We start from the raw sequence: 122,137 nt of genomic DNA on the forward strand, positions 1-122,137 counted from the left end.
GTTTCTGAGAAAACCTCTTAACAGATCCCTAAAAAAGTTTTCTACGGATATAGCACATCATTTTCCATATATACTCTAAACAGTTACAGTATAACCCACTGGGCGCAGACATCAATTCAACGTCTATTCCACGTTGGGTCAACGTAATTTCATTGAAATGACACGGAAACATCGTTGATTCAATCAGTGTTTTCCCAGTGGGTACCCAATACCTACTTTTCTTCCTTACACAGCAACTTGATCATAACTCAAGAATGATTTCTCAAATATAAATTTCTACTTTACTCCATCTTCCAACAATTCCATGTGCATCTATTCATTCACCCATCAATTCACTCATATGCTAATTTACTTCCTGCTTTTTCTGTCATTTCACTTAGTTTCAGTGCAGTTCACTGTTTGTAAGTGTCTGCACAGTACCAGAAACCTCACTGTATCTGGTTATCTTACAATTGCTGCCCCCTAGTGAACCTCCTATCAGTCGAATGTTCTACAGTGGAGGACAGTTACTGAGGCCAGCTGCAGAGGCACACATAGCTGAGCCCAGTGGAGCTTTGCCAAACACAAAGGCTTTGACCTCCAATGGGGCTGGGGACAGACCAGATTATGTCCCAGTTAGAAGATAAACATAATTTGTCAGCATTTTTTAAAACACAAGAAAACAAACATGATCAAATTAGGACTTTTTGTAATGTCAAGCAGACCCTTGAACCCTAAGTACGAGGCACCATTAAATCCTCCATGAGAAATCATTTTGGAGACATGGTCTTTCCCACTGGGATGAGCATTCCTGTCTCCCCTGTGTGCTCACAGGCACAGTGGCTCCCCACATCAAATGTGTTTACATGGCTAGTTTGTAGGGGATTGGGGCACAACCAAGAGTGTTTGCGTGGATAGTCATCTCTCTCTCTGTTTGCATGGCTCTTGTTACCAGCAAAGGGCCGAAGGTGACGGGGGTTGGAGGAGATGGCCTGAGTGAGTCAAGGTTTGGCCCAGTGTGCCCATTTCATGGGCAAATGAGGGATCACTCCTCTGTGTGGTGAAAGATGGTAGCACAGACGGGGTGCTTGTTGCTCGGTGGGACCGTGGAGGCAGACAATAGTGGTGCTTCCAGAACTGACAGCGCCTGACTGGGCCCTTTTTAACTGGCGGCAGGAGAACAGGAGATCACAGTATCAAATAGCCAAACAAATAAAAGATTGATGATAGTATCATGGCTATGTACAGCGAGTTTACAAAACATTAAGAACACCTGCTCTTTCAATGATATAGACTGACCAGGTGAATCCAGGTGAAACCTATAATCCGTTATTGGTGTCACTTGTTAAATCCACTTCAATCAGTGTAGATGAAGGAGAGGAGACATGTTAAAGAAGGATATTTAAGCCTTGAGACAATTGAGACATGGATTGTGTGCGTGTGCCATTCAGTGGGTCAATGGGCAAGACAAAACAATTAAGCGCTTTTGAATGGGTACGAGAGTAGGTGCTAGGCACACCGATTTGTGTCAAGAACTGCAACGCTGCTGGGTTTTTCACATTCAACAGTTTCCCGTGTGTATCAAGAATGGTCCACCACCCATAGGACATCCAGCCAATTTGACACAACTGTGAGAAGCGTTAGAGTCAACATGGGCCAGCATCCCTGTGGAACGCTCTCGACATCTTGTAGAATCCATGCCCGGATAAATTGAGGCTGTTCTGAGGATAAAAGGGCAACTCAATATCAGGTAAGTGTTCCTAATGTTTGGTATACTCAGTGTAGAATAAAATAAGGTTAAACCTACTGCAGTTAATCTACTGCATGCATTCTCTCAGAGGCATGCTTGGTTCATTAATACATTTACTTACAGACCTGGCAATGACCATAGGCAGGGGTTAAGTCTGTTTCACCTCCTTGAATGGACAGGGATTTTCAAAATACAACGTGCTTATAGTATTTTTTTAGATACAGTAAATTCATGTGACCTTTAATTCACTTTAAATAAATTAACGGAAGAGTTCTTGCACCAGAGAGCTCAGGAGAGACATTTCTGACGTCTCTACCTGCCCTGAAGCTTCTTCTCTGTATGTTATGAGTGAAAACACTAATAGTTACAGAGCAGGAATATAAAGTTTACTGTACACAAAGCTCTTTGCTACATTTCCTATTGCCTGCGGGTGTGTGCGTGCTCCGGGCGCCTAGGTACCAGGGGATCTCTGTGGATCTCTGACCCCAGGGAAGTAGTGAGGAGGCTAGGCCTTGCAGCCTGGATCAGGGCCTCTTCTATCAATCACAGACTGGTCCAATGACCTCTTCATAAAGGCCTCAGTCTGTCCAATACTTTCATTTGGTTTGCTTTCTCAAAGAGTGTCACGCCCTGATCTGTTCTACCTGTCCTTGTGATTGTCTCCACCCCCTCCAGGTGTTGCCCATCTTCCCCATTAACCCCTGTGTATTTATACCTGTGCTTGTCTGTTGCCAGTTCATCTTGTTTGTCAAGTCAACCAGCGGGTTGGCTCAGCTCCTGCTTTTCCCCCAGTCGCTCTTTTCGCGCCCTCCTGGTTTTGACCCTTGCCTGTCCTGACTCTGAGCCCGCCTGCTTGACCACTGCCTGAGCCTGCCTTCAGTCCTGTACCTTTGCCTCACCACTCTGGATTATCGACCCCTGCCTGCCTGCCCACGGCAGATAAACATCATAGGCTCAATTACTATTGTGTTTATGTATACTTACATGGTATCTGCCTCCTTAAGAGGAAACATTCTGTATTATTGCAGCACTATAGATGTCAGTTGGATTGACATCCTGAACTACCCCTCTTCCTTCCACAGTGGGAGCACTGCAGTATATAGAGACCAGATTTTTACCTTTACCAGACTACCAGTACATCATAAAACAGTTCCCCTTTTCACTTCTATCGTCAGATACAATACAGTCTAAGACACTTGGGGAAGTGAAACCTTTTGATCGCTACTTTTGTCCTCATTAAGGACATTTTCACGCTTGCTTTATCTCAGAGGATGAGCAATTGAACGCTGGATTCCCCACGAGAGCTATGATTTGCAAGAGGCCTTCAACCCACTTCCTGTCTGTTGGTTTGTTGGCAGGAAGTCAGGTGACTCATTGTATCCGGCCTGACAGGTCTTCTCTTTGTGTTCTGAGTGGGCTGTGTGTCATGAGTTACAGAGAATGAGTGACAGGAGGAGCTGACCCTCTCTGTCGCTGTCTCTGTCTGTGTGACAATAGTAATCGATGTAGGAACTGAGATCAGGAACAAATACTATAGCCAATTTTCTCTGCTTAAAAGTCAGTTTTCCCACGCTAATGGCACTTTCAAGTGTAACTCAATATTAACTTATTCATTTTGCTTTGTAATATTATCAACACACTACATAATAACAGTGTATGCACTCATGCCAGTCTGAGATCTTGCTATCTGTGCTATGTCTACCCAGGGCATGGATGCGCCTAACAGGGGAGACACACGAGCGGTGAGAAGGACCAGGAATGTCAGCAGCGCTGGGCTGGGTCGTCTTCAGAGGGGAACTGGAGCTGGACATGGAGATGAAACAGCTGCAAGGGACAACTTCATTAGTTTGAACTACAGGAAAAGGAGGTCCGAGCACGCCCCCATTCTCATCGATGGTGCTGTAGTGGAGCAGGTTGAGAGCTTCAAGTTCCTTGATGTCCACATCAACAACAAACTATGATGGTCCAAACACACCAGAAAGACCTGAGAGAACGACCTAGAGCCTTCTGGCCTTAGTTACTATGATCAAGTTCCCCCACAATGCCTTGAGAAAGACACATCAAATCAAACCTTATAGTGAAATGCTTACATACAAGCCCTTAACCAACAATGCATTTTAAGAAAAATAAGTGTTAAGTTAAAAATAGATAAGTAAACATTTACAATTAAAGTAACAAATAATTAAAGAGCAGCAGTAAAATAACAATAGAGAGACTATATACGGGGGTACCAGTACAGAGTCAATGTGCGGGGGCACCGGTTAGTTGAGGTCATTGAGGTAATATGTACATGTAGGTAGAGTTAAAGTGACTATGCATAGATAATAAACAGAGAGTAGCAGCAGCGTAAAAGTGTATGGGGAGGGGCAATGTTAAGGAGTCTAATGGCTTGGGGGTAGAAGTTGTTAGGAAGTCTTTTGGACCTAGACTTGGCGCTCCGGTACCTCTTGCCATGTGGTAGCAGAGAGAACAATCTATGACTAGAGTGGCTGTAGTCTTTGACAGTACATCACTGGGACCAAGCTTCCTGCCATCCAGGACCTCTATGCCAGGCGGTGTCAGAGGAAGGGCCTAAAATTTGTCAAAGACTCCAGTCACCCTAGTCATAGACTGTTCTCTCTGCTACCGCATGGCAAGCGGTACCGGAGCGCCAAGTCTAGGTCCAAAAGACTTCCTAACAACTTCTACCTCCAAGCCATTAGACTCCTTAACAGCTAATCAAATGGCTACCCAGACTATTTGCATTGCCCCTCCCCATACACTTTTACGCTGCTGCTACTCTCTGTTTATTATCTATGCATAGTCACTTTAACTCTACCTACATGTACATATTACCTCAACTAACCGGTGCCTCCGCACATTGACTCTGTACTGGTACCCCCGTATATAGTCTCTCTATTGTTATTTTACTGCTGCTCTTTAATTATTTGTTACTTTAATTTTAAACGTTTACTTATCTAGTTTTAACTTAACACTGATTTTTCTTAAAATGCATTGTTGGTTAAGGGCTTGTATGCAAGCATTTCACTATAAGGTTTGATTTGATTTGTCTTTCTCAAGGCATTGCGGGGGAACTTGATCAGTGTATCCATTGTAACTAAGGCCAGAAGGCTCTAGGTTGTTCTCTCAGGTCTTTCTGTATCTAGAACACCTTTATTTACTGCAGTTAACAGGGCAGTGAATATTGCTACCTTATAGCCTAGTGCTCAACCAGGAGAGCCAAGGAGATGGATCTTGTGTGTTTCCCTCCCTCCTGCCTACTGGCAGTTCGTCAAGTGAAGTTCAAGGCCATGTGTCCCGTCAGCTGTAAGAAGCATAGACCATCCCCCTTGACCTGACTCACTACAGGCATAGGGAAATAGCATCACTCTATTGTCAACAATGATTTATCTACAGTATATGCTATCGGGTTGACACTGTGCTCACTGAAGGGGGACATACATTTTCTTGCCAACCACCCACAGCGACAGTCTATCATTCTAAGTCAAGGGGGGATACCAATCCTCTGGGAGAAGGAGAGAAGGCTATACAGAACAAAAGACAAAAATGCTTAAGAGCCATGCCTGGTTTTTAATCCCGAGGTGATAGGTACTTTGGGTCAAAGGTCACAGTCCAGGAAGTGTTGGAATTTTCTCAGTGGCGTTACGATGTCAGCAGCCAAGGACAGCAGGCCGCACGGAACTGGGCCTCTGTTTCAGAGGATGGATAAATGTCATCTGCCCTCAACCTCCCTATCACCTAACGGTATTGCAAAATCACTGCAACGTTGTGACAATGTTGCTCTTTGTTCATTATGAGGCAAGAGTTTTTCTGTGTTGGGACTGCTGTATTTTAAAGGTGATATTGTTGAATGTAATAATACTAAGTGCTCTGCAGTTTTACGCTGGAATTTGACAAGGGCATGAATGTATTATGTTACAGGTTCTTTAGTTTTGTTTTGGCAATCATGAAGAGACAATGCGAGTGACACTTTTGGTTAGGATCACACTGGCTATTCAGCGGCACACAGAGGTGATGTTCTATTTCATCTCTATCTCTCTCTATAAAAGCATATCCTGTAAAACTGAAAATGTATAAATCCTATTTAATTCTGATTATTTTCTGTATAGGTCTACGTTACATTTCAACTATATGGGCTACCATCTGTTTTGACCACACACACTGCGAAAGCAGGCATTCCTGTGGGCTGTCCTCTGATCAGTTCTGGCAGACGCTCTGATTCCAGAGTATTTCAGCAATGACATGCGGGCTGGGGAACACTTGTGACAGATATGAGGAAGATATGGTCTCTAGTTTAGATAACCAATATATTGATGTTGAGTGCACAGAAAGGTTATGATACAGTTTTGTCATTTTCACTGTAAAAAGTCCATTTGAGCTGTCAAAGACTTGTTTCAACGTGTTTATTTGATATGTTGATGTGCATTGATAGACTACATAAGGTTTCCCAAGTGTACCATGCCCTGTAGCCAAGATGTCATTGATGCATGCTAAATACACTACTTGTTCATAATCATTCTATCGCATATAGTGCATGTTTTCAGTAAGATAATTGTCAGCATCTAGCTAACAACATGCTGCCTTTCTAGGCAACAGTGGTTTAGTTTTTTTTTTACAAGGGATCAACACCCAACTACATTAATGGGACGTTGTGGGACATTCTTGCCATGCGCCGCTCCCTGTAACCCAGTGCGCAGAATCATCACACTCTGCTGTCAGCGCAAGACATACTGACGGTATGGCGGCAGGATACAGCAGGAAGGATGCTACTGTCGCCCGTGATGTGTCTTTCGCCAACAGAATGTGAATGGAATATCGACGGTAAAGGGAAAGGATACCGCAATAAAGGCCTGTCTCCGTGAACTCCGAGATGGCCAGGCTCGCCGACTACTTCGTGGTGGTCGGTTACGACCTCGATAAGAGAGGTGAGTTTTGGGCTAGCTATTTTCCTAAGTGCTAGCTAGCTAATACTGGCGTATTAGCCGCGGTTCAGCCCTGGTAAACATGGGGAGGCGGAGGAAAGGGAGGCGGGGACGGGCCGGGACAAAACGGCGTCCCACAGTTGTGGGGTGTTTTATCCGGCAGGGCACTGAACTACAAATCGCGGATGTCAAAGGCCTCTTGAGATTAGCCCGCCGTCTGGTGTTATTTCAAACCACGAGGAAATAGTTCATTTTATTTTATGTCATGCATAATTTTCATAGCCATATCTAGCTAACTAATAACTTAAGTAAACTTGCAAGCTAATTAGCTTGGTAGAGGATACTTGTTAGCTTGCTAGCTAACGACATGTTTGGCGGCGTTGGTTAGAGTAGATTTCTAGCTAATATGGGTTTATTAAACCAATTTATTTAACTAAAGCGAAACCATTTTCTGTCACCTCTCGCCAAGCTAACAGGAATTACCTAGTAAAGCAAACGTCACACATTCGTGTCGAGATTTTACATGATGAGGTCGAAATTATAAGGACTAACTGGTCATTCTGAGAAGCAAAGCAAATATATGCTTGATAAAAGCGTACTATTCTTGTGAACAACTAACTAACTATGTTTTCGAAATGGAAGTATTGTTGTTTTCTTTGTCTGTTTTTGTTTGTGGACTAACCTAGATTGCTTTGCCCCTCCCCAAGCCACTTGAACCAGAGCGGCCCGAACCGAGCCCCGTAGATGCTCAGTTTTCTTCCTGTTGTGTTTCGGACGCTGAGCTTTTGAGACCGTTATCTGACGCTCCCCCCGGTTTGTGCGGTGTCCTAGATCTGTGCGGTATAATAGCCTGTTCACCATGAAATATTAAAGCCGCCTTATCCGATGAATATAATAAGCTAGTTGGAAACTTGTAACGTCTTTTATTTATAGAATGGATTCTGTTTATGACTTATTTAGATGGAGCATGCAGAAGCATCGTAGCATGACAAGTTCTCAGCGTCTAAAATCAAGCAAGAACTGGCTTGTGTACTTATTTCTTGGTTGGAAAGTTGAGGTTGGACAATGAACATTTTGATTTTCTTTGCATACATTTTAATGCATGTCTGTTTTGAATGGGGACAATCCCTGCAAGGTTCAGCGGCAGGATGTTATAATGTGGACGTTGCACACTGCAGAATGTATCTCCTTCCTGTATCTACCCTGCTGTTCTTGCTGCTGAATGCAGACTAGCCTGTAAAGCATCTGGGAAGCAGACATTAAAAACCCCAAGCGCTGAGGCGATCAAGGAGAAACGAGGCCTCCGTACCCAATAAAAAAACAAGACTCAGGGATGATGATTGGTCTGTAGTTGAAACCCTTTTACAGCAGCCAAATGCATAGTAAATAACTTGCTGCAACATATGCATCTTTATTCTTTAAAGTATGCATTTTACTTTTCAACAACACAAGCTTATTTTAGTCTTACTGAACACTGACTCCATACTCATTACCTAAAGTGGCTACCCACTCTTCTGCAATCAGATCGATACTACAATTTGATACTCTTTATTCTGTTAGGCTGATGCATGCTCCCAGGGGCAATAACATTGTCTTCTGACATCATTCTCACATGCCAGAGAGAGCTTGGTGCTCCCTGACATTTTGACAGAGCTGCAGCCTGCCTGTCCTGCGATGTCCTGAATGCACAGGTGTGGAGGTGTTGCTTTATCTGTGTTTTGACTGACACACACACACACACACACAGGCCTGGAATGTTTCACAACTGCTGACTGACAGTTTGGGGGTGTGAGCTGGTTGTAGGGCACGTCCCTGCCTTGATGACCGCTGCCTGCAGCTCCCATTCACACCCTCCATTAGTCACTAAGGTGTCACGTTGCCTGATAATTGTGCTCAACCCAAACTCTCATCGATCAGATAGACTTCACATAGGGAGCCAAGATGGCCGGTCTGTAGCCAGGGTGTGGTCAGCCTGACTGGGGTTTCTTGTGTAGCTCTGTTTTGACTGCTGTCCCCTTTTGTGCTGAGAACACTGTGGCGAATCAAATGCTCCGTTCGCGGTGCTCCCGGCCCAAACAGGAAATAGGAGAGCGGACCCTTGGGAGACGTGTTTAGAGCGAGAATCCAGATTGTCCCTCTGTGTGTTTGTGTTCTATGAAAACTGGGAGAAGGGGGGTGGGGGGGGTGTGTGTTCTCATGTGGGTGGGGAGTTGTCGTTAATTTTGTAGAAGCCAAGGGCCTCATTTCATGATCAGCCGCAACACACACTGCTCTCCGTTCTGACCCCTTCTTTTCTACCTCCCTCCCAGGCAGCTGGAGGAGTGTTACTGTTTGTGTATGCAGAAGTGGGGGACTAGACAGAATGCACAGCAGTTGTTTTTCACCCAGGAGTGACAGCTCTGGCACTGTGAGAGAGCCTGGACCAGAGCTCAGCACTGTGCCTCTGCTCCCTTTACAAGAGCTAGAGGTAAACAGATCTATATAGAGAAGCATGAAGAATGCCACCTACTGTAATGTTGTGTCCAATTCATTATAATACGAAATACCTATCAGCGATAGGTGAGCAGCATTCTTGTCATTGACAGCCAGGAGATTCACCCACTGGTTCTTTAGGTCAGGTGCATAGATATTAGAGGTCGACCGATTAATCGGAATGGCCGATTAATTAGGGCCGATTTCAAGTTTTCATAATCGGAAATCGGTATTTTTGGGCGCCGATTTGCCATTTTAATAAAAAATTAAAAAGTAATAAAAAAAAGTATACCTTTATTTAACTAGGCAAGTTAAGAGCACATTCTTATTTTCAATGACGGCCTAGGAATGGTGGGTTAACTGCCTCGTTCAGGGGCAGAACAACAGATTTTCACTTTGTCAGCTCGGGGGATCCAATCTTGCAACCTTACAGTTAACTAGTCCAACGCAATAACTACCTGTTTCTCTCTTGTTGCACTCCACAAGGAGACTGCCTCTTATGCGAATGCAGTAAGCCAAGGTAAGTTGCTAGCTAGCATTAAACTTATCTTATAAAAAACAATCAATCATAATCACTAGTTAACTACACATGGTTGATGATATTACTAGATATTATCTAGCGTGTCCCGCGGTGCATATAATCTGACTGAGCATATAAGTATCTAAGTATCTGACTGAGCGGTGGTAGGCAGAAGCAGGCGCGTAAACATGAATTCAAACAGCACTTTTGTGCGTTTTGCCAGCAGCTCTTCGTTGTGCGTCAAGCATTGCGCTGTTTATGACTTCAAGCCTATCAACTCCTGAGATGAGGTTGGTGTAACCAAAGTGAAATGGCTAGCTAGTTAGCGTGCGCTAATAGCGTTTCAAACGTCACTCACTCTGAGCCTTCTAGTAGTTGTTCCCTTTGCTCGGCATGGGTAACGCTGCTTCGATGGTGGCTGTTGTTGTTGTGTTGCTGGTTCGAGCCCAGGAAGGAGCGAGGAGAGAGACGGAAGCTATACTGTTACACTGGCAATACTAAAGTGCCTATAAGAACATCCAATAGTCAAAGGTTAATGAAATGCAAATGGTATAGAGGGAAATAGTCCTATAATTCCTATAATAACTACAACCTAAAAATTCTTACCTGGGAATATTGAAGACTCATGTTAAAAGGAACCACCAGCGTTCATATGTTCTCATGTTCTGAGCAAGGAACTGAAACATTAGCTTTCTTACATAGCACATATTGCACTTTTACTTTCTTCTCCAACACTTTGTTTTTGCATTATTTAAACCAAATTGAACGTTTCATTATTTACTTTAGGCTAAATTGATTTTATTGATGTATTATATTAAGTTAAAATAAGTGTTCATTCAGTATTGTTGTAATTGTCATTATTACAAATAAATAAATAAAAATCAGCCGATTTTAATCGGTATCGGCCTTTTTGGTCCTCCAATAATCGGTATCGGTATCGGTATCAGCGTTGAAAAATCATAATCGGTCGACCTCTAATGGATATGCCTACGTTTTGCTGGACAATTTGAATCAGCTTTACATTTGGAGAGCGCCAGAGTGAGACTGAAACACCACAACAACCAATGCAGCGGAAAAGGACACGAGCGAGGGAGAAGGCGAGAGCGAGAGCTTGCCAGCACTCCTCTCTTCTCGATCTGTGGCTACCACTTCCTCCCTGGTTCCAGAGCAGGCCAGGCTGCAGCCACTCAGGACCTCCAGAAATAGACCTCACAATCTGTCTTTCATAGGGGACGGGGGTGCTGCTGGAAGGGGGACAGAGCTGTGAGTGTGGTGTGTGTGTCGGAATGTTTCTACCATGGGACTCGTCATGCCATGGTAACGTTACCATCTCCCTGTCTGTTAGGCTGTAAACAGACACTGCTTGTCTCCGTGTGGAGCTACACTGAATACTGGCTGATCTGGTCTCTCTCAGGGCTTGTGCCGGATACTTCTCTCCCTGCAGACATGATGTGACTCTGGTCCCTGCTCTGACCTGGATGTAAGCCTACTGCTCTTATAGTGAGGGACTTTTGTTTATGTCCCTGCCCCAGCCCAGGGCTGTGTGTGCGTGTGGCTGTTTCATTGCCGTCTGTCTGCTGTAATGAATGCTCCTTATTCAGGAGGCAGACGAGTGCCCCAGGGCCCTGCAGCCTGCCCTCAGTGACCCACTTCTAGAAGCTAGTGATGGGGATAAAAATTGATACAGTTACATATCGGGATATTATTTGACGATACATATCGGGATATTTTTTGATTATTATCTTATTGTTTTGCAAATATCATTTTTGTGGTAGTAGGCTCCAATACTCAAGTATTTTTCCTTCATGGCTTGTACTCAATCTTCATTTTAATTAGGGAGCCAATCATGAGAATCGCAATACATATTGTATTGGCACCAAATATCGTGATAATATTCTATCGTGAGGTCCCTGGCAATGCCCAGCCCTGCTTTGCTTTGATGGTCTTCCATGGAATTTCGAGAATTTATCCCCCTCACCCTTTTCCTCCTGCTGTTACCCCTCAGGGCAGGACTGGGGCAATCCTGTTCCCAGTCAGGCTGGGATTAGAGGAGTAATTGTTCCAATCCCCCCCAGGGTATATCAGCGGTGGGACTAGATTATCTATGATCAAGACCACCTCCCCTTCATCATCGCCATCAAAGAAAGGAATTATAATCTGGTGTCCCACTGTGTTTCGCCTAATCCCACACACATCATCTCTCCCTCACACAGGGGAGGGAGAGCGCATGATGCTTGTGAATTTGCACATCCCCATGTAATATAAGTGGTAACGATGAGTCGAAACCCAATTAGCCAAATGATTGTTTTCTGGCACATTAATTATCGATCACGTTTCACATAGCCAGCTATGCGGAGTCAGAATCTAATTTTATTTGTCACATGCGCCGAATACAATAGGTATCAGCTAATGTTTACTTAAGAGCCCTTTCCCAACAATGCAGAGTTAAAAAGAACAATTAGCTAAATAAAAAAAGGAAATTGTAACACAATGAAATCACAATAACGAGGCTATATACAAGGAGTACTGGTGCAAGGGTACCAGGTAGCTGATGTAATATGTACATGTAGGTAGGGGTAAAAGGGACTAGGCAATCAGGCCACATAATAAACTGAGTGGCAGCGTGTGTGTGTGTGTAGTCCAGTGAGTGTGCTTAGAGCCAGTGCAAGAGGGTCAGTGCAGAAAAAAGGGCGTCAATGCAAATAGTCTAGGTAGCCATTTGATGAACTGTTCAGCAGTCTTCTGGCTTGGGGGTAGAAGCAGTTCAGGAGCCTTTTGGTCCTAGACAGTCTGACTTGGGTGGCTGGAGTCTGACAATTTTTAGGGCCTTCCTCTGATACTGCCTGTTATAGAATTCCGGCGTTAAATCGGAATTTAACCATATGTATTGAACAATTATTTTGCCCAAGTTTATGCCCAACTTTATCATAAGACATGAACAGAATTCATCAGTGATTTGTATTTCCTGCAACTTTTTGAAGGGGCAACGAGAATGCCACTGTCTGTGTATGGGTGTGTACCACTTTCTGTAGCCGTTGTCTTCTGGCAGATGGAAAGGCTTTCCAAAAAACCTTCTCAATTAAATGTTAACTAAAAAGTAGGCTATGGCTTAACTGTCAAAATATCATGATTATTTTCATCAATCCAGTGGGTATTTGGTTTGCAAACTCTACCGTCCAATGTGTGTTACAAAAACGTAGCTGAACAGCCTCTTGCTAGGTGCACACTTGAATTAAAGTGTAATTACACCTAAAAATCTACATTTCTCAGATTTTTCACAGACCTCAAGTGGTCTCCTGTTGGACTTGCATCACATTCTGTGGTTTTTCTATTAGTGTGATTTTGATAGGCATCCTACAGCGATTAAAAAAAAAAACAAAAAAAACAACAACTATTTTACTGTTGAAAAGCGATACCCCAATTCTGAATATAATAATGTACACACAGCAAAGGGTAAAATAATGTTTTGAGCAAAAGTTCATGGAGTAGGGCATTCAAGGAGTTGGTCTGATGGAAGTTGTGATGTCATCAGCCCCCTGCCTTGATTGTGGAACAGTATAGGAACAAAAGAGGAAAGGCCCACCCCCACCACTTGTGCTATGTCATAACTTACCTGGACCACCTATTGAGATGTGCCTTTTTAAGTGAATCTGGTGTTTAAATTAGGTGAAAATGAGACTGAAGTGACATTGGCTTGAATCTAATCAAATCAAACTTTATTTGTCACATGTGCCGAATACAACAAGTGTAGACTACCTTGAAATGCTTACTTACAAGCCCTTAACCCACAGTGCAGTTCAAGAAGAGTTAAGAAAATATTTACCAAGTAGACTAAAATAAAAAGTAACACGAAAATAACAACAATAACGATGCTATATACAGGGGGGTACCGGTACAGGTTAGTTGAGGTAATTTGTGCATGTAGGTGGGGGTGAAGTGAATACGCATAGATAACAAACAGCAAGTAGCAGCAGTGTACAGAAGGGAGGGTGTGTCAATGTAAATTGTCCGGTGTCAATTTGACTAATTGTTCAGCAGTCTAGTGGCTTGGGTGTAGACTTGGCGCTCCGGTACCAAATCAAATCAAATTTATTTATATAGCCCTTCGTACATCAGCTGATATCTCAAAGTGCTGTACAGAAACCCAGCCTAAAACCCCAAACAGCAAGCAATGCAAGTGTAGAAGCATGGTGGCTAGGAAAAACTCCCTAGGAAGAAACCTAGAGAGGAACCAGGCTATGTGGGGTGGCCAGTCCTCTTCTTGCTGTGCCGGGTGGAGATTATAACAGAACATGGCCAAGATGTTCAAATGTTCATAAATGACCAGCATGGTCGAGTAATAATAAGGCAGAACAGTTGAAACTGGAGCAGCAGCACGGCCAGGTGGTCTGGGGACAGCAAGGAGTCATCATGTCAGGTAGTCCTGGGGCATGGTCCTAGGGCTCAGGTCCTCTGAGAGAGAGAAAGAAAGAGAGAAGGAGAGAATTAGAGAACGCACACTTAGATTCACACAGGACACCGAATAGGACAGGAGAAGTACTCCAGATATAACAAACTGACCCTAGCCCCCGACACACAAACTACTGCAGCATAAATACTGGAGGCTGAGACAGGAGGGGTCAGGAGACACTGTGGCCCCATCCGAGGACACCCCCGGACAGGGCCAAACAGGAAGGACATAACCCCACCCACTTTTCCAAAGCACAGCCCCCACACCACTAGAGGGATATCTTCAACCACCAACTTACCATCCTGAGACGAGGCTGAGTATAGCCCACAAAGACCTCCGCCACGGCACAACCCAAGGGGGTGGGGGGGGGGGGCGCCAACCCAGACAGGATGACCACATCAGTAAATCAACCCACTCAGGTGACGCACCCCCTCCAGGGACGGCATGAGAGAGCCCCAGTAAGCCAGTGACTCAGCCCTTGTAATAGGGTTAGAGGCAGAGAATCCCAGTGGAAAGAGGGGAACCGGCCAGGCAGAGACAGCAAGGGCGGTTCGTTGCTCCAGAGCCTTTCCGTTCACCTTCCCACTCCTGGGCCAGGCTACACTCAATCATATGACCCACTGAAGAGATGAGTCTTCAGTAAAGACTTAAAGGTTGAGACCGAGTTTGCGTCTCTGACATGGGTAGGCAGACCGTTCCATAAAAATGGAGCTCTATAGGAGAAATCCCTGCCTCCAGCTGTTTGCTTAGAAATTCTAGGGACAATTAGGAGGCCTGCGTCTTGTGACCGTAGCGTACGTGTAGGTATGTACGGCAGGACCAAATCGGAGAGATAGATAGGAGCAAGCCTATGTAATGCTTTGTAGGTTAGCAGTAAAACCTTGAAATCAGCCCTTGCTTTGACAGGAAGCCAGTGTAGAGAGGCTAGCACTGGAGTAATATGATCACATTTTTTGGTTCTAGTCAGGATTCTAGCAGCCGTATTTAGCACTAACTGAAGTTTATTTAGTGCTTTATCCGGGTAGCCGGAAAGTAGAGCATTGCAGTAGTCTAACCTAGAAGTGACAAAAGCATGGATTCATTTTTGGACAGAAAGTTTCAGATTTTTGCAATGTTACGTAGATGGAAAAAAGCTGTCCTTGAAATGGTCTTGATATGTTCTTCAAAAGAGAGATCAGGGTCCAGAGTAACGCTGAGGTCCTTCACAGTTTTATTTGAGACGACTGTACAACCATTAAGATTAATTGTCAGATTCAACAGAAGATCTTTGTTTCTTGGGACCTAGAACAAGCATCTCTGTTTTGTCCGAGTTTAAAAGTAGAAAGTTTGCAGCCATCCACTTCCTTATGTCTGAAACACATGCTTCTAGCAAGGGCAATTTTGGGGCTTCACCATGTTTCATTGAAATGTACAGCTGTGTGTCATCCGCATAGCAGTGAAAGTTAACATTATGTTTTCGAATAACATCCCCAAGAGGTAAAATATATAGTGAAAACAATAGTGGTCCTAAAACGGAACCTTGAGGAACACCGAAATTTACAGTTGATTTGTCAGAGGACAAACCATTCACAGAGACAAACTGATATCTTTCTGACAGATAAGATCTAAACCAGGCCAGAACTTGTCCGTGTAGACCAATTTGGGTTTCCAATCTCTCCAAAAGAATGTGGTGATCGATGGTATCAAAAGCAGCACTAAGGTCTAGGAGCACGAGGACAGATGCAGAGCCTCGGTCCGATGCCATTAAAATGTAATTTACCACCTTCACAAGTGCCGTCTCAGTGCTATGATGGGGTCTAAAACCAGACTGAAGCATTTCTAATAAATTGTTTGTCTTCAGGAAGGCAGTGAGCTGCTGCGCAACAGCTTTTCTAAATTTTTTGAGAGGAATGGAAGATTTGATATAGGCTGATAGTTTTTTATATTTTCTGGGTCAAGGTTTGGCTTTTTCAAGAGAGGCTTTATTACTGCCACTTTTAGTGAGTTTGGTACACATCCGGTGGATAGAGAGCCGTTTATTATGTTCAACATAGGATGGCCAAGCACAGGAAGCAGCTCTTTCAGTAGTTTAGTTGGAATAGGGTCCAGTATGCAGCTTGACGGTTTAGAGGCCATGATTATTTTCATCATTTTACCACTTGTCGTGCGGTAGCAGAGAAAAGTCTATGACTTGCGTGACTGGAGTCTCTGACAATTTTATGGATTTTCCTCTGACACCGCCTATTATATATGTCCTGGATGGCAGGAAGCTTGGCCCCAGTGATGTACTGGGCCGTTTGCACTACCCTCTGTAGTGCCTTACGGTCAGATGCAGAGCAGTTGCCATACCAGGCGGTGACGCAACCAGTGCAGCTGTAGAACCTTTAGAGGATCTTGGGACCCATGCCAAATCTTTTCATCTAGATTGTGCCTTTTTAGATTTCGAGACAATTGACTACTAACAAATAGTCTTTCACTTCTCTCATTGACTTCCCAAATCCCGGGCCGGTCTGCTTGGTCTGTTTCTCAAGCGCTCCCGGAAGTCTCGCGCTGTTGCGCCTCTGGGTTTAGAAACTCTATGGCTATATCATCCACTGCCTCTTTCCTGTGTCGGCCAGGTGAAGAGCAAATGTAACAGCGTGACGTTTTGACACCTTGGAGATGGACTCCTAAGTTCTGGGTGTGATGGATGGTGTGGGGTTAGGACGATACTTTTAGATGGGATAGCTACTAGGATGGCCATGGGAGGTAGACACTAGTACCTGGGGAGCTGGTTAAGGGGAAGACGGGCATAGGGGAAGCGATAGTGATGGAGGAAAAAATAGATAGTTACATATCGCAATATTGTTATGGATGCCATATCGTGCCCTTGGTCACCACAAACGACTTCACATCGTAGATCTTAATACAATAGAATTGTGAGAATTGCAATCCATATTGTATTGGCACCTATTTAGTGGTAATATCGTATCGTGAGGTCCCTGGCAATTCCCAGCCCTAGTGAGTGAATCTACTATCCCTCAGTTTATTTGCTCTAAGTGAAGTGTAGGGAGAGGGTTTTGATAAGTTTGATTGCTGTAAATCTATTGTTTTAATTTCCTGAGCTACCCACCCCTGTCCCACTCAGAGGAGATCATTGGGGGACTACTGCATGGTCAGTAAGCCATAGGCCTTCTGTCTGTTGTGGTCCATCTCCATGGTCAATGCCCTGTGTAACAGCTCTCCTCATAGTCTCTCTGTTAAACAAGACCGCACCAACAAATATTCAAATGTATTAAACTTCAAAGAGAGATTGAACAACCCTCTCGTCACTTTTTCAAAATACCTCGGTATAGGGTGTCTATGTACGGTATACCGCCCTAGCCTAGTTGATGATCCCTGCTCTAGAAGTCATTGACCACTACAGGCCTCAAAACTGTAGGCTATTCTATTAGCATAGCATTGCGCTAACATGCTGAAGAGTGCCACTGATTGAAGTTGGAGATATTTGGATCCTTTCCCCCTAGTCTGTCTGCATACAGCTGTGATGTGAATGTGATAGGTGACAAACTACTAAACTAGAGTTGCCAACATAACAGACTGTGTGCTACCTGGCCAAGAGTGTGAGTAGTGCAATGTGTGTGTGTGTGTGTGTCATGCTCCACAAGGAATGTGACGCTTATGAACTGTTGTAAGATCAGTTCTCCTTGACCCCTTAACCTGACCCCGTCCAAGATAGGTTAAAGCCAAAACACTCTTTCTAGACCAGGGCTCTAAGGGCTTTGAGACAGGGCAGGTAGATACTGTAGGCTGCTGTATATGCATACCGGTAATGTAGAAAAGACAGGGGCTCAAATGGAGAAGTCTGATACAGAACAGGCACTTAGCTGTCAGACTTTTTTTCTAATATCAAACTAATTTCACAGTGCTAAGATTCACTGGAAAGTTCACCCGTGTGTGTGGTCATGGCCAGAAAGTAGTAGAGTAGGAGGAGAAGACCTCTGAGACGAGCGCAAAGGAAGTGAGTTATGTTTATCAGTCGACCATATTTGGAAGCGAATAGTGACCTTGACTGTTTTGCTGCAAAACAAAAAGGGAAATGTTAAAGCGAAGACTTGTTGATCACATCTCTCTTGTCTGAATGGTACCATATTCTCTATGTAGTGCACTGCTATTTGACCAGGACGTGCATTTCGGGTATCCTACATAGGGTGCCATTTGGGACACAACCTCTCTCTCAGAATTTAGTATTTCCTCTCCTTGAAAGCCTGCATTTTTGTTTGGGGGGGGGGGGGCGGTAAGTTTAGCAGGAAGGATGTGAGTTTGTTGAGTTCTTTTTTTTTGTTTTTTTTGCACAAAGAAAATGACCCTCACGGTCACCATGGCGACGGTCACCATGGCGATGGCAGTTTCCCCCTTCTGGTCTGTCTGCAAGCCAGTGTTGGTTGCTACTGGAGATCACTTTAAATGGATTGGGTTTATCTTTATTTGCATAGTGAAGTTTATCACCTGGTGTTTTCTATTTCTAAATTCAGAAAATGACAAAATTTTGAGAAATGTTGATCCTATTGATTTATTTTTTGCTATACTCTCCAGTGACCAGTCACATTGTGCATCCCACCCAATGTCTGAACCAAGAAGAGGGCTAGGTCTGGGCCTGCACTGCTGCTTTTAATCAGAGAGAGTGACTCACCCGCACCCTCATTCAAATTACACCGCTGGCTGGCTGGCTCACACGTTAAAGAGAGAGGACTGTGTCAGAGTGGGTGTGGTGATGGGCTTGAAAATGATATAATTTTGTGTTATGTGTGTTGAGTAGGTTTATGGCCTGTATACTGTGTGCGAGGGAGAAAGGGTGCGTTGTGCATCGGGCCTGTAATGGATCCACTTTTCCGGCCATGTGTGGTTTGGCCTCAGGAGCCTGAAAAATGCAGAGCTGCACAGTGCAGTAACCATGGCACGCTAACCTTGTTGGTGTCCTGACGTCTTTTTTTTATCAGGTAGAAACATACTTGATCATGTTGGAACTATGAAGATTAGATCAAGATAATGATCTATGTGCTAAGGATAAGTGATGTAATGTGATGGCAGGTCCCAGAGCAGCTCCGCTCGTCACCATGCAGACACACACACCGTCTGCTAATTTATCCTGTGAGTTGCAGTAACCATGGTAACCAGCTGTCACGTCATGGTGGTTTGGAGACGAAAGCGAGAAGCTGTGGTTGTGGTCTGTTCTGATGCCAAGAACACAACACACACACAGGGCTGTTATCAGCCTGCCTTCAAATCTAATTGGTCACACACATTTTGTAGATGTTATTGTGGGTGTAGCGAAATGGTTATGTTCCTAGCTCCTATGGTGCAGTAATACCCTTGACTGTCCATCCAAGACCATATGATAATTTTCAGTCTACAGCCAGTCACTATTCCAACTGCCTATCCTCCAAGATGGGCTCCCGAGTGGCGCAGCAGTCTAAGGCACTGCATCTCAGGTTTGACTCCAGGCTGTATCACAACCGGCTGTGATTGGGAGTACCATAGGGCGGCCCACAATTGGCTGGGTTTGGCCTAGAGGTCGACCGATTATGATTTTTCAACGCCGATACCGATTATTGGGGGACAAAAAGGCCAATGCTGATTAATTGGCCGATTAAAAAAAAAAAAAAATAATGTGTATATATATATATATATACACATACACACACACATTTTTAAAATAATGACAATTGCAACAATACTGAATGAACAATGAACACTTTTATTTTAACTTAATATAATACATTTGGGCTTTTGAATGGGTGTTCTTAAGGTGATTCCACAGGTTAGTGGTATTTTTTGATTTAGCCGTTGCTGACCCCATGCTTACATCTTTATCACAAATAAGACACCTTGCTTTCCCTGGTGCCAATTCCATGTCATTGTCCTACACTGCTTTTCTCTGCCATCTGTAAAACACACAAATAGCTCTTAAGTGACAATGATACTGAAGAGTCTGCTTAGGAGACACATACTCTCAACTGTTTGAATAAAAAAAATAGAGTTTAAGTTACCTGTGATGAATGTTGAAAACAAAAACTGTAATTTCTATATGCAGGAAATCCTATTTTAATAATGGACATGGTAAGAATTGACTACCAAAGTGCGAGTCATAATTCCCATGACACCTTCTAGCAAAATCTGAAAAGCGGTTCATTCATTTATTCCATAGGATATTTTTTAGATTAACTTAAAATAAGGTCTGTGTTTCGTGTAGGCTTACACCACCTTGCCTTTTTTATAACTGTGTAGATATCCATAGGACAAGGTAACACTGATCAATATTGGCTAAATATAAGCGAAGATAAAAAAAAATTGTAGAGTGGATTTATTAAAATATTTTGACAACCGTTACCTTATCCTAGTGAGAGTTACACGAGTATCAAAACGCTGAGGCGGTTTAAGCCTGCACGAAACACAGACCTTATTTGAAGTAGATCAAGACATTCTCTATGGAAGACATGAACAGAGGTGGTTTAAGCCTGTACTAAACACAGACCTTATTTGAAGTAGATCAAGACATTCTCTATGGAAGACATGAACAGAGGTGGTTTAAGCCTGCACGAAACACAGACCTTATTTGAAGTAGATCAAGACATTCTCTATGGAAGACATGAACGGTAAAATAACGAAGGAACCCCTTTCAAGTTCAGCCGCAAGTTATTACAGGAATTTTAACGCGCCAACTATTTCTCTCTAAACCATATACCTTTGACTATTACGAGCCTGCTGCTGCCTACCACCCCTCAGTCAGACTGCTCTATCAAATATCAAATCATAGACGTAACTATAATAAACACACAGAAATACGAGCCTTAGGTCAAATGGAAACTATCACCTCGAAAACAAAACATTTATTCCGTTCCGTATTTTATCTAACGGGTGGCATCCATGAGTCTAAATATTCCTGTTACATTGCACAACCTTCAATGTTATGTCATAATTATGTAAAATTCGGGCAAATTAGTTCGCAAAGAGCCAGGCGGCCCAAACTGTTGCATATACCCTGACTCTGCGTGCAATGAACGCAAGAGAAGTGACACAATTTCACCTGGTTAATATTGCCTGCTAACCTGGATTTCTTTTAGCTAAATATGCAGGTTTAAAATATATAATTGTATATTGATTTTAAGAAAGGCATTGATGATTGTTTTTTATAAGATAAGTTTAATGCTAGCTAGCAACTTACCTTGGCTTACTGCATTCGCGTAACAGGCAGGCTCCTCGTGGAGTGCAATGTAATCAGGTGTTAGAGCATTGGACTAGTTAACTAAGGTTGCAAGATTGGATCCCCCGAGCTGACACGGTAAAAATCTGTCGTTCTGCCTCGTTCCTAGGCCGTCATTGAAAATAAGAATGTGTTCTTAATTGACTTGCCTAGTTAAACAAATATTAAATAAAGGTGTAAAAAATAAAAATTTGGCAAAATCGGCACCCAAAAAGACCGATTTCCGATTGTTATGAAAACTTGAAATCGGCCCTAATTAATCGGCCATTCCGGTTAATCGGTCGACCTCTAGTTTGGCCAGTGTAGGCCGTCATTGTAAATAAGAGATTGTTCTTAACTGACTTGCCTAGTTAAATAAAACATAAAGAGATCACTCTGTTTCAGTCACTGGCTCTATGGTCATTTTAAGGCAGGGTTTCCCAAACTCAGTCCTAGCCCCCCCCTCTCATCATAAAGCTTTGATTATTTGAATCAGCTGTGTGGTGCTAGGGCTAAAACCAAAACCTGCACTTGGGGGGGCGGGCAGGAAGCAGGGCCGAGTTTGGGGAAACCCTGATCTAAGGCCCCCCATCTCAGCAAGTTGTCAGCATAGGACCCCTCCCCCACTTCAACTCTGACCCTGCGATCACCGGTTTCTTACTTGTTCTCCCCACTTTCGGTGGAGAAAGGTATTTGATACACTGCCGATTTTGCAGGTTTTCCTACTTACAAAGCATGTAGAGTTCGGTCATTTTTATCATAGGTACACTTCAACTGTGAGAGACGGAATCTAAAACAAAAATCCAGAAAATCACATTGTATGATTTTTAAGGAATTAATTTGCATGACATAAGTCATGCAATAAAAGCAGAACTTAATATTTGGTACAATTACAGAGATCATACGTTTCCTGTAGTTCTTGACCAGGTTTGCACACACTGCAGCAGGGATTTTGGCCCACTCCTCCATACAGACTTTCTCCAGATCCTTCAGGTTTTGGGGCTGTCGCTGGGCAATACGGACTTTCGGCTCCCTCCAAAGATTTTCTATTGGGTTCAGGTCTGGAGACTGGCTAGGCCACTCCAGGACCTTGAGATGCTTCTTACGGAGCCACTCATTAGTTGCCCTGGCTGTGTGTTTCGGGTCGTTGTCATGCTGGAAGATCCAGCCACGACCCATCTTCAATGCTCTTACTGGGGGAAGAAGGTTGTTGGCCAAGATCTCGTGATACATGGCCCCATCCATCCTCCCCTCAATACGGTGCAGTCGTCCTGTCCCCTTTGCAGAAAAGCGTCCCCAAATAATGATGTTTCCACCTCCATGCTTCACGGTTGGGATGGTGTTCTTGGGGTTGTACTCATCCTTCTTCTTCCTCCAAACACGGCGAGTGGAGTTTAGACCAAAAATATATATTTTTGTCTCATCAGACCACATGACCTTCTCCCATTCCTCCTCTGGATCATCCAGATGGTCATTGGCAAACTTTAGATGGGCCTGGATATGCGCTGGCTTGAGCAGGGGGACCTTGTGTGCGCTGCAGGATTTTAATCCATGACAGCGTAGTGCGTTACTAATGGTTTTCTTTGAGACTGTGGTCCCAGCTCTCTTCAGGTCATTGACCAGTTCCTGCCGTGTAGTTCTGGGCTGATCCCTCACCTTCCTCATGATCATTGATGCGCCACGAGGTGAGATCTTGCATGGAGCCCTAGATCGAGGGTGATTGACCGTCATCTTGAACTTCTTCCATTTTCTAATAATTGCGGCAACAGTTGTTGCCTTCTCACCAAGCTGCTTGCCTATTGTCCTCTAGCCCATCCCAGCCTTGTGCAGGTCTATAATTTTATCCCTGATGTCCTTACACAGCTCTCTGGTCGTGGCCATTGTGGAGAGGTTGGAGTCTGTTTAATTGAGTGTGTGGACAGGTGTCTTTTATACAGGTAACGAGTTCAAACAGGTGCAGTTAATACAGGTAATGAGTGGAGAACAGGAGGGTATCTTAAAGAAAATCTAACAGGTCTGTGAGAGCTGGAATTCTTACTGGTTGGTAGGTGATCAAATACTTATGTCATGCAATAAAATGCAAACTAATTACTTAATCATACAATGTGATTTTCTGGATTTTTGTTTTAGATTCTGTCTCTCAGTTGAAGTGTACCTATGATAAAAAATTACAGACCTCTACATGCTTTGTAAGTAGGAAACACTGCCGATTTGGCAGGTTATCAAATACTTGTTCTCCCCACTGTATCTACCCCACTCCCTTCCTCGCTTTCTCCACCTCCAGTAGTTTTTACCCAACAGCAGGTCCTGCTGATAGTAGTGTGTCTGACATTCCCTCACGCTGCCCGGCTCAGTTCACATTCCAGTCACGCTCCAGTCTGAATGCTCTGCAAGGAAACCCTTCTCTTACATCAGACTCTTACTTCGTCACCCAGGAGACAACTATAGTCTAGTCTACCTAACTGTCCAGGTTTCACAGTTGATAAGCTCACATAGTTGTGCCTCTGAGCCAAGACAATCAGGGTCTCTCACCGTATCTAATTTAGGCCCAAGAGCCCAGTTTTGAGAGTTCCCGCCTGTAACTGACCTGATTCAATGAATCAACTGGGCTTTTATGATTAGTGGAATCAGGTGTGTCAGTGCAATGCTGGAACAAAATCCTGCACAGTCCCTGTGGGTCCCCTGGAGTTAGGACCATGATTGAGAACTCTGGTTACTATTGTCTCTATAAGGGTGAGGTCTAAAGAACTTAGAACTATGGTCAGGGCTGCTACCAACACGTCAGTTGTCTAGTGGCTACTTCTACCTGATGCTAGAGGAAGCACTACTGTACTGTCTAGTGGCTACTTCTACCTTGTGATGCTAGGGGAAGCGCTACAATACGGTCTAGTGGCTACTTCTACCTTGTGATGCTAGGGGAAGCACTAGAATACTGTTTAGTGGCTACTTCTACCTTGTGATGCTAGAGGAAGCGCTACAGTACTGTCTAGTGGCTACTTCTACCATGTGATGCTAGAGGAAGCGCTACAATACTGTCTAGTGGCTACTTCTACCATGTGATGCTAGGGGAAGCACTACAATACTGTGTGAGACATTTCCTCTTCTCTGGAAGAGCAGAACCACCCGGTCAACACCTAACATCCGCTAACTTTCTCACCTTGTGACAATTGACCAAAATAAGCATCACCTGCTCATAGTTTCACTTCACCTCCACCGTGTCACACTTAGTGTGTCACTGGGCCTCTCGCAGGGGGGGACCTACTGATCAATGGCCTGCAAACCTCACTCAGAGGCTAACTGCCTCTATGATTCATAATTCATATCATAATGTTTTTGTTTGCAGGTAACACCCTCTACTGTAAATGTTGATAGTACCTCCAGGGCCTAAGGCCTGTTCTTTTCCCATCAAACATACTCTAAATGGCTCAACTTTCACCTACAGGGAGAATTAACTAAGGATTATGCAAGGGCTCCAGCTTGTGCCACCACTCACCAAAAATGTAGGTTTTGAGAATAACAGTTGCAAAATCATAGGTGAATGCCAAAACCAATAGCAACAGCCACTGTAAAGGGGGTAATCTGCAGTTGCTGCATCCATTTTTTGATTAATAAATGAATGATATATTATGTCCCATTGATTCTTGAAGAATTTAACTTATAAAAGCCTCATAAGCTAAGTTAAACTGTTGTACCCGATCAGAACCCCAAATATAAGCTTGTTTTACGCCAATGTTTGTAAACAAAGTAAAACACTATATAGCATCAACATGGTTGTAACTATAATTTTGATATCACAGATGGTCAGTCCTTGCATCCATTTCTCTGTCTATGAATTTGAGAGCGGTTACATTCCTTCAGCCCCATGCCGCAACTTTTTACCAGAACATTTTGTTTCAACTGCTGATTGTCACTAAGGCAAACGGTAATGTTTAATCATTTATCTGACCATGTCATTGAGTCTGTTTGACCTGTATAGTGACTGGATGCCAACCCAGTGCCCACTCGGTCTTGCCCGTCCTGATGCCAGCTGGTCATACGGTTGCTGGGTGCATTCCCCATGGCCATGGGGTGTGCCAGCCAGAGCTGACCGGTGGGTCATGAGTTGATCTAGTACCCGGTGCCACCCTGTGCTGGCCAAGCCTGGTACACCTCTGTAGCACAGAACTTTCTAGGGACCAGGTCCCTTTGAATGTTTTAAACTTGCAGACAGTTGCCTGAATTATGGTGTGCTGTTTGTCTGCCATTTGTTCGCTTGCTGACTACACTGTGTTTTAGGGACCACCCATCTGGGCATCTGACTGCCGCCATTTTTGTTAATGTCTACACTCTTTCTATTCTGGTTGGAGCCAGTTTACGCTGTTCTGTGTTCTTCAGTTTCTTGGCAATTTCTCAGAACAAGAATAGACTGACGAGTTTCAGAAGAAACATTCTTTGTTTCTGGCCATTTTGAGCCTGTAATCGAACCCGCAAATGCTGATGCTCCAGATACACAATTAGTCTAAAGGAGGCCAGTTTTATAGCTTCTTTAATCAGAACAACAGTATTCAGCTGTGCTAACATAATTGCCAAAGGGGTTTCTAATGATCAATTAGCCTTTTTAAAATGATAAACTTGGATTAGCTAACACAATGTGCCACTGGAACACAGGAGTGATGGTTGCTGATAATGGGTCTCTGTACACCTATGTAGATATTCCATTAAAAATCAGCTACAATAGTTTCCAGATACAATAGTCATTTACAACATTAACAATGTCCACACTGTATTTCTGATCAATTTGATGTTATTTTATTATTTATTTTAATGGACAAAAAATGTGCTTTTCTTTCAACAACAAGGACATTTTTAAGTGACCTCAAACTTTTGAATGGTCATTACCTTTTTGTAGAAGTGAAGGAGCCAGTGACTTGACTGTTGTAAAGTGTTTAAAAGCGGTGATATCCAACAGAGACAGAACCAGCAGCAGAGAGGAGATCCATTAGCAATACCTCTGAAACACTATAAGCATCCCTAAACGCCCTTGTGTGTGTTGTCCTCCATGCCATGTATTAAAGGAAATCCTAAGAGCCTGTTCTGTTTCGCTGACTTGGCAACCTAAATATCTTGGAAATCAAGAATCCTGGAATGGATCCTGGGAATGTTGGAACCGGAATGAGACTTAAGTATTCCCCCATCAGTACTCAGGGAGTCAAGGAAAGTCTGCTTGAGTATCCCTTCCAGATCACCAGATGACTGACTGAGCACACAGCTGCTGACAATTCATCACATGGATCTGAGCTCTCCTCTGTTTGTTAGGAGTCTCTGATAGGCTGAGGGAGAGTGGGGGAGGGAAAGAAGAAGATGGAGGGTATGATGGAAAGGAGGAGGAGAGAGACACTGGGAGGGATGGGTAGGATGACTCGGGTCACTGACGGTGTGAGTGTAGTCAGTAGCACACATTCCTAACAGTGCATTTTCCACCAGACACTGTCGGCAGGATAATTTTGGGGGAGCCCCAGTCATTTTAAATTGTGAACATATAGTCAGCTTAACAATATGCAAACAATGTGTGAGTTTAGCTATTCTCTGCTTCAGATGTACAATGACAAGGGCACATTGCACATGCCCATAATGCCACTAATGCCATCATACTGTGGGCCTATGGCTGACAGCCCTGACTATTAAGTTGCTATCACAAGAGGTTGGTGGCACCTTAATTGGAGAGGACGGTCTCGTGGTAATGCCTGGACCGGAATAGGTGGAATGTTATCAATTACATCAAACGCATAGTTTGCAGGTGTTTGCCATTCCATTTGCTCCATTCTCCCCTCAGCAGCATGTTGTAACTCCCCCTCTAGAGGAAATGACTGTCCTCCCCTAAAATGACCAGCTCTATCTAACTAGCTAGTAGACTACTCTCTCCCTTTCTGACAGCTGGAGAGGAAAATCTGTTCACCCTCCTCCATGCCTGTTATCTACACATGCATTTTGGAGCATGTGTTTTTAATTTACTATGATAAATACATCAAGATAACAAGCTAAAATGAAGTTAGCTAGCTGATGATATTTATCTTAGCCATACAGCATGTCAGGTTGGCTAGCTAGCTAGCTAGCACCTCAGTAGCCTAAACACAGTGGCCTGCTGTAGCCAGCTAGCTACTAAGTGACATTCTGCTAGCAGCCTGAAAATCGCTTAAAAAACACATTGCACAGAATTATGGTGTGCTGTTTGTCTGCTATTTGTTCGCTTGCTGACTACACAGTGTTTTAGGGACCACCCATCTGGGCTTCTGACTGCCGCCGTTTGTGTCCGTTTTGCAAATTACAGCCTCAACTTTGTTCAGAGGTGCTAAGTACTCTCAGCCAACAAACACTAGCGTTGTGTCCGTGCCTTAATTAAGGCAGACTCCTTCCCTCAGCTCTGCTTGGTGAAATCACCTTTACCAGATGCAGGATGTCCTGCAGCCTGGCTTTGTACCCAGTGCCATAAACCAGCACTCTTGTCTCCACTATATAGCCAAGTTAACGTTACTCATTGTGTATTTATTCAGTGATTATTTTTTTATTTTTTTTAATGGGGGTGTAGATCAGCTTTAATATTGCAGATTGTGGCTCTATTCCTTCGGTTACTATTTTTCTACTATTTCTCTTGTTTCTCTGCATTGTTGGGAAGGGCCCCTAAGTAATCATTTCACTGTTAGTCTACACCTGTTGTTTACGAAGCATGTGACAAATACAATTTTGATTTAACATTTTACTATATCCACACCAATCACTGCCCAAGGCTGATAACATAGCTCAACCGAGTGGCAGAGGAATCACTCTGCCAGGATCTGTTATGGTAACTGTCGTCTTTTGTGAAACATTATTAAAGGTAATTTTAGGTTCCTGGAAGTTTGTTGTGGTGTTATCATTGAATTTATTTAAAACAGTTAAGGGGGTTTGTATGGAGGGTAAATGTTCCACTGAAGATTTACCCTGGTGTTTTACTAAAAATCCTCAGACTTGTTTCCACCTCAAGATTACCGTGGTGTTTTACCAAAAACAGCCCTGCTCCTGGAACTCACTGGGCCAAAAACAGCCCTGCTCCTGGGACTCACTGGGCCAAAAACAGCCCTGCTCCTGGGACTCACTGGGCCAAAAACAGCCCTGCTCCTGGGACTCACTGGGCCAAAAACAGCCCTGCTCCTGGGACTCACTGGGCCAAAAACAGCCCTGCTCCTGGGACTCACTGGGCCAAAAACAGCCCTGCTCCTGGGACTCACTGGGCCAAAAACAGCCCTGCTCCTGGGACTCACTGGGCCAAAAACAGCCCTGCTCCTGGGACTCACTGGGCCAAAAACAGCCCTGCTCCTGGGACTCACTGGGCCAAAAACAGCTCTGCTCCTGGGACTCACTGGGCCAAAAACAGCCCTGCTCCTGGGACTCACTGGGCTAAAAACAGCTCTGCTCGTGGGACTCACTGGGCCAAAAACAGCCCTGCTCCTGGGACTCACTGGGCCAAAAACAGCCCTGCTCCTGGGACTCACTGGGCCAAAAACAGCCCTGCTACTGGGACTCACTGGGCCAAAAACAGCCCGGCTCCTGGGACTCACTGGGCCAAAAACAGCCCGGCTCCTGGGACTCAAACAGAATCGGTCATATGGACACAAACACATTGAGACACTTTTTTAAATTTTTTTTTTATTTAAGGGGTGTATCCGCTTAATATTGCGGAAAGAATATTGGTTCCATCAATGTAATTGTCTGCATCATTTCATACTTTTAAAAATAATATACCTTTATTATTCCCCGCAAACCCTACCACCGATCCCCCAATTGGAGTAAACTAATAAACACTTCGGCTTTCACCTTCAATTTATACATCTTATACACATTTTAGACAGTCTATTTTACAATAGTTGTTTTTAGTCCTTCCTCTATTTCTGATGTCCATCCAGTTTGATTTCTGTTTGTAACTGTGCTATTTCACAAAAATTCTGAACCTATATACATTTTACAGACTCCGTATGATTTACATGTTTTATCTTGCTATTAGTCCAACCCTTCAGCTCCATTCAACCTCTCCCATCTATCTCTCAACATCATCCATTTTGGATTTCTATTTGCCATATATTTTTCAACTGTGCTATGATGCTTCACAAACTAATTGAAGCTTTCTATTCTCATAGCTTCTACAGATTGTACATTAAAAATACACATTTTTACTTAAATAATTATTATATTATTGATTGATTGACTATGGCTTTTCAAATCACCCAGTATTGCTATCTGCAGCGTTAGTTCTAGGCAAATGTTGCAATTCTTCAGCCATTCCTGGACCTGTGACCAAAAGCGAGCTACATATGGACAATACCAAAATCAATTATCTAATGACTCTGCCTCCTTACAGCAGAATCTGCAGAGCTGGGAAGATTGTATCCCCCATATATATAACATTCTATTAGTTGCAAGAATTTTGTATAGTAATTTAAATGTAAAAATGTGAAGTTTTGCATCCGGCGTTGTTTTGCGTATCAATTCATAAACCATGTGCCATGGAATGGGTACATCGAAAATCTCTTCCCAACTATTTTGCAATTTATATGGCACAGCTGTCAGTTTTTTGATCCTTAAATTAAATTGGTATGTTTTTATTTATCACACTTTTCTTTAACCATTTATGCTGTTTAATACAGGGCCGACATACAAGTTCTTACTTTTTTCCCCTTCTACTTGCCTCTTCCATTTTTGCGGTAATGCTGCAAATAATTGGTTGTAATTTTGGGTAGAGCAGACATTTCCATATGTCTGTGTTAGCTGCATGTGTGACAACTCCACCAGTCCTATTTATGATATACCTTTCTTAAACATTTCCTCAATTTTAATTTTTGATCAATTAGTATATTTGAATTTAACCACAATATTTGTTGTATTATTTGTTGTCTTTTCAGGTGGATTAAACTGAAATTGCAACCAACTTTCTAAGGCTTGTTTAAGAATAAAGATATTTTGGAGATTATTTCCTTTTCAAACAATCGAAAGTGGGCCGGTGTAGTCTGAATAAAGGGGAAAAGGCCCTTCTTGAACACAGGATGAGACATTCGTACCAATTTACTAGAGAACCAGTTTTGATTTAAGTATATGTTTTGTATGACTTTAGTGAGAGGTCTAATGCTTTAATATTTAATCATTTCTGCCCTCCGAATTCATATTAGTTATATGAATATGCCCTTTTAATTTTATCTGGCTTGCCGTTCCAAATAAAATGTAATATTTTTTTGTTCATATAATTTAAAAAGCAGGTCACTAGGTGTAGGCAAAACCTTAAGTAAATAGGTAAACTGTGATATGACTAAAGAGTTGATCAGGGGGATTTTTCCACAAATAGACAGGTATTGTCCTTTCCATGGTAGCAAGATCTAATCTATTTTTGTTAACTTTCTATAAAAATGTATTGAAGTGAGTTAATTTATTTTGGGATTTGTATACCGAGTATGTCCACATCTCCGTCAGACCATTTAATTGGTAAACTACATGGTCATGTAAAATGTGCGTTTTTTGGGGGGTTTTAATCCAGAGAGAATAGCAAAAGCATCTAGATCCTCTGAGGCCGTGGAGAGAATTGTGGTTTTAAAAGAGAACCTGAATCATCAGCGTACAATGACACCTTAGTTTTTAAGCCACGTATTTCTAATCCCTAGATGGCAATAATACATGGATATGCCGATAGTGGACAACCTTGTTTTACTCCTCTAGAGAGTTTAAAACCTTCTGAGATGTAGCCATTATTTACTATTTTACACCTAGGGTTACTAACCATAACTTGAACCCATTTTATAAGAGATTCCCCAAATTTATATATAAACTCCAGTCGTACTTTATCAAAAGCCTTTTCAAAATCAACTATGAAAACCAGGCCTGATCTCCCCGATACTTCATAGTATTCTATTGTTTCCAGTACTTGTCTTATATTATCTCCAATGTATCATTCCATGTAAAAAACTTAGATTAGGATGAATAATATCTGACAATACTTTTTAAATTCTGTGCGCCAAGCATTTTGCTAGGATTTTTGCATCACAACACTGAAGTGTAAGAGGTCTCCATTTTTTTTAAATGGGCTCCATCTTTATATATACCACTTGGGTCCTGTTTCAGTAATAATGATATCAGACCTTGTTGCGTGTCTGATAATCTACCATTTATATAGGAGTGGTTAAAACATGCCAATAATGGTCCTTTGAGTATATCAAAGGTTTTGTATACTTCCACTGGTATGCCATCCAGCCCTGGAGTTTTCCCATCCTTAAATGCCCCAATTGCCTCAAGCAGTTCCTCCTCTGTAATTTGGCCTTCACATGAGTCTTTCTGTACAGATGTTAATTTTACATTATTATTATTAGAGGAAAAATCCATACAATTTAGTTTCAGTTAGTGGAGATGGAGGAGCCTGAAATTAAAACATATTCTTAAAAACATATTCTTAAAGTACTTTACTTCCTCTTTTTTTGCGTGACTCCATTTGTAACACGTTTTATATTTTATTTCTATATTGAAGATTGAAAAATAATTTGGTACATTTTTCCCCATATTCCCCATCCAGTTCGCTTTATTTTTGTAATCTATTACACTGGATCTTTCTTGAATAAGTTCCTCCATTTATTTTTGTTTTTCCTCTAACTTATTCTGTGCCTGTTTGGTACCGTTTTTATTGCTATCTAATAAAGGTCGACCGATTTTAAATCTTTTTTTTTTTTTTTTTCAACGCCGATACCGATTTATTGTAGGACCAAAAAAGGTTTTAGGTTGTAGTTAATAAAGTGTTTATAGGACTACTTCTCTCTCTACCATTTGTATTTCATATACCTTTGACTATCGGATGTTCTTATAGGCACTTTAGTATTGACAGTGTAACAGTATAGCTTCCGTCCCTCTCCTCGCCCCTACCTGGGCTCAAACCAGGAACACAATGACAACAGCCACCCTCGAAGCAGCTTTCCCCATCGCTCCACAAAAGCCGCGGCCCTTGCAGAGCAAGAGGAATAACTACTCCAAGTTTCAGAGCGAGTGACGTTTGAAACGCTATTAGTGCGCACCCCGCTAACTAGCTAGCCATTTCACATCGGTTACACCAGCCATTAGGCTGATAGGCTTGAAGTCATAAACAGTGCTGTGCTTGCAAAGAGCTGCTGGCCAAACGCACAAAAGTACTGTTTGAATGAATGCCTACGAGCCTGCTGCTGCCTACCATCGCTCAGTCAGACTGCTCTATCAAATCATAGACTTAATTATAACATAACACACAGAAATGCAAGCCTTTGGTCATTAATATGGTCGAATCCGGAAACTATCATTTAGAAAACAAAACGTTCATTATTTCAGTGAAATACGGAACTGTTCGGTATTTTATCTAACGGGTGGCAACCCTAAGTCTAAATATTCTTGTAACATTGTACAACCTTCAATGTTAGGTCATAATTATGTAAAATTCTGGCAAATTAGTTAGCAATGAGCCAGGCTGCCCAAACTGTTGCATATACCCTGAATCTGCATGCAATGAACGCAAGAGAAGTGACACAATTTCACCTGGTTAATATTGCCTGCTAACCTGGATTTCTTTTTAGCTAAATATTCAGGTTTAAAAATATATACTTCAGGCCTCCCGGGTGGCAGTGGTTAAGGGCGCTGTACTGCAGCGCCAGCTGTGCCATCAGAGTCCCTGGGTTCGCGCCCAGGCTCTGTCGTAAGCGCAGTGCGCGCTAACCAAGGTGGCCAGGTACACAGTGTTTCCTCTGACACATTGGTGCGGCTGGCTTCCGGGTTGGATGCGCGCTGTGTTAAGAAGCAGTGCGGCTTGGTTGGGTTGTGTATCGGAGGACGCATGACTTTCAACCTTCGTCTCTCCCGAGCGGGAGTTGTAGCGATGAGACAAGATAGTAGCTACTACAACAATTTGGATACCACGAAATTGGGGAGAAAAAGGGGTAAAATTAAAAAATATATATATAATATATATATATATACTTCTGTGTATTGATTTTAAGAAAGGCATTGGTGTTTATGGTTAGGTACAGTCATCCAAAGATTGTGCTTTTTTCGCAAATGCGCTTTTGTTAAATCATCGATTATATGCAACGCAGGACACGCTAGATAAACTAGTAATATCATCAACCATGTGTAGTTATAACTAGTGATTATGATTTATTTATTTTTATTACAAGATAAGATTAATGCTAGCTAGCAACTTACCTTGGTTTCTACTGCATTCGCGTAACAAGCAGTGGAGTGCAACGAGAGAGAGGCAGGTGGTTATAGCGTTGGACTAGTTAAATGTAAGGTTGCAAGATTGGATCCCCCGAGCTGACAAGGTGAAAATCTGTCGGATAAAAAACTATTAGAAAACTATTATATAAGGAATTGGCAACTCGTTCTCATTCTGAGAAATAAGGTAGGCCACTTTATTTCAACGTCTGAACAAAGTGGACAGGCTAGTATGCTATTCAAACAGTTGGAGACGGACGGGTGTGTTCATAACAAATCAACTGTTTTACCTTTGTTAGCTAGCAAATGGATCCAAGTTGGCAAGACTTTAAATATAAAGATAAGCTGGCTACTCACTGACACTTGGGCTTGTGTTGAGAGATTATTTGAGACCAAATTTTCTATAATGCCTACTATAAAATGTTGATCATTATTAGTTGATGTGCATTATGCATGGTTTTGGTTAAATTAGTAACAAGAACATTTTCATTGACTTGAATGCCAGATCAGTGATTATTGCAAAAAGATGTCTTAAACAATTTTGATAAAATGATTACATTATTTGCGAGTTATTTGTTGTTGCGGAAGGCCAGCTGGCGACCAGAGTAAGCTTGCAGGCACCCGGCCCCCCACAAGGAGTTGCTACAGTGCGATGGGACAAGGAAATCCCGTCCGGCCAAACCTTCCCCTAACCCGGACGACGCAGGGCCAATTGTGAGCCGCCTCATGGGTCTCCAGGTCACGGCTGGCTCTGAGACAGCCTGGGATCAAACCCGGGTCTGTAGTGATGCAGTGCCATAGACTGTGGGAGGCCTCTATATACAGAGTTTACAAAACCTTATGAACACCTGCTCTTTCCATGAGACTGACCAGGTGAATCCAGGTGAAAGCTATGATCCCTTATTGATGTCACTTGTTAAATCCACTTTGATCAGTGTAGATGAAGGGGAGGAAAGGTGTTATTAATGTTTTGTACACTTGGTGTATATTGTGAATCACCCATATGTTTGAAAAAAATAAAGATATGATTTTTAGGCCGTATTGCCCAGCCCTAGACTAATTGCATTGCAAACACAGATGTGTAAACACTGGCCAGGCCACGTGCATGTAGCAACAGACAGCTACTGTCAAATATTCTACCTTGGACCGATTTGTTGGTCACGCAAGCTCTTATTGCACATATTAACCCATTCAACATATACTACGTGCACTTACTCACACTTACACACAAAATGCATGAGGGCTATGTTCTGTGAAGTAAAGACACACACACCTGTGCTACGTGCTGAAGCTCACAGAGCCAAACCTTAAGGAAGTTTTTAATGAACAGTCAGTTTACAGTCCACCACTGAGGAGGTCATCTGAGTACATGTAGAAAACACTCTTCATCACCACCTGGCTGCCACTGAAACAATACGTTCCAATATCCACGCTAGCATACTACATAAAATAAAGGAATGTATTGGATATGCATTGTAAGTGGTATTGCAGTATCGATAATTTAGGTACTATTGATAATCTACTACTAGCCATCCCCGCTCCCTTCTATGTTGCCTGCACATCACTTAATGTAGCACGAAGTAGGTCTAAATTAATAAACAGCAGGGCGATAAGAAAGTTGAAAATGTAAATTCCTTCCCTGTCCTCTGTTTAGACAGAACTTGAGTGGTGTTTTAAACGAATGACAGAGTACATGTAATATGAAAGGCTGGCTGCCTGCATTCCTGCAGCTCTGTGTTTGACTGGTCATCATGGAATTTTGATACCAGAATGTTTTTTGTAAAGTGGTCAGGAATGAAGGACAGCTGGTCTACTGAATGCAACCCACTGTCTCATGACTCCCATCTTCTCACGAAAGGGAGAGCGAGACGGGGATGGTAGCACAGGTGAGATGGAGTAAGAGAAGAGATGGGGGAAGGAGAGAGTGCAGAAGAGAGGATGAGTAGGCTATTTCTTTCCCATTTGTGTTTAGTTTTGGGAGTTGCCTGCCTGCCCTAGTTGGTTGTATTGTGACTGTGCTTACCGGGCTCCTGGTTTTGTTCCCCGTGATAAAGAGCCTGAGGCTTTTATTATTTTCTCAGACAGATGCAGCATTCAACCACAAACTCTCTCTTCCTCCTTTACTTTGGGAATAATGTCTCTTTCAGTGACTTGTCCCATGCTGTGACGCAACAAAGTGAATTCTGTGTGAAGGCGACTGTCTGGACAGAGAAGCTCAAACGATGGTTAACAGAGTGATTTGTAGCGGTTACATAAGAAGGCTTTTGTCATTCTGCTAAGATGAGCAGCACTAATGTCTTAGCTGAATTCTGAAGAGAAATCGTACTGTGTTTGGGAAGAATCGCAAGAGCGTTGTGCCAAGAAAGTGTTTGCTTATTAGTGAGGCAGCCTGGAACAAGGCCAGTCCCTTCTGGGTCATGATCCCTCAAGGCCAGGTTTAAGGCTCGCACACGTTACACGAATGTGGATCCAGCATCCGTCTGCTGATCAAGCTTTTGTTATAGGGACCACCTGTTTTAGATGTCTGTCTGCCGACATTTTTCATGCGACTCTACAGTACATGTCAAATTTGTGTACACTCAATTTGCAAATTACATTCAAGAGGTGAAGTACTCTCAGCCAGCAAACGCTATTGGCTGTGTCATGATGTAACAGTTTGTGGCATTGAGCTTATATTTTTCTTTATGACAGACTGACAGTAAATTGGGAGGGGAATTGATACAGTTACATATTACTTTTAGGTTTAATTTATTTGCACCCAAAACGATAAGTGATTAAAAAAAAACTAGACAGATATATTAGTTTTTAAACTGTGTAGGTGTGGTTGGAAGCCCAAGGGCCTTATATACTGTAAAAACCACACCACAAACTATATACAATACAAGTACAAAAATAGAAAAGGTTTGTTAAAACGGATAACAAAACCCACTAATCATAAATGTACAAATGAACTGATCAGCAATCACAAAACGTGTGTGAGTGAGATGGGCTATATGGAAATTACTGAGTAGTTTGGTTCATCAAGCTGACCCCCAGTCTTTGCTTCAGGAGGTTTTTGCAATGTGAAAATAAGAATTCCAGAGTGTATGGTACCTCTGTATCTGATAGCCAATTCTCTATGCAAGGTGTGGCAGTTGCGAGGGTGAAGGTTATCGCAGTGTGTCTTGCTATATAGATGGATTTCAGAATTAACCTGGCAGAATCCATTGAAGGGTGTCGGTAAATTGTCTGGGAGGTATGAGTTTTTGGTGATGAAAGTGCATAATTGGCATACATCGATGTCATATAAATGACAAGATATTGAGTTTCTTAAACAAAGGTGCAGATGGAGCCAGGTAATTAGAGGAAGTGGCTAGTCTTGGAATTTTATTTTGTATGATGAGTAATTTGTGTCGATAGGAGGTATATGTACAGACCTGTGTGGCTCAGTTGGTAGAGCATGGCGCTTGCAACGCCAGGGTTGTGGGTTCGATTCCCACGGGGGTACCAGTACAGAAAGAAATCCGAAAATATATGGGTAGGAGTGTCTGCTAAGTGTAAATACTTGGGATGCACCGATTTTATAAAATTTTTGCCGATACCGATATCCAATATTTTCCTTGCCAAAGAAAATGATGCCGATAACAGATATTGAACATTTTAGCTGCCTTTTAAGCATTCTAGTACAGTTAAATAGTTACACCACTGTGTGTGTGTTTTAAGGCACTGCATCTCAGTGCAAGAGGCATCACTACAGTCCCTGGTTTGAATCCAGGCTGTAACACATCTGGCCATGATTGGGAGGCCCATAGGGCGGTGCACAATTGGCCCAGCGTCGTCCTGGGTGGGCCGTCATTGTAAATAAGAATTTGTTCTTAACTGACTTGCCTATTTAAATAAAGGTTACACACACCACACCACACTGACCAAAATGTATTTTGTTGGCATTTAAGTATGTTCCCATTACCAGTAAAACATAATCAAAATGTTTCTTTAACTTACTTGCTGTTTCGTTTTCATTTGTTCAGTCTTTTCATTCTTTTTTTAAACATTTATTTTTTTATGTTTTACCCCCTTTTTCTCCCCAATTTTGTGGTATCCAATTGGTAGTTAGTCTTGTCTCATCGCTGAAACTCCTGTACGGAATCGTGAGAGGCGACGGTTGAGAGCCGTACGTCCTCCGAAACACAACCCAACCAAGCCGCACTGCTTTTTTTTTTTTTTAACCCCCTTTTTCTCCCCAATTTCGTGGTATCCAATTGTTAGTCGTTACTGTCTTGTCTCATCGCTACAACTCCCGCACGGAATCGGGAGAGGCGAAGGTTGAGAGCCATGCGTTCTCCGAAACACAACCCAACCAAGCCGCACTGCTTCTTAACACAGCGCGCATCCAACCCGGAAGCCAGCCGCACCAATGTGTCGGAGGAAACACCGTACACGTAGCGACCTGGTCAGCGTGCACTGTGCTCGGCCCGCCACAGGAGTCCAACCAAGCCGCACTGCTTCTTGACACAATGCCCACTTAACCCGGAATCCAGCCGCACCAATGTGTCAGAGGAAACACCGTACACCTGGTGACCATGTCAGCATGCACTGCGCCCGGCCCGCCACAGGAGTCGCTAGTGCACGACTCCTGTGGCTTGTCCCTGCCAGCCAGCCAAACCCTCCCCTAACCCGGACGGCGTTGGGCCAATTGTGTGCCGCCCCATAGGGTCTCCCTGTGGCAGCCGGCTGCAACAGAACCTGGACTCCAACCCAGAATCTCTAGTGGCACAGCTAGCGCTGCGATGCAGTGCCTTAGACCCCTGCCCCACTTGGGAGGCCTCTCTTCCTCTGTGGCCTCTCTTCCTCTGTGCCCGCTGTCACTGTGTCCGTTTCCATCTTGTCCAGCTGTGTATGTAGCATTTCACGTAAACCCTGTTTCTTGTCTGCATCGAAGTAGCGGTCCTTATACCTAGCATCGAGCATGGTGGCGACACAGTAAAGAGGCTCAGAGAGAATGCCACCGGATGGATCGCTTGTTCACAGCCTCGAGTACTTTTGTAAGTTTTAACCCCATGGTCTGTGTCGGCAGTTTTATTGAGCAGGCGCTTCAATACCATGACCGAGGGTATCACGTCTGCTGCAGACGCAGTTGAGCTGATTTCTTGAGTCAGTTGTTCGAATGGAGCTAGGAGTGTTCATGTTTCAAACATGTTCTCAAATACCATTGAAATTGCAGCAGCGGTATGAGAACCAGCACATTCTTGAGCATGCAATACGGCTTTCCTCAGTACAAAATCAAATTTTATTGGTCACATATATACAGTTGGTTGGAAGTTTACATACACCTTAGCCAAATACATTTATACTCAGTTTTTCACAATTCCTGACATTTTAATCCTAGTAAAAATTCCCTGTTTTAGGTCAGTTAGGCAAATTTTCTCATGCTCTCTCGTCTCCGTGCAGCAATATAGTGAGATATGTTTGGAACATAAAATCATAGAATCAAATTGCAATACATATATAATCGGCGCCTAAGTATTGTAATAATATCGTATGGTGAGGTCCCTGGCAATCCCCAGCCCTACAGTAGTGGACTAGACCCTGACAGATAACTCGGCTCTCTGATCAAGCGTTCCGACCTGACCTTTGTCACCCTCTCTCTTTCTCCAGGGGGCAGTGAGGGCCAAGGTCACATTCTCCAGCGCTTTCCTGAGAAAGACTGGGAGGACAATCCCTTTCCACAAGGCATCGAACTGGTATGTAACTAACATAGCTCACACACAAACGAACGCACAATAGCCTACATATTTACCCCAGCTACATACAGTTGAAGTCGGAAGTTTACATTCACCTTAGCCAAATACATTTAAACTCAGTTTTTCACAATTCCAGACATTTAATCCTAGTAACAATTCCCTGTCTTAAGTCAGTTAGGATCACCACTTTATTTTAAGAATGTGAAATGTCAGAATAATAGTAGTGAGAATGCTTTTATCTATTTCATCACATTTCCAGTGGGTCAGAAGTGTACATACACTCAATTAGTATTTGGTAGCATTGCCTTTAAATTGTTTAACTTGGGTCAACCGTTTCGGTTAGCCTTCCACAAGCTTCCCACAATAAGTTCTCACAAGAATTTTGGCCCATTCCTCCTGACAGAGCTGGTGTAACTGAGTCAGGTTTGTAAGCCTCCTTGCTCGCACACGCTTTTTCAGTTCTGTCCACAAATGTTCTATTGGATTTAGGTCAGGGCTTTGTGATGGCCACTCCAATACCTTGACTTTGTTGTCCTTAAGCCATTTTGCCACAACTTTGGAAGTAAGCTTGGGGTCATTGTCCATTTGCAAGACCCATTTGCGACCAAGCTTTAACTTCCTGACTGACGTCTTGAGATGTTGCTTCAATATATCCACATCGTTTTCCTACCTCATGATGCCATCTATTTTGTGAAGTGCACCTCTCTGTCCTGCAGCAAAGCACCCCCATAACATGATACTGCCACCCCCGTGCTTCACAGCTGGGACGGTGTCCTTCGGCTTGCAAGCCTCCCCCTTTTCCTCCAAACATAACGATGGTCATTTTGGAAATTGCTCCCAAGGATGAACCAGACTTGTGTAGGTCAACAACAAAAAAAAGTCTGAGGTCTTGGCTGATTTCTTTTGATTTTTCCCATGATGTCAAGCAAAGAGGCACTGAGTTTGAAGGTAGGCCTTGAAATACATCCACAGGTACACCTCCAATTGACTCAAATGATGTCCAATTAGCCCATCAGAAGCTTCTAAAGCCATGACATCATTTTCTGTAGTTTTCCAAGCTGTTTAAAGGCACAGTCACCTTAGTGTATGTAAACTTCTGACCCACTGGAATTGTGATACAGTGAATTATAGGTTAAATAATCTGTCTGAAACAATTGTTGGAAAAATTACTGTTCTTGCACAAAGTAGATGTCCTAAACGACTTGCCAAAACTATAGTGTGTTAACAAGAAATTTGTGGAATGGTTGAAAAACTAGTTTTAATGACTCCAACCTAAGTGTATGTAAACTTCCGACTTCAACTGTACATCATCCGTACCTGAAGAAAGGCTGCATCATGAAGGGATCAACATAACCCAGAATCATTTACAGTTGATGTGTATTTAATGTCTCCCAAATAACCCTTATTCCAGTATTGTTTACCTCATTATTGTCTAATGTGTTTTGCCAGAGTCAATATTGAAGAATTCCTAAGTGTTCATTATATACAGTGCCTTGCGAAATTATTCGGCCCCCTTGAACTTTGCGACCTTTTGCCACATTTCAGGCTTCAAACATAAAGATATAAAACTGTGTTTTTTTTGTGAAGAATCAACAACAAGTGGGACAATCATGAAGTGGAACGACATTTATTGGATATTTCAAACTCTTTTAACAAATCAAAAACTGAAAAATTGGGCGTGCAAAATTATTCAGCCCCCTTAAGTTAATACTTTGTAGCGCCACCTTTTGCTGCGATTACAGCTGTAAGTCGCTTGGGGTATGTCTCTATCAGTTTTGCACATCGAGAGACTGACATTTTTTCCCATTCCTCCTTGCAAAACAGCTCGAGCTCAGTGAGGTTGGATGGAGAGCATTTGTGAACAGCAGTTTTCAGTTCTTTCCACAGATTCTCGATTGGATTCAGGTCTGGACTTTGACTTGGCCATTCTAACACCTGGATATGTTTATTTTTGAACCATTCCATTGTAGATTTTGCTTTATGTTTTGGATCATTGTCTTGTTGGAAGACAAATCTCCGTCCCAGTCTCAGGTCTTTTGCAGACTCCATCAGATTTTCTTCCAGAATGGTCCTGTATTTGGCTCCATCCATCTTCCCATCAATTTTAACCATCTTCCCTGTCCCTGCTGAAGAAAAGCAGGCCCAAACCATGATGCTGCCACCACCATGTTTGACAGTGGGGATGGTGTGTTCAGCTGTGTTGCTTTTACGCCAAACATAACGTTTTGCATTGTTGCCAAAAAGTTCAATTTTGGTTTCATCTGACCAGAGCACCTTCTTCCACATGTTTGGTGTGTCTCCCAGGTGGCTTGTGGCAAACTTTAAACAACACTTTTTATGGATATCTTTAAGAAATGGCTTTCTTCTTGCCACCCCTCCATAAAGGCCAGATTTGTGCAATATACGACTGATTGTTGTCCTATGGACAGAGTCTCCCACCTCAGCTGTAGATCTCTGCAGTTCATCCAGAGTGATCATGGGCCTCTTGGCTGCATCTCTGATCAGTCTTCTCCTTGTATGAGCTGAAAGTTTAGAGGGACGGCCAGGTCTTGGTAGATTTGCAGTGGTCTGATACTCCTTCCATTTCAATATTATCGCTTGCACAGTGCTCCTTGCGATGTTTAAAGCTTGGGAAATCTTTTTGTATCCAAATCCGGCTTTAAACTTCTTCACAACAGTATCTCGAACCTGCCTGGTGTGTTGCTTGTTCTTCATGATGCTCTCTGCGCTTTTAACGGACCTCTGAGACTATCACAGTGCAGGTGCATTTATACGGAGACTTGATTACACACAGGTGGATTGTATTTATCATCATTAGTCATTTAGGTCAACATTGGATCATTCAGAGATCCTCACTGAACTTCTGGAGAGAGTTTGCTGCACTGAAAGTAAAGGGGCTGAATAATTTTGCACGCCCAATTTTTCAGTTTTTGATTTGTTAAAAAAGTTTGAAATATCCAATAAATGTCGTTCCACTTCATGATTGTGTCCCACTTGTTGTTGATTCTTCACAAAAAAATACAGTTTTATATCTTTATGTTTGAAGCCTGAAATGTGGCAAAAGGTCGCAAAGTTCAAGGGGGCCGAATACTTTCGCAAGGCACTGTATGTACAGCGGGGTTCAATGGCATGTCTGTTTTGTATTTCATTCATTATGTATTACAAGATGAATTCCTACAGAACAATGGTTATTCCTTGGTTTGCTTCTAGCCTATTTCTCATCCCGATCCAAAATAAGGGTGTAAGGTTAATCATTTCTGACACGTGGAAAGTTTTCTTAACTTGATATAACCTAGCGGTGGAAAATAACCAAATGATAGGCTAGAGATCAGAGGTGAGTCACAGAGAGATGCAGAGTAGGGACATATGACATACCACACTGGGATTCGGCCCATTAATACTGTATATTCCTCTCCTGTCATCCATATCTCCCTCTCCTATCCTTTTCACCTCATTCCCGTTTCCCTCCTTCTTCCCTTGTTTCTCGACCCCTGCACCCCTTGACCCATTTTTTGTCACTCGCCCTCTCCCTCCTCCTCTTTCTCCCTCTCAGTTCTGTCAGCCCAACGGATGGCAGTTAGTTCCAGAGAGGGAGCGTCCGTCGTTCTTCGTGTCGGTTCTGACCGACATCAACTCAGAGCGTCACTACTGTGCCTGTTTCACGTTCTGGGAGGGCCTGGACAACCCTCAGGTGAGAGACTGGAGGAGAAAGAGAAGAGGCCCCCCTGGCCACACTTCTCCTCACACACTGAGCCAATGTCATTATGAACCAGTAACGGTATCGTTACAGCTGTACTGTGTAGCAACAATGTGCCAACATTTTACGCTGGCAACAAAGTTGTGGAAATGAGACGATCTGATCATATTAGAAACAGGTAACGGTCTATAAAAGTTCCAAGCTGTATGTGACATCTGTGATATGACGTTACATCTTTAATGGTACGTCTATAGAAAATTTGCACAAAGTAGGCTACGTTCTGTACACTGTATGATATTCTGTCTCATTCTGTGTGTGTAGCTACCGAAAGCTGAGGCCAGTGAGGTGGATGAGGATGAAGTCCCAGGGCTGGTCCAGCCGGCCCAGGTCTTTGCCCCCAAGAGCCTGGTGCTGGTGTCCCGTCTGGACCACACAGAGGTCTTCAGGGTACAACACACCTCAAAACAATACTGCACGTCCCTGTCCGATACTCCCATTGCACTTCTCATCTATGTTTCTTGTTACAACAAAGAGTGATTGAGACAACTCTAGGCTTGATTTGGCTGTATTTTGCTTTAGGTAGTGTTCTTCACCCACAAACCCCGTTTGTCATTTCACTACAAGTCAAGGAAAGTGTGTGCTTGTCTTTTGACTGGGTGCCTCCCCTGTCCAGAACTGTTTGGGACTCATCTACGCCGTGCACGTGGATAGCCTCAGCGTTCCCTTGGAAACGGTGATCGGAAACCTCCTCACCTGCGTCATCCCCGTCGCTGGTGGTTCTCAGGTAAACACACCTCCTTTCAGCATGCATACCGACTTTTACGTATTCTCCTGGGCTGTGCAACCCTCCCAACCAGCTAGCCTATTAGCTTGTTAGCCCCATCCAACCTGCTAGCATATTAGCTTAGCATGTTGGCCAATGCAGACTGCTAGCACATTACTTTAACCAACCTGTTTGCATTGTAGCTTAGCATTAGCGGGTGTGCTATGCTAACCCTCATTGCCGAGTCAATGCCGGGTCCTCAGCAAAGAGGAGATGGCCAGCATAGTAACCTACACACCATAGGAGGTTGGTGGCACCTTAATCGGGGAGGACGGGCTTGTGGTAATGGCTTGAGCGGAATTAGTGGAATGGTATCAAATACATCAAACGCATGGTTTCCATGTGTTTGATGCCATTCCAATCGCTCCGTTCCAGGCATTATGAGCCTCCTCCCCTTAGCAGCCTCCACTGCTACACACAATGTATAGGAATTTTTTCTTAGCTCTTGTATTCACCCTATGTGCACAATTTAAATGTACTGTTTGTCTCAAACTAATTCAATGACGCTACAGCATGAAGTAGTGTAACATATATATATATATATATATATAGTAAACTAGTATACTAAATCGTGCACTACTAGTATATTGGGCCTATACGTACATTTCTGTACATTTTGTTCCCTTGTGTAACATGCCATTGAACCCGGCTGTACATTGGTTCCTCCTGTGTGTTACAGATAAATGAGTCCCCAGTATGTAGTTTAAATCTTTCGGTTCCTCAGGCCTTAGCCTGTGACTGGCTACTGGGCTGCTTTCAGGACCAGGTAACATCACCTTCCGGCAGCTTCTTACCAATCCGCTTGCCTCATTTTGATTTTATCTATTTAGATAAACATGATGATTCTAAAAAGTCTGTTTTGTATTTCCTGTAATCATCTCAAACCATGCTGATTTAATATTCACTCAGTGGTTTGCAGTTTGCTCTAGTCTGCTTTTGTGGAATTTGTGGCCTAACGATGCTGCGTATTCCATGCTACATTAACCTGTCAATAATTTCAATCATTTTTGAGACCTTTTTAAAGTCAAAGAATTGTTTTGATTCTGTGTGCCGTTGTTTGTCGTGGATCGATCTGATGTGTTTGCCATTATTGATCTGTTGTAGAAGTGCATAGACTTTTCACTTGGTGAGGAACACACACCGTACACAAACACTGGTTCTCTGAGGGTGACCATATGGGACACCAGATGGCCTCATAGCAGGCAGTGCAGTGGTCTGAATGAGAGATGGGACTAATCAGCATTAACACACACACGCACACATAGATCTTGCAAACAAAAACAAACACACTTGACTTACACACACTCCGAGATCTTCAGGCATTGGATACTATAGCACAGATCATTCTATATTAAAACAGTACTTTGAAGAGCAATGCTAGGTGTTTGTTACGGTGTAATAGCAGGTTTGATACTATCAAATGTCTAACTTTTTATTAGACTCAATTCTAGACTTGCTAGGACTCTCCCCAGTCATGCCACGTCAACCACTGTCATCCCAACATACATTGCAACACATACACTTTACTACTGCAACTGGCAATTATCTCAACTGTCAGATACGCACTCTTGACATACAGAGCAGCAACCTTTAGCCCAGTTACTGTACAGTGGAATATATATGAGTCTGATATGGAACCTGCCTGAACGTTTGTGTGTGTGCGCGCACGTCTGCCCGTCTGTATGAGGGATTTAATAGATAATTGTAAATTACTGTGTCTAGTCTCCACAATGTCTCCTGGTTACCAGCCCAAGGACATTCTGTCAATGGGCCAATCTCCATAAATAACTTATTTGATTTCCTGAAATATTAACTGTAAAACATTAACTAAGCAGATTTCCCCTTTTAAAGTAACTGTTATACAGCCACATTTATACACAAGTATAACATTTCAGTCCTCTGTTATTTCACCCCAAGGTCATAAACACATCATCTGACTAATTTACTCATCGGATGTTTGTAGCTACGATAGGGCTGGGCGATATGGCAAATAAATTATCACGATATCGATATATTTTTTTCATTCGAAAACGATAATTATCACGTTATTAATCAAATAACGTTTAAAAGGTGCATATCTGCTTCAAACTCAAGAATGCCTGAACACACCGTGGTTAGAGCGTTGGGCCAGTAACCGAAAGGTTGCTAGATCGAATCCCAGAGCTGACAAGGTAAAAAATCTGTCGTTCTATCCCTGAACAAGGCAGTTAACCCACTGTTCCCCGATAGGCCGTCATTGTAAATAAGAAGTTGTTCTTAACTGACTTGCCTATTTTTTATTTATTTATTGTGAGCTACACATGGAAAATCGTTCCATGTTTGCTGCTAGGGAGCATGTACCTGGTGTCAATTAAATTGATAAGCTTCTTGAAACCTTCCTTTTCGACTGTGCTAATTGGTAGCATGTCCTTAGCAATGCAATGCATAATAGCATTTGTGATGTTTGCATGTATGGCATAAATGCTGTCAGTGTTGACTGCTTCGGGCAAACATCCCTAGATTTGGCTGGTGCTTGAGGGGCGTTTATCAATACCGTGGCGCAAACTCAAACTTCCTGCATGTTCCAAAGAGTGATTTTGCTTAAGATGTTGAAAAAGGTTTGTCGTATTACACGACTTCGTAGCCACCTGTTTACGGCACAATTTGCACCGATCATTGTTCTGCTCTTTGTCAGACTTCAAAAAGCCAAACCACTTCCAAATTACTGAAACAGTTTAACCCTTTTTATCAATAATTTCTTAGTTGGAAGCTGGTCCTTGTCCATGGCTATCACTGCCACTGTTTTCGCCTACGTCACTAATTTTTCGTGGTTAATAGTGGCTACGCCATCACTCGAGGTGCGAAGTGGTTTTTTGTGGGCGTATACCTCTCCACGTGCATATTGTCACTTCTCCGCATGTTCCTGCTGCGTCACAGAGGTGAAATAGACTGCTGTACCTAATTATTCTATATATCAACATCAACAAAAATGAATGTAAATGTTTTTATATGGTTATTGAGAGAAGTAATTACCTCTTGCTAGTGATTTATCACCCAGCCCTAAGCTACAAGGTCAGATATTAAATGTGGCTGAACTGAGCTGTGGATGCTTCCATTTTATTTCCCCAAAGTTGACAGCTGCTTTGACTCTGTGCCTTATGTTAATGTTGCTGTACTCTCATGTCATAATGCCACGCTGTTACCATCTGTGTATATTTGTAATGTCATGTTAATGTTTTGTCATTGTTTTGTCATGTTTTTGTTTGGACCCTGTTGTCTTTAATCCGTGTGTTCTACTATGGTGTATTTATCTCTCTCTCTGTGTGTGTGTTTGGGGTGCTTGACTTGTGTAGCCGTGCCAGGAGGAGAGAGAAGAGAGCTTGGTACGCCGCCTGACTACTTTATTCTCCTTTCAACCAATCAGCTCCTAGCTTTCCCTAATTCTGTCGGGATCCTCCTATGTCTATGTATCTCACCTACCTCTCTCTCAAGGGAAAACCAATCAAATCACTTTGATAAGGCCCAGTCTGTTACCCAATGGCTGATCTTTTTACGATCTGTTATTGGTATCCTGAAAAAATTCAAGGATATCTAATTGGTTGTTGATCAGACGAGTGACGGTGAAATGGTGTTCAACAGTTGGATCATTGCGTTCCCATTGCTGCTGCTGCTGTAGAGAGCATGAGCTAACGCCAACCTTTTCGTTCCCAGATATATATACTTGGGCCTTGTATTTTAAGTACTTTTAAATGAAGATTTGGCTACAGTAGATTCCTGCTTCTGGAGTTTATTTGAAAATGTCTGTTTTTAAATCAATTCCCTATTTTATAGTGAAAATGTATTTTGGAAGAATTTCAGTACTTAAAATAATTTGCATTCCTACTTGTCAAATGTGGTATACAGCCTCTGTAGGTAGTTCCAGTTGTTTCTGTGTATTCTGTTGTATTACTATGTGATGTCTGTCCTAGAGGCTGCTGTGATTGTGTTTCTATGTGATGTATTGGATGCCTTCTTTGACCTTGTGCTACCTGTCCTGTATGCAACTCTTTGTAATCGGTCTTCATTTGCAGCCAAGACCCACGGTATCTATCATGCTCTGCAAATTGTGCCTTAACTCATATCGCCTAACATGCTTTTTCAGTCTTCCAAAACAGTCATTGACATTGCATGCAACATAAATATCACACTTACAAATGATGGCAACTTATATTTTACAACAACTAGTACAACTCTCTTAAGCTATAAATGTAATGTATGTGCTACAATGTGAAGTTTACATGACTAAGATGTTTCATGAATGTTACAATCAACAACAAATCAATCTAAATCATTCTGTCACTTCCCTTCCCTCTATGTCACATGGCCGTAAGAACTATCCAGTAACACAAAAACCAATGAGACATTTCAAATGTTAAGACCCCCCCCGAAATCATTCAGATGTTTGAACTCTGCCCTTTCCAAAACGCAATGGAAATGTCCCTCTATGAACAATCTGGAATGTCATTGGTATTTGACTCCCATAAAGGCCCATTTTAATATGGTGGGCTGATTTGAATCTGTGGTAAGGCCCATTGCTATGGGTTTCTTAGTTCAACATAGGTCAGTTCTCTCCTGTTCAGCTCTGAATGGCTGGTTACTGTCGAGTTCTAATGTACCTGCTAAACCCTTGTGATTCTTATCTGTGATTTCTCCTCAATACACTCCAACTCTCTGTGATTGTGCTGTAGTTGCTAATCCCCATTTTTCAGAGAAAGAGCGTTCACACTATCTGTTCTCTTTTTCCATGCGTCCCTCTCTTTCTCTCTCTAGAGGACTATAACATTGGGTGCGGGCGATCGACAGGTCATCCAGACTCCCATCAACGACTCCCTCCCTGTCAGCGGCAGCAGCGTAGCCCATCTCTTTAGACAGCTTGGTACGGCAAATCACAATGCAGTTTATTCAGCCCAGGACCGATGGGGCACCTTATGATCAGTGATGTCAGTGATATGGACCAATCAGAGTCTGATGTTCCCTCACCTAGGAAATGTTCCTTTGATTTAAAGACCTTCACCAATTGTTCAATTGCTTAATGAACGCAGATCACAGGCCTATATTTGATGAGTTGCGGGAAAAGGCGTGTGTGTGTGTGTGTGTGTGTATATATATATATATATAAACTCAGCAAAAAAATAAATGTCCTCACTGTCAACTGCATTTATTTTCAGCAAACTTAACGTGTTTATATTTGTATGAACATAACAAGATTCAACAACTGAGACATCAACTGAACAAGTTCCACAGACATGTGACTAACAGAAATTGAATAATGTGTCCCTGAACAAAGGGGGAGTAAAAATCAAAAGTAACAATGCAGTTGGTGGCCACACCAGATACTGACAAAGTACTGCTGTGCATCTCCTCATGGACTGCACCAGATTTGCCAGTTCTTGCTGTAAGATGTTACTCCACTCTTCCAGCAAGGCACCTGCAAGTTCCTGGACATTTCTGGGGGGATTGGCCCTCACCCTCCGATCCAACAGGTCCCAGATGTGCTCAATGGGATTGAGATCCAGGCTCTTCGCTGGCCATGGCAGAACACTGACGTTCCTGTCTTGCAGGAAATCATGCACAGAACGAGCAGTATGGCTGGTGGCATTGTCATGCTGGAGGGTCATGTCAGATGAGTTTGCAGGAAGGGTACCACATGAAGTAGGAGGATGTCTTCCCTGTAACGCACAGAGTTGAGATTGCCTGCAATGACAACAAGCTCAGTCCGATGATGCTGTGACACACCGACCCAGACCATGACGGACCCTCCACCTCCAAATTGATCCCGCTCCAGAGTACAGGCCTCTGTGTAACGCTCATTCCTCCAACGATAAACGCGAATCCGACCATCACCCCTGGTGAGACAAACTGCGACTCGTCAGTGAAGAGCACTTTTTCCAGTCCTGTCTGGTCAAGTGACGGTGGGTTTGTGCCCATAGGTGATGTGGACCTGCCTTACAATAAGCCTACAAGCCCTCAATCCAGCCTCTCTCAGCCTATTGTGGACAGTCTGAGCACTGATGGAGGGATTGTGCGTTCCTGGTGTAACTCGGGCAGTTGTTGCAATCCTGTACCGGTCCCGGTGGGATGTTTGGATGTACCGATTCTGTGCAGGTGTTGTTACACGTGGTCTGCCACTGCGAGGACTATCAGCTGTCCATCCTGTCTCCCTGTAGCGCTGTCTTCGGTGTCTCACAGTACGGACATTGCAATTTATTGCCCTGGCCACATCTGCAGTCCTCATGCATCCTTGCAGCATGCCAAAGGCATGTTCATGCAGATGAGCAGGGACCCTGGGCATCTATCTTTTGGTGTTTTTCAGAGTCAGTAGAAAGGCCTTTTTAGTGTCCTAAGTTTTCATAACTGACCTTAATTGCCTACCGTCTGTAAGCTGTTAGTGTCTTAACGACCATTCCACAGGTGCATGTTCATTAATTGTTTATGGCATGGGAAACAGTGTTTAAACCCTTTACAATGAAGATCTGTGAAGTTATTTGGATTTTTACGAATGATCTTTGAAAGACAGGGTTCTGAAAAAGGGACGTTTCTTTTTTTGCTGAGTTTACTCTACCGTTCAAAAGTTTGGGGTCACTTAGAAATGTCCTTGTTTTTTTTTAAAGAAAAGCATTTTTTTTGTCCATTTTAAAATAACATCATTGATCAGAAATACAGTGTAGACATGGTTGTAAATGATTATTGTAGCTGGAAACGGCAGATAAAAAAGAAGAAAAAAAGGAATATCAACATATGCGTACAGAAGCCCATTATCAGCAACCATCACTCCTGTGTTCCAATTGCACGTTGTTAGCTAATCCAAGTTTATCATATTAAAAGGCTAATTGATCATTAGAAAACCCTTTTGCAATTATGTTAGCACAGTGGAAAACTGTTCTGATTAATGAAGCAATAAAACTGGCCTTCTTTAGACTAGTTGAGTATCTGGAGCATCGGCATGTGTGGGTTCAATTACAGGCTCAAAATTGCCAGAAACAAAGAACGTTTCTTCTGAAACTCATCAGAAACTGAAGATCTCGTACAACGCTGTGTACTACTCCCTTCACAGAACAGTGCAAACTGGCTCTAACCAGAATAGAAAGAGGAGTGGGAGGCCCCGGTGCACAACTGAGCAAGAGGACAAGCACATTGGAGTGCCTAGTTTGGGAAACAGACGCCTCACAAGTCCTCAACTGGCAGCTTCATTAAATAGTACCCGCAAAACACCAGTCTCAACGTCAACAGTGAAGAGGCAACTCCGGGATGCTGGCCATCTAGACAGTGTTCCTCTGTCCAGTGTCTGTGTTCTTTTGCCCATGTTAGTCTTTTATTATTGGCCGGTTTGAGATATGGATTATTCTTTGTAACTCTGCCTAGATGGCCAGCATCCCGGAGTCACCACTTCACTTTTGACGTTAAGACTGTGTTTTGCAGATACTATTTAATCTAGCTGCCAGTTGAGGACTTGTGAGGCATCTGTTTCACACACTAGACACTCTTAGAAAACAAGGGCATTTCTAAGTCACCCCAAACTTTTTAACAGTTGTCTGTGTGTACACTGCATTCGGATAGTATTCAGAACCCTTGACTTTTTCCACATTTTTTTGTTACATTACAGCCTTATTCAAAAATGTATTAAATTGTGTTCCCCCCCATCATTCTACACACAATTCCCCACAATACACCCATAATGACTAAGCAATAAAAGGTTTTGAAATATTACATTTACGCAAGTATTCAGACCCATTACTCAGTACTTTTTTGAAGCAACTTTGGCAGCGATTACAGCCTCAAGTCTTCTTGGGTATGACGCTACAAGCTTGGCACACCTGTATTTGGGGAGTTTCTTCCGTTCTTCTCTGCAGATCCTCTCAAGCTCTGTCAGGTTGGATGGGGACCATTACTGCACATCTATTTTCAGGTCTCTCCTGAGATGTTCGTTCGGGATCAAGTCCGGCGCTGGCTGGGCCACTCCTGTGTTGTCTTGGCCGTGTGCTTAGGGTCGTTGACCTGTCTTCGCCCCCCCCAGTCTGAGAACCTGTTTCAGAGCACTCAGGACTTCATCAAGGATCTCTCTGTACTTTGCGCTGTTCATCTTTCCCTCAATCCTGACTAGTCTCTCAGTCCCTGCCACTGAAAAACATCCCCACAGCATGATGAGGCTACCATGCTTCACCGTAGGGATGGTGCCAGGAGTGACACTTGGCATTCAGGCCAAAGAGTTCAATCATGGTTTCATAAGACGAGATAATCTTGTTTTTCATGGTCTGAGCGTCCTTTAGGTGCCTTTTGGCAAACTCCAAGTGGGCTGTCATGTGCCTTTTCCTGAGGAGTGGCTTACGTCTGGCCACTCAATCATAAAGTCCTGATTGGTGGAGTGCTACAGAGATGGTTGTCCTTCTGGAAGATTTTCCCATCTCCACAGAGGAACTCTAGAGCTCGGGCAGTGACCAAGGCCCTTCTCCCCCGATTGCTCAGTTTGGCCAGGCTCTAGGAAGAGTCTGTGGTTCCAAACTTCTTCCATTTAAGAATGATGGCGGCTACTGTTTTTGGGGACCTTCAATGCTGCAGACCTTTTTTCGTACCCTTCCCCAGATATGTGCCTCGACACAATCCTGTCTCGGAGCTCTACGAACAATTCCTTCAACCTCATGCCTTGTTTTTTTTGCTCTGACATGCACTGTCAACTGTGGAACCTTATAGGCAGGTGTGTGCCTTTCCAAATCATGTCCAATCCATTGAATTTACCACAGGTGGACTCTTAAGTTGTTGAAACATCTCAAGGATGATCAATGGAAACTGTATGCACCTGAGCTCAATTTTGAGTCTCATAGCAAAGGGTCTGAATACTTATGTAAATAAGGTATTTCGTTTTTGTTATAAATTTGCAAAAGAATTCTAAGAACCTGTGTTTGCTTTGTCATTTTGGGGTATTGGTTGTAGATATGTCTTAATGCCTGCATGTTTGATCATTTTGTTTGAAGATACATTTGATCTTTACAATCCACGCAGTCGGTCTTTCCCTGCAAGTAAAGTGAATACTGTACCTCTGTTATGTTGTTGCTCTCAGGTATAGTGAACGTCCTGTATCTGTTCTGTGCTGCTCTGACGGAACACAAAATCCTGTTCCTGTCCAGCAGCTACCAGAGACTAACAGACGCCTGCAGAGCACTACTGGCCATCATGTTCCCCCTCAAATACAGGTATGTGTGTGTTTTTCATTGTAAAATAGATTCATAGATGTCTTTTTAATATTGTGAATTTACAGGGATTTGATTAACAAGATTAACAAGATATTGGTATGTTAGTTTGGGTGATTTCCTCAATTATCATATCGTCTCCTAATCTGATTCCTGATAAATCTGTTGTCCTCTTGTTTTCCCTCCCGCCAGTTTTACTTACGTCCCCATCCTGCCGGGCAAACTCCTGGAGGTGCTGAGCACGCCCACGCCTTTCATCATCGGGGTCAATTCTTTCTTCCGTTCCGAGACCCAGGAACTGGTGGGTAGCATGACCGTATGTTCCAATCTACAATACTTATTTTTGATTTATTTTCTAGATCATGTTTATATATTCCGTCAGTGGTATGCATTTGTAAAGCCTATCTGATGCCAGTAAAGACCGTCTTAATTCTGTGTTGCCCCCCCATACTTTGACAGCCTGTGGTACGATCTTGATTATTGGATATTGTCAGTTCTCTGGCCTTCTTTCCTTATCTATAATTCATCTCACTCAACAACCCAGACCTGCTGTGTTTTAGCCATCTGAAACCTCTTTTAGCTTAAACCCCTCTCAGTACTAACACAATGGTCTTTGTAAACCATGCCAAGGTACATTAGCAATATACATGACATGTAACTTAAATATCTTCATTCTATATCCAGTGGAATGTTGGATGACTTTGAAAGTTTCCTTTTGTTATTAAGGACAAACTAATGGTTAAGATGAATAATACAAATAATATATTTATTTTGTATATTGCTTTTCATTAGTTATCTCAAAGCTCTGAGGAAAGAATAATACAAAAGGATAGTCAATAAAAACCAGGTACATTTTAGAGTGAAGGCAGGTAAAATAGCAGTAGTGGGCTAGGCACTAAATACATTTCAGATTGGGATTTAGGACTATGAAATGACAGTCATTATAGTGTCATGTTTCTGAGGTCTAGGTTAGGGTGCGTTAAACTACATGTGGTCCCTCGCCATGCTTTGTTATGTAATGACTTTTAACAACGGACTGCCTGTCTGTATAATATAGTATACTATACAGTCACATGGCTCTCATAGATCGATTGATGATGGAGTGTAAGGGGGTGAGAGGTTATCGCCTTGGCAACCCAACTGCCTGTTAAAAGGTAAATTTCACTGCCTCAGTAGGTAAAGTTCTGTAATGAACAGCTGTTGACAGAAGCGTTTGTGTGTGTGTGTCTGTGGCTCTGTCAGTCACTACTGTTCTCAATCAGCACACTTAGCCTCATGTACAGTATGCAGCACAGTGATCTCTTACAAGATCAATCAAAGATATCGCACTGACTGAGCCGTCTGTGTGTGTTGTTCTACAGTTGGATGTGATCATCGCTGACCTGGACGGAGGCACGGTGACCATCCCGGAGTGTGTACACATCTCTCTGCTCCCCGACCCCCTCCTGCAGCAGACCCAGACTGCCCTCTCCATGGTAACCACCGTGACGACAACACTCACACCTCACCGCAACACCCTTCAGACTTCTACACCTTCACGTCATACAGCTACATCAGAGTCACCAATACCAGTACAGCACGTTAACCCAACACAGGGACTCCCACTATGTATTACCCTGAACCATGTACAGCTATAGTGGTTTAAGCACAGCATCACATTGAGATGTTGATTTACTACTTCTGAACCAACTCCTTTTCTAAATAAGATCTAGTTCCTTATTGCAATCGAGCTTCTCACTGCCAGCACAATCTGGAAATTCCTCTTGTTCAGATAAGATCCATGTTATGTAAAACTAATCTGATTTTCTGATTGTGCCTGCCTATCATTGGTGTCTATGGCTGGTTTTATGCTTTTGTTTCTATGTGGAGGAGAGCCATGCCATTGCTTTCCCATCATTAGCTACAACAAACACATGGTGGCAGATTTTATTTATTGAATGATTCTGGTTGATATTGTAAGCAATCGTGTTTGTGATCACAAAGTAATTTACCACAATCTTATATTCTAATTGTAAGGTATCGGAACTACCATTACACACTCCTATAAAACAATATAATATTTTACAATATTGAAATTACCCATGAGACACAAATAAAAACAATGCAGTCATGAACTGTTCATGAGGATACGTCTGTTTTTAGTTTCACAATTGGTGTGAGTTGGCATGTGCAGAGCTTACTGTAATACACAGTAGTCCAATAAAGAATTATGAAAGAATGGATATTCCCATCTTCAGTGAATGAAATGATACTACAATCTGGAGCCAAAAGAGGGTTTATTTGTTTGCCTGTATGACATTGGCATTGATTCCCACAGCCCAAACAGTGTGTGTTTGTGTTATCAGAGTTAGACCAGAGGGAGAAGATGAATTATAGAATCTGACATGCTGTCCCACATGAGAAATATTTGGGAACATATTATTCCCTAGATGTAATTGTCTTCCTCCCCTCATTTCTTTATCAGGATAAGAGTCAAGTTGTATGTTTTAATATGAAGGAACATTTGATATGGACTTGTGTAGATTGCTCAGAATATTGCCAGACCGGCATTGCTCGGAACTGCTCAAAATGCGTACTTCATTAGCTTTTTGGCACTTTTCTTAACTGTTAGAGAAAACCATTTTTGGTAGTTTTTTGACACATGTCCGTGGTAAATTATATCTTAGTACATGTGACAGTATACAGTGTTCATGCTTTTAACTCTCCAAGGCTGTCTGTCTGAGGCCAATGGGCTTTATCTCAGGCTGGTCTCTATGATCTCTATTGGCTGGAGGGCATGAAACATGAGCCATACTCAATCTGCACGGTTACTAGCCAATCTGTTACGGCTAGACTGAACAGGAGAGGAGGAGGGAGGGACAAATGTGGAGGGAAAGGGGGGAGAGAGGGAAAGCAAGAAAAGGCAAAAGAGAATGAGACAGGGTTATGCTGTTACTGTGTCCTCTCGGTCAGAGGTACATTGAAAAGGAGCTGCTCCTCAACCAGTATACTTCCCCCTTCATTTCCATGTTTAAACATTCCTAGATGTTTGAAAAACAACACAGTGGAAAGAGCTAGGTACCAGCCAATACCTGCTCTGGTAAGTAATAGGGACTGTAAAATTGTTCCATCTCAGAACAACCAGTCCTGTGATGGGACCTGACCATTATACAATACAATATACAGGCCTCTCCCACTTCCCTCTGTTCTGTCCTCCTTTCTTTTCTTCCCCCTGTCTCCCTCTGTCCTAACCTGTGTGGGCCATAGAGACTTGTAGTGCTGGCCCGGTGACCGTGCATGGCTGGAATGAGACCAGAGCCCTGTAATGCAGGGACAATTTCACTGGAAGTGCTAGTCCTCTGTGTCCTGAGTCAATAAAACACTATGTGCATGTGACGTGTATGCACACATGCTTCCTTCCATAACCAGTGAAGCACATTGTGTGTGATCGTGGGGTTCATTCCGCCCTGCATTTGTCTGCCTGCACTGTCAGTCTCTGTGCAGCGCTGTCCAAGCCTCAGCCCCCCAGCCGGCTCACATAACAGGCCTAAGTGACCTTCACCCAGACCAGCACAGAGAGGATAATTGCAGTGCGTGAAAAGCGCTAGCTTTTGCAACTGGATGGATAGTTAATTTGTTTAATCATCTGGAAAAGTTATGTGGGGGTTGGTGGAGTGCGGTGGGTGAAGGTTGTTGCAGTGATGCTTCTAGAGATAGTTGGGCAGCAACCGTTGGGTGTGGGCTTATCTAGGTACTCTGCTGCTCTCTTCACGATTAGCTGAATTAATTCACCTCACCATCCCCAAACACAAATAGGACTGTGAATAGGAGATTCTGCAGCTAATTTAGTTAATGGGTGTTTGCTGCTTAGTCTGAAGCCACATCGGTCTCATTTATGAGAGAGGCTTCCAAGAATTCTCATCTTCTTAAAAGCTTCTGACAGCGTATTGTAATTTATGATACCCGATGAAGCGGTGTCCGAATGCCAAAATGTAGCAGCAGCTGCTGTAGGATTTATGTACTGAATAATATTGATGAACTGAACAGATGTAATGAGAAGACTGTTAGATGATATTTCTGTCCATGTTGTTGTAATATGACTCCTGCCATCTTGTTTGTAGGTGTTGGACCCAGAGCTGGAGATGGCTGACCATGCCTTCCCCCCTTCCTCCACACAACCCTCCACACTCAAGATCCAGGTAATGTTGCGCCCTTCTATCCTCGGTGGAAGGTGTGTGTGGAAAAATAAGGAATACAATTGCACTCACTACTGTAAGTTGCTCTGGATAAGAGCATCTGCTAAATGGCTCAAATGTAAATTGAGAAAGTCCCTGTCCCTTTGTTTGGGGCAATGCTGCAGCAAGGTCTCTGGATTTCTGAGCTTTCTCAGGCTTACTGTCCAGCTGTCCCATACTTACCCCTCAGTATGTTATAATTCCCTGTCTGTGTGTTGCAGGATAAGGAGATCCGGGCTGTGTTTCTGTGGCTGTTCGGCCAGCTGTTCAATGGCTATCGCTGGTGTTTGCACATCATCCGGATCCACCCTGAACCAGTCATCCGCTTCCATAAGGTACACATCACCTTCTATCTCTCTGAACTTTATTCCTAAGATGATATATTACATTGTGTTCATACAAGCCTGGAACTAACTATGGTCTTTATGAACACAATGGAATATATCAATTTAATGTCTGCCTGGAGGACAAAAACATTTTCCTCTAAACAGACCTGCAAACTGTTTTGAGTCTAACACTTAGAAAGGAAGAGTGGATCCCAAGAATCTCCGGCTTGACGAGTGTGTGTGTGTGTGTGTGTGTGTGTGTGTGTGTTCCTCCAGGCTGCATTCCTGGGCCAGAGGGCTCTGACTGAGGATGACTTCCTGATGAAGGTTCTGGATGGTATGGCATTCGCTGGGTTCATATCGGAGAGAGGGCCGCCTTACAGACCCACAGACCTGTTCGATGATGTGAGTACCCCCCCCCCCCCCACCACACACACACACACCTCCCCAATCAGTGGTACAGATGTGAAGGAAAAAGCATTCTAACTTCCTGTTTGTCTTTTCCTGTGTCTACAGCTGATAGCCAATCAGGTGGAGCGTATTCGCCAGGAGGAGTGCAGCCCGCACAAAGTCATGAACCATATCAAGGAGCTGGCTGAGCAGCTCTTCAAAAACGTATGTTGTGCATAAAAAAATGAAAAACATGTTTATTGATTTTATTTATTGATGTAGGATCTTAATTTGATCACCCTTTTGTTGCTTAGAATTTATGCTGATGAGCTTTGTGATTTGCGTAAAATTCCCTGAAAACTCAGACTTACGTGGTTATTTTAACAGTATTGGCCGATTTCACGGCAGCATGCCCCGAGAATATTTTTGGTATCACAGATAGTTAAAAAAAAAATCATGATGAAAGTATCAATTTTAGGCCCTTTTTAGACCTATACTGTACATGCCTCCAATAAGACCCTATGATCCGTGAACTGTACGTGATACAGACAACATCTTGGTGTCATTATACTCCTTATAGTGTGTTTTAAAATATGGGGTATGTCTTGATTCTATATATTTTTTTTAAAGTACATTAATTTATTCAACATTAAAACTACTATTCATATCTCAAAAGTACCCTTTTTGATTTTGTTTATTTTAAGACATTGTTTGGAACTATACTCTTAAAACACAAAGTTTCCAGTGTGGGGTTATCCATTTTATACATAGCAATTGACATAATGGGTCATTAATCAATCACAGCCTCATGTCGGATTGCACATTCAGCAAATCACCAGCAGAGGCAATTCCCTTTTGAATTCATTTTCCCATTCATTGTGTTGGTGGTGCTCATAAAATGTATCATAACTTGAAAAGTAGCAGAGAGCCCACACTGGAAATGTGATGTACTTGTAGGTAATGTTCCCTCTATGCTCTGCGTGTGCACAGCTCCCCCGGGACTGCCACGCAGAAGAAATATCAGCTCGCACAGAGAAGCACGAGATAGAACTTCACTCAACTTTCTAGTTTTCCCCTTTAGTTAACACTATCAACAAGTGAGTCCCATACTTTACACAGACTGGTGCGCCATAACCAATCAGAGCTGCAGTATCCCTGTATGCAAATAGATCATTGCCATATATGGATCTGTGCCATTCCCTTTTAACTGGACTGTGTTTACAGCATGAGTGGTAGTGAGTAGATGCACTTGTTTTGCATGTGTCCAGGTGTGTACATTTGTTTGTATTCTTGGCTATTAAGTGAGTTATTAGCCCAGTTATAGCACATTTCTAGTCAGCAATGGTGGAGTGGTTGCTTCCTGCAAGAGCACAAGATGTGTGCAGTTGTAGACCTCTTTGAAAAGCAAGTCAGATAAAGAGCTTTTTTTCTGTCTTAAATGGGCAGTGTAGTGTTTTGAGACGGGCTTGAATAAGCTAAGTAGCCAATAGGCAGAGGGTAGCATAATTTGTCTTATTCTGTGTTATAATGGTATGGGAATAATAATACATTTTATATCAAACGCAACATTTTCAGTCACCTTGTTGTCTGAAGGACAAGTGCATAAACAGGTTAATGGCAACCCCTACATATTTTGATTTTTTAGTCTCATGGAATGTATGCTTATGTTGAATACCACACATTAGCTGCTACTGTATGCTGAATGATAGAACAGCTATTTCCATGTTAAAATGTTATGGGATGCATTTCCTCCATTGTTTTTGATGATAGGCCACTCTGGTAGACCTATATTATGATCAAATAGCCACAGTAGCCTTCATGGCCACTGTTAACTGTATTTTAAACCAAGTACAGCCTCGGTGTTCACAGTAAACTTGCACTAGAAGTTGCACAGAATTTTCACAGCGTTCAAGTTTGCGCTCAGCAGACCTGAAATTTGTTAAGTGCCTACATTTTTGGGAGGTAACATTGCTTGTAGAATATATTGTTTAAAACGATGTCTAAAAATGTTGAATAAATTAATGTGTAAAATTGTATTTCAGAAGGTATCATTACTCCATATTTTCAAGAACACTATAAGGAAGTTTAATGACACTAAGAGGTATGTCTGTATCATGTACTGGGTCTTACATGGGAGGCATTTACAGGTCTAAAAAGGGCCTTGAAATGTTCACTTTCAGGATTTTCTCAAAATGGTTTGTGTTACAATGTACGAAGAGTATCAACCACCCATCCTCCCAATAAAGTTTCTATGAACAATTGAGATACCTAAAATATTTTCTGGCCATGCTGACATGCAATTGTCCTATTGCACTTTTCATGTAGCCTACTTTTGTCCAGCTAATAGCCTAACCACCGATGGACTAAGTGTTCAACTCCTATTGCTGCGACAATATAGGTCAAATTAAGATCCTCCATCTATGTAATGTAGTAACTAAAATAACAGGAGACCACTTACCTCTTTTCTTTGCCCTTTCTCCCCCTACAACTTTATGGTCGCTCACGTTTTATTCTCCCCCCATCAGGAGAACCCGTACCCTGCCGTGGCCATGCATAAGGTGCAGCGGCCAGCTGAGAGCCCTGGTCACAATGACCCCAAGAACTTGGCTATGTTCCCTCTGCTGGACGACGTTACGGTCCAGCTCTTCATCGACCACGCCGCCGCCAAGCTCCAGACCGCCCCGCCCGTGGTCAAGGCCGAGCTCAAAGGCATGGTGCCCTCCGGACCCCCACTGGGTGAGTGTGCCAAGCTGGTGGGAAAGACTGAGTGGAGGGGGTTGCTGGGGATAGTGTGGGCTGGGGGGTGGAGCAGCATAGGCATGAGATGGTGGGATTAAGTAGTGCAGTAAATGAATGGTTGAAAGACTGATGCAGACATTCCTATTGGGTTGTGGGTCAGAATTTAGCAGAGATGCCAACATGAGATTGTGTCTGATGGATTGGCTTGATGTCTGATTTAAAGAGGCTGATCCAGACACAGACAGGCCTCTAGACAGGCCACTGTGTTAGTTAGGACAACCTCTGTGTGACCCATCTCTCAGCATGGGTTTAACTGAGCTGGATTCAGTGTAGCTTCAGTGTAGACTCGACTGAGTGTGTCGGGTCCACCAGACAGGCCACTGTGTTCGGACCACCTCTGTGTGACACATCTATCTCTGTGTTGGTTTAATTGAGCTGGATTCAGTGTAGACTGATGAGTGTGATGTAATAACCGCTGAGTCGTGGTGTTCCTCCAGGAGACATTGTGGACAGGCATGGTCATGTGCTGGCTAACAGCGCTCGCAGGCTGGAGGTGGTCAGGAACTGCATTACCTACATATTTGACAACAAGATGCTGGAGGCCAAGAAGGTGAGAGACAAGGACACAATAGCATCTCAGTGCTCGGCCATTTTGGAATGATAAAGGTGTTAACAATTTATAGCTAGTTTAGAGGTTTGACTTACATGATACATGAAATGTTTATTTTTTTCTTCCATCTCCTAATGTTGTCCTGTGTCTGCTGCCCCCCCCCAGCTGATGCCAGCGGTACTGCGGGCGCTGAAGGGCCGGGCGGCCAGGGTGTGTCTGACCCAGGAGCTCAACCAGCACGTCCTGCAGAACCGAGCTGTGCTGGACGACCAGCAGTTTGACTACATCGTCCGCATGATGAACTGCACCTTACAGGTACATGCAGAAGCCACAAAAAAATTCTCTCTCTTCTACACAAAGTTTTATTGTAGACCGCAGCACACAGTCGGGTTCAGTGCATAGAACGGCTGTATTGAAGGAGTTCTGAAAGCAATGACTTTAACTCCTTGGGACTTTTTCAAAACAGTACCATGCTACCTATTTTTACACTGCAATGGAGGCCTTTATATTTTCATAAGAATAATGGAGCCTAAATCGGTGGTGTGTTTGCATGGCTGACATTGAGAGAGTATGGTGATGTTGACCTCTATTCTCCTACTCAGGACTGCTCCCACATGGATGAACACGGTATTGCTGCCATCCTCCTTCCCCTGGTCACGGCCTTCTGCAGGGTAAGTCACAAAAAACAAACAATCCCTATTCAACACAAAATAAACAAATCATTGTCCTTTATCATAGCTTTAAAGTGGTCTGTTTCTAAAGCTTCTGTGTGGCCTTGTGTGTTTGTGTCTGGCAGAAACTAGGCGCGGGCATCACCCAGTTTGCCTACAGCTGTGTGCAGGAGCACATGGTGTGGACTAACATGCAGTTCTGGGAGGCCATGTTCTACAGTGATGTCCAGAACCACATCAGAGCCCTGTATCTGGAGGCAGACGGGGGGGAGCAGTCCATCGCTGTAAGAACGGACCCTACAATTACACAACAAGCAGACCCTTTTTAAGCTAACGCTCCTGTATATTAGTATTAAACACAGCAATAAAAACATAACTGAGGCCTTTTCCTTGATAATGGTACTTAGTCCTTGGAGTACATCCATACATTGACCCCATCTGACCTTTCCCCTTCCACCTCCCAGTCTCGCGGTCAGCAGGAGTCTGGTCCAGCAGCGGGAGGTCAGGAGCTGCTGGGCGCTCTGGAGCTGGCGTCAGAGCAGAGCAGGCTGTGGCCCACGCTCAGCAAGGAGCAGCAGAGTGAGCGCGTGCAGAAAGAGGAGAGCACGGTGTTCAGCCAGGCCATCCACTACGCCAACCGCATGTCCTACCTGCTGCTGCCCCTGGACACCAGCAAGAACCGCTTGCTCAACAGGTCCGGGATAGGGGATGTGGAGAGTGTTAGCAACAGCTACGTCACCAACAGGTACACCAACAGGTGGGGGACGCACGTGCACACACACACACACACACACACACGTGTACACACAGACAGAAAAACATACCCAACAGCTTTCTCACTAACAGACATGTTAAAAACAGCTTATCATACAGTGGGCAGCTTTGTAACATCTTACAGTGGAACCAGCAACAAACGTATGCCTAGGGAAAAGACTTTAACGTTGAAGTTCAAGCTCATATTGGTCGTTCCTAAGATGCCTTTGTTGTTTTTGTTTAGCATTGCTGGCAGCATGGCGGAGAGCTACGACACAGAGAGCGGCTTTGAGGACGCTGAGAGCTCTGACGTGGCCAACTCTGTGGTGCGATTTATCAACCGCTTCGTAGACAAAGTGTGTAACGAGAGTGGGGTGACCAACGAGCACCTCAAGGCACTACACACCATGATACCAGGTAGGAATCTCCATTTTGTGTTTTTGGTGCTCATGTTGTGAACTTTCCTTGACAGATCAGGGTTGTATTCATTAGGTACTTAATGGAAGAAAAAGGACTGCCGGGGAGGGATTCCCTGAACTAGTTTTGCTATTGTGTTCCGTAATGAATATGACCCAGGTTTTCTCAAGAGTTCAAATTGTGTATTAGGAGAGAGTTTTAATCAGTTTCTCTCTCCCCCTCCTGTTGTTCCACAGACATCGTTCAGATGCACATCGAGACGCTAGATGCAGTCCACAGGGAGAGTAAGCGACTGCCACCGATCCAAAAGGTAACCAATTCCTTATTTTACATTACGCTGGACAAAAGCCACGCAGAGCGCAGGCCAGCCCCGCCCAGGCCAGCCCCGCCCAACCCCCTCTCCACCAATCCTTGCAGCTCAGTGTCACAGTGCCACACCCACGGCAGGTACGTCTGTCCCAGCGACAGCACCATGTGTGACTCACACTAATACGTCTGAGCAGTGCATGCTGGGTTGATGTAGTTCCCCTCCTCCTCTCAGTAGCCGGGGTCTCTTTCAGTTGGATCTAAATGGTAGAAAATGTTTTGAAACAGAGGAGGTACTACCTGACTTTGTCCAATACGAACAAGAATGTGGATTTTCTGTTTCATTACATTTTCTCCAGTTGGTGCCTATGGAACATGAACCCGGTAGATGACAACAGCCTGAGCAGTGCATGCTGGAGGTTGTAGTTCTCAGTGACCTGGTTGACTACAGCCTGTGTCACTGACTTGTGCCTTCAGACAGAAGGGTGCAGTTTGCTCTGGTTGTTCAGTGGAGTTTTCTGTCAGCAGTTGGAGAGGGATGGTAGCTTAGCATGGCATCATTGGCATGTCTGTTGTGTTAATGGCAACTAAGCAGGGTCCTAGCATATGTATCAACCAAGAGCTCAGGGGTGCCCTGTATCAGATATCAGTCCAATTGGATCTCACCTTTTGAGTTTTCTGTGTTTATCCCATCTTATAATAACTCGGAGAGCGCATCACATTTGACCTGATCCCACCTCCCAGAATGCTCTAGATAATTTTTCTGCGTGAGCGTTCATATCATATGAGTTCCAGTTAAATCCTCTCCCAATGAGCTGGACCCGGGGCATTAGCTGTTGCACAACAGATTATGAAATGGGTTACAAAACGAGTGCCTAAATGAATTTATGAGTTGAGCTGCTCTGTTTGGTGTCATTGCCCCAGCGTAGGCCTCTCCAGGGTCGCTGGGGAAAGGAAATAATGTCAATGCCCTGAGCCAAATGGTCTATAGGTCTTTAACAGAAACTAGACCTGCCACTCTTCATACTTTGAATACCTCTCTATACATCCAAGAATGCTGTTAGATGATTTTGTGAGAACAATTTGAGAAAATATACAAATGGTTATAAACATGTTACCTCTTTCTAAGGGAAATTACCATTATATGATACCAGTCTTAAGAGATTTGAATGGTTTCATATCCAACTTTATAAAAATAACCACATAAACGTGGCTGTATTTTCCCTTCTGCTTGTTTTACTTGTTGAGCATCAGGGTTGTCTTTGCCAAGATCCCACCAGCCAATTGAGATTTAGGCAAACCGTTTATGTTATGTAACATTAACAAATTGAGTGCCTCCCGGGTGGCGCAGTGGTTAAGCAGGGTGTACTGCAGCGCCAGCTGTTCCACCAGAGATCCTGGGTTCGCGCCCAGGCTCTGTCGTAACCGTCCGCGACCGGGAGGTCCTTGGGGCAACGCACAATTGGCCTAGCGTCGTCGGACCGGCTTGGCCGGTCTCATCCCGCACCAGCGACTCTAGTGGCGGGCCAGGCGCAGTGCGCGCTAACCAAGGTTGCCAGGTGCACAGTGTTTCCTCCGACACATTGGTGCGGCTGGCTTCCGGGTTGGATGTGCGCTGTGTTAAGAAGCAGTGTGGCTTGGTTGGTTTGTGTATCGGAGGACTTTCAACCTTCGTCTCTCCCGAGCCCGTACGGGAGTTGTAGCGATGAGACAAGATAGTAGCTTCTAAAAACAATTCGATACCACGAAATTGGGGAGAAAAAGGGGTAAAATTCAACAAAAAAATAAATAAAATAACAAATTGCAAAATTTTTTGATGTCTCTGTTTTCAACTCCCGTACGGGCTCGAAGGTTGAAAGTCATGCGTCCTCCGATACACAAACAATTTGTGCTTCAACATGCATCTGGATTGACGTGTGCCATTTGTTGTGAATTTGCTCTAATTTGGTTTGAAGTATCCACCAATGTAAGGATGGCTTATACATTTGAGTTCTGTTGGACATAGCTCTTCTATTGTCTCTCTCTTTCCCCCTCTTTCCCCCTCATCCCCCCTCTACCATGTCTCGCTACTCAATCTGCTTCCATCAATTATCAACTCTTCTCGTTTCTTTACCCCACATCTACCTCTTCCTTCTCTTCCTCTGCCCGCTCTCTCTCTTCTTGTCCCCGATCTCTTCCCCCTTTCCTCTTCTTTCCTTCACTCCTCCCTCTCTCTGTGCTGCAGCCCAAGCTTCTGAGGCCCATTCTTCTGGCGGGGGAGGAGCTGGTGATGGATGGCATGCGGGTGCACCTGATCTCAGACGGCCGGGAGGAGGCCACGGGGGCCTTAGGAGGTCCACCCCTCCTCCCTGCCGAGGGGGCCATCTTCCTCACCACCTATCGCCTCATCTTCAAGGGCACGCCTAACGACCCGCTGGGTAGGAGGGTGTTTAAAACACAAACATGCACACACATGTTAGCAGTAATACACACACACACACTTTCTCTCTAACCCTGAGTGTTGTTGCTGTGCAGTGGGTGAGCAGGTGGTGACTCGGTCGTTTCCCATCGCCTCCCTGACTAAGGAGAAGAGGATCTCTGTCAGTCTGTCCATGGACCAGTTCATACAGGAGGGTCTGCAACTACGCTCCTGCACTTTCCAGGTACACCTCTACCCTCTGTCCTGCCACCCTCGTATCCATCACCCTACTGCCTAAACACTAGGCTCCTAGGCCTTCTCAACCCTGCTACCCCCCCCCCCCCCCCCAATTCTCATTCTGCACCGTAACGCTCTCCATTTAAAATTTGACAGAACACTCATTCATTTGTTTTTTTCTGACACTCCTAATATCGCCCTCCTCCTCCTGTAGCTGCTGAAGATAGCGTTTGATGAGGAGGTGGCGTCGGACCTGGCCGAGGTGTTCCGGAAGCACATGCACAAGCTCCGCTACCCACAGCACGTCCAGGGAACCTTCGCCTTCACCGTGGGCCAGAGTGGCAAGACGTTGGTCGAACACAAGACCAAGGACAAGAACCAATCAATAAAGTAAGACCAGACCGATATAACACACACTCACGTCAACCACAAGAACCAAAACAACACTAAAAGGAAACAGGAAGAGCATACACATGCCAAACACATTTCAACACACATCAGCGTAGTATAAAACGTCAGTACCGCTCCAGTTTTATCGTCAGTCAGCAGATTATTAGAAATGAGAGTGTAAATCTGTAAGACGTTTCACACCTCTCACATCCTCCAGGTCAAGTACAGAACATCCAATTAAAAAGTGCTTATTCACTAAAGGATGTGGGTCACAAATGACTCCCCTGCACTGTAATGTGAGCTGAATATCAGGCCTGCCCCAAGCAGCAGCCTCTGGAGATATAGTAGTCCACATTATTGCCCTACATTTCATAGCCGTCCTGACAGTTTAGAATATATCCAAAACGTGGGCGTTTTTATCTGACGGTCTCTGATTTAAAGTCAGTGTTTGGTGTGATGTATTAATTAAACCGGATTCATAGACCTTCTGCTTGCGAGTGATAGTGCTTCAGTGAGTGTGAACCCTTGTTCTTGTGTAACCACAAATGGTCCACATAGCATGCAGACTGTTTAGTTATGCTGACTGCACACGGACTTATTCCAGGCAGGGTCAGTACAGAAGAATGCAGCTTCACATCCTACACTCTATTCTGTCCACTGTTACTGCCAGTAGACCCCCAGAGTTCCCTTTTGCTTTATCATCCCCCTCTCTCTCTCTCTCTCTCTCTCTCCCCCGTCACTCATTTTTTCCCCTTCTCATCTGGGGTATGAAAAGAGCACAAGCTCTCACAGAGAGCTGGCTTCTATCTTGAGTAATGCAGCAGTGGAAACATTGACAGCTTCTCCGTGTTTGTCCCTGGTGTTTCCATCTCCTCCCCGAGTCGTCACGCCACTAAAAGACTCCCTTCATTCACTGATATTAACTTCACGACAATGCGGGCTCAACCCCCCCTGCAGCAGTGAGCAGGCTCAACTAGCACTCTTTTAATGCATTCATTAGCTTTAATTCTGCATACAGACTACCGTCGAGTCTGTATTAGGGATGTGCCTTGGATTTAATGGACTGGTTAATTAAACTTCTAAGTACCTAGTCAGTGCATTTGTAACTTTTACTTGACATGAAATGGAAGCAAACAGGCCACAACAGGGAGGTGCGATCTAAACTTGTTTTCATTTTCTGTTGCAAAGTGTTTTGCTATGGTGTGCCCAAATGAATGTGACCCAGGAAGTAGAAGTCATAAAGTTTAGCTTTAACTGAAGTCAACTGTTTTGAACTCTTATACATCTCTCTCTTCCCTCTCTACTCATCCTCTTCCCTTTTCTCCCTCCACCCTTCCAAAGAACACTTTCCAAAAACTTGGTGAAGAGCGCCAAGAGGACGATCGGTCGACAGTATGTGACCCGGAAGAAGTACTCACCTCCCACCTGGGAGAACAGGAGCAGCCTGCAGTCAGAGCTGGACGAGGATGAGCTCTCCGGTAGGACATGATGTTGTAGCAACGTCAAGGTTTAGGGCGGCATTTTGACTTAAGATCCACACACTCCCATTGACATAAATACATGTTTTATGTAAAAGTCTTGAGTTGCTGTTTAACTTTCAGCAATTAAAATGTTGAATGTTCTTTACAGTGTTTGACCTGATGTAGTAGACCAGTGTACACTGTCTCTGACTGTCTGTGTGTCTGCTACAGTCTCAGAGGAGTTGGACCAGAGCTCCCTCACCCTGTCTTCCACCATCCGCTCCTCGGACAGACAGACCATGAGCAACGTGGTGGAGCGCGCCTGTTGCCGTGACTACCAGCGGCTAGGACTGGGCACGCTCAGTAACAGCCTGACGCGCTCCAAGAACGAGCCCTTCCGCATCTCCACCGTCAACCGCATGTACACCGTCTGCAGGAGGTAAGTTCACGGTCCAACCGCAGATAGAATATGTTTTTACGACGGGTTCACCGTCAAATCTCATGTGTGACTCCCAAAATACACGTCCCTTCGATACTCTTCGTTTATAGGGAATCTCAATTGCATGTGGTAGGTTTATGGTCAAACCGTATATGGACCATGTTTCAAGTAACTTCCTAAGTTTAGTCTCCAAGTTTTGGATTCTGGTTGAATGTACACGTTTGATCTTGACATTTATATAGATCAACATTGTCGTTTTACTTTGATGCAACTTGATATGCAGAGTGGGCCTTTGAACAAACTATATTTAAACACATGACATTATCTTGTGGTCATGACATTCTGAGGTGACATGAACAGAATGTCATCTCGATCCTAACTCCCTCTGTTCTCTCTATCTCTGTGTGTGTGTGTTACCAGTTACCCCGGCCTGTTGATCGTGCCCCAGAGCATCCCAGACTCCACCATCCAGCGCATCTCCCGCTGTTACAGACAGAACCGTTTCCCTGTGGTGTGCTGGAGGAACTCTCGTACCAAGGCTGTGCTGCTGCGCTCTGCAGGCCTCCATGCTAAGGGAGTGGTGGGCTTCTTCAAGTCCCCCAATGCCACCAGCGCCGGTACGACACACACTAAAAATTAGTTAGATGGTGTCTTTAAGGGAATGACTGGGGATGTTGGGCTTTGTTTAGGAATAATAAAACACGCCAAACCACTCCAAAGCCAGCTACAGTTGAAGTCGGAAGTTTACATACATTTAGGTTGGAGTTAATTAAACTTGTTTTTCAACCACTCCACAAATTTCTTGTTAACAAACTATAGTTTTGGCAAGTCTGTTAGGAAATTGACTTTATACATGACACAAGTTTTTATTTTATTATTGTTTTTATACAATTGTTTACAGATATTTAACTTATAAATTCACTGTATCACAATTCCAGTGGGTCAGAAGTTTACATACACCAAGTTGACTGTGCCTTTTAACAGCTTGGAAAATTCCAGAACATGATTTCATGGCTATTGAAGCTTCTGACAGGCTAAATGACATCATTTGAGTCAATTGGAGGTGTACCTGTGGATGTATTTCAAGGCCTACCTTCAAACTCAGTGCCTCTTTGCTTGACGACATGGGAAAATCAAAAGAAATCAGCCAAGACCTCAGAAAAATAATTGTAGACCTCCACAAGTCTGGTTCATCCTTGGGAGCAATTTCCAAACGCCTGAAGGTACCACATTCATCTGTACAAACAATAGTACGCAAGTATAAACACCATGGGACCACACAGCCGTCATACCGCTCAGGTTGGAGATGCGTTCTGTCTCCTAGAGATGAACGTACTTTGGTGCGAAAAGTGCAAATCAATCCCAGAACAACAGCAATGGACCTTGTGAAGATGCTGGAGGAAACCGGTATATATCCACAGTAATACGCTATATTGACGTAACCTGAAAGGCCGCTCGGCAAGGAAGAAGCCTCTGCTCCAAAACCACCATAAAAAAGCCAGATTACGGTATGTAACTGCACATGGGGACAAAGATTGTACTTTTTGGAGAAATGTCTTTGGTCTGATGAAACAAAAATAGAACTGTTTGGCCATAATGATCATCATTATGTTTGGAGGAAAAAGGGGGAGGCTTGCAAACCGAAGAACCTCATCCCAACCGTGAAGCACAGGGTTGGCAGTTGTTGGGGTGCTTTGTTGCAGGAGGGACTGGTGCACTTCACAAAATAGATGGCATCATGAGGGAGGAAAATTATGTGGATATATTGAAGCAACATCTCAAGGTATCAGTCAGGAAGTTAAAGCTTGGTCGCAAATGGATCTTCCAAATGGACAATGACCCCAAGCATACTTCCAAAGTTGTGGCAAAATGGCTTAAGTACCTTGAAGTCAAGGTATTGGAGTGGCCATCACAAAGCACTGACCTCAATCCTATAGAAAATGTGTGGGCAGAACTGAAAAAGCATGTGCGAGCAAGGAGGCTTTACAAACCTGCAAAGCTGAAATAAATAATTCTCTCTACTATTATTCTGACATTTCACATTCTTAAAATAGTGGTGATCCTAACTGACCTAAGACAGTGAATTTTTACATGGATTAAATGTCAGGAATTGTGAAACTGAGTTTAAATGTATTTGGCTAAGGTGTATGTAAACTTCTGACTTCAACTGTATATCAGTAGCAATTTAATGTGGTAGTATAAGTCTCAACTCATCAGAAACAATGAGCAAATAGACAAACACTTTAGATGCATTGAAATGCACAGCTCATGTCCCTTATAGCTTGAGCAGCATTTTTTAGTCTTCAGCATTTTATACCCAGCATGCAAAGCTGCATAAACCAGTGGTGATGGACAGTTGTGACCCTTCCCCAGGCCCCTCCCAGGTCGACTCAACCAGCCTGGAACAGGAGAAGTACATGCAAGCGATCATCAGCTCCATGCCCTCCTACTGTGAGCCCAGTGGCAGGAACACGCTCGGCGGCTTCACCTCCACTCACATGAGCACCTCCGGTAGGACACACACATACACATCAGGGTTTCCGTTAGCCAGTAATAGCCAGCTTTTGTCCCCAAAAAATGTACGAGAAGACGATAAATTGGCACCAGACAGTTGTCCCACAAAAAATAGCATAATCCCATTGCAAAATAATGCTATTTAGCCTATTCGTTGCTGGAAATAACAGTCAATGGAAATGCATTTGACCGGTCATGCTTATCGGTCTATAGGTTAATTTGCATAATTTCATGGAATTAAATTGGCATGTGTTTATTTTCTTTAGTCATACAGATACAGAGCTTCCTTTTTTTTTTTGTTGGAATGTGTTAAACAGCGCCAGAGCTTTTATAAGCCCAATCATCGCACACAATTTTAAATTCAATTACGTGTTAACTGTTTTGATAGCCAGCATTAAAGTGCTACTATTTTTATTTCAAGTGCTTAGGCAACTGAAGGCATGATTCTGAAGGTCACACACCACTTTAGAATTTGAGCTGGAGATGGTATGCATTCTGAAAACATATACTTAATTGAGTGAAACTTTAATGTTTAACTTCATATTATGAGGCATGTCTTACCTTGCTTCAATGTAGCTGAGCCAAAATCTGTTCCTGTAAACGTGGAGGCATTTCTTTTATAAAGACTTCCCAATGCCAATGAAACAAGTAGCCTCATTTTCTATTGGTTTTCAAATCAACTTTCTTTCATTGTCCAGTAGCCAAAAACACAATCCTAATCACATCTTTCTACATTTCTAATGGATATTTTTGTGTTTTCCCGCTAATTGCATTATGTAACTAACATTAGCGTGTAGCCTATAACTGCCGTGTGCGCATTGCTGCGCTTATAATGTGAATAATCGTTAATCAACATTTTAAGCTAAACATTCTGATCTGTGCATGAGCCTCACTGCTTTTAATTTTGATGTACTGGTTGGATGAATTTGGGATCTATCGTCCCACAATTGTCCCAGTCTGTTTGGAATAGGCCATTTCTTTCTCGCACAGAACAACAAGCTGACAAATAGAATAGGTAAAATGTTCTACAATGGCGAACAGTAGATTGACATAGGCTAGTGATTTTCTTGTTCCTTATTCGTCTTGTTAGCTCAGGAAAAGTGAATGTGGACTGTTATTCTAACATCAAGTGCACTTCGGATTTTCGGAAGGACACGAGCCGTTGCATCCTCGAGTTGCATGTTCTGTTAAGTGCCTTATCATAATCAAAATTATATAGGTCTGGTACATTTCTCAAATGTTCGTTGAATTATGCTGTCGATCAAATGTCCAGCGCCACATTTTCCTAACGGAAACCCTGAAACACATACACTCTCTCATAAGCCAGAGTTTGTGACTCTTAGCTTGTGTCTATCTCCAGACTCGTCAGATAAGCTGAGGCAGCCTAAGATCGGAGCTCTGATGAAACAGGTGATGGGAGGCAAGGAGGACGTACCTGGAACCTTCAGCCGGGGAGGTGAGATTGTGGTTTTTTACAGTGTTTGTATGTGGTTGTGTTACTTGCGTCAATTAGTTAATTGAAACCTCCTTTGCAAGGAATGTCTTATTTCTAGGTTTGGTTTGGGATTGTATTGTGGCTTGCCCTACAATTACATGCCAAGGAACAGTCACTGGAACGAATTGACATGCGAGTGTGTTTTAACCCAAAGAGGAATGGTGGTTATGTTACCTGAATAATAACTCCTCTCCATAGCTTATCCATATTTGGGCATGTGTGTATGTATAGCTGTGTGAAACCATCTCTCCCTATGGTCTATGGTGTTGGTTAACGGGCATCATCTCTGTGTCATTTGACCTCAGCTCTGGGTCAAAGGGCGAGGGTCATCTCCCTCTCTCAGCCCAGAGTTTCAGGCAAGGCCAGAAACCCCCCTGGAGGTACAGTATGCACCGACCCCTAGCTCCCCAATCTAACCAATCAGGCCTCTTAACAGTGACGTCAGTCAGTCTGTCTGCGTTGGCTGGTGCCCCCGACTGTCGGTCCGTCTTTCCCTGTGATGTCCTTGTGTGTGTGTGTGTGTGTGTGTGTGTGTGTCTCTCACTCTCTCAGGACTAACCTTTTGTTGTCCAATCTCTTTGTTGGCGAGATTCTCTTCTTCTTTCTAGGCATCTGTTTGCATGCTTTTCTAGTGGGCCGTCGACTCTACACACACTGCTGCAGATCGCCCTGTTTGTCCATGTTTCTGTTCTGTGTTTGATTACTGCTGTGAGTGGTCTGATGACTCGTGTTTTTCCAGTGTTGTTAGGTTTGGAGCATCATTTTCACATATAGCCTATTTAGCTAAATAGATCAATCTTACTATAGTAGTTATTTGTATTTTATCAGCATGGCTTTCAGTTAGTCTAGTGGTATAACGTACAATGACTGTATGTGTCACTGCATAAATGGCTTGTGTGTGTTGATAATGTCAAACTTGGAGGGAGGATTGGAGAATGCACACTGTATGTATGTGATAACCCCCTCTAAAACCTCTACCTGTATGTGATAACCCCCTCTAAAACCTCTACCTGTATGTGATAACCCCCTCTAAAACCTCTACCTGTATGTGTGTGATAACCCCCTCTAAAACCTCTACCTGTATGTGTGTGATAACCCCCTCTAAAACCTCTACCTGTATGTGTGTGATAACCCCCTCTAAAACCTCTACCTGTGTGTGTGTGATAACCCCCTCTAAAACCTCTACCTGTGTGTGTGTGATAACCCCCTTTAAAACCTCTACCTGTATGTGTGTGATAACCCCCTCTAAAACCTCTACCTGTGTGTGTGTGATAACCCCCTTTAAAACCTCTACCTGTGTGTGTCTGATAACCCCCTTTAAAACCTATACCTGTGTGTGTCTGATAACCCCCTTTAAAACCTACCTGTATTTGTGTGTGTGATAACCCCTTCTAAAACCTATATCTGTATGTGTGTGTGGGATGACCCCCTCTAAAACCTCTACCTGTATGTGTGTGATGACCCCCGCTAAAACCTCTACCTGTGTGTGTGATGACTCACTCTAAAACCTCTCCCCGTGTGTGTGATGACCCCCTCTAAAACCTCTACTTGTATGTGTGTGCTCCAGGGAAGTGGGGCAGTATCCGGGGTAGTGGGCGTCTGAGTGCCTACAACCCAGAAGTGGGGAACAGGCTGTCCAGTAAGGAGTCTCCCCAGCCCAACGGGGGCCCCAGCGAGGCCCTGTTCCTCAGACAGCAGAGGGCCTACCTCTACATCATCGGAGACAAGACACAGCTCAAGGTAACTGCCAATACACAATACTACACTGGACTGTCTACTGATTTGAATATTGATAAAGACTCAATATCTCGCAAGTCTTTGGAGGTGTTGGTGTCATTGAACCTTGACCACTGTTTGTCCCATATCATCAGGGTGGTAAGCAGGACTCGTTCCAGCAGTGGGAGGTGGTGCCCATCGAGGTGTGTGACGTGCGTCAGGTGAAGAACAGCTTTAAGAAGCTGATCAAGGCCTGTGTTCCCAGCTCAGCCACCTCTGAACCCAGCATGACCTTCCACCGCTGCCTGGAGGAGTCCGAATGGATGTGCCTGGTAATGCTCTCATTCATAGTGTGTGTGTGTGTGTTAGCATGTGCAACTGTAAAAGTGTATGTATTGTGCAAGAGGGAGACCTATGGATGCATTTTGTTTTTGTATGTTTATCCTGACTGCATAAGTTCCTGTGTGTATGATTTAAGTGGTTTTGTCATGACGTGTGTGTGTGTCCAGCTCCACAGAGTTCTGCAGGTGTCTGTCCTGGTGGTAGAGTTGTTAGACACGGGCTCGTCAGTCATGGTCAGCCTGGAGGATGGCTGGGACGTCACTACTCAGGTACAACACACATACTCCCTAAACGTACTGCTTACACACACCTCTCACAGCTAATGTAGGTCTCAACCCTGTCTCTGCCTGTGCTAACGGTCTGTCTCCTCACTCCGCTGTTTAGGTAACCTATAAATTACAGTCATCCTGTCTGACTATCGCACCAATTCTGTCTCTAGGTGGTGTCTCTGGTCCAGCTTCTGTCAGACCCATACTACCGGACCTTCGATGGCTTCCGCCTGCTGGTGGAGAAGGAGTGGCTGTCGTTTGGCCACAGGTTCAGTCATCGCGGCGCCCAGACCCTGGCCAGCCAGAGCAGCGGCTTCACTCCTGTATTCCTGCAGTTTCTCGACTGCGTGCACCAGGTATGTACGTGTGAGGGTGGGTTTTATGAGTGCAGGTGTGACAGTAAAGTGTGTGTGTGTGTGTTTGTCTAACCGTGTCACTGGATGTTTACATGTCAGCTACTTTACCCACATCATCTGGATTCTGCTATTTATCTGTATAGGCGTGTCTGAGTAAACGTGCGTGTGTTTACCTGAGTGTGACAGTGCATTTCTTTCTTTTTTTCCCCGGCCAGTGACGTGGACTTGCATGTATGATGCGTTTCTGGCAGAGGGTTTCAATAGTCCTGTCTGTATTTATGATCCCAGCTTTACACTGGCTTGCTCTATTTAACCCCCTGTTACTGTCAGTAGTGTTATTATTACACATACAGGGACATACATTGTGTACAAACATTAGGAACACCTTCCTAATATTGAGTTGCTCGCCCTTTTGCCCTCAGAACAGCCTCAATTTAACAGGTGACACCAATAAGGGATCGTAGCTTTCACCTGGATTCACCTGGTCAGTCATGGACAGAGCAGGTGTTCTTAATATTTTGTACACTCAGTGTATCTGGGTCGTTCCCATAATGAGTGCTTTTTGCGTCCCTTTGATGTTTTATGTAAAAAATTGTACACAAATATTGAATTTTAAAATCATATTATATTAAATGAAGTGCCCTTGAATATAGACCGAATGGAAAAATGAATACATTTTGTGTCCTCTCAGTTGTAGGAATATTTTTAACCCACTCAATCCCAACAACAACATTGTAAAAACACTAGTTATTTTGTTGCTTTGATAGTCATTTCTGAAGAGGATTAATTATTTAATGTGATTAATTTTAAGGAGAAAGAAGGGAAAAAAAGCCCCGTTCCTCATTTTAAGGTCAACCCTGTCACGTGAACTCTCGTTTTAATATGGGGAAACTATTCATGTATCTTTTTTTTTCATTCAAAAGAACCATCTAATAATCAAATCGTAGAGTAAAGCTGGTGGGCTGGTTCTACTCGTACATTTTCTGGTGTTTGGTGGTAACTGAGTGGGTCGAGCACAACACGTCACCCCTGTTACGCATACAAAGACGGGCTACAAATGTTTAAACAACTTATTGGTGAAGCTTGCCCCTCCCTGTTTCATACAACAATCTTCCATTTCCCCTGGATGAATTCACTATAGTAATTTTAGTTAACCTCTTGATGGGGATTTTAAATTTAAAAAAATATATAAGTCTTCGTTTTTCATGCGCCTCAAAAGGTGAAAAGTGCCTTTCAAGGAGGGGAAATTAGGTGAAATAAAAATAAAATGTTTGTTTTTTTCTTCGTTTTTCATGCGCCTCAAAAGGTGAAATGTGCCTTTATTTAACTAGGCAAGTCAGTTAAGAACAAATTCTTATTTTCAATGACTGCCTAGGAACAGTGGGTTAACTGCCTGTTCAGGGGCAGAACGACAGATTTGTACCTTGTCAGCTCGGGGGTTTGAACTTGCAACCTTCCGGTTACTAGTCCAACGCTCTAACCACTAGGCTACCCTGCCGCCCCAAATGACCCGTATCTCACTAGGATCCTTTGTCTCTCTCTGCCTAGACTGTCTTTAAATAGTCTTCTTCATGTAAACTATGTTACAAAGCTTAGCCAAGAACTATTAACCTGGATCAACTATATCCTGAATGTAATCAGTTGAGTACGCTATGTCCGACCATCCTGTTATATGGATGTGCTAGAACAGATTATTTAAAGGTTTTAACATGTCTTCCTCCTTTCCCATTCATCCAAACATTTGTTTGAGAGAGTGCAGAGTCTGCTGACTCTGTGGCCCTTTCTCATTTGGGTGAAAGTCTGTCCTAAGTGGTCCAGGAGCGTGTACATTTTGAAGGGTAGACAAATGGAAGAATTTCCTCCCCTCCTTGAAAGCCACCTTTCATCGAGGAGAGTCATCCAGTGCTTTCGGAAAGTATTCAGACCCCTTCACTTTTTCCGCTTTTTGTTACGTTAGACTAAAATTGTCCCAAAATTATTTAATTTCTTAAACATCCTCATCAATCTACACACAATACCTTAAAATTACAAAGTGAAAACAGGTCTTTAGAAATGTTTTACTTGGCTCATCGCGCCCTAGGGACTCCTTGTGGCGGGCCGGACTCATAGGACTTCATGTTACACAATACATGCATGTTTTTGATAAAGTTCATATTTATATTTAAAAAAATCAGAATTGGCGCGTTAGATTCACCAGTTCCAAAAACATCAAGTGATTTTGCATAGCCACATCATTCAACAGAAATACTCATCATAAATGTAGATGATAATATAGTTATACACATGGAATTATCTCCTTAATGCAACCGCTGTGTCAGATTTTTAAAAAACTTTACGGAAAAAGAAATGCATGCAATAATCTGAGACGGTGCTCAATTTAAAAATACCACAGCTGCAAAGATGGCATCAACATAAACAAGAAATGACATGATAAATATTCCCTTACCTTTGATGATCTACATCAGAAAGCAATCCAGGAATCCCAGGTCCACAATAAATGTTTGTTTTGTTCGAAAATGTATGTTATTTATGTCCAAATACCTTCTTTTGTTAGAGCGTTTGGTGTATATATATCCAAATGCTAATTCTGGTCAGCGTTATATCGGACAAAAACTTCAAAAAGTGATATTACCGGTCAAAGAAACATTTCAAACTAAGTACAGAATTAATCATTAGGATGTTTTTAACATATATCTTCAATAAAGTTCCAACCGGAGTATTCTTTCTTTTCTTTGTGAACAATGGAACGCAAGTGACTACCATGAGGAAAAAGTGGGATCACAAAATGGCTGCTTGATGGACAGCTGATATATTCTGCTCTCATTCACTCCCACAACAACATAGAAGCCTCATTATAATTGATATTGATGGTTGACATCTAGGGGAACCCCTAGGCAGTGCAACATCATTCATATCTCAAGGGAATTTCATTGGGGACTCTGGTGAATACATACAAGCTCAGATTTCTGACTTCCTGTTTTGATTTCAACTCAGGATTCTGCCTGCCAATATGAGTTCTGTTATACTCAGACATCATTCAAACAGTTTTAGAAACTTCAGAGTGTTTTCTATCCAATAATAATAATATGCAACTATGACTTAGGAGCAGGCTGTTTGATATGGGCACATTTTCATCCAAGCTACTCAATACTGCCCCTGCAGCCATAAAAAGTTAAGGAGCACGGTTAGCCGGGTTTCAGAGGACGCATGACTCCACCTTCGCCTCTCCTGAGCCTATTGGGGAGTTACAGTGATGAGACGAGATCAAATTTTGGGAGAAAGAGGGGGGCAAAAAATATGGGGCGGCAGGGTAGCCTAGTGGTTAGAGAGTTGGACTAGTTACCGAAAGGTTGCATGTTCAAATCCCCGAGCTGACAAGGTACAAATCTGTCGTTCTGCCCCCGAACAGGCAGTTAACCCACTGTTCCTAGGCCGTCATTGAAAATAAGAATTTGTTCTTAACTGACTTGCCTAGTTAAATAAAGGTAAAATTAAATTAAAATAAAAATTACTTTACCTGTGGTAAATTCAATTGATTGGACATGATTTGGAAAGGCATACACCTGTCTATATAAGGTCCCAAAGTTAACAGTGCATGTCAGAGCAAAAACCAAGCCATGAGTTCGAAAGAATTGTCCGTGGAGTTCTGAGACAGGATTGTGTCGAGGCACAGATCTGGGGTACCAAAAAATGTCTGCAGCATTGAAGGATCCCAAGAACACAATGGCCTCCGTCATTCTTAAATGGAAGAAGTTTGAGCTTGCCGCTTGGAGCTGGCCGCCCGGCCAAACTGAGCAATCGGGGGAGAAGGGCCTTGGTCAGAACCCAATAGTCACTCTGACAGAGCTCCAGAATTCCTCAGATGGGAGAATCTTCCAGAAGGACAACCATTTCTGCAGCACTCCACCAAGCAGGCCTTTATGGTAGAGTGGCCAGATGGAAGCCACTCCTCAGGCACATGACAAAAACCTGCTCTAGAGCGCTCAGGACCTCAGACTGGGGTGAAGGTTCACCTTCCAACAGGACAACAACCCAAAGCTCACAGCCAAAACACGCAGGAGTGGCTTTGGGACAAGTTTCTGAATGTCCTTGAGTCGCCCAGGCAGAGCCTAGACTTGAACCTGATCGAACATCTCTGGAGAGACCTGAAAATAGATGTGCAGTGACGCTCCCCATCCAACCTGACAGAGCTTGAGAGGATCAGCAGTGAAGAATGGGAGAAACTTCCCAAATACAGGTGTGCCAAGCTTGTAGCATCATAGCCAAGAAGACTCGAGGCTGTAATCGCTGCTTCAATGAAGTAAAGGGTCTGAATACTTGTTTAATGTGGTATTTCAGTTTAAAATGTGTAATACTTTTGCAAAAATGTCTAAAACAGTTTTTACTTCATCATTATGGGCTATAGTGGGTAGATTGTGAAAAAAAGGAAAAAGTTAAGGGGTATGAATACTTTCCAAATGTACTGTATGTATCCTATCGGAGTTCTTTGTGGAAGAGTTTTGAGATCTGCCACATTTGAATCAGCTTTTGTTTTTTCGTAGGAGAAAAGCATATACACGTTTAAAAACAATATGCTACTTTTATCTATAAAATGTCTTGCACAACTAGCTACATTTTGTTTTATCACGTCATTTATCACATTCGCCTGTTGACGCGGGAGAGGAGAGTCTAAGCTCGTTTTCCTTCTCCTCGCCGCCTCTCCTCGATTACCTTTGAACTTTTTCTAAAGGAGGTGAAAGAGGACACAGGAGTTGAGCAAATCCAGTTGAGAAAAGGCCCGTGAATGTTTGACGATCAGGAAGCAGTAAACAGAGGAAGGGCAACTGACGTGTTACCTTAAATCCTGTCCCCCCTGCAGATCCACCTGCAGTTCCCCATGGAGTTTGAGTTCAGTCAGTACTACCTGAAGTTCCTGGCCTACCACTACGTGTCCAACCGCTTCAGAACCTTCCTGCTCGACTCGGACTACGAACGCATTGAGCTCGGTGAGCCTTTTCTTTGTTCTACAGATAAGGGCTCGAGTTTTCCCCTTATCAGATGGCCTTTCTCTAGATTTAGGTTACGTGGTTAGGAGAAACTCCAGACCCCATAGATACTATCTGAATTCTTATAAGTAGGTTATTTCGGTACACTTTTGGGTGTTTAAGTGTAACTTGTATGCCAGTTGAGTGTGTTCAGTGAGTTGATGAACCTTCCGTTTGTGTTAAGGGGTTCTGTACGAGGAGAAGGGGGAGAGGAAGAACCCGCAGGTGTGTAAGTCAGTGTGGGATTACATTGACCGGCTCAACAAGAAAACACCCATCTTCTTCAACTACATGTTCTCACCAGAGGATGAGGAGGTGAGTGAGCCTGGAACTCTACTTGGTTGCGTTAGACTGCCCCCTGGTGGGGAAGTTTACTGAAAATTCAAGCGGATTTGATCCATTTTCTAATCAAGTGGAGGTTTAGTTTTACGATCTTAGACTTAAGATGTACTAGACGATCTTGTAGTTATTACATGCACGTTTTGTGGTAACAAAAATAAATCCATGTGGTCATTTACTAGCTAAATCCCTCTGTGTTTTTACTATTTTCTTTTCCCCAGGTGTTGCGGCCGTACAGCTTCATCTCCAACCTGAAGGTGTGGGACTTCTACACAGAGGAGACGCTGTCTGAGGGCCCGTCTTACGACTGGGAGCTGGTGCAGAGGGGCCGGCAGGAGAGGCTGGCTGAGGAGGTGCCTGACAAACCAGACACCACCACCCCCAAGTCCCAGCGACGCATCGTCTGGCCCTGCTACGACAGCCGCAGCAGAGTGGTACCCGACGCCATCACCAAACTGCTGCAGGTTAGTGGCGATTACTTACACATTACGTACCATCAGTATACTGCAGTAGTCCCTGTATAACCCTAACTTGTTGTATAAATTCTTATACACGAATCTGACTGTCCTAGGACTTGCAGAGTCTGGAGGCAGAGTTGGGGCTGCCACCAGAGAAATGGAAGGACACCTGGGACAAGATCAAGGCCAACCAACGGGCCGAGGCCAAGCTGGAGAACAGGGTGAGAAACGCTTGACAACCAAAAGCTAACCTAGTGTTTCACTGGCTATTAGGATGCCATCCTTCTAACAAACTTACACTTAGGCCCTTTGAAGATTATTTGAAAATAACTTCTTGTAGATTTATAGTAATGTGTTCTACTGACCTCTTGTGGCAACTATTTATGTTTTATTGAATATATTAGCCCTCTGTGTTTTCTTGCTCGTCCTCCGTTCTCTCGCTCTTTCAGCCGTCTTTCAACAGCTCCTTGCTGATGTCGTCCAATCTGAGTCACCAGCGGCGGTCTCAGGGGGTGTACCTTCCGGAGAGTGGAGTAGGCTCCTCCATTAACCTGGCCATGGACCGTGAGACCAGCACCACCTCCACCCCTGTGGCTGGGCGCCCCAGCACCAGCACCCTATACAGCCAGTTCCAGAGCACGGAGAGTGAGAACAGGTCTGTACCCCCACTCTTATCACTGCCCCAGCAGCACATTACCCCCTCAGTGTGTTACGAAAGTGGCTGACTGGGTTCCTTCTACCTTTGACTCCCAGGAGTTTTGAGGGCATCCTGTTTAAGAAAGGTGCGTTGCTGAAGCCATGGAAACCCCGCTGGTTCGTGCTGGACAAGACCAAACATCAGGTAAGAGGAGGGAGGTGGACTGATGGTGATGATGGACTGATGGTGATGATGGACTGATGGTGATGATGGACTGATGGTGATGAATGTGATAATGATTTATCTCTGTCTAGCTGAGATACTATGAGACCAGGCAGGACAAGGAGTGTAAGGGGGTGATTGAGCTGGCGGAGGTGGAGTCCGTCATTCCAGGCACGCCCACCATGGGAGCGCCCAAAAACATAGAGGAGAAAGCCTTCTTTGATGTGAGTTACCAGAGGCCTCAGTGTGATGGTTTTTATGTGTGTATTGTGACATGTTATGATCAGCGAATGTGTTTGCAAAATGACTCAAATGTAAAAAGGAAATCTACACGGTAACATAAGAACGGTCAAACAGTCTTAACCTCTCTCGTTCTCTTTCTACGGCAGCTCAAGACGACCAAACGAGTGTATAACTTCTGTGCGCAGGACAGCCCCAACGCACAGCTGTGGTTGGACAGTATTCAGAGCTGCCTCTCTGATGCCTAGAGAGATGCACAGCTCCACCATAACAGGAACTATCCAACCAGGAACCAATGAGCAATGCTGAGGCACCCGATGGACATCTCTGCTGGCCAATCACAGGAGTTCCTCTCCAGAAGGAGGCAGAATTGAGACAGAGTCCTTTCCACAGTTGAGCGCCGTTGAACTGATGTCACGTTTCAGTCTTTTTGTTATAAAAAATTTAAGAAAACCGAAATGAAAGTAAGAAGTCCCTGAATGACCACTCGCTTTTGTCTCACCGTGTTGCTGGCTGCAGCCTGTCACCTTGGTAGTACAACCACTCTTTGCGCTGGATGTCTATGCAAAATGAAACAAGCATGATGTAGTTTGTTGTGTGATCTTGAAGATGGACAGTTTCTCAGTAATCTAACTGGGGCCTCCAGCATGTTCCAGCATGCAGATGTAGCCAGACTCCCATCTCCTAGAGACTACAACTCCCATTCCTCTACACACCAGGGAGGAAGTAATGATGAACTACATTATCCAGCCCAGCCATGTCCTGTTGACCATGAAAACAGGAAGTGAATTCTTTAACAGAACACAGAATCGGCCCCAACTGATGCAGAACAGTTGTCATGGTCACCTGCTAGCTGACGTTGAAGCCTCCCGTTTCCCCGTCACTGCCTGATGTAGCCGAGTCTTACCCGTGAGGAGTTGGACACTCACAGATCCCCTCTAAGATGTCTCTTATTCCCCAGACACACCACCAAGGGAGCCCTCTCAACGGTTTATGAAGAATTTCTATTTTTTACAGCTGATCTGTTACATTTTTGGGTCAGTGAGAGATCAGTCCTCCTAGTTATCACACCCAGAGCAGTTGATATGCTGTTATTAGCCCTTGTGATCAAACCAGGAGAATGGCAGTCGGAGATTCTAAATCTACCGGACAGGGAGTCTGTCTGCAGAACAATATTAGTGTTTACACAATAAGCTACGGGCTGTACTTCTCCCTCTATATTTCTCAAAAACAAATAAAAACCACTATTACAGTTGAATGTTAAGGGATGCTGAAGGAACAGGAGGGATATATTTTTGTGAAAATTAATTTATGCACAAAATGATAAAACAAAAGGTGGATGGGGCCTGTGGGCAGAGCAGAGGGGATTATGGGATGGATGACTAGTCTGTTTACTACATGGCACAGTGCTGAGACTGGATCTGACTAACATGACAGACTTCCTGGATACGACCCCCCCCCCCCCCCCCCCATGGTCAGGTTTAATGTTGGACAAATGGTATTTCAGTTATACAAGTGCCAGTGGATTTTAACATGTGACAAGTATTAGACCGTTGGATTGGAATGTGCTCTACACAACCAATTTTTTCCGGTAATATAGTTCTTAACCAGAGAAGAGCGCTAGGTGTTCAAGGCACTTAGAATAATTCAAATCCCCAACTATAATTACGCAGCCAATTAATAACATTGAAAGTCTCAAAAGCATGTGTCCGAGGATAAGATATCACTCTCTGTGCACCTACTCAGCCTTTGTTTGGTGGTCTGTCAGTCACAGCTTGGCTTCTGAACAACTGCATCTATGTGAACAGTAATACTTCAGCGAGTCCCGACTTTCTCGCCGCTGCTCTTCTGTCTAAACCAGTGTTTTTAGCTAGAGGCTGTTACATTCTATTCTTAAGCCTGTACATAGGAGTCGATGTCTGTTAGAGCCTTGTAGAGAAAATATGTTTAGCTGGAATTTGTGAGATTTCAATTAAGTCAATTGTTCGTTTTTTTTATGCTACAGAGCAGTATCGGTTAGCCCTCATTTTGAGCCCCCAAGTTATGAAAACAGACGCACACACATTGCCGTGTAAAATATGGTTATACTGCTGTCATGTTGAACATAAAATTTGAATTGTAGATTTGTGTCTAACTCCTTTTGTATATACTACTCAGATTTGTATGTAACGTTTATGGTAGTAATTTATTTAACTTTGTCTCCTCGGTAAGAAAAGCACCACTTATTTTTAAAATTAGGAATCCAATGTGCCATTTGTTTATTTCTGTGTTTACGTGACTAATGCTACTACTTTTTGGAAAATGTGTTGTATAAGTAAACCCTCAATGTCTTTCTTTTTTCTTTTCTTTTTTTTACATTGTCCTTCCCTAAGCAGAGTGGAAATGGTGTGTTTGTATGAGCAAGAACTAGCCTCCCTAGTTAAGGTGGGTTTTCTGGAATCGGAATCTCATTAAGTTGCTTACCTGCACAGGTGGGGTGTTTAAAATGTCACCCACCCACCTCAACACACACTTAAAGGCCAGCTCATCCCATTTTCTGCAGTCTACTAATCTCTCCTGATTTGGTTAGATTATATCCACAACATTAATCAGATCAGTACAATATAACATTATTTATTTGTTTTAATTTTTTTTCTCGAATTTGAAGTTTCCTTCTGAGCTGGGTCTGTCAATCATGTAATATATTTTTTAGAATTAAAACAAAAACACTGTGGGTTTAAAATTCACTGGTTTGTCCTTTTTTTTTCCTGTCGCAAGTTCTTATTTAATCCAAGATTGTAACAACTGTTAATGTCTCTGATCAGTTATGATTTATGAAGCTCTCAATTTTAGAGCTACATGAGTTCAGACACAGCACCAGCCAAGTAAAACCAACCTCATTCCCTGGTTATGTTAGACACAGCACCAGTATGAAGGTGGATGTGATAGTTAAATAGATATGACGGATCTAATTATGTATCCATGCAGGTGATGGTTGTCCAGAGCTGCCTCACCCTGGAGTGGTTAATGGTCAGTGCTATGGGCAGGGATCACCATTCTGAACTCTTTATATAGCCTTCCTGAAGCCACTGTTAGACTTGTCAGGAGACAGACAGAAATCAGACTGGCCAAGTAAGAACATGCACTTTTTTTGAAGAAAATGCTGTCAGGTCAGAATCTACCGTTCAACCCTAAACTTAACCAAGGCAAGATAACATGCTATTAAAGATGTTCACAAAATGTAAAGTGATGGAGATGACAGGGTGTAAGGAAAGCTGATGCTTTCACCAGCCAAGACATTAACTTGGTAACACAAAGCATAATCTGTTCTACGCTCACACTTTTATATATTTAGATTGAAACAACTTGGCATCAAAACACACTTCCATTTGGGTCACAGTCCCAAAATGAGGGAAACACCAATGCATCCTCCCCTTCCTCTCTGCCTGAAGGTGATCAGACATGATTGGATGGGTGAAAGCACTATGGTTGTCATCCATCCAATTGTTGGATCAGTGAAATCTCCATTTAAGTACTTTGCTATTCATGTGGTCAACCACACAACTTGCTAGGTGTCAAATGCCTAAATACACTGGTTGATGTACCACTTAATGAATTTTGCTCTGCCCGGAGTACCCCTGCACTAGTGAGATGAAGTATTTAGCAGAACCCAACGCTGACCTTCACAAGAAGACCGCTTCTCCCCTATCTGGTACAAAGGCAGTTCCTGCCCTGTAAGGGTTTAGGAAAAACGGAACATTAACACACGGTAATCTCAAGATTGCTTGTAAAATTACTTTAAAATGTAGATATTTGAATATAGGTAGATCATGTTTGGTTGATTTTAAGGGGGATAGCAATAACAGTCAATTACAATCAGGTCTCAGCTCACGAGCTAGGTCAACGGAGAACCGGTTATACATGCAATAACACAAGACAAATCAAAACCTCGAGTTTAGTTTATATCCAAATTAGTTGGCCCATAACTATACCGAATGAGTCTTCCTTTCGACAACATTAAAAGTTGATTTAAATAAAATGGCTAATTGTCATTATTGCACATGAGCAGAAGATTATAGAACTGTGTGTTCCTTTTCCTTGGACACTTTAAAACATTCAGAGAACTAGTGAGGTACAAGAATAAAGACTAGGTTTGGTAAAAAATCTTGATCTGAGAGACAGACAAGATGGCCAACAGAGCTGAGGGTAGAACATAACATTGTCCTATAATGTACAGTAAAAATGGCTGCATAAGTGCCTTTTAAGCTCTCAAGGAGAAAAATATTTCAGAAAGGTATTTATTGTTGAGGCATCATTTTGTTAAGTTAACCTGTGCTATCCGCTCCTTACCACTCAGGTCCAACCGTTTGTGAAAAGAGTATGAGAACAAATCCTTCAGAAAAAAACTTTATACTCCTTTCGGATTTCGGTTGTTTAAAAGATCACTGCTACATTAAAACCACACATACTTATGAGCAACATCAGAAAAGGCTTTGAAGACAATTTCCTCTACACTGTTCTGCCTATTGGTTGCTTTTACACGTCCCGCCTTATTATTGGTGCTGATTGGCAGTGTCCAGGTCCAATAACATGGCAGCGTGATTCATTAAAACACTGTAGGTTGCAGTGAGGTTATTTGGGAGAGGGTGGTCTCCCTGGAAATGGCACAGTCTGTCACACCAGTCTGGGGTTTAGGACGGTCTGCCCCTCAGACAGGCCCGTTGACTGCTGGCATCTCTGGGCACTGGGGTGGATCCTCTCTGGAGGGCGGGGGGGGGGGGGGAGAAGAGAGGGTATAGAGATAAGCGATTTAAGAAAGTGAGGAAGATGGAGACAAAGTGAGAGGGTGATAACATAATCCAACATTGCAGACCACCTCTCCTCCTCTGGCAGGCTAGAGTTCACGGTAAATACTTCTACAGGCTCACAACGCTGGCAACTAGCAATGCTATTGTTCAACGTCCAGATGTGTGGCTTGGCTCTGGCTGTTAGGAAAAGGAAACCGGGTTGCTAGAATATTTTTAGCCCTGATCTGCCTGGGATCTCTACGTGCAAGCATGCATTATTTGTACACACACGAGCTGGCACCTACTTGTTGTCTGTCTGAGGGGTGGGGGTCGAGGCTGGCGGTGTGTCTGCTGCAAGCTGTGCCTTTGGGGGGGACTTGGGGGCGTCTGTGAGGGACAGTTTTTCCAGAGGGATGGGGTTCTCACTGTAGCACAGAGAAAAAGTTAGTTTTTTTTGCTTGTTAGTCAGTGATCCACAGAAGTGTGTGTAGAAAATAAACATGTGAAGAGTGTTTGTTGAACTGTATTTTGGTAGTTTAACCACTTGAACTCATATTTAAAATGTTAGTGATTCTTCCTCTTCAGTAAAGCACATTCATAGCTCATGGGAAGCTCCCTGGATTTCCAAACTCTGAATCCAGTCATTTCAGTTCAAGTCCAGTGTATAATTACTTCAATGTGGTAGTTATGTTTCAAATATAGATGTTTATTTACATGGGTACTAAGGCTTGAGTGGACTTCTACAGAAAATGATTTAGCATTGACTGTGTGAGTATGACGAGTCTGTTCCTCATGTTAAACCAACCTTTTGACTTCTGCTTTCTTGTTGGCGCGCGAGCTGGTGGTTTCCTTTGCGGCGGCGGCAGTCTTGTCATCCTCCTCGCTGTCGGAGCCCCCGGAGGAGCTGCTATCTGAGGCTACAAGGGGAGCCTTCCTACCTTCACCCACCGGCCACTCACCACAGGGAGAGGGGCTCGCACCTGGACACACAATCACTTTGGCTTGTGTGTTAAGTAATGAAAGACTTGTAAAAAGTTACTGTTCTCAAATGCAATAATGACCGTCTCCACAAGGGGGAGCTAAGCCAAATGTCAGGTGGCTGAAACCTCCCTTCATCCCACACTCACCACTCTTGTCCGGACCCGGTTTGACTTGTTTGTCTGCGTCACTGCTGCCTACGGGAGAGCTGCATCTGGGGCCAACCTCTGGGCTGCAGGGAGAGGAGGTAAGCTTCAGGTACAGAGAACAGACAACACACCACTTGGTATGTAACACAATGAAGTAAACAACAAGGTCTTATGTTGGTGATTTAAAAAAGGTCTTACTAAAAACAGTTTGATAAATTGACAAGTTACAATATCCCAGACACTAACATCAAATGTATATAAAATTGTATGGAGAGTGTTTGGTTCCCACCTGCTGAAAGGTTGGAACTCTGTGAAGTTGGCCCAACCTGCTTCCTGTTTGTCTCCTCCACTCCCCCCTGGGGAATCCCAGCCTGCAGGACCCGGAGAGGACGAGTTACCCCCAGCTTCCCCGAAACTCGCTGTCCAGCTTGGACCTTCACATGGTAAGAGGAAAAAGTGTACAATGGTTTTCGCAAAGTGGAAACCATTCATGATGACTGTCTAATTGATTGAGTAAATATGGGTAATAAGCATAGTTTACAAATAGCTGATTGACTGCCAGGCGTACTGGGAGTGTTGTCCTTGCTCTCCTTCAGGCTGCCTGGATCTGAGGCGCTCTGTCTGGAGTCGTCGTCCTCGTCTGAGCCCGACCCGCGGTCCCGCTCCCGACCCCCGTTCTCCAGACTGCTTCTGGAGCTGCTCTCTGAGGTGTGGGACACCCCAAACCTGACACACACACACACGGAGAGAAAGAAGAGCGGTTTGATGAGAAAAAGAGAAATCGAGGGCGAGAGCTGCACATTGGCATAACATCCCCTACTTTGTTTTTGGATCTTGAATTTTTACCAACCGTGTTCTGGATTTGACTTGTGTTGCATAGTTAATCTCCTTCTCCTCCCAAATGTCCTCCTCCTCTTCAGCATCGTCAAACTGACGTATCCTCTCTTTACAGCAGGCCTCAAAGGCAGTAGCGTTGGCCTGCATTCAACACAGGGAGAGGGAAACGCATGTAAACAATTAACTTTCACTACACACACAATGAAGCTGGTAGACATTACAGAACAATACAACAACTTACACTATTATCATCAGCATCTAGATTGAAGTTTATTTCTGCAATCCGGTCAAATGTGGCACTTAGGAAAGGAAGGAAACAAAATAGCGTTTAATGCAAACAGCAGCTGTTAGCCCCCCCAGAGGTCTTTGTCATAGCAAACTGCTGTACAGTCTGTTTCAAAGCTGATTTCTGGTTATTGGAGAAGGAATAGTGGAACGGATGACTAAACTCACTTGATGTTTTCATCATGCTCACTGAACTCCTCATCGTTGAACCCAAACTGATCCACAAAGTTGGCAGTCATCTGCTGGATCTGATAGTCTGAGAAAGCCTGGGGGGCGGGGGGGAACATGAAATAATGATCTTTCCTCATGGGCAGACAAATGTGTCGTCATGGTGCTGTGGCTTCCTACCTGTTGGAGTGACAGATCGTTGGGGAAGGGACTCTCCATATCATCATCTTCACTGGAGGAGTGCAGGTTATGGGTGCTCACCTGGGACACACAGGACAGACAGAGAATTAGAGTGAGGAAATGACAGACAGAATGTGTAGAAGAGAATGCTTGTGTGTTGGAGAGAGACAGAGATGGTGACTGAATGGTTGATACCAGTTCCACTGTGTTTCTCCTGTTGGTCTCTCTCAGGGTCTCATCCACAAAGCTCTCCCAGCGTCCTTTGCAGTCCTCTGGCAACTCTGCAATATCACAGTCCAGTTCTAACTGAGCACTCACCCAGGCACAGTAACCGGCAGTGGAACATTCTTTGCTATTCTTTTATGAATACAGAAGTGGTAATCTGGCAGCTCATCAACACACACATACCTTTGATGAGGTCACTGATCTGGGACTGGACTGGTCCTTTCTCTAGGTTCTGTACCACCATGTTGGCCATCCTGGTCAGGTGACCCATGTTACCTCTCCTAGCGCCGCCCTCCGCCCTGAGAGACAAAACCACACACCGGTTAATGACCTCTAACAGACACTACTATCATGCTAGATACCACCATTGCAGTGAAACAATACTGGACAATACTAAAAGCAGTTCCCCGGATTTGAGTGTCTGACATGTCTTACTGTATTTGGTCGTTCTCCTCCCAGGCGTCCAGGATCCTCTGTACCAACCGACACTTCTGGAAGAGCTGGGGAGGAAATAGAAAAAAAAAAATAATAATTCAGAGACAATATAAAAACAGAATAATAATGTATAACGTTCTCGGACCAACAGGCTCCGAGACGGCTTCTACCCCCAAGCCATAAGACTGCTAAATAATCAATTCATAGTACCCAAACTATCTGCACTGACTACGCACACTCACTAGACCCCTCAAACTCAACTCTGGACCAGTTCCACTGTGTTTTTTCATTGTTTCCCTCTAAGTGGGAACTGATTGGGTGCAACTAATAATCAGGTAGAACAGAAAACCAGCAGGCTTTGGACCTCGTATGGTGGGAGTTGAACACCCCTGCACTAGACTATATATACACACTTTCACACATTATATGCTGCTGCTACTCTCTTCTTTATTGGACTCATCTATCTTGATGCCTAGTCACTTTATCCTGCCTTCATGTACATAGCCTCTACCTCTGCACATTGATTGATTTTACATCGTAGGGAAGGGCTCATAAGAAAATGAAATGTTATGTTTTACACTAGACTATTACTGCACATAGACAGATAAATGCAGAGCTACCAAGCCACCTACATGTGCCACCAGGGTGTTGTGAAGGGTGGTCTCCTCCACCGGGTCGCTGGCCTTGGCTGGCTCCCCAGCCTCACCTACTGCCTCCCCCTGGTTCTCTGGGCCTGCTGGGGGCTTCTCTTCCTCGTGGTTCTGGAGGCCAGGGATGGGCCGCTCCTCTGGGACAGAGTGGTTCAGGATGGAGGCCACACACAGCTCCACTTGGAAGTGCAAGAAGTTATTCCATGAGTACTTGAAGAACAGGTCCTGTGGAGAGCAAAGAGCGAGAGAACCGTGGTGACCGATGGTGGGTGACAGAACAAGAATGTGAGTGTGAACGACAGAAAGGAGAGGAAGTGAATAAAATAAAAGAAAGTGCCAGAGCGTGAACATATGAATGAATGCGAAAGAGTAAGAGAATGACAAGTTGATGAAACCCGGCGGTGCAGACACACCAGTAGCTGGTCCATTGTGGTGAGCTTGCAGAGCTCCTGACAGACACTGGGGGCGCTGGTCTGCAGCAGGGCGGCCACTAGCCGGGCCACGTGAAGGCGGGCGTTCCCCAGCGGCTCCTCCAGAAGGCCAACGGTCGTCAGTATTGCACTTTTCTACACATACACCATGTTCAATTCAATTACTCAACAGTCCAATGTATACAGGAAGAACTGTGTTGAACAAGTTGATTCAATTGTGTGTTAATGGTTGGAGCTGAGGTAAACACCCTGAACAGCTTATTTATAAAAGTATGGTTTGAATTCTACTGCAGTCTGTTGGCCTCCAACATAATCAAATAAGAACATTTTAACAAAAAATATTATTTGTATGTTTCATGACTGAGTCTTTCTTGCTTAGTACCCACTGACCACTGTAAATTGATCAGCCATACGGCCTTACTGTATATCCTTACCTTGGGGGGGTTCAGGAGAAGCTGCTGGAAGTCCTTTAGATGGGGCTCAATGGCATGTAGAATACTGCTGTTGACAGTGTAAGACCTTTCATATCCCTGAGAATAGAGATCCATCAGCCCCTCCAACCTGGGATGGAAAGAGAGAACAAGGGAGGGATAAAGGAAAAAGATGTTAACATGCTAAAATAGCTGGAGAGATGGTCCCTGTCCAGAAACAACCTCTAGCCCCTACCCCTGCCTTAAGCATTTGGAAGATCTGAGAGGATTAGTCAGGTGTAAGCAATGTGGTGATAAATCCAGATAGCCTATCAGAAGGCAAGGTGAATGTATTACCATATTGCTTAAATCTATCATATCCTTTTAAGATCTCCACAAGTGGCTAGAGGTTGTTTCTGGACAAGGCAATGGAAAGAGATAGCTTATTTGAGGAGAGAGAACAGTTGTTCCACTCACCCGGACCTCCTGGTCTCCAGTAAGGTAAGTAGCACTTGAGTTCCGTTAACAATGGAGGCCTCACTCCTCTCCCCCTCAAACATGGTCTTCAGGAGCCCGGCTACGCTCTCCTGTGACTCTAGAACAACCAATAAGGGGTCGGCCTCGACGTTCTCCTGCATCTGATTGGCCTGGTCTCGACTAAGGCGGATGATGTCACAAAGCGTCTGGGACGCATTTGATTGTCTCTGGAAAAAATAAATAAAAAAGTATTCATACTTCTGACCAGATAATTAATATCAACTGCCGTGCCTTGTCCAGGAGAATACTAAAATATCAGTTTAAGGTCAATGACTCACTTCCTCATCTTTGCCTGTGTGGATGAGCTCTGTGAGTCTCTGAATAAGCTTCTCTTCGCTCAGCCACTAAGATAAGGAAAGAAAAATAATGACAGGGAATGAATGAGAGAAATACAAGACGTCTAGGTCAATAAGAAATTATATTTATAATTGAACAACATTTATGAGAACAGGAACGGCTGGCAGACAGTGGCAGCTTACATTGAGGACCTCCTGTCTCAAGGGGGCAGGCTCCACACAGCTGATGAGGCGAAGCAGCAGGTCCATCATGGCGGAGGCGTCGATGTGTTTCAGCACCAGGCCGATGAAGCCATCCTTTTTCCTCAGGAAGGAGATTACCTGGAGCAAAAGAGACGTTTGGTGAGCTCCAGGTAGGTCCTTACACTTTCTTTATCCACCTTTATAACTGCTTGGGCATTGTGGTTACCTGTTCTGTTTTCCTAGCGATGAGGTTGCCGATGGTCTTGCTGAAGAAGCTGGCTAGTAGCGGGTTGAGGGGCGGGTCCTGCTCCAGGAAGTGGTAGAGAGTCTCCAGGAGTGACTCGTCCCCGCCCAACTTGTCGTTGATGAGGGACACATCTGATGTCAAGAGCTCACAGGCGATGTTAGGGAACCTGTAGCGAGGGGACAACAGGATGAGAGGGGGAGAAACAGTCTAAGGAACGGCTGTGTGGGAGGGAGGTGTACAGTCTGTGTTAATTCTTGAAATATAACCTTTACGATGTTTGGAAATATTCTGACAACGCTCATCTCATCAATTCTGAATTCATGTTTATTGGACCGAGTATACTGAAGACCACATTGTGTATGCTATGCTAACAGACTCAATCATGACCAGGGCCCAGTTTCCCAAAAGTATCTTAAGGCTAAGTTCTTCGTTAGAACCATAGCATCCTATCCTAACTCAGCATTAAGATGCTTTTGGGAAACAGGGCCTATTTGGTGTTCTTTGTGTCTTGTCAGCTACTTTAGAGGGCAAGATGTCCACAAGAGGGCATGCATACAATTAGGAATTAGAATAGTAATGTAATAGGATCTCTGATCTCTGGGCATGTTTCAAACCCAACGCCACCTGTTGTACTCTTCTGTTACATTAGAAGGATCAACATAAAAACATTAACTAATTTAGAGGCATCTACCATGGCACTGGTTGTTCTGTTCCCAGTTCATGACATTGTGAGTTCAAAACAGTGTTTCTACTGTAAATTATCAGTCTTCAACCTTAAAAGCCTTCATAAACATATCTTGGCTCCCACTAAATTCAGGATTCAATCCAATTACGAGTTATAGGCATTGTGGCTTTTAAAGGCAATGTTCCCATTTTTGCAGAGATCCCATTCACAGTAAAAAAAATATATATATATATATATATACACTGCTCAAAAAAATAAAGGGAACACTACAATAACACATCCTAGATCTGAATGAATGAAATATTCTTATTAAATACTTTTTTCTTTAACATAGTTGAATGTGCTGACAACAAAATCACACAAAAATGATCAATGGAAATCAAATTTATCAACCCATGGAGGTCTGGATTTGGAGTCACTCAAAATTAAAGTGGAAAACCACACTACAGGCTGATCCAACTTTGATGTGATGTCCTTAAAACAAGTCAAAATGAGGCTCAGTAGTGTGTGTGGCCTCCACGTGCCTGTATGACCTCCCTACAACGCCTGGGCATGCTCCTGATGAGGTGGCGGATGGTCTCCTGAGGGATCTCCTCCCAGACCTGGACTAAAGCATCCGCCAACTCCTGGACAGTCTGTGGTGCAACGTGGCGTTGGGGGATGGAGCGAGACATGATGTCCCAGATGTGCTCAATTGGATTCAGGTCTGGGGAACGGGCGGGCCAGTCCATAGCATCAATGCCTTCCTCTTGCAGGAACTGCTGACACACTCCAGCCACATGAGGTCTAGCATTGTCTTGCATTAGGAGGAACCCAGGGCCAACCGCACCAGCATATGGTCTCACAAGGGGTCTGAGGATCTCATCTCGGTACCTAATGGCAGTCAGGCTACCTCTGGCGAGCACATGGAGGGCTGTGCGGCCCCCCAAAGAAATGCCACCCCACACCATGACTGACCCACCGCCAAACCGGTCATGCTGGAGGATGTTGCAGGCAGCAGAACGTTCTCCACAGCGTCTCCAGACTGTCACATGTGTTCAGTGTGAACCTGCTTTCATCTGTGAAGAGCACAGGGCGCCAGTGGCTCATTTGCCAATCTTGGTGTTCTCTGGCAAATGCCAAACGTCCTGCACGGTGTTGGGCTATAAGCCAACCCCCACCTGTGGACATCAGGCCCTCATACCACCCTCATGGAGTCTGTTTCTGACCGTTTGAGCAGACACATGCACATTTGTGGCCTGCTGGAGGTCATTTTGCAGGGCTCTGGCAGTGCTCCTCCTTACACAAAGGCAGAGGTAGCGGCGGTCCTGCTGCTGGGTTGTTGCCCTCCTACGGCCCCCTCCACGTCTCCTGATGTACTGGCCTGTCTCCTGGTAGCGCCTCCATGCTCTGGACACTACGCTGACAGACACAGCAAACCTTCTTGCCACAGCTCGCATTGATGTGCCATCCTGGATGAGCTGCACCACCTGAGCCACTTGTGTGGGTTGTAGACTCCGTCTCATGCTACCACTAGAGTGAAAGCACCGCCAGCACTCAAAAGCGACCAAAACATCAGCCTCTTACACTGAGATGCAATAATTGAATATGTCTGCTCAATCGATATTGCCTCTAAAAGCCACAATGCCTATTATATAACCCGCAATGTTATTTAATCCCAACTTATATATTTGCCATATAGGAGACAGTGGGTGAGAGGTAACAACCTGGCCTCACATCTAAACTTGTGGGTTCAAATCTGTGTTTTTGTTTAAACAATTCTCAACATCAAATATTTGAAGAGAACTGTGTATTTTTGGGGGAGTATGAGGTAAGACCATTGCCTCAAGCATTGGGTCAAAGGTTTGAATCTAGCTTGCTGTGCTTGTTTGTTCTACTCAACCTCAACTGTGTGAAGAGAGCATATATAGTAAAGTACTCAGTGGCTCTGGAGTAAGAACCTTGCCTCAAACTGATGGTTGTGGGTTCAAAGCTAACTGGTTGCATTTGTGCTTCCACAATTCTCAATATCAATCATATGCAGAGGCATGTATGAACTGTGAAGGTGCTGTGGCTCTGGGGTAAGAACCTTTCTTCCCACACTGATGGTTATGGGTTCAAATCTAACTTTGCTGGTTTTATTCATGTTATTGGGGAGGTGCTGCCACAAATGGTTGGAGGACAGTGGTGTTGGAAGGGAGTGATGAGCATATGGGATAAACCCCCCCCCCCCCCTACCCCCACCTTCATAGCAGTGATTATTTCCCCAAAAAGTGGGCACTGCAGACCTTAATGCTGGAAGTTTTGGAATACTGACTGTTCAAACGTTAGAAGTGACCAAATCGGTTATGTGTGCTCAGACAGCAGTAATTAGCTCACTAGTTAATAAAGATGGGTGTGTGCGCAGTGGTGTTGTAATAGTAACAACGGGTGTGTGCACAGTGGTGTAGATTGATTGGTGATGGTGTTCGTGCGTCCTATCATTCAAAGTTATGTTGCAAGCTAAGGTGACCACAACCTTCGGCCATGGACGTATCCCAGATGCTTTGAATGTTAGAAATCTTAAAATAACAATTTTAAAGCCTCAAAGATAACATGATACAACTTCCAAAATGAGTCCTTTGTAGCAAGCCACGGCACTCAACTAGCTAGCTTTCTAGCACATTCACTCATTTCTAAACAATTAACAAGCTAGTTATTTTTGACAAGAACAGGTGGTAGCGGAGTAGCTAGCAACAAGATATGCCAAATAACAGTAAAAACCACTTGAGGGTAAATAAATCAGATTTGACTGTTCAGACAAGTTGCATGGCCATGAGCCGTGGTTTGAAATTTGGCTTGAAATATCTGATTCCATGTGCTTTTTGGGACATTCACACTGCAAGAGAAAAAGAACAGATTCCAAACAGATATGCAAAAAAAATATATATGATTTGAGTCACTTCAAACTCCCAACGTGAACAAGGCTTTAGTTTTTCTAGGCAAAATCTGTATTTCAATATCAAGTGGCCATGGTGCCCCAGCCCCTTTTACCTTTAATCACCACAGCTGCCATTCAACCAACTCTGCAGATGACAACTCCGCAGACATAACTGGATTTGAACTCCCAACCTCTCAGTGACAAGGCAAAGACCCCACAGCCACAAGCCCTTTCACTCTAGACAGGGATCTCGGTGTGTTAGACATTGAGAATCACAGGAAAACAAAGAATGCAATAGAGTGTATGCATGCTGGTCTTAGGTTGAAACTTGGCAGTTGGTACTTATCCACTGAGCATAGAACCCAGGCCATGTCAGAGCATGTTACGGACAAGCCCCTTTCATTTTGCACAACTGGTCTTTAGAGGAAAGGTCAGTCCGTGATAGCTTAAGCATAGGGTGTATTTGAATATTTATTTCATTAAAAGTATATTTTGTTAAGCACAAATGTTCTTACAATAATGACATAGTATACACGTGTGTTGAGCAGCCACATTCAGCCCATCCCTCTTCCCCCTCGGGTGACCCTTTCTCACTTAAAGCGGCTCTTCTCCTCTAGGTCAGCAGGGGGCTCTGTGGTGATGAGGTTGACCAGCTCTGTCATGCAGTGATCCTGGGAGAGGAAGAGCAGCAGCCGGCGGTTCTGGGCCTTGCACTCCTGCAGGACATCATCCTCCTCCATGAGCTCCCGCAACGTCACATCCTCCCGGTCCAGCAGCTGGTCGATGTGGGACGTGGTGTGCAGGTCAAACTTCCAGAACATGGTGGATGCTTGGACAGGGGACACAGCCCTAGAAGGAAAGAGAGAGTCAGAGAGAGAGGGATGCAATGATGGCATGGCACCCTAGTAGCAGCCTAAGCAGAGAGCTCCTTTAAATATGGGTTTTCATTTTATTATAATTATCAGCCGTTTCGTTTTTTTAACATCGAGTTTTGCTGCATATTTCTGGTGGTTATGTAGCCCTCTACAAGATCATCACCAGACACTTCATCTCCCTGACTACCTTCTTCTGAGCAAGCAATGAACTGTCCCTCTCCATTTTAAAAAAATGCATACACTCAAAGACTTGGCCTCCATTGGTTGACCTAGCCAACTAAAGCTAGGCTACTCATGGTGATGTATTAATTGACCTAGCCAACTATAGCTAGGCTACTCATGATGTATTGGTTGACCTAGCTACTCATGGTGATGTATTGGTTGACCTAGCCAACTATTGCTAGGCTACTCATGGTGATGTATTGGTTGACCTAGCCAACTACAGCAAGGCTACTCTCGGTGATGTATGTATTAGTTGACCGAGCCAACTATAGCTAGGCTACTCGTGATGATGTATGTATTGGTTGACCTAGCCAACTATAGCTAGGCTACTCATGATGATGTATGTATTGGCCAACTATAGCTAGGCTACTCATGGTGATGTATTGGTTGACCTAGACAACTATAGCTAGCCTACTCATGACGATATTGCTTGCTTGTTTGTTTGTTTTTTTGCTTTTGAGTCACTTTGAGATGAAAATAAATCAAAAAATATATTTTTATTTTAGAGGAAGAAAGGGAGATTAAAAGAGCTGAGGTTCATGCGGTGGGGAGGGTAACCGGGGAAATACACAAAGAAACGGATGAAAACAATGAGGCAGGAACATCAACGTGGTCACTAGCTCTGTCCACACATGAACAACAAACTCATTACAGATATAATTTGAGATGTAACCTCCAGTAATTGTGCTTACCAGTAGAAGAAATGTGGGTATCTTTAATCAGATCTCCCCCAGACAGGCAGGCATTTGTGTTTGTGCAGACGGCAGAGAGCGTGGCGAGACCTGGCATTTATCAGCATGGGTCTCCTCTTAGAACACAGGCATCCTTAGTACACAACACACTGAAAGGCTCACCATAACCTGAGAGAGAAGGGGGTTACAATAAATTATAATTCAATTCATATAGGACCTTGCATCAGATCTCAAAGGCATCTATTATTAGTCAGCAGCAGTATTTGCATAGTCATCTTTAAACAAGATGCATGTGTTGCATCAGATTTACTCGGACTACTCGACATCACAAAGAGGATTCTAAACAGAGCTTTTCAAGAAAGACGTTTGTCTGGCTGCCATTAGTTATAAGATCATGACCTAGCCTTCTAGTTAGTAGATTGCTAGTGAGAAAGCTGTAGCGGGGTTTGACTTTAGAAATCTTAGCCTTGGGCAGCCGGAACCTAAGTCAACGTGCTTCTATAGAATTCTTAGCTTTCAGTTATAAATGAGTCAATGAACTGATGTGCCAACGGCCTGCCCCGACTTGCCTTGTGGCTTATAAAAAAAGAGAACTAGGCCTAGTCTAACGTTATATATCAACTCAACTTAGCCTAACAACGGTGAAATGTGCAACGCTTATTGTTGTGTCGTCAAGAACACTAACAATAAAAGAACTTCAGCTAACTTAATTACTTGAAGACAGTAGTGAATGGCATTCAGGCCAACAATGGAGAGGCTCACACAGAAATACAGGCACACCATCAACTAAGAGATGCTGGCTGGAAAATCTTAAACAAAATCCCAGATGCATGCTTTGGGTCTTGTTAGGTCTATGCAAATGCTTTATGAAATGAGATAAGCATTTTGAAATGGATTATAGGCTTGCACAGGCTACCAATTACAGTCAAATTCATGAGTACTTTGTCTGAAGTCTAATGTATGGGCTGACTAGCAGGGTTAGCTGCCTAGCTACTACAATTAATATTATTATCTGTATGCTTTAAAAGATACGCAAAAGTAAATGCATCTAGTGCACACTACCCTTTCCTGGACCCTCACTCATACGTCACTAATGTGAAAAGGTTGTGGTTAGCTCTAGCTACTTCACTGTTCTTGACGTCAGCATTTCACACTGAACAACCTAGCTATAGGTCTAGGCAACCACAACAATAGACAGGAAATTAGAATAGTTTTGAAAAATCTGTTGGCCATGGTTGCTAAGATAAACACACTAACTAGCCTATCAAGACCATTATTCAGATATGTTGGAAGGGACCAAATCAAACCAACTTGCTTAGTCAACAAAAGACAAATGTGCTGGCCGGTGCAATATTACACCGACTGGCCGCCCACACAACACAAGAATGGGTCTGAAAAAGAAAATCAAAGTGTTTCCTACTTTTTCCTCTTATTTGGACAATCCTGCACGTGCAGGAGAGTCCATCTGGCATACATTTACAAAGAGCACACTAGTGCAACAATAACCCCTAGAGTGCTCCCCTGTGGATGCTACACAGGAAAAAGCTAAAACTTGACTTCTCATCTAAAATAGAACTCACCAGGGGCATCCTCAGCAAAACAGTCCACTGGCTAATAGAGTAAATGATGAAAAGAGGAGCAATGGTTGAACAGCAATCAACTGGATGCTATGACCCAACAGTAGCATGTCATTATGCAAAGCAAGTGGCTTATGGGGCAGCATAGTAATGCAGCGTTCGTTCACACGCTTGTCAGACATTCCTATTTCCTAGTTCTGATGTCGGATATACGACCGTTTCATTCATGTGCTTTTTGATCGGAACAATTCGTCAACCAACAAGATTTTAGTTAGCTTGATAAGCTAGCTAACGTTGGTAATAATACAAGTTTTCTAGCTTGCTTAACATTGACAATATGGTCAATAAAGCTTCTTTATAAGGTTGTAGTTGTCAATAAAGTCAACAATTTTCTCAGTTTCCCCACTTGTAATTCAGACTTGGACGGTCGTTTAAGTCAAACTTCCCAGTCGGAACTAGGATTTTCTGATAACTCTGATAGCACATGAACGCAGCATAGACAGAGCAAACAGAGGGCAGGCTGTCACAAATCTTAGATGGCTTCCTTTCCTTGTTTCCTAACCTTCATGAACACTGATTAGATATGCAAAAGCAAAATGGTGGAAACTTATAAAGTCTACTACAATCGGTGGTTATGAAGGAGAGTTGATAGGGAAAGGAGGCTATCGAAGATAATTGGGACATAGCCAGGCTCTCCCCATTTCCTAATTAGGCGCTTATCAGTCTCAGTTGGCTGCACTGCTAAGCACCTGCAGGTGTGCTTCTCCATGAGTTGCTAACAAAAGTAGCAACAGGGAGCCTCATTTAAGATGCTCTTTCTTGTTGCCACCTTATACCTAGGATTCAAGATGTGGTTGGTTTTGAATAATTGCTTTATTACAAACATGACCATTTAGTTTTGTCTGTAGGCCTATCAAGGACCTCAGCCACAGCCTTTTCTCCCGTTTCCATTACTTAGATGCAGGCAGTATACTTATCCTGCCCCCACTCTCCAATGGACATGTATCATTGCTACAGTTGTCAAAGTGTATATTATTTGTAGTATTTTCTCATGTAAACATATTTTTATATTTAATTCACTTCAACACTCCACCAATTCTACTTTTCTGTGTCGATAATTTCTTTGAAAAAACAGTTGCAAGATGAACAACCCTTTAGGGTCTACTATCACTCCTTGTCTGACAATGCAGGGACATGTGTTCTGTAGAACTGTAAAATTATATGTTGGTGGCCTTGGCAAGAAATGCACATCAACTGCTGAGTGTTGGGAGCTCACATTTCTGTTTACTTCACAAGTCACTACAGTAGTACTTGCTGGTTACTTCTATTCACTACTTGGAGATTTGACATTGATTATTTATAAGCTAAAGCTGCCAGTGCCAAACCCGTGCCCTGCAGTTGGAAACCGGGTTGAGTTTGTTTGTTCAATGGATAGAAATTCCAAGACCGTCGATTTGTTTCTAGACGACTATAATTTTACAACGGTGTGGAATTTTCCGCAACAAGTATATCTTCACGAATGCAAGAAGTAACATGTTAGTTAGCATTTCTTGCAACCAAGACATGATCTTGAACGAACTTCACTTCTCTTTTTGGTCTTGCTAACGTCGAATGTCTGAACAGCAGCAGCTAACGTCAGCTAGTATTAACGTTAGTTAGGACACATTAGCAAGCAACCTAATTCAGTTAGCAAAGTAGATTGGCTAAACCAGATGGATTCGACTGTCAAAGGCGGAGAGAATCCTGAGCCGCTAGCTATCCAGATAGTTAGCTAACCTAGCTAACTTATCGTTAGCATACAATTTAGCTAGCTTTAGCACAAGGACTTGAGCAAATTATCATCAACTTTGTCGCCAGATGGTTAAAGGGCTGGGTGTCGGCGTTAGTGTCTCTCCGAGTCCGATTAACTAGCAGCTAACGTTAACATTAGCATAACTTTAGCTGGCTAAATTGGCAAAAGCTAGCTAACCCTCTTCAGCTAACTAGGTACTGATAGCTTAACCAGGTATTTTAAGTCGCCAAGCACAAATAACTCACCAGCTTTAGCTAGCCAACGTTGGTCGAGAAACTTACCGTGTTGTTCAAAGTTTGCAATCCACTCGTCTGTTTGGCTAACGTTAGTTAGCGAGCTAGCCAAATGTGATTTGTTTTGATGGTTCAGGCTGACGAGCAGTATGAGCAAAGTATCTGTCAACCTGGTGACACGGATATTATTCTCTTGCGACGTGGCAACGGACAGGCCTCACATGTGTACCTTGTATATTCAATATTATTACGCGTAATATCTATGTATGTCCTCTACAGTACATAAATTCAAAAGCTAGCCTGTTACAAGCTAAAGCAGGAAAAACTCGGTCATATTTTCGAAACAAAATGGCGAATATTCTCGCGGAGGCGCGCAGGGGAGTGCACATTGACTTTTTCTATGGCCTGGGTGTCAAACTCATTTTGCCCCGGGGCCTCACTGAAAATGGGTTATGTTACTGTACCTCACCACTCACCATCTACATTTGCAAAATATAGTCCTCTATCCATCGTTTTTCTAATTTTCGATACACCCTGTTTATCTTTAATTTCCGTGATTATTAGGGAGGTGGACACATTCAATAAACTGTATAAAATAGGCCCATTATCATTTCGACACAGTTTCGATTTGGTTTTAGTCATTTTAAAGTATACTGATCAAATATATAAACACCAAATGCAACAATTTCAAAGATGTTACTGAGTTACAATTCATATAAGCAAATCAATCAATTTTAATTAATTAATTGGATTTCACATTACTGGGAAAAGAGATATGCATCTGTTGGTCACAGATAACTTTTTAAAAAGGTAGGGGCGTGGATTAGAAAACCAGTCAGTATTTGGTGTGACCACCATTTGCCTCATGCAGCGCAACACATTTCCTTCACATAAAGTTGATCAGGCTGTTGATTATGGCTTGTGGAATGTGGTCCCATAATTTTCTTCAATGGCTGTGCGAAGTTGTGGATATTGGCGGGAACTGGGACACGCTGTGCCCGTGATACACAGTCACTCCAGAGCATCCCAAACATGCTCAATGGGTGACATGTCTGGTGAGTATGCAGGCCATGGAAGAACTGGGACATTTTCAGCTTATGTACAGATCCTTGCTTACATGGGGCTGCATTATCATGCTTATGCCTGCTCATAGCATAACCCCACAGCCACCATGGGGCACTCTGTTCACAATGTTGACATCAGCAAACCGCTCGCCCACACGACGCAATACAGGTGGTCTGTGGTTATGAAGCCAGTTGGACATACTGCCAAATTCTCTAAAACCAGTTCGAGGCAGCTTATGGTAGATACATTACATTATCTGGCAACAGCTCTGGTGGACATTCCTGCAGTCAGCATACCAATTGCATGCTCACTCAAAACTTGAGACATCTGTGGCATTGTGTTGTGTGACAAAACTTAACATTTCAGAATGGCCTTTTATTGTCCCCAGCACAAGGTGCACCTGTGTAATGAATGCTGTTTAATCAGATTCTTAATATGCCACACCTGTCAGGTGGATGGATTGTCTTGGAAAAGGAGAGATGCTCACTAACAGGAATGTAAACACATTTTGTGCATAAAATTTGACAACCCTGTGCATATGGAACATTTGTCTGCTTTTTGTACATATGGAACATTTCTGGGATCTTTTATTTCAGCTCATGAAACATGGGTCCAACAAATTAAATGTTGCGTTTATATTTTTGTTCAGTGTATATTGACTAATTTTAGTATATACTAGTATATACTTTAGTGTATACTCCCTGACAGTCTAGCTTGAATTTCTGTGAGTATTAGCGAGCTGGACACAGTCAAGAAACTGTATAAAAAGGTCTGTCATCATGATCTTCTTTTTTTACTCAAACCACCCACTTCCAAACCACAAACTTTAAGGTGGATGCTGCCACCTACTGTGCTGGAGTGTGTGGTCAATCACAGTTTACATTAGCTCTGCATGTATAAAGGAAGCAAACCGATAAACATAAATCCACCTACCTAACTGTACTATTAAGAACATTTAAAAGAGCCCTACTAACTTCTAACAGACCCTTCCCCATTCCTTCCAAATCCATCCAAACCTGTCCAACCTCAATGACTCTACACTTCAATCTTTCCCTCTCTTCAACATAATTACAACAATATAACAACACACGCTCCACCTTTTCATCGACCATACACTCCAGACACAAACCATGCATTACATCCTTGCCAACCAGATGTAATGACGAGTGCAATGTACACTGTCCTAGACAAAACTGAACAAACACCACCTCTTCCTTCCTAATCTGACCTTTGAATCTTGGTCTGTCGACCTTTCTTGGCGCAAAGACTTCAGAGAGAGACGAGGAATAAACTATAAATCTTTGCTGTTCCCCGTCGAGACTGTCGATTTATCAAACAATATAATTTCCATTATTACATTATGATTGGGATAAACAGTTGATTTTTGAAATGTTTTATTCACCAGCTCCTGGATGCATACATGGGGAATTGTATGTCTGTCTGCTACAGTTTTCAATACATTGGGACCAGGTTGGGGCTTAAGTGGATTGTTGACAATGAGCTGCATATTAATGTAAATAAATCACAAGTACAGTGCCTTGCGAAAGTATTCGGCCCCCTTGAACTTTGCGACCTTTTGCCACATTTCAGGCTTCAAACATAAAGATATAAAACTGTGTTTTTTTGTGAAGAATCAACGACAAGTGGGACACAATCATGAAGTGGAACGACATTTATTGGATATTTCAAACTTTTTTAACAAATCAAAAACTGAAAAATTGGGCGTTCCTTTGTCCCCATAATCAATTGATTTACCACTAATTACCAGTTGAACACAGAAATGACCATGGATCATCTGCACTGTCCATGGAATAACTGTTATTTTTCATGTATTGCTACAGATCTAATACAATGTTCAAGCATACGTTTTTCTGCACAAACACAATGCATTTCATTTGCAACACAATTATTATGTATGATAAATACATAATTGACTTTGTTATATTTGTATATTTTATTATATTTGTTTGATGCTGCCTTGAGCTGGGATGAAATGCGGGGCTGAAAGAAGAACGTGAGGTTCAAACCCAAACCAACATCTGTTCTCTCTGCTACCACAAGGGGGGGGGGGGGGGGGGAGTGCCTTTGATTTGGCAACATGCACAATTTGACGCGTGATGTTCCAGGGTGAGAGTAGTGCACAAAGTGTCATTTGCTGAGGCAGTGATGAAAGTAGAGGATGGAGGGCAAAGGGTGTTATTAATGGAGGGCAAAGTGTGTTATTAGTAGGCCAATACATATATAATATAATATAATATAATATATTATATATGGATTATATTATATTATATTATATAATATATTATATATGGAATAATCGCGACATATTGTATAAAAATGCTTCTTTGTTTTTAGAATATTGGTTCCGAAATAATATCCAATGGGTGAGCCAACTGGTAAATGCAGAGGGTGTTTTTTCTTAGTTATACGGAATTCTTATCACTTTACAAGGTCACAGTAATACCTAAAGATTTTGCAATTGTTTTAGATGCCATCCCCTCAGGTGTTTCTTTATTATTCAGGATCGCGTCAAGACCTGACCCTCAGAGCCTACCTCCCATTGACCCTGTTGACTCATCAGTAGGAAAGACCTGACCCTCAGAGCCTACCTTCCATTGACCCTGTTGACTCATCAGTAGGAAAGACCTGACCCTCAGAGCCTACCTCCCATTGACCCTGTTGACTCATCAGTAGGAAAGACCTGACCCTCAGAGCCTACCTTCCATTGACCCTGTTGACTCATCAGTAGGAAAGACCTGACCCTCAGAGCCTACCTTCCATTGACCCTGTTGACTCATCAGTAGGAAAGACCTGACCCTCAGAGCCTACCTCCCATTGACCCTGTTGACTCATCAGTAGGAAAGATTTTTTTCTCTTCTGGTCCATTCAACAACAGAGCAATATGAACCTTGTTTCAGCAGGATGTTGTATCTATCTATATACCTTATGTCATGCCTTATTGGAATGGATTTATTGATAATATTTGTTGGAAAAAAGTTTGGATGTTGCCACACACATTCCTACTTGTTAACAAAATTAAGGAAGTTTCCTTTAAAATTATTCATAAATATCATCCTGCCAACTACTATATGAAGAAGTTTAAGGAAAACATCAACTCAAATTGTACCTTTTGTAATGACCACCCAGAAACAGTGTTGCATCTTTTTTTGGCAATGTATTCATGTAAGGAATCTGTGGCAAGACATCAGTAGATTTATAATTGAACACATTTATGAAGATTTTATACTATTGTGGATAGATGTACTGCTTGGATTCTTTACCTATGATAGAAATAAGCTGAAACAATTTTATGTAATTAATTTCATTATTCTTTTGGCCAAATTTCATAGTCACAAATGTAAGTTTACAAACAAAACACCACATTTCTTACCTTACAAAAATAAATTGAACTGTATTTTAAGACAATTAATTACTATACTAACAAAAAAGCTGTTGGAATTATAAGTGTATGTATGTCCCTTAAGGTCCTTGTGCAATGTGATATTGTTCCCCTTAGCCCAATTGTCCTTTGTATATTATTTAAATATACTTGTGTTTCCACATGTACTTCCTGTATTGATTTGTTGTTAATAAAAAATACATTAATTCAAAAAAATACAAAAATATGCTTTTTGGTCTTAATTTGAGGTTAGGCATAATGTTAGCAGTGTGGTTAGGGTTGAGGTTAGGGTTAGGTTTAAGATTTTAAAAAGGTCAATTGTAGAAATGGGCGGGGTTTGTGACTTTGGCTGTGGTGCTGGTGACATCCCCTCAGTGGTTGAACTCAACTCCTCCCCTTTTATTATACTTTCCCATACTGCATTGCGGTGAATTATGGACCAAATTGGTAAGCGACAAATGAGCTGTATTTTAGTTTTATTTGTGTATCAGTAGATTTAACTTGATACACAGCGAAATAGATTTAATTTTCAAACGTATTCATATTCAATTATACTTTACAAGTATTATGAGTGGAGTGTTTAAAGTACAAAAAATGCGGCCTTGTAGCAACCTCTCGTTGCCAGCCCACTGCTAGCTAAAGAGCTAATATATTGCTAGCGTTAGCGTCCACAGATCTGTGTTGTTACAGTAGTAGCTAGCTATAGTTTTAGAATAAAGTGGCGATTGGAGTTGATCTGCCAGTGCTAAGCTAATAACTTAAATTGTCAGGACAGTACTCTAACCTTGACAACATATTCAGAATAAATAATGTTATGTTTGTAGCTTAGACTATGTGCTAGCTAAGGTTTGCATTCTCCCATCAACTTCTGAAACTCCAGACAATGTTAGCGTTGGCAAAAATGAAACACTAGCGCTTTGCTAAACTATTTATCATGGTTATAGTGTCAATGCTAGTAGGAAGTATCATGTAAATGTTCGCTTGGTAGCAGATGACTGACTGGTCACTGACATTTTGAATGACCCATCGTTCCCCCACAGACAATGACCTGCAAGGCACGGACGGCTCGGGGAGTCTTGGGGGCCCTGATGTCCGCAGACGCATCCCCATCAAACTCATCTCTAAACCAACCATCAGGAGCAAACCTGCTCCCCGGACACAAAGACCCATGGGCAGGCAGCCCTCCAAACCCCAGGCCGGGGATGAAGGTTAGCCAGCCACAAGTGCTTTCTCATCTCGTTGTTTTAATTTCCAGGGGCTAGGATTGGGATATTGAAACCTGTTGCTAGGTCATAGAAGCAAGCTTTCATATGGGACTACTGTAACATATCTGTGTTTCTAGAGAGTTTTAGCTTCAAGCAAGAGGAGAGGTTTGACTGTGGTACCAAGGCTGGGGATGTGTTTGCAAGTCAACGGAAGTTCCCCCAACAAATGTTTTGGGACTTTAAGGTAGTGTTTCAATTTCTATTGTTGTTGGGGGGGGGGGGGGGGATGCAGGAATGCATTCCACCTACATCGTTACTGTGTCATAGACCTCTTGGTCTTTTCCCCACAGTTGAATTTGATAGGTGAAAAGGATGACATTCCAGCACACTTTTGTGACAAGTGTGGTCTGCCCATAAGGATCTATGGACGCATGGTATGTCTCTTCGAGCACGTTTTACATAGTGTGTTGTGTCTCTTAATTTTTTTTTATAGTAAGAGGCTATGAGTGCAGCAGCTTATAATGTTATTATCTGTATTAACTCACCAGATTCCATGCAAACATGTATTCTGTTATGAGTGTGCGTTGCTCCACGAGAAGAAGGGAGACAAGATGTGCCCAGGGTAAGCTCTTGACATTATTATTTATTTTTTTAACCTACCCACTAGTGCAGGGGTTCTCAACTGGTTTTGCCTCTGGACCCAAATTAAACCAGCTTGTCTCAGTCAATATTCGCATTGTGAAACAAAAAATATCCCGAATGTAATCTGTAAAAATATTTTGAATGCTATATTGATAGTAAATGTAGCAATTATATGACAAGAGAAAAACATTCCCACCTTTTCATTGTCAAAAATAAAAAAAAATCCCATATTCTTGATGAAGAATGTTAATAAGCTCACTTGTTTGAGACCACAAAATCAACCCGATCTGCTAAATAGCTCTGCTAATAGCTATATAAAAAATACTTTGATTGAACAAAAATGGTGAAGAGATTAAATTATCTGTATATATTTTAAGTATGTTTATTCTGCCCTTGAGTTGCGTTCCCATGCAAAACTAGACAGATAGCTAACAACTAAGTCTTCAATAAAACTCCCAAGGCGTGAATTTTCTTGAATGAATATATTGAAAACGTTTATGTTGTGAAACTGCAAAATACAGAAAAAAATATACTTTAGTATTCAATTCACACCGATATACTGTAGCTGTACATTATACATTTGAAGTTGCATAAATACAAAGCACATGCTAAGGTACCATGCATCTGGCATGATGCCAAACCATATAGCCAATTATCATATGAGTAACAATTAGCTAACTCCTTTCATTACTCTAATAATGTACAACCATCTATGTAGCAAAGCATATTACACTAGAAGCAGTAACAAAACTACAGTATTGTATATTTTACAATTCGTTTGCATGACGCACGAGCAAAGTAATACAGCTAACGACATACATGAAAGGCACTGCAATTTGTGTGAGTAAATGCAACCAACATTTATAAGCAACTCTATCAATAACAAGATTATCATCACTAGCTAAATGCTTGAATCGAACTTACAAACAAATATTTTCTAAGGCTGAAGCGTGACAAGAAATAACTACACTGAAAGACCTGCACCGTAGCATTGGTTTTAGCTGCTTCTATGCGTGCAGAACGAATTCTCTACTTCCTGTTTGAGTAGTCTTTCTAAGTACCAGAAAGCTCCACTAGGGGGCGAATAACACCATGGAACACAATTAAAATGCATCTTAACCATTGTAATAAAATATTCTGTTACCTTCTAACAGGATGGCAGTACAATGTTCATTATAATTTCTACACAAGTTCTAACTGGTTGTAGTTGTTTAAGTTTTTTTTTTTTTTAAACTCAGACAGCCGTGTCTAGTGACGTTGCGTTTGATACCGGCGCCCCGGGGCATGCATCAAAATCGCTAAGCAGTTTGCTTCGAAACAGTGTGCAGAGGCTTGTATCACTTTATCAGAAGCACATGATCAATGACGTCCGGTGCTTCGTTTTGTCGAACAACCACCTGATTGGTTTCGGGAGAAGATAAAGTGTGAAGGCATGTGTGATGTCATCTATACCAATTTGGCTGTTGTAAATTATTTTGACCATTAGGCGCCACTAGTGTACACTGTTGAACAAAGCTTCTTAATGACCTATTTTCTACACAATTGGCTGGAAATGTTTCCCCATTACTACTCGCGACCCATTTGAAAACGTCCCACCAGTTGAGAATCGCTGCACTAGTGTATTCAACTGTCCATATACAGGGCTCCCGAGTGGAGCAGGCTCCCGAGTGGAGCAGCATCTCAGTGCTAGAGGCGTCACTACAGACCCTGGTCCCTGGTCTGGCCCCTCCCCGTCCAGGCTGCCGTCATTGTAAAAAAAAATTCATAGCTGACTTGCCTAGTTAAATAAAGGTTAAATATATAAAATATACTTTCTGTATGTGTGGTTGCTGACTGCACTTACTAACTAAACCTTTTGTGTTGTTTAGTATGCAGCTCTTCAGCTGCACAGACCCGGTCCAGCGCATCGAACAGTGTCTGCGTGGCTCCCTCTACATGTGCAGCATTGTGAAGGGCTGCAAGCGCACCTACCTTTCCCAGCGTGACCTGCAAGCCCACATCAACCACCGCCACATGAGGGCAGCCAAGGCTTTGGCAAGCCGCCAGGACACCCTGCACCTTCCCCCATCCACAGAGGTTCCTGACCGCTTCCGCGTGCCCCCGCCTCACCTGCCCAAGACCCAAGGGCACCTCCCGCCCCCTCTCCAACACGGGGGTCATGACCCCTACGGTCAGCCACCACCGGCTTCCCATGATGCACCTCCTCTTTCCCAGGAGACCTTCCGCATTGCCACCGTAACTACACGCGCACGCAGCAACCTCATCACCGTGCCAATCCAGGATGACTCCGCTTCTTCTTCCACCTCTTCCTCCCGTGACCCTCTCCCTCCTGGCCCGGGCCCTGCTCCACCCCCACACCACCATCCTGGGGACTACCCTGGTCAGCCTGTAGTGTCCCATCCCCACCACATGATGGCACCACCTCAACAGCACTACGGCCCTCCACCTCCTCCCCCTCCACCCATCAACCACCCCATGCAGCACCCGCCCCAGGGCTCTGGGACACCCCACATGGTGTACAACCAGGCCGGCCCTCCCCCGCCTATGTCCAACGCACCCCCTCCCATTACCCCCCCGCCAGGACACATCATGGGTCAGATGCCCCCCTACATGAACCACCCTCCTCCAGGCCCCCCACCTCAACACGGTGGTCCTCCAGTCAACGCCCCCCCTCCCCACCACTATAACCCTAACTCCATGCAGCAATTCCCTGAGGACCAGGGCACACTCAGTCCCCCTTTTAACCAGCAAGGGGGTCTGAGCCCTGGGATGTGGCCTGCCCCTAGAGGGCCTCCTCCTCCAAGGATGCAGGGCCCCCCACCTCAGGGCCAGATGCCTGGACCCCATCACCCCGATCAGTCTCGCTACCGCCCTTATTATCAGTAAACTCTCAACTCCCCACAAAGTCAGGGGCATTGTTTGACTTGTCCCTATTTCTCTCCACTGGTTTGAATAATGTGAACATGAGTCTCTGGGTTCTGTATGACTGTCATTTCTATGGAAACACTTTAAAGAGACTAGTCTATGGTGAATGTATGTATGTAGCTGTTCACTTTTATTGATATGAACCTTTTGGACTGTCAAATGAGCAACGATACATTTGAATCGCTCCTGTATTTGTCTCCAATGGACATTGTTGTATCTTGAAAAATTTTGGTTTGATGATGTCTCAATAAATATTTTCTAACAAAGCGTTAAATCTCATTATTTTTCAATATTATTAGTTGTGGAAACTGTTTCATCCATTTCAGTAGGGGGCAGTGTATGATCTAACATTTGACATTGTTTGTGGAGGGAGCCCTGTGTTTTGGTTAATCACATGACCTGGATTTGAACCTTTTATTTAAAGCTTTTTCATCAAACTGTCCCCCTTTTTATGTCAGATGGTACAGCACCATTCTTCAGACAATTGCTTAATTGTTTTTTTCTCATTCTCATTTCTGGAAAGAGCTTAAAATAAAAGTAGAAATCCAGGTCATGTAACATGATTGAACAAAACATGGCCCTAGTTATGTGTGATAAAAGAGAAGATAGCTGCTGGGAGAAAATAAATACATTTTGAGAGGGGTGGCACTGTAATTATGTCAAGGACAAAACCCCAAGATTACTTTATTAAAAAGTATTTTACTAACATTTGTGCCTTATCAACTGTGTTATCCTGCCTGGGTGTTGCAGTGTGCTATTTATTGTCACCCTCCCTAGCAAATGCGTCAGGGGAGTATTCTGCTACAAAAATGATATCTAGCTAGTAGTGTTTTGCTGTGGAGTATTTGCTTTGTTGATACTAAGGATTGTTGAGGCTATTTGAAAATAAGCAACTTTATTGTATGTCCATAAAACATGGTTTTGCTACACAGAAGTATACACTGAGTGTACAAAACATTAGGAACACCTTCCTAATATTGAGTTCCACCCCCCTTTGCCTTCAGAACAGCCTCAATTTGTCAGGGCATGGACTCTACAAGGTGTCAAGTGTTCCACAGGAATGCTCTCCCATGTTAACTCCAATACTTCCCACTAATTGGTCTTCACATTAATAAACGTCTGGAATCAGCCTATAACAGTGTGGCTCTGTTGGTAGAACATGGTGCTTGCAACACCAGAGTTGTGGGTTCGATTCCCATGGGGGACTAATATGAAAATGTATGCACTCACTACTGTAAATCGCTCTGGATTAGAGTGTCTGCTAAATGAAAAAAAGTTACAGGTTTTGGGTTTCAAATCTACCATTATAGCATACTTGTTTACATCACTTTGACCTTGGACAATATTTCATTTCGGAACCTTATTTTTGCTAAAATAATGAGCTCTGTCAGATCTTCCCTCCTGAAATTCCATGACTCGGTTCGCAGGAGAATAGACCCTGTTATCAAGCTCATCCCCAGCAAGAGGATAGAACTTCCAATTAATGTTGGATACCTGCTGATGACTTTATTCAGAGACAGATTATTTTGTTCAATCAAAGTTAATAATTAGGGGGTGCTTATATAGTCCTGTTTCACTGTATGTACAAGTGGGTAACCTGCACAGGTGTGAAATAGATTTTTTGCATATTCTTCTCCCACTGAGAGTGGGGCCACAGCCAGGGGATCAGCCATTATTGACAGCGACCCTGGAGCAATTAGAGATTTTACCTTGTCAGCTCGGGGATTCATCCTACAACCTTTTAGTTACTGGCCCAATGCTCCTTACCACCAGGCTACCTGTAGTGCATTGTATTGATTTGTACCTTTCCACTGAGAACGCCAACAAAGTTATAACTGAGTAAACATGTTGATTATACAGGATTGGATTTATCAAGAGTAGTAAAACTACATGTGTGTCTGGTATTTACACTGAACAAAAATATAGACGCAACATGTAATGTGTTGGTCGCGTGTTTAATGAGTTGAAATAAAAGCTTATTTCTCAAAAATGTTGTGCACAAATTTGTTTGCATCCCTGTTAGAGAGCTTTTCTCCTTTACGAAGATAATCCATCCACCTGACAGGTGTGGCATATCAAGAAGCTGATGAAACAGCTTGATCATTACATAGGTGTACCTTGTGCTAGGGACAGTAAAAGGCCACTCCAAAATGTGCAGTTTTGTCACACAACACAATGCCACATATGTCTCAAGTTTTATTTAACCAGGTAGGCCAGTTGAGAACAAGTTCTCATTTACAACTTCAACCTGGCCAAGATAAAGCAAAGCAGTGCGACAAAAACAACAACACAGAGTTACACATAAACAAATGTACAGTCAATAACACAAAATAAAATAAAAATAGAAAGATATATGTACAGTGTGTGCAAATGTAGAAGAGTAGGGAGATAAGCAATAAATAGGCCATAGAGGCAAAAATAATTACAATTTAGCATTAATACTGGAGTGATGTGCAAGTAGAGATACTGGGGTGCAAAAGAGCAAGAGGGTAAGTAATAATATGGGGATGAGGTAGTCAGGTGTGCTATTTACAGATTGGCTGTGTACAGGTACAGTGATCGGTAAGCTGCTCTGACAGCTGATGCTTAAAGTTATAGAGGGAGATACAAGACTCCAGCTTCATAGATTTTTGCAATTCGTTCCAGTCATTGGCAGCAGAGAACTGGAAGGAAAGGTGGCCAAAGTAAGTGTTGGCTTTGGGGATGACCAGTGCAATATACCTGCTGGAGCGCGTGCTACGGGTGGGTGTTGCTATGGTGACCAGTGAGCTGAGATAAGGTGGGGCTTTACCTAGCAAAGACCTATTTGATAATCTGGAGCCAGTGGGTTTGGCGATGTATTGAGGGCCAGACAACAAGAGCATACAGGTCACAGTGGTGGGTAGTATATGGGGCTTTGGTGATAAAACGGATGGCACTGTGATAGACTACATCCAGTTTGCTGAGTAGAGTGTTGGGGGCGATTTTGTAAATGACATCGCCAAAGTCAAGGATCGGTAAGATAGTCAGTTTTACAAGGGTATGTTTGGCGGCATGAGTGAAGGAGGCTTTGTTGCGATAGGGAGCCAATTCTATATTTAATTTTGGATTGGAGATGATTACAGTCTAACCAGACACCTACTGTAGGTATTTGTAGTTGTCCACATGTTCTAGGTCAGAACCATCCAGAGTAGTGATGCTAGTTGGGCGGAAGGGTGCGGGCAGCAGTCGGTTGAAGAGCATTTTACTAGCGTTTAAAAGCAGTTGGAGGCCACGGAAGGAGTGTTGTATCTCGTTGAAGCTCGTTTGGAGGTTTGTTAGCACAGTGTCCAAAGAAGGGCCAGATGTTTACAGAATGGTGTCGTCTGCGTAGAGGTGGATCAGAGAATCACCAGCAGCAAGAGCGACATCATTGATATATACTTAGAAAAGAGTCAGCCCAAGAATTGAACCCTGTGGTACCCCCATAGAGCCTGCCAAAGGTCCAGACAACAGGCCCTCCGATTTGACACACTGAACTCTATCTTAGAAGTAGTTGGTGAACCAGACGAGGCAGTCATTTGAGAAGCCAAGGCTATTGAGTCTGCCGATAAGAATGCGGTGATTGACAAGAGTCGAAAGCCTTGGCCTGGTCGATGAAGACGGCTGCACAGTACTGTCTTTTATCAATGGTGGTTATGATATCGTTTAGGACCTTGAGCGTGGCTGAGGTGCACCCATGACTAGCTCGGAAACCAGATTGCATAGTGGAGAAGGTACGATGGGATTCGATATGGTCAGTGATCTGTTTATTAACTTGGCTTTTGAAGATTTTAGAAAGGCAGGGCAGGATGGATATACAGTGGGGCAAAAAAGTATTTAGTCAGCCACCAATTGTGCAAGTTCTCCCACTTAAAAAGATGAGAGGCCTGTAATTTTCATCATAGGTACACTTCAACTATGACAGACAAAATGAGAAAGAAAATCCAGAAAATCACATTGTAGGATTTTTAATGAATTTATTTGCAAATTATGGTGGAAAATAAGTATTTGGTCAATAACAAAAGTTTATCTCAATACTTTGTTATATACCCTTTGTTGGCAATGTCCGAGGTCAAACGTTTGTGGCGCTACCAGGAGACAGGCCAGTACATCAGGAGACGTGGAGGAGGCCGTAGGAGGGCAACAACCCAGCAGCAGGACCGCTACCTCCACCTTTGTGCAAGGAGGAGCAGAAGGAGCACTGCCAGAGCCCTGCAAAATGACCTCCAGCAGGCCACAAATGTGCATGTGTCTGCTCAAACGGTCAGAAACAGACTCCATGAGGGTGGTAATGAGGGCCCGACGTCCACAGGTGGGGGTTGTGCTTACAGCCCAACACTGTGCAGGACGTTTGGCATTTGCCAGAGAACACCAAGATTGGCAAATTCGCCACTGGCGCCCTGTGCTCTTCACAGATGAAAGCAGGTTCACACTGAGCACGTGACAGACGTGACAGAGTCTGGAGACGCTGTGGAGAACGTTCTGCTGCCTGCAACATCCTCCAGCATGACCGGTTCGGCGGTGGGTCAGTCATGGTGTGGGGTGGCATTTCTTTGGGGGGCCGCACAGCCCTCCATGTGCTCGCCAGAGGTAGCCTGACTGCCATTAGGTACCGAGATGAGATCCTCAGACCCCTTGTGAGACCATATGCTGGTGCGGTTGGCCCTGGGTTCCTACTAATGCAAGACAATGCTAGACCTCATGTGGCTGGAGTGTGTCAGCAGTTCCTGCAAGAGGAAGGCATTGATGCTATGGACTGGCCCGCCTGTTCCCCAGACCTAAATCCAATTGAGCACATCTGGGACATCATGTCTTGCTCCATCCACCAACGCCACGTTACACCACAGACTGTCCAGGAGTTGGTCAGGAGACCATCCGCCACCTCATCAGGAGCATGCCCAGGCGTTGTAGGGAGGTCATACAGGCATGTGGAGACCACACACACTACTGAGCCTCATTTTGACTTGTTTTAAGGACATTACATCAAAGTTGGATCAGCCTGTAGTGTAGTTTTCCACTTTAATTTTGAGTGTGATTCCAAATCCAGACCTCCATGGGTTAATAAATTTGATTTCCATTGATAATTTTTGTGTGATTTTGTTGTCAGCACATTCAACTATGTAAAGAAAAAAGTATTTAATAAGAATATTTCATTCATTCAGATCTAGGATGTGTTATTTTAGTGTTCCCTTTATTTTTTTGAGCAGTGTATATATGGGGATACAACCTTCCCAGCTCTGCACACATCGACTCAGCACACATCGTTACATTAGTTTTTTCAAGATGAGTGATGAGAATTGTCCAGATGTTTGTGTATCTCACAACCCCCATATGCCATGTCTTGAAATATGCAGACAGACTGATTAAAGGTAAATTTACATGGTAATACTTCTGACAGCCAACTTTCTAGCCTCACCCATAATTTTTTGACTTTACAGCGTTCCCTGAAAGCATGGTGTCACAAGTGTAGAGAGGAGTAGTAGGACCAGCTGCCACCGGCCTGAAGAGAGATACATGAAATGAGAGTGAGATAAGGTAATTGACGGGGCGCTGTAATCTGTACGTCATTTCATTGAGTCTCCTCAGGACTTTGAATGGCCCCTCAAACCGCAGGCTCAGCTTCCGTCAGGGCAGGCGGAGGGGCAGGTACTTCATGGAAAACCAGACACTGTCACCGGGGTGAAAGACTGGGGCCACACTTAGGTGACGATCGGCCTGCGCCTTCTGCCGGAGGACGACGGGCTGAAGATGGGTGTGCGCTGTGTTCCATACCTCCTCAGCGCGTGGGAACCAATCGTCCACTGCAGGAGCCTCGATCTGACTCTAGTGCCTGGGTGCCAGGGCCGGCTGATACCCTAGAACACACTGAAATGGTGTGAGGTTAGTGAAGGAGTGACGGAGGGAGTAAGGCAGAAACGCAGCCCACTCCCCCGGCCGGTTGTGACAGTAAATAGGAAGGTACAGTGGCTTGCGAATGTATTCACCCCTTGGCATTTTTCCCTTTTTTCCTCCTTGCAAACTGGAATTAAAATAGATTTTTGATGGGTTTGTTTCATTTGATTTACACAAAATGCCTACCAATTTGAAGATGCAACACATTTTTTATTGTGAAACAAACAAAAAAATAAGACAAAAAAACTGAAAACTTGAGCATGCATAACTGTTTACCCCCCCAAAGTCAATACTTTGTAGAGCCACCAATTTCAGCAATTACAGCTGCAAGTCTCTTGGGGTATGTCTCTATAAGCTTGGCACATCTAGCAAAACTGCTCCAGCTCCTTCAAGTTGGATGAGTTCCGCTGGTGTACAGCAATCTTTAAGTCATACCACAGATTCTCAATTGGATTGAGGTCTGGGCTTTGACTAGGCCTTTCCAAGACATTGAAATGTTTCCCCTTAAACCACTCAAGTGTTGCTTTAGCAATATGTTTAGGGCCATTGTCCTGCTGGAAGGTGAACCTCCGTCCCAGTCTCAAATCTTTGGAAGACTGAAACAGGTTTCCCTCTAGAATTTCCCTGTATTTAGTGCCTTCCATCATTCTTTCAATTCTGACCAGTTTCCCAGTCCCTGCCGATGAAAAACAAATGGTGTTCTCAGGGTGATGAGAGGTGTTGGGTTTGCGCCAGACATAGCATTTTCCTTGATGGACAAAAAGCTCACCTTTTGTCTCATCTGACCAGAGTACCTTCCCCATATGCTTGGGGAGTCTTCCACATGCCTTTTGGCGAACACCAAACGTGTTTGCTTATTTTTTTCTTCAAGCAATTACTTTTTTATTGGCTCTCTTCCGCAAAGCCCAGATCTGTGGAGTGTACGGCTTATTAAAGTGGTAATATGGACAGATACTCCAGTCTCCGCTGTGGAGCTTTGCAGCTCCTTCAGGGTTATCTTTGGTCTCTGTTGCCTCTCTGATTAATGCCCTCCTTACCTGGTCCGTGAGTTTTGGTGGACGGCCCTCTCTTGGCAGGTTTGTTGTGGTGCCATATTCTTTCCATTTTTTAATAATAGATTTAATGGTTTTATTTATTTATTTATTTTTTTTAATTTATTTTTTATTTCACCTTTATTTAGGTGATTTAATGGTGGTCCGTTGGATATTCTGATATTTTTTTAGAAGCCAACCCCAATCTGTACTTCTCCACAACTTTGTCCCTGATCTGTCTGGAGAGCTCCTTGGCCTTCATGGTGCAACTTGCTTGGTGGTGCCCCTTGCTTAGGGGTGTTGCAGACTCTGTGGCCTTTCAGAAAAGCTGTTTATATACTGAAATCATGTGACAGATAATATGACACTTAGATTGCATTGTATATCAAGGCCTACGTTCCAACTCACTGCCTCTTTGCTTGACATCATGGGAAAATCAAAAGAAATCAGCCAAGACCTCAGAAAAACAATTGTAGACCTCCACAAGTCTGGTTCATCCTTGGGAGCAATTTCCAAACGCCTGAAGGTACCACGTTCATCTGTACAAACAATAGTACGCAAGTATAAACACAATGGGACCACACAGCCGTCGTACCGCTCAGGAAAGAGACTCCTAGAGATTAATTTACTTTGGTGCGAAAAGTGCAAATCAATCCCAGAACAACAGCAATGGACCTTGTGAAGATGCTGGAGGAAACAGATACAAAAGTATCTATATCCACAGTAAAACAAGTCCTATATCGACATAACCTGAAAGGCCGCTCAGCAAGGAAGAAGCCACTGCTCCAAAACCGCCATAAAAAAGCCAGACTACGGTTTGCAACTGTACATGGGGACAAAGATCGTACTTTTTGGAGAAATGTCCTCTGGTCTCATGAAACAAAAATAGAACTGTTTGGCCATAATGACCATCGTTATGTTAGGAGGAAAAAGGGGGAGGCTTGCAAGCCGAAGAAGACCATCCCAACCGTGAAGCACGGGGTGGCAGCATAATCTTGTGGGGGTGCTTTGCTGCAGGAGGGACTGGTGCACTTCACAAAATAGATAGCATCATGAGGTATGAAAATTATGTGGATATATTGAAGCAACATCTCAAGACATCAGGAAGTTAAAGCTTGGTCGTAAATGGGTCTTCCAAATGGACAATGACCCCAAGCATATTTTCAAAGTTGTGGCAAAATGGCATAAGGACAACAAAGTCAAGGTATTTGAGTGGCCATCACAAAGCCCTGACCTCAATCCTATAGAAAATGTGTGGGCAGAACTGAAAAAGTGTGTGCGAGGCCTACAATCCTGATTCACTTACACCAGCTCTGCCAGGAGGAATGGGCCAAAATTCACCCAACTTGTTGTGGGAAGCTTGTGGAAGGCGAAACGTTTGACCCAAGTTTAACAATTTAAAGGCAATGCTACCAAATACTAATTGAGTGTTTGTAAACTTCTGACACATTGGGAATGTGATGAAAGAAATGAAAGCTGAAATAAATCATTCTCTCTACTATTGTTGCGTTTATGCACTGAAGGTAGGTGAGGAGTCAAACGCAGGAGAGCAGAGATGTCAGTGAAGCGTATAGTTTAATCAAGGCATGTCCAAAAACACGGTACAGTACAATACCCCAAAACAATGCCCATGGCAAAGGGAAGTAACAGTACTCCCGTAAGGCGCAAAAACACAACGCACCTTACTATAATAACCACACGCGAAATACACTGAGGAATGTCTCCACAAGCAACAAGAAAAATAATCCCGCACAAGCATAAGCGGGGAAACAGGGTAAATATACACACAGAAATGAAAGCAAATGAGAACCAGGTGTGACAGAACCAAAGACAAAACAAACGGAAAAGGAAACATGGATCGGTGATGGCTAGTAGGCCGGCGAACCACCTTCGGTGGAAGTCGTGACAGCTATTATTCTGACATTTCACATTCTCAAAATAAAGTGGTGATCCTAACTGACCTAAGACATTAAATGTCAGGGATTGTGAAAAACTGAGCTTAAATGTATTTGGCTAAGGTGTATGTAAACTTCCGACTTCAACTGAGGAGTGAAGGGCGTTTACCAGCAGCAGGTTCGGCAGCTGTGGCGAGATTGTCAGTTGGATATGCTCTCTTCAAGGTTTTGTATGTCTTACCTATCATATGAACATCCTTTTCTGACTCAAATATGATACCCTCAAGGTTGCTCTGATGTCCAAAAGATTTCAAATGGAAATGTTGTGATAGGTCACTTTTAAGTTGCTTGTATTTGAAAATATCTACATTGGTCAGTCCAAAATAGATTTTTAATTATGGTTTTTAATCATTATTGTATTTTATTGTTATTATTAATGTAGACTATTTATGAATCTAAACCAGTTCTTTAAATATGCTAAATGTGTTTTGTTTCATTCTATTGAGACATTTTTGTTGACTAAATTAAGTTCGGTCAGTCTTTTTAATTGTGGGCTCCATATTTAGTTTAAGATAGGGCTATTCCCGCAGTCTCCGTTAAGGGTTGATTATTCTGTCACCTTGATATAATGGGATCGGGAGACAGGCGCAGGAATGCATAACAGGTTTTTTTTTTTGACCCAAATTCCAGCATGCCATCTAAAGGCACGGGGACGACGACTAAACAAACCCATACAAAACACAGGGTTGAAACCCAAACAAAAGAGCGAGGAGTACCTCAAAAAAATACACAGGGCGCACAATGATACCACACGGGACGAAACCCGTAATCATCTGCACATTATAAGTGGCATGAAAGCCAAAACAACACAGCACAGGTACTCACACGACCAACGGACATTGTAACAATAACCGACAGGACAATGGTGAACAAAGGGCACACTTATACAATTACTAATCAATGGGAATAGAGACCAGGTGTGCGTAATGACACAGTTCCGGAGGGATCCGTTACAATAGGTTATAAGTAGGCTTTTAGTAAAATAAATATCATTAGCCCATTGCTAATATCATTAGTCATTTGTTGGGTACGGTGCTGCAGCACCCCCAGCACCCCTACTTCCCATGGCTATGGACGCTGTACTACAGTACTGTGTGATAGAATATACAAACAGCTTCCAATTTGTTGCAAATGTTGCTGTACGTTATTGATAAACACTGAAATGATATTCCAATGACTCTAGGAACACACACTTCAAATCATCCATTTCCTGTAGGATTGGATGTAAACTACTTACATAGTAGCCACTTTTCTGTTTTAGGTTTATCAGATCCTTATATTCCATTTACTTTAGGAATAAAAAAATAGTAGACTACAATTGATCCAGTTTCACTTCTTCAATTCCATTTCTTTGGAATCACAACTCCTACTGCCAGTTACATGAAATGTCCCCGAACAAACTGTCCTTAAACTCCAAGGTTGTTTAACTGAGGGGAATATCCATATGACTAATGTGCACATCCTAGATCTGAATGAATGAAATATTCTTATTAAATACTTTTTTCTTTACATAGTTGAATGTGCTGACAACAAAATCACAAAATTATCAATGGAAATCAAATTTATCAACCCATGGAGGTCTGGATTTGGAGTCACACTCAAAATTAAAGTGGAAAACCACACTACAGGCTGATCCAACTTTGATGTAATGTCCTTAAAACAAGTCAAAATGAGGCTCAGTAGTGTGTGTGGCCTCCACGTGCCTGTATGACCTCCCTACAACGCCTGGGCATGCTCCTGATGAGGTGGCGGATGGTCTCCTGAGGGATCTCCTCCCAGACCTGGACTAAAGCATCCACCAACTCCTGGACAGTCTGTGGTGCAACATGGCGTTGGTGGATGGAGCGAGACATGATGTCCCAGATTTAATTGCTCAATTTAATTCAGGTCTTGGGAACGGGCGGGCCAGTCCATAGCATCAATGCCTTCCTCTTGCAGGAACTGCTGACACACTCCAGCCACATGAGGTCTAGCATTGTCTTGCAATAGGAGGAACCCAGGGCCAACCGCACCAGCATATGGTCTCACAAGGGGTCTGAGGATCTCATCTCGGTACCTAATGGCAGTCAGGCTACCTCTGGCGAGCACATGGAGGGCACATCAACGTCAACAAAACAAAGGAGTTGATTGTGGACTTCAGGAGACAGCAGATGGAGCACCCCCCTATCCACATTGAAGGGACGGCAGTGGAGAAGGTGGAAAGTTTTAAGTTCCTTGGCATACACATCACAAACAAACTGAAATGGTCCACCCACACAGACAGCGTTGTGAAGAAGGCGCAACAGCGCCTCTTCAACCTCTGGAGGCTGAAGAAATTTGGCTTGTCACCAAAAACCCTGACAAACCTTT

General features: G+C 43.3%; 3 protein-coding genes and 1 non-coding gene across 23 annotated transcripts; 3 read left to right on the forward strand and 1 right to left on the reverse strand.

Annotated features, from left to right (window-relative positions):
* Positions 1-6,417: 6,417 nt before the first annotated feature.
* On the forward strand, positions 6,418-84,643 carry LOC139392748 (myotubularin-related protein 5-like). 15 transcript variants are annotated; one of them, XM_071140970.1, is made up of 44 exons: positions 6,418-6,654; positions 39,151-39,236; positions 42,790-42,927; positions 43,255-43,380; positions 43,607-43,717; positions 44,436-44,522; positions 47,089-47,118; positions 48,545-48,650; positions 52,830-52,962; positions 53,152-53,275; positions 54,321-54,434; positions 57,060-57,137; positions 57,395-57,508; positions 57,776-57,904; positions 58,016-58,114; positions 60,415-60,625; positions 61,126-61,238; positions 61,404-61,553; positions 61,841-61,909; positions 62,035-62,193; positions 62,374-62,666; positions 62,907-63,079; positions 63,316-63,389; positions 65,610-65,802; positions 65,900-66,027; positions 66,235-66,410; positions 67,752-67,888; positions 68,102-68,309; positions 68,730-68,926; positions 70,683-70,820; positions 72,184-72,279; positions 72,624-72,698; positions 73,886-74,058; positions 74,190-74,366; positions 74,544-74,645; positions 74,816-75,001; positions 79,860-79,986; positions 80,210-80,340; positions 80,586-80,828; positions 80,936-81,043; positions 81,272-81,477; positions 81,576-81,663; positions 81,774-81,905; positions 82,071-84,643. In XM_071140970.1, the coding sequence occupies exons 1-44, from the start codon at positions 6,600-6,602 to the stop codon at positions 82,167-82,169; spliced, it is 5,892 nt and encodes a 1,963-aa protein (XP_070997071.1). In that variant the 5' UTR covers positions 6,418-6,599; the 3' UTR covers positions 82,170-84,643. The 15 variants fall into 15 exon arrangements, with proteins under 15 accessions (XP_070997071.1, XP_070997078.1, XP_070997076.1 ...); XM_071140971.1 differs by having other exon boundaries at positions 6,451-6,654; positions 62,374-62,654; XM_071140972.1 differs by having other exon boundaries at positions 6,451-6,654; positions 53,152-53,260.
* Positions 36,931-37,002, forward strand: trnaa-ugc (transfer RNA alanine (anticodon UGC)). The gene has a single exon. It is a non-coding gene; the product is annotated as a tRNA-Ala (tRNA).
* LOC139392749 (serine/threonine-protein phosphatase 6 regulatory subunit 2-like) lies at positions 84,534-102,036 on the reverse strand. 6 transcript variants are annotated; one of them, XM_071140992.1, is made up of 23 exons: positions 101,722-102,036; positions 98,072-98,239; positions 96,877-97,131; positions 92,678-92,864; positions 92,452-92,589; positions 92,251-92,316; positions 91,913-92,139; positions 91,460-91,586; positions 91,008-91,160; positions 90,577-90,819; positions 89,945-90,009; positions 89,693-89,808; positions 89,480-89,565; positions 89,285-89,365; positions 89,105-89,202; positions 88,893-88,950; positions 88,665-88,792; positions 88,383-88,540; positions 88,104-88,248; positions 87,815-87,897; positions 87,493-87,667; positions 86,993-87,112; positions 84,534-86,660 (listed from the first exon to the last, which is right to left on the reverse strand). In XM_071140992.1, the coding sequence occupies exons 3-23, from the start codon at positions 97,101-97,103 to the stop codon at positions 86,609-86,611; spliced, it is 2,733 nt and encodes a 910-aa protein (XP_070997093.1). In that variant the 5' UTR covers positions 97,104-97,131; positions 98,072-98,239; positions 101,722-102,036; the 3' UTR covers positions 84,534-86,608. The 6 variants fall into 6 exon arrangements, with proteins under 6 accessions (XP_070997093.1, XP_070997092.1, XP_070997090.1 ...); XM_071140991.1 differs by having other exon boundaries at positions 87,493-87,682; XM_071140989.1 differs by having other exon boundaries at positions 87,493-87,688.
* Positions 102,037-106,531: 4,495 nt separating this feature from the next.
* LOC139393180 (E3 ubiquitin-protein ligase Hakai-like) lies at positions 106,532-111,176 on the forward strand. The gene is made up of 6 exons (XM_071141596.1): positions 106,532-106,585; positions 107,179-107,346; positions 107,481-107,587; positions 107,694-107,777; positions 107,892-107,965; positions 109,854-111,176. Exons 1-6 carry the CDS (start codon positions 106,573-106,575, stop codon positions 110,869-110,871), a joined length of 1,464 nt encoding a protein of 487 aa, XP_070997697.1. The 5' UTR covers positions 106,532-106,572; the 3' UTR covers positions 110,872-111,176.
* Positions 111,177-122,137: the final 10,961 nt, after the last annotated feature.

The sequence above is a fragment of the Oncorhynchus clarkii genome, chromosome 33, assembly GCF_045791955.1.
Source record: "Oncorhynchus clarkii lewisi isolate Uvic-CL-2024 chromosome 33, UVic_Ocla_1.0, whole genome shotgun sequence".
Lineage (NCBI taxonomy): Eukaryota > Metazoa > Chordata > Actinopteri > Salmoniformes > Salmonidae > Oncorhynchus > Oncorhynchus clarkii.

Coding starts and splice junctions, on each gene's coding strand:
- LOC139393180 (XM_071141596.1), top strand. Junction 107,347..107,480: donor ACCCCAGGCCGGGGATGAAG/GTTAGCCAGCCA, acceptor CTGTGTTTCTAG/AGAGTTTTAGCTTCAAGCAA. Junction 107,966..109,853: donor GGAGACAAGATGTGCCCAGG/GTAAGCTCTTGA, acceptor TGTGTTGTTTAG/TATGCAGCTCTTCAGCTGCA.
- LOC139392748 (XM_071140970.1), top strand. CDS start 6,600: ATGGCCAGGCTCGCCGACTACTTCGTGGTGGTCGGTTACGACCTCGAT. Junction 57,905..58,015: donor CCACAGACCTGTTCGATGAT/GTGAGTACCCCC, acceptor CTGTGTCTACAG/CTGATAGCCAATCAGGTGGA. Junction 62,194..62,373: donor GGGGGGAGCAGTCCATCGCT/GTAAGAACGGAC, acceptor TCCACCTCCCAG/TCTCGCGGTCAGCAGGAGTC.
- LOC139392749 (XM_071140986.1), bottom strand. CDS start 97,103: ATGTTCTGGAAGTTTGACCTGCACACCACGTCCCACATCGACCAGCTG. Junction 89,203..89,284: donor ACGATCTGTCACTCCAACAG/GTAGGAAGCCAC, acceptor CCCGCCCCCCAG/GCTTTCTCAGACTATCAGAT. Junction 88,951..89,104: donor GAGCATGATGAAAACATCAA/GTGAGTTTAGTC, acceptor TCCTTTCCTAAG/TGCCACATTTGACCGGATTG.